At 43.4% G+C, this 144,179-nt stretch overlaps 3 protein-coding genes across 3 annotated transcripts; 2 read left to right on the top strand and 1 right to left on the bottom strand.

Annotated features, from left to right (window-relative positions):
• Nucleotides 1–5,881: 5,881 nt before the first annotated feature.
• On the top strand, nt 5,882–57,836 carry CACNG6 (calcium voltage-gated channel auxiliary subunit gamma 6). The gene is made up of 4 exons (XM_061590575.1): nt 5,882–6,435; nt 52,617–52,691; nt 56,591–56,728; nt 57,375–57,836. The coding sequence occupies exons 1-4, from the start codon at nt 6,111–6,113 to the stop codon at nt 57,614–57,616; spliced, it is 780 nt and encodes a 259-aa protein (XP_061446559.1). The 5' UTR covers nt 5,882–6,110; the 3' UTR covers nt 57,617–57,836.
• A 17,801-nt stretch (nt 57,837–75,637) lies between these two features.
• Nucleotides 75,638–125,143, bottom strand: PRKCG (protein kinase C gamma). Its single transcript, XM_061588447.1, has 18 exons — nt 124,458–125,143; nt 110,025–110,056; nt 103,939–104,021; nt 101,462–101,573; nt 98,815–98,946; nt 96,317–96,473; nt 96,092–96,226; nt 95,603–95,690; nt 95,254–95,283; nt 93,100–93,237; nt 90,973–91,146; nt 90,384–90,475; nt 85,640–85,702; nt 84,766–84,904; nt 83,758–83,838; nt 82,398–82,505; nt 81,202–81,342; nt 75,638–79,651 (listed from the first exon to the last, which is right to left on the bottom strand). Exons 1-18 carry the CDS (start codon nt 124,622–124,624, stop codon nt 79,337–79,339), a joined length of 2,187 nt encoding a protein of 728 aa, XP_061444431.1. The 5' UTR covers nt 124,625–125,143; the 3' UTR covers nt 75,638–79,336.
• A 673-nt stretch (nt 125,144–125,816) lies between these two features.
• LOC133366336 (beta-2-glycoprotein 1-like) lies at nt 125,817–141,704 on the top strand. The gene is made up of 8 exons (XM_061589342.1): nt 125,817–126,216; nt 133,749–133,901; nt 137,958–138,143; nt 138,357–138,468; nt 138,930–139,006; nt 139,410–139,589; nt 139,753–139,950; nt 140,507–141,704. Exons 1-8 carry the CDS (start codon nt 126,141–126,143, stop codon nt 140,569–140,571), a joined length of 1,047 nt encoding a protein of 348 aa, XP_061445326.1. The 5' UTR covers nt 125,817–126,140; the 3' UTR covers nt 140,572–141,704.
• Nucleotides 141,705–144,179: the final 2,475 nt, after the last annotated feature.

Below are 144,179 nucleotides of genomic sequence, written 5' to 3'. Positions count from 1 at the left end.
CAGGTGGCAGTTGAAGTTGGTCTTTTATGCTATTATTAAATATAAAGTGGCGCCTGTTCACTATAGCTGGGATGGATGCAACTGGCAGTCTCTTGGCAATTACAATGATTTTGCCTGGCACACTGCTCAAGCCTGGTTTTAATTATGTGGCACATAGGAAGCTGCCTCATAACAGGTAAGGCCATTTGCCCTTCTAGCCCAGGATGGTCTAGTCACATTGGCATGGGCTCTCCAGGAGCTTGGGTAGACGAAGTCTTTCTCATCATTTCCTATCAGATCCTTTTGGCTGGAGCTGCCAGGGATGGAACCTGGACACTTCTGCATGCAAAGCACACAAGGACATGCTCCAGGGCTGCATACACACCATATGTTTTAAGCACATGACTCCCACCTCCTCCAAGGAATCCGGGGAATTGTAGCTTGTTAAAAGTGCTAGGAACTATAGCTCTGTGAGGGGTAAGCTGCAGTTCCTAACATTGTTTGGGGGAAGCCATGTGCTTTATATATAGTCTGTACACAGTCTCTGACTAGGAACCAGTGAAGACTGGCCCATTAAGGTGAACAGGGTGCTGCCCCAACAACCTCAGCCAGCCCCCACCTGCTTGCCTTCCTTCTTACATCTAGTCCAAGGGGTGGCACAGCTCGTTAGCTTCCTCTTCCATGGTCTCAGTATTTCCCCTTGTAGAATGCTGCAGGGATGAGAGGAGGAGGAAAGGGACAAAATTCAAATTAGGCTGTGAGAGCACAGCAAAGCGTTCCCATTGGCCACACCTGGAGGGGCAAAGGGTTGATCTGCCAATCAATTGCAAAATCTGTTTGAAGCTGCATTTTTTAAAAAGCACACTTGATCTGATCCCATCAGGTTTTACAGTAAAAAGGGGTGGGATTTGATTAGCGTTGTGTGCCCCCCATTTTCAGAAGAGAGAGGTGGAGATGCACTGGACCGGCAGAACAATGAGTGTGTCTCTACCCTTACCTGGCTCTGCCTTTCATTGGCTCTGGCTCCACCTACTGTTGGTCTCTCTGCCTTGTGCCCTACCAGTTCCAATGGGCACCAGCCATCACTGCTAGGAACATAGTTCTCCATAGCTCTCCTGAAAGAACTGCAGGCACATATTTGCCCACTGTCTGGAGCAATGGAGTGTCCTTTTGAACCTGTGAACTGATGGATTTGTGAATGCCCTTGCAGTTCAGTTAAGCCACCATCTGCAATCATGGTTAGAAATGGGTTTATATGAGCTAACCACAGTTAGCAAAAATGCTAGCATAGACATTAACATCACACTGTGGCTCGCTCAGACAATAAAAGGGGAGGATTTGCATGAGAGAGGGGGATGATAAAGGGCAAAGGGATCTGTGTGTGTGAATGCAGGATACTTACGACAGCTGGCTATGTTACTGCTGCACTGGGCTTCTCTGACATCTGTAACTGCTTCTATCAGTGGTAGGCAGTGCAGTCTAGCAGTTAGTGTGCCATAATCATACTAATAATAATTTTTTAAAACTGTCTCAGTCAACAAGCAACAGAGTTCAAATTCCCAGCTCATCTATAAAGTTTGCTGAACAATCTTAGGCCAGTCACTCACAGTGACTCTGCCTGATCCACCTCACAGGGTTGTTATGGGGTTAAAATGGGGAACATGTACACTGCCCCGAGCTCCTCAGAGGTTGTATGGGCTAAAAAGATAATAAAATAAATAAATACTATAATGATCATTATTATTTCCTAAGATGTAAACTCCTCTAATCTCTGTGCTTCAGATGGTAACAAGCCGGCACAGAGTAGTTTCAAGACACAAATAATGCACTTGCCTGGCTCATCACGAGGGCAGTGCATTTGATTTAAGCTGCAGTAAGGTTACCCATTTCAGGCGTTAAGAAAGCAAAACACACATAACAAAACACACACAACCAAAATAAAAGCCACAAAGGAGAGGCACTCAGTCTGCCCATCTTCCTGACACCACTGGATGTATTCTCAGCCTTGCATCTCACTCCTTGCAGCACAGTGCCCCCTACAGATCCTCCACCACCATTTCCCTACAACCCCCAAACAGCAGCCCTTTCATGCTAACTCAGTGTTTTCTCTCTATCAGCTTGCGGACACACAACTCCCCCCTCCCCGAAAGGAGGGGAGAGTGGCACCAGATGCTTCCGCCCGCTTGTAATTGCATGGATGAACATTCTAAAATTGCCACTTTGCCCTCTGCAGATTTTACTTAACACCTTCAGGCCTGGATCCTCAAGTCATTGACTCTTCCTTTACTCCTTGTCTAAACCATAGTTTTATGAGAAAATCTACCTCCTGACAGCCGGTTGGGGGGGGATGCTGGACAATCTGGGGACAAGTACCCCAGCATTGTTGCAAAGCAACCATGAGCCCTTCAGGGGGGGAAATGCTGTCCCTCCCTCCAGTGTTGAACTTGGGTGGTATGTGCCAATCAGACCATAGACAAAACAAGACAAAAATGGCCATTCCAGCATGCTCACCTGATGTATGCAGGGTTTAGAAAGAAATTAAACTCAGACCCCAAGGGGCAAATTCTTCTTCTTCTTCTTCATCATGATAACAATAATAATTGCTTAAAAGGCTACTGCACATGTATGCTATGCACGCATGCCTAGCCCTGCTCAGTTACTGTTACCTCCTGTCCTGATCACGGCTCATGCAATAGGCTTTCAAAAGTTGTTGCCCTGGCACACAGCACAGCTGTGCATACAGGGAAGAGGGAGAACCAGCAGATAGGAACTGCTGGAAGTGGGAGGGTGGAGAGAGCAAAGAGAGCGAGATAGCCTGAGGGGAAAGGGGACAAGAGATGGAGGGAGGGGGTGGTAAGAGAGGAAATAGCAAGGAAGGGAAGAAAAAGGCAGGAGCAACTAAGAAAGGAGTGAGGAAGAAACAGAGCAATAGAAGAGAATGGGAGCAAGCCGTGGAAAGTGAGGAATTGTGTGGGGTGCGCTGAGGACACACAGAGCTAGGCATGAGTGAGAATTTTGACTCAGTTTGCATTTCAAGCAGAATTTGTCAAATTTGCAATTTCCAAAACAATATGAGAACCAAACCACAGCCATCCTTCGAAATTTACATTTATTCAAATTTGGGGATGCAGTTTGCCAACTAAACAACATTTACAAAAATGCATATATTAGGGGAAAGTGTGCATAAAAATGAATACATGAGTGAAACTAACATGCAAGAAGGCATGACATGATGAGAAATGGCTTGCAAAAATGTGTACCTTTGTCAAAACTGCCTACAAAAATGTGTTTATTTAGAGAAATTTGCACTAAAATGGTGGAGAATTTTAATGAGATTTAAAAAAAAAATATTGCAGATTGCTGCAGAAATGTAGTAGACTGAATTTAACATTGGAAAAATGAGAAACTGAGAGAACCGAAACAGACAAATCTTTCCATCCCTACACAACAGCACAACATTTCCCCATAGCTCCCATTTCTGTTTGCAGGTTTTGAACAGCTGTCTCTGTGATGGGGAACACACCCCTTCAAATACACATGCTGACGGCCTGCTGGGCCTCCTTCCCCTTCCAGAAATCCAGGAGGCTAAGCACAGTTGCAGATGATGATGACCTGTAACACAGTGTTGCAGTACAGCACTTCACCCCTACCGCCCCCAGAGGAATACTCTGATTCAAGGACCCAGCCAGCCTAGGACAGAAGCCTTGCAGTATGGTTCAAGCCTCTCAGGAGCGTGTGATGCAGGATGCAGGCAGAGATTTCAGAAGGAGGGAAAGGAAGGAGTCACCAGCTACCAGGTTCTCCCCTTCTCTGCCCTAAAGCACTAGACACCTCAAATTTCTGTCAGTCTGCCAGCGCTGAACCTAAGCATTTTGTAGCTATATAGCGGGGAGGCAAGTGTTCAGGTGAGAGGGAAAGAAAAAAGAGGTATTTTTTCCTTTCCTTTCTCCTGGAACATCCCTGTGTAGTGCAAGTTTTTTTAATCTCATCATAGCGCACATTCCCCAACCCTAACCTTGTCCTCTCCAAGGCATTCTTCTTCACCTCCCTTCCAGGTGTTCTCTCTCTCTCTCTCTCTCTTTTTCATCTGCCACCACAACATTCCATGTATCCTGGAAGCTCACAGATTTTTCCTTGCCCAGCCAATTTTTGAGAGGATGTGATTTTTTTCCTTTTACATTTCAAACTTATAATTTTCTCAGGAATCCTCAGAATATATAAAAAGTACTGTCTTATTTTTGGGTGGCCCCATTTCAGTTCCAAGCTGATAAACTTTCAACCACCTGAGTTTTTATTATTATTATTACGCAAATAAAAAGGTAAAAACCTGTCTAAGTCACCTAGCAAAAGGAAATATGAGGAGTGAAAAAACAACAGTTGTTCATTGGGAACCACAATCCCTGCTCACAGGCCGGAGGCCGCACACTCCACTTTCTTAACTAGATGATTCCTTTCACCCTTCATGCTCCCAAAGAGAGAGTGCATTGTCAACCCCCTAAATGTTTTCTGTGTATGCTCTTTCTTACTTACTTTCTTTCCCAATGTGTATAGCACTTGATCACTGAAAGATAGCATCAGCAATATGGCATGGTTTTTTATAAAGTACAGAAAGACAAATCCTTGCCCTGAGGAGTTTACAGTTTGAAATTCTGCACAGGAGAGACAGCAGAAGAAGAACAAAGGGCTAGAGGTCACAGAAAGCAGGGGAATAACATATGTTTATTTAGTAACACAAAAGGCTTAGTTATGGTTGTGCATGGGGACTAAGTAGGGATGGCATGGGGTAGAAATTCGATTCAGTTCACATTTAAAGGTAAACCTATCTAATTTGCACTTTCCTAAACAATATATTAACCAAAAAACAGCCATCCTTCAAAATTCCCATTTATCCATATTTTGCAATGCAGTTTTCCAGCCAAGTATGTGTTGCCTAAGGGAAGCCTGTGGCCCTGCATATAGTTGTTGGACTACAGCTCCCATCAGCCCCAGCTAGCATGGCTGAATGGTCAGGGGTGATGGGAGTTGCAGTCCCACAACCTCTGGAAAGTACAGGTAACATGATAAGATAACATGATAGCAGAGGCAAGATATAAGACTGGCGTTCAGAAGAAGGGAGGATTAGTATACTTGGGCCTCATTCACACCGCACATTTATTCCACTATTATTCCACTTGAAACAGTAATGGCTTCCCCCAAAGAATCTTGAGAAGTGTAGTTTGTGAAGGGTGCTGAGAGCTGTTATCCTCCTCACAGAGCTACAATTCCCTGAGTGGTTCAACAATCAGTCCCTTTTCCCAGGGAACTCTGGGAACCGCAGACCTGTGAGGTGAGCAGGGGTCTCCTAACAACTCTCAGCACCCTTCACAAACTACACTTCCCAGGATTCTTTGTGGGAAGCCATGACTCTTTAAAGTGGAATAATAATGGAATAAATGTACAGTGTGAATGCAACCTTGCTTGGAAATAAGTTAAATTATTGCTTCTGTGGAACGTACCTAAATAAATGTGCTTGGCATACTCATAACATGATTTTTGTGCCGTGCATACTTGCTGTTAATCAGGCGGGTGTGAATCCAAAAGAGAGACTGCAACCAGTGCAAGTTCCACAGAGTGAAAATGCCTTGGGGCATTCCAGGCCCAGCAGTGGGTGGTGTCGTAAGGTGGGGCAAGTGAACCCCCTTGTCGCTGGGAGAGTTTTCAGTTTTGGCCCCTGCATCTTTAAAACCATTAGACTCACACGCACGCACACATCCAGACCGTCTGTGCGCCCTGCAGCCTTAAAATAACCCTGATTGCCTAGGCGATGGATAAAGAACGGTAACAGGTGCTCCACACATTTGCCAAGGCTGCCGGGGTGGGGAGTGTGAGGTAGCTGCTGTTCCATCCCCAGCCTCACCCTGTGAAGCCGGGGCTTTGGGTGGAGAAGCCAGGGGTGGGGTGAGAGTGGTTGAACAACTTTTCGGCACTGCTTCCAGCGTGTTGACCTAGATAAGACTCGAGAGGAGCTGTGAAGAGCCCTTGCAGAAGGACCCAGCTTAAGGCTTGGGGGGTTTACAGATAGGGGTTGGGCTAGCTATTCCACAGCCAAAATAGATACCCTAAAAAGGCAGGGGGGAGCAGGGGAAGGGGCTATGATGTGGCCAAATTTTTTCCTCCAGGACGAGGAGCAACGCATGGCAGTGCGCACACGGGCGGGAGGGAAGAGGCGCAAGGTCCTGACGGATGAGCAAGAGGGCAAGATCAAATTGGCCTTCTTTGTGGCCATCGTGGGAATGACCCTGACGGTGGTGGCCGTGGGGACGGAATTCTGGGTGGAGCTCAACACCTACAAGCAGAACCACTCCGTCATCTGCGAGGCAGCCCACTATGGCTTGTGGAAATTTTGCTACAAGAAGCTCTGGATAAATGATGTGGAGGAGGAGAGGGCCACCTGTGGACCTGCAGAGCTGCCTGGAGGTAACGGTATATCTGAGCATATCCCTGTTTTTCCTTTCTCACCTCTCCCCCTGCTCTCATAAATATACATACATGCACCTAACAATCTGCACCCCAATTCCTCAATAGTTCCCCCCAACTATATTTGGGTTGCTCAGCACCTTTGATCAGCCTCTTAACCACTCCTTCCCCTCCACTTCCCAACATTGGTGTCCTCCAAACTCCTTCTCTGCTACACATCCAGTGAACCTACACTGGTATCCTGATCCCGGCTGCCAGTTTCCATGTGATGCAGCACATGTGCGGTATTATACACATAATCATAAGGAATGGCATGAGCAAGGTATCAAGGGAAGGTGGTTGCTAGAACTGGCTTGTTGGCAGCCTCTGCTAAGTGCAAGATCCTCCTCCCCAATTTAGTAGAGCCCCCCATTACCCACTCATCTATTAATGCGTATCTCCTTGCACCTCCCCGCAACACATCATCCTCTATCTACCAAAAAAGCAATACAGAGCATTTGTCTCTCTCCCTTTCTTTCCTTCCTTACTCTACCCCAGCCACATCCATCAGGCCTTTATGTTACCCAAGGCTCACAACTTCAGCCTTGGCATCTGTTTGCAATGTCAGGCTTAGCCCAAGAACTTGCAATGCAGAATGCCGACGTGTTGATTATCTCCTGCTAATGAAGGATAATCTCCCTGTCTCTGGTAGCATCTCTTCCAAATTCCCATTCTACAGGGATGTGCTATACTTGAACATAGAATAGATTAAATCAGGGGAATATAGCTATGGTTAAAGGGATCGTTTTCTGTTTGACGTAAAGGTAATGGCTCACAGATTCAGGAACCCATGTAGAGCCCCAGAAGCCAAGCCTTCTATTTTATCTGTAACTATTTTTCATTACATGTGTAACCTGGAAAGAAAGAAAAGCATGCCTCTGAGCCTGTGCAGAGAGCGTGGTGGTCAACACCGAACCACCACAACCAGCCCACATGCATTTGAAGTTAGAGAGCAGAACTTCTAGGAAAGGAATATGCCCGGGGGGCAAGGGGGGAGGACTTGCCCCTATCAAGGATATTTTAGGCCTCCTTTCTGAATTTTATTTTCTTTTTTAAATGAAAGGACCAAAACAAAATGTGATGTTATTCACACAAGGCCTCTGATCCTAATCAGGACAACAGTGTGCAGGGAAGAGAGCCATAACTGTTTGCTCCCATCACAGTCCCACTCTGATTGGGGGCCCACATAGCTGCTCTTAACTAAATAAAAATAAAAAATCAATTAAAAATATTTAATTATTAACATGATTTAGTTAATTGCATGATTAATATCAGGGCTGTTTTTGCCTTAAGTCTCTTGTTATTTTATTTTTCATGATATAAGGGAAAGCATGCAGGCAGCCTTCTACCCGATCTCTCATTAGGAAGTAATACAATTAAGTAACTGTAATACTGAGCTCCCTGTATTTATGTTCTGGCAGTTCTGCATTTATTCTCCTCCTGTCCAGGCCCCGTTGCCACAAAATCTCCGGCTACAAGTCAATGTGGCTTGCAGGCAGATTTTAAATGAGGGATCTCCCATTATAGGCATTGAGAAAATCATTAATCCATCCATCTATCTGTGGGGCCAAGCTCCACTAGGTTTTCTCCTCACTAGGGTGTGGGTTCCATGGACCATATGATGCACTGACCAGCTAATTTGTTCCCCTTCTGTGACCTCTATTCTGTGTTTTTTCAGGACTGTTTTATTACAGGTTTGAGGGGGCATTGTTTTGGTTTTTGTTGTTGCTGTTGTTATACTGCTGTCGTTGTGCTTGTGATGTGCTGTAGCATGGCATGGTTACCAATCTAATTGGTTGGAGTGTCTTAACTTGAAAAACTGTTTGTTTGTTTTTTCCAAATAAATTTGCCCCACCTTTACTTTCACCTTTGGATGAAGAGAGTGGCTCTCTGGGCAGGAGATGGTTTCCTACCATTTTCATTCCTGTTCCTCCATTTTGCAGCAGTTGGGAAATAGTGCAGGGTGTCTCAGAGTAGCAGTGAGGAACTGCTTTTTAAATAGTTTAATCTCCACAACTGCAGCTGCATCGCTGCGCTTTGTGAAATACCACAGAATACTTTTATTTTCATTTCCCCCCCTGCCCACCCATGCACACCTGCGCTACTGTGCAGGTCGACATGCATTTACCTGTTTCCCTCTGTAAAATAAGTCATGTTAGACAAAAAAGCCTGCCCACTAATAAGCAACTTTCTGCTGTAATCACTGGGCTGTGGCAAGGGATTCTGGATTAATTTTCGAGCAAGAAGCACACTCCACCACAATATGCAAAATGGCAATACCGTTTGTAAAATAAAGCAGCACTACAATGCCTCGTAGGAAAAACAAAGCCATCCAGTGCTGATTTCTCTCAGTCTTCTCATGCAGCCACCTGCCAACCTTTGGGGGTGTGCAACTTTACTTTGACTGTAACTACCTTTTCTTCCTGTTAATTCTGGTACGGGGCTCTGTTTCACTCCTGTCATTGGATGTCATGGTTTAATTTCTTTGAGAAGCTGATATGCAGGATAATAAACTGCATGGACCTATTTTCTGATTCTATTAATCCCTCTGTTCCCTCAGTGCTTGCTATTGGTTGGGAAACAGATATTTATTTCATAGCTCTTTTTCTCTCATGGATGGTTTTGGGCCACTGTGATAGGTCATTTGCTGGACTTAATACACATGGCTTGGCACTGGCACCTATGATCTCAACCCCGGGTTTAGAAAGTCTGTTTCTTTAAACAAAAATGCAATCATCATACTGTATATTCCATTCTTGAACTTGTTTGTTAATCAATTATGCCTCATTCACACATCTTGTTCCATGAAAATCCATGCAAAACTTTCAATTTCATGGCTTTGAGGGGGAAAATGAGATTAGATAGATAGATAGATAGATAGATAGATAGATAGATAGATAGATAGATAGATAGATAGATAGATAGATAGATAGATAGATAGATAGATAGATTCAGAATACCGATTAGTTTGAAGGAAAGTTATTCTAGGGTGTAAGAGAGCCAGACTATACATTACACCAGAAGATCCCTGGATGATATCCCTATTATTATTGTTGTTGTTGTTGTTAGCGGTGGCTGGTGCCAATTGGGACCTGTTAGGGCAGAAGGCAAGGAGACCAGAGACCCAACAGCAGCTGGAGCCAGAGCCAATGACAATGGCAGGCGGAGCCAACTAATTCTACTTTTGTCCCCATCCTCCTCCTCCCTGCAGAGTTCTGCAAGGGGGGAAACACTGAGTTTAAGGAGGAGGAAGGCAACAGCAAGTGTCACTCCTGGACTGGATTTGTGTAAGAAGGCTAGAAGGTGGGGGCTGGTGGAGTGGCAGACTGAGGTTGGTGGGGCAATGCCCCATTTGCCCTAATGGACCAGCCTCTGCTGGTTATTATTTTACAAAATGCATGTGGCAAGGAACGATCAGGGAAGCAGCACAAAGGCTGATATTACTTAACTCTTTTCCATCAGCTTGAGCTGTTTTTCTGATCTTTACTTCTATACCACACAAGGTGCTATCTCCTGGTGAGGGAGGCACAATTCAGGCACTTATATTTTTAAACTGCAGAGCAAATAGGAACTGGAAGGAAGGAATTCAGATTGAGAAAACTGGGGGGGGGGGTTGAATATTAAACATTCTGAGCACTCTCACTGTTCCTAAAGAAAAAAATAGGAGACCCCACCTCCCTCACTCCCATGCAGCTTGATTCACGAACAACAACAACAATCTGTCAAAATATCCAATTGTGGATCTCTTAGCATAACTTGTAGTTTGGCCCAGAGTTATTGCTCAGAAGTGACTGATCTCAGAGCTTGCACAAAACATATGGATAGGGAGTCAGAGAGAAGACTCAACCCAGCCCAGTCCAGCCTATGGTAAAATAGCCTGTATACTAACACAACAAACTCATTCTCCAGTTGTTGATCTTTATATACCCAAAACAGCACCACTTTGTCTCCTGGCAGAGCCAGTGTTGACTGATCTTAACCTGTTCCACCAGGCAAATATGGGGATACTCGACATATGGAGGGCAGAGCAGGACCATGCCTACTGGATCTCAGTACGTTCATCAGCTCTTCTAGCTCTTTTCAGATTATTTATGAATGCACTAGAAGTGGAGAGCAGGATAACAGCAGCAGGCACCACTTCCATCCTTGGCATTTGTTCTTCTGAATATATCCTAGATTTGTACAATCTTTGTACTTGGGGCTTCTCCACATAATCTGGAACCCACATATAGGGACTGTTCAGAACAACAAACCAATGTTAATTCCTCAGATTGGAATTTACTGCCATGAAAATGTTCTTCCACTATCATGACGATTTGTGCTCATTATGCTATTGGAGCAGCCATACACAATTCCATTTTCAATACTTTTTGCACCTGCAAAAGTTTTGACAGTCATACTGCTTCATTTCCAATAAATTCATATCCTGTAACTTCCTGCTGAAATCCCATAACTTCATACCATAAATGTTCTGCGTTTTTGTTGTATCCCCCCCCCAGACAGCAAAAGTGTGGTAGCATTAGGCAAACACTGCAGAATAACTAACAAAGCAGAATACACCACTAACGCACTATTATTGTGCTGAGAACATGTTGCAAAATCCATCCGCAGTGAAACAGCAGTCTGGAGGGGCTCTTCATTAACCCTATGCATGTCTTTTGGCAAGCAGAATCTGTGTGCACATATATATATAGGCAAGGTACAGAAGAGTTAATTAATCTGTAAGGGTCAGGACCAGGACCAGCAGGTACTATACTACCCACCACCCCTTGCTATGGTTTGCGTTTCCACATCTGATAGGCTGAAAAGGGCCTTCGTGAATGATAGGGTCGCCATAAGTCGGGATCGACTTGAAGGTAGTCCAGTTTCCAGTTTTCCAGACAGTGGAAAGATGTCCCAGTAAATCCAGGCAGCTGAATTAGGTTTCAGCCTGGGGTTTCAGAACGGGGGAGGCTTTTTGTAGAGTTACATCTACAGTTTGTACTTACCTGTCTCACTTCAGTTGCTAGCTAAAACTGTGCTGAATTTCCCGGTGTTTTACAGCAGCCCTAATAAGACAAGGTGTTGTCAATGGTTTTGTTTGCCAAGAAGATGCAATGTTATTATCTCACTTTGAGCAGTAGGAAGTTCCATGCTGCTGCCTTCCTAGTTCCTTTCTGAGGAGACAGAGAGAGAGAGAGAAAGGGTGCCAGAGTTTTACAGCATCCATGTAACAATGTGCATATTATTTACCGCTTGAAGAGGAACGGATGGGAAACAACAGGCAGCCTAGCATGCTGTTCTGTGGTGGAATGCCTTCCTTAGTCCATAAGTGGTATGTGTACACACTAGGGATGGACAAACCTGTCAATTCCTGTTTCTCTCAGTTTCTCATTTTTAATTCTCCCCATTTCTACAGCAACATGCAGTCTTTAAAAAACCTCAAGAAAATTCATCAGCATTTTAGGGCAAATTTCTCCTAATAAACACATTTTTGTACTCAGTTTTGACTAATGTGACACATTTTTGCAGGAAATATTCCTATCATGGATATTTGTAACTAATTTACACAAATAATTCCATTTTTAGGCACACTTTCCCCCAATATATGCATTATATACACATTGTTTGGTTGTAGAACTGCTTTGCAAAATTCAGAGAAGTGCACATTTTGAAAGAAAGTTGTGCTTTTGTTTCTGTATTGGTTTGAGAAGTACAGATTATGTGATTTTGCATTAACATGCAAACAAAATCAATTCCTCCCCCATCCCTAGCGTACTGTACATACACTTATACACAGTGGCAGCCCAAGACACGTTGCCGTCTGAAGCGGAGCCCAAATAGTGTGTCCCCCAATAGGACCAACACTTTACTGTATAAAGTTTTCCTGCAGATTCATTTGCTTCCCCCTCCTGCATGGCAGGGCTGGCCTCGTGTGCACATTGTGTGTGTGTGAGAGAGAGAATCTTGTCATGTTCAGCCTCTGCTGTCATAATCCAAGACAGCCATTTTAAAGTGACCTCCAAAGATTCAGACCCACACCTAAGGACGGGAGGAGAAATTAAATTCAGTTCATGATTAAAGGCAAATCTGCCTAATTTGCACTTCCCAAAGCAATATGTGAACTGAAACCCAGCCATCCTTTTAAATTTGCACTTTCCCAAATTTTGCAGTGCAGTTCTCCAACCAAATACTGTGTACAAAAATGCATATACTAAGCAAAAGTGTGCAGAATTGTGTACATTAGCGAAAGTAACATACAAAAACGCATTTTGTTAGGGAAATGGCTTGCAAAAATATTTATACTTTACAAAATTGCATACAAAACGGTGTATTAAGAGAAATAACTAATTATAAGGCAAGGAAGAATTCCTGATCCTTCTACGGGTTCATTAGAAAAGAGAATTTCATATACTGCAGGTTGTTCTGCAGAGGTACAAAAAGTTGTTCCTCCCGAAATGTCCTGTTCTATGCAACTTTTAAAAGTGTAGTCTCAACCTCCTTTATTTCTGCTTTGACACATCCAGTGGGTTTCTGGAATATCTGGTTACTGTCCAATGTTTAGAGCTGTCTCTGAATGTCACCCGAAGCTAAATCTCAGGCAAATTTGGAGGAACCTTTTCAAGGTGAAGCATCTATAGAGATTTCTTGGGCTGCTAAAATAATTTTTTACAAGATCAGCCCGTTTTCTTGGAATGATTCACATCTCTGTGATCTAGGAAGACATTTTTCTTTCCACCTGAGATATATTGATATCAGTTTCAGATATATTGATTACATTTGTATCCCACCCTTTCTCCAAAGAGTTTGAGGGCAATACACATGGTGCCCCTGTTTACCCTCACCACAACCTTGTAAGGTATGTTGGGCTGAGAGACTGTGGCTGGCTCAAGGTCACCCAGTGATCTTCATAACCCGGGTCTTCCTCAGTCCTAGTCTATATTTCTTTGGCAAATATTAGCAATGTTGCAAGACATTTTGTTCAAGTGTGCGTGATTTGATGGTGTTTTAAACAGTCTGTTTCTAATTAAGCAACTTTGCTCTTCATAGCATTTGTTCTTGTAATGTAGCGTTGCAGCCAGATCCAGCCCATGAGGAAATTTTAGCAGACCCTTGTCAGCCCTAACAAATTTTCATCAGGAAGTAGCAAAAAGTTTGTCCCCCATATTTTAACTTGTAGGGAAGATCTTACAAAGCTGTATAAACAGGAGGCATTCCCAACTTGAATGTTTCTCTCTCTCTTTTTGATGCTTCATGTCACATTTATGCAATATGAGCTGTGCCGGAGCCCACGCTCTGTAATTTGAAATGGCAATGGACTGCCTTCAAGTCGACTCTGACTTATGGCGACCCTATGAATAGGGTTTTCATGGTAAGCGGTATTCAGAGGGGGTTTACCATTGTCTCCTTCTGAGGCGGAGAGGCAGTGACTGGCCCAAGGTCACCCAGTGAGCTTCATGGCTGTGTGGGGATTCGAACCCTGGTCTCCCAGGTCGTAGTCCAACACCTTAACCATTACACCATACTGGCTCTCCACTCTGTAATTTATGAAACCCCTAATGCTAGACAGTGTCCACCTTATTATGGGTGCAGTGTTAGTTGATATACAGAAATATATACTTCTGGTCTCCAGACTTCCTTCTAGAGAACAGAATTGCCCCTAAAAAAACAGAATTTGCCCGTCCATGGTTTAATCTAATATCTTGGTAGTGAAATTGATTTCTCTTTTCTCCTTATAGCTTTAACTGTCAATATTATTTATATGCCATTTAGAAGTTGTAAAATAAGCAGGCTCACTTTTTAAAAAAGTGTCCATCCATTCTTACCTTCTCCTCTACATTTGCTAATACCTGCTACCAATCACAGATTCTGGGGGGAAGGGGGGAATCAAGAATTAATGGGTGCAAATTCTTATGATTATGCATATCATTCCACAGTGAGAGCCACTGAACAGCTAAAGCCAGAGGGAGAGAGCAGTTGGATTGAATTCTGAAAAGTCTTTTATACGTATTTATATTTTTGTCTGCTACTGAATTTGTATAACTTATCATTTTTAAGCTTTTGGAAGTGTGGCTGCCAGATTGTGTTGGGAAAAGGGAGTGGTGTTTCTCCAGAAATGTGCGGATTCTCTATTGCACAGTGCCTACTTCTTTAAATGAAATGGATCCTCTGCTGCATCGTGGCATCTTCATTAGAGCACCAGGTACTCTAACGTATGAAGTGATTTTGTGGCGGATGATGAAGCCTCTGGCTATGATTGACTTTAGCTGCCCTAACATCACAGAAAGGCAAAGCAAGTCTCTCATTGTCATTGGCTGAGCTAGTCTGAGCCTAGAAGGCAGTAGTGTAGTGGCAGATTCAGAAGTGCAGGGTCCCTTCATGATAGCCACACCATGCCCCCTCACAGCCATGCCCCCAGGATTCACTGTCTCTTCTACATTAAAGAAGTGTAGAACCATAATAAAACTGCTGTGTGCATAGACTCCCCCCCCCCGCAGTCAATCTCTCTCTCTCTGAGGTCTAAACATAGCCAGAAACGTTTTGATTTTAAGAATTCTGAAATGAAGCCAAGTATGGGACTAGGATTTGGGAGACTAAGGTACTTTGCCATGAAGCTCACTTTTCTCTTACCCTAGAAGTCAATCAGCATGAAAGGGGAGGCATGTGTTTGCTACTGAGAAGAGTCTTCTCAGTGACTGAGTCCCCTCCTTTCACTCTAATTGGCTCCAATCAGCATGAGGGTGAGGAAGCATGTTGTTAGCCTAGTGAGAAGACTCTTCTCAGTGACTAACACACTCCCCTTTTATGCTGATTGGCTCATATATAGGGACCCTGCTGGGACCCCACTCCCAAAAAAGTAAGGGGTCTATGACTCCCTGGATGACTACAGCCCTGCCAGAGGGCAGGCAGAAATAAGTAAGTAAGGGTGGAAGTGGCAGAGGCCTAGGAAAGAAGGAAGTCTGAGACTACAGCAGCCTAAGGTACGCAGGAACATGGGGGCATAGGAAGCTGCCGTACACTGAATAATATCATTAGTCCATCTAGCCCAGTATTGTCTACACTGACTGGCAGCAGCTCTCCAGGACTTCAAGTAGAATTCTCTCCCATCCCTACCTAGAGATGTTGAGGACCTTCTGCATGCAAAGCAGATGCTCTGCCACTGAGCTATATCCCCTCCTCAGGAAGCAGAGGACAGGGCTAGGGCAAAGGGTATGGTCCAGACAGAGGAAAGGGGGGTGAGTAGGTATGGGAGACAAATTTTGGTTCAGTTTGCATTTCAAGCCAAATTATCAAATTTGGTTAAGGTGTTGGACTATGACCTGGAAGACCAGGGTTCGAATCCCCACATAGCCATGAAGCTCACTGGGTGACATTGGGCCAGTCATTGCCTCTCAGCCTCATGAAAACCCTATTCATAGGGTCGCCATAAGTCGGAATCGACTTGAAAGCAGTACATTTTATTTATAAGAACCCAAACCCTGACATCCTTCAAAATTCACACTTATCCAAAATTTTGTGATGCAGTTCTCCAACCAATGTTGACAAAAATGCATGTATTAGGGGAAAGTGTGCATAATAAGAAATATATTAGTAAAAATAATGTACCAAAATGCATTTTATTAGGAGAAATTTCTTGCAAAAATGCTCATCTATCAAAACTGCATGCAAAAAAAAAAAACCCAATAGCAAATTGCTGCAGAACTGAATTTAAGATTGGTAAATTGAGAAATTGAAAGAACTGAAATTGAGAGATCCACCCATCCCTAGAGGTGATAGAAAGAAAGCTGGGAAAGAGAATGGGAAGAAGAGTGAAGTGCATGTCATTGTGAGCAGCTAGATAAGGAAGGCTGAAGTTTACATCTGGATATTATGAAATGACCAGCTGAATGAATGAATATTAATTTATTTATTTATTCTACTACATTAATATCTCACCTTTTCCTTCAAGGAGTTCAAGGTGGTGTACATGGTTCTTCCCTGTCCCCATATTATCCTTACGCTAACCCCTGTGAGGTTCAGTTAGGCTGCGAGACAGTGGCTGGCCCAAGGTCACCCACCAGTGAGCTTCGTGGCGACTTGAACCCTGGTCTCCCAGATTCTAGTCCAGCACTCTAACCACTATGCCGCATTGGCACAATCTTTAAGTGCAAGTCTCTAGCCCACTTCCAGTCTAGACACTGTGGAATGATTCCTGACCCAGCTATTATTATTATCTTTATTTATTATTATCTTTATTTATACCCGCCCTTTTTCCAAGCTGGAACTCAAGGCGGCTTCCAGATAAAAATAAGTACATATCATTAAGAACCTATAAAAATATAAAACATATAAACATATAAAATCAGCATTAAAACAGGATTAAACTATTAAGATGTTAAAACCAATTAGATATACACTTAAAATACTGCAACCCAGTTTAGGAGCATACAAGTAAAACAACAACATACAGCATCCTCTTCAGTCACTACTCTTAAAGCTTTCAGTTCCAAAGGCCTGCTGGAAGAAAAAAGTCTTTAGCTGTCGGCGGAAGGACTGCACAGAGAAGGCCATTCTTGCCTCCCTAGGGAGGGAGTTCCACAGCCTAGGGGCAGCCACCGAAAAGGCCCTATCTTTTTGTCTAGAGGCAGGAGCCATTTTGGTTGCACAAGTACTTCAGCCCAAACACACATCCTGGCTTGTTATTATCAGTCGGTATTCGGTAATGTTGGGATGACGCCTCAAGCTGAAGTAGCAAATTGGAACATGCCAGGTTGTTCCAGGAAAACTGGAAGGGGATTTGGCAGAAGGCAAGCCAAGCCAGAGGGTGATTCAAAAGCAACCAGAGAGTCAGGCAGCCACAAACAGGCACTAGAACATGGTGAGACCAAGCAGGGGGTCAACAGGAGCAGGAACCAGAGAACAAGATAAAGTACCAGGCTTGAGCCAGGTAGGAGTAGTGAATGGCAGGGACACATACAAGGTCAAATGAACTGTTGTTTAGTACAAGGGTGGGTTGAGGGTAGATCTGGATCAGCTGGTAGATCTCAGTGTGATTTGCAGTAGATCAGCAAGGATTTTTGACTCCAAACTACTAAAAAAATTACTCCCTCTAAATTGTACTGCTGAAATGAAGAAAATGGGGGGAGGGGTTGTAGCATAAACAGGAATGGATCTTTGAGCCCCTTTCAATTCTGGTAAAGGTAAAGGTGTCCCCGCGCTTATAGTGCGAGTTGTTTCCGACTCTTAGGGTGACGTCTTGCGACGTTTACTAGGCAGACTGTATATATGGGATGGGATTGCCAGTTCCTTCCCCAGCCTTTCTTTACCCCCCAGCATATACCAGGTACTCATTTTACCGACCACGGATAGATGGAAGGCTGAGTGGACCTCGACCCCTTTTACTGGAGATTCGACTTCCTCCTTCCGTTGGAATCGAACTCCGGCCGTGAGCAGAGCTTCGGCTGCGTTACCGCCGCTTACCACTCTGCGCCACAGAGGATCTTCAATTCTGGTACTCAGAACAAATTCCTGGGCTCAAAATTATTTAATTATAATTGGATGTCTTTTGCATCAGGTTCCAGCTGATGGACTTGGGGATTATAGTAAAAAATAAAGTAGGTCTCACAAGCCTGAAGTCTGCCAGCCCCTGATTAAGTCTCAAGATGATGCAGCAACCCTGGAATCCAAGGTTAGCAAGACATTATAACTAGTTGTTATGAAGTTCAGGGCAGAATCTCAGTTGTATGCCTAAACCCACTACTTCCTGCGAATTGACACCGAAAACAATTACGGAACTTTATTATTATTATTATTATTATTAAATTTTATTTATACCCCACCTTTCGGCCAAAGGCCCTCAAGGCGGCTTACAAGAAAAATAAACACAGGTATAAAAATACAATAATATACAATATAAACAATACAATATACAAAAATTAAATTAAATAGAAACAACATTATCATTATCGACACCGCCAAGAAAGAAGAGGTGATGTTAGCGGGGGCTAACACTTTAACAGTGTTGCTGCTAAAAGTCCAAATTCTCACAGCTCAGGTAAACTTCCTGAAACTGTTATACATCCTGCTGGCACCCAGAGCTGCGTCTCTCCAAAATTCTCATTGTCTTTCAGCAGTATCCTGTGGGTAACTGTGCTTCCTTGAGTTTGGCTGCAAGCAAAAGAAAATTAAAAGTTCCTTCCTGTCAGCCTCCAAATCCACTACCCCATACTAAGCATTTGAGCAAGCCAATATATAATTTCTTCTCCCTTCCTGAACACGTGCTTAATTTGCCAATATTGTGAAGAAACTGTGATGCAATTTAAGAGTGTTTGAGGACCAAACTATGTCTGCTGACATTTTCTTTGTGAATGAAATGCAGCTGTGAGGACATGTCAGTTTGATCAGAGCAGCTGCGGTCCCCACGTACCACTTTCCAGATCAAAGTCAACCCCACAAGGCTTCTGTGCATCACACAATTTGCATGTGTGAATGAGCCATCGCCATTGCAGATTAAAACACCACAGAGTGAAATTTCATACCACATTACACCTCTGAGGTTGCTGGTTTTTTACAGCAGCTGTGCCTTTGTTATGCAGGATTTGTTGTACAGATGACAACATACATTCCCATGCTGTGAGAAGCGTCACCTGATGTTTTTTGCATATCATGCTGCTGAGAAAGTCACGGGAGCTGGCCAGGTTAGTTAAGGGAGTATTATGTAATTACTTGATGAAAAATCAAGACACATTTGTGAACTAGCAGACAGTGGCTTGGCAGGGAAGTGTTCTCAGCTATATGGACCGATTACCCTGGGTTCAAGTTTGTCTCCTTTCAATAGTCATGTCCTCTCAAACCTTGGTTGTGAATACACTAGTCGCCTACAGCAAAGCATGGCCATTGGCCACACCTGGAGGGGGAACAGGTTGATCTGCCGATCAGTTGTGAAATCTCTTTGAAGCAAATTAAAATAAAAACGTACTCAAGCTGATCCCACCAGGTTTAACAGTAAAAAGGGGTGGGATTTGACTAGGGTTGTATGCCTCCATTTTCAGAAAAGAGAGGTAGAGATGCACTGAAACAGGCAGAACAGTGAGTGTGTTTTTACCCCTTATGTCTGCGGACTTACCAAGGACGTGCTTAGAAATAAAGTATGTTTCTGCTGGTTTGCCAGGACAAAGAATTTTGGTGTGCTGCTTTGGCACCCCAGAAGGGTTTTCCCAGCCAACCCTTCATTATCCTGAAGACTTGCCCTTTTCAATGACACCGGAAAAAACCTTTCTGCTCCATTTCCTCATTGCAGAGCTGCTTTTAAGCTGCTTCCTGGCTGAATGACTGTAAGCTCCAGGTGCAAATATATGGCAAAAAGGGGACTAAAAAAAATCTGTTGATGGATTAATTCTTATCATTATGGCCCTCTTCCCCACCCCCAACGACTCCATTCACAATCATTTTGCAGTCAAATTGGAGAAGGCTGCCGGACAAATGAGAGACAGGCAGAGAGACGGAAGGAGGGGAATACTGTTAGCTGGGAGAAAAGAAGATTAAGCAAAGGCATGATAACTGGTTTCAGATACTTTAAAGGCAGATGGAAGGCCTGAAGGCAGATGGAGAGAAATATTGCCATCCCTCCCTGCCCCCTATTCTGAGCTTGTGACAAGAAGTCTTGTGCTTTTGAAGCAGGTGAGCCTGGTCAGAGTTTGGCTTCTCACAGCACAGTGATCCAGAACCATGGAACCTAAAATGGGCCTGACCATGGTGGCTACTTCAGGAAAGGGGTTCAGAGCACCATTAAAGAACAGCAAATTATTTCATTTATTATCTTTTAAAAGGTATTTTTAGTATTATTGTTATATCATTATTATCACATCTTCAGTGTTCATGGTGCTTTGCAAAGTATAAGAGGCCAGGTCCCTGCCCCAAGGAGTTAACATTCTACCATGGTGCATGTTTACACTGCAACCACATTCACACAATACATTTATTCCACTGTTAGGCCACTTTAAACATTCATGGCTTCCTAGCCATGTAGCCAACCTTCCTTGTTAGGTAGGGCAGCCACATTTCTAGGTGAGGCATTATGGTGGGAGAGGCACATAGCACCAGCCAATTCCTCCCCCTTCCTCACTGGTGGAGATGATGTGAGGGCCAGGCCAGGGGAAGAGAAAGGCAGTGACCTTCCCCGTCACTCCTCCTCCATCCAGAGAGTGTGTTAACTTACATAAATGAACTTTAATCTGTGGAATTGTCTCACCCTTTTTTTGAGAGATCCCCAGGAATACCAAACTCAAGAGCTTGACATTGCTTATAGCTACAGTCCCCTTTCACCTGTGGTCTGTCCCTGTGTTTTGATTCTTCATGAACTGAACTACTTTGGTAAAGACAGTGAGCTACTGAACGTGGCTTTGATGCTGCATTAGGTATCTCAGTTTTAGATTCCACCTGAAAAAAACAAACTTGTCCATACTACAGGTTTAGGGAAGGGCAGAGAGAAGATAAATACTGCAGGGTGTTTTTGTTAACTTTTCCTTGAGAATCCCTCCTCCTAGTCTTGTTTCTGGCTTTTAGATTTTCCTTCCTGTTGGACAATCAAGGGAAAACCTTTTAACTAGCTGCTATGTAAAAGATGAGCTAAGCGATTGAAAACTAATTGTGGAAAGCAATTGGATTTTTTTTTTACTGGTTGTTGGGTTGATTTTTCTGTACAGAAACTCTGCAAAGGCCTCATGCTGAGCTGCACATATTGGGAAATTGAGAAATTAGGCCTGAGTTACAGTCCAGGTGTCCAGCCAGCTAGCTAGCTAACTGTAGTGTATATATCAATATTTTTTCCTCTAGGGCAGTTTTCATCCTTTGCCATCAATTAATCAAGAAAAAGAAGTAAAAATAGCCAGTATGATTGTAAGTATAGTGAGTGCTTTAAAAGAGTAAAGGTAGCCATTTTTTCAGATCACTTTAAGTTATCTCTTTATTTCACTCTTTAACAATCCTGCTCTACTCGTTTTAATAGCTGCAGAATAAACAACCTCGTACTTCTCATCGCAGGTAAACAAACATGCTTATTTATTGCTGGCTGAAAAGGAGAGCAAAGGAAAGGGCAAGCCAAGGGGTGGAGCTTAACTCTAGCCCATAATACAAGGTTCTAAATTTAAGGGTCATGTTACTATACAGGCTGTTTTTTTCAGGATCACTTAAGTAATTATAGGATGATCGTGATCATGAAAAATCCACCCTCAGTCAAGGAAAGTCTTGAATAAGCAGACTTTTGGGGGTTCTTCCCGATGGGACTTTTGTTGTGCCCTCACCCTGCCTTATTCACTGCATTTTTCAGAGGGTCCTATTCTTAAATTGCTACTGTTCTTAAAACAAGCTATCATTCTTTAAACGGAGTTTGTCCTTGTCTGTTATGTCACAAATTAAAAAGAAGACAATTTCCCCAAAATATTCTAGGTTGAAGCACAGCTCGGGGGATGGCACCCCCATTCCCCCCTGGCTACAGGCCTGTGGCTTCCCCCAAAGAATCCTGGGAACCGTAGTTTGTGAAGGCTGTTAAGAGACTCCTACTCCCCTCACAGAGCTACAATTCCCAGAATTCCCTGGGGAAAGGGTCTGACTGTTAAATTACTCTGGCAATTGTAGTTCTGTGAAGAGAATAGGGGGGTCTCCTAGCAACTCTCAGCACTTTTCACAAATTACCTTTCCCAGGAGTCTTTGGGGGAAGCTATGATTGTTTACAGCGGAATAGTAGTGGAATAAATGTATAGTGTGAATGTGACCTTCATTTTATAATACGTAATAATTTGGAGGGGAAGGGTTTATAACAATTGTTCTGTGATGCAGTTTCAATGCAGAGCTCAGGACTGATCAGATTGTACCAACCCTGACACAAAAAGAAAAAAAGCCTGAAAAAAGGGGGCCCAAGGAAGACTTCTCAGAGTGTCTATAGAAAGTCGTAGAAATGAAAGAGTGCCAGTTATATCTGGACATATTCCAGTTTAGAATGAGACACCAGGCTGTCACAGCACGGGAGCAGACAGCCATGGCAGGGAGTGGACACTCCATCAAGGGGAAACTAGATGCCTATCTAAAAGAGACATAGAAGGGCTTGATTTGGATGCCCCTCTTTTTAAACACAGCTTTTCTTATACGCTTCCATTCTGCATCCAATTCTCTCCACGATCTTAGCATAACAACGATATCGGTAGACTAGGCAATTGCCTAGGGTAGCACTAGCCAAAGACACCACTTGCTCTAGGCTGCGCTCCATTCCAGGTTTGTGGAAGGATGCTCTGCCCCTTGCACGCCCCACAGGAAAACAAAAAATCTTGAGCCAGCATTACATCTAGGATAGATAGGTAGATAAGAATTTCCAGACAGATGTAGACATTTTGATATCTACTTTTCTATAAATTAAACAATGGAAAGACACATTTGTAGATGCCAGGCCCTGAGTCTGTCAGGAAACACCATATTATCTGGAAATCCATGCCTTGAATCTCTGATGTGTGAGAACTCATGATGAAAGAAATGCACTGTTTGTCTCCTTAGGGAAAACCTTCATCCTTTCTTGCTTCAAATGTTCTGGAGCTGAGCCCTGTCATTGAATACTGATGTAGCTGTAGTGAGCCTGTCTGTCTATCCGTCTATCACATTTATATTTCTGTCTAGTTTATTCTTATTTTTCTAATAATTTTCTAATGATTCTCATGCCAACAGTCTTCTTTCCATATATCTTTTCTTTTTTCTGTTTGTACCTTTAGGAGTACTTCCAATGGGTGTTTAATGTGCATGCAAGTTTTTTGCAGCATCCACACTACAATGTGGACATCAAAATACTAGTCTGTATTTCCCCCCATGTAATCTGGATTTTCTGTTTCTAAGGAAAAGCCAACAAGTTAAAAAAAACTGGTGGCCATTTATGCTACCTCAGCAACCTGTTTCAGTAGTAAGCCCCTGTCTGGAAGCTCCCTAAGTTATTACCACTGCACACAACCTGGTCATTGTTTGGAAGAAAGTAGTGACCCTGAGATTAAACTTGGTTAGGAAGGGTCACTTGTCAAGTTTGGTTTCTCTCAGATTCTAATTTTTTCCAATGGAATGTTCAGTTAGTGCCAGGTTTTTTTTTTTTTTAAAAGCATCACTTTGCTTTTTTAAAAAAATCTGCATGGAAATTTGTACATAATTTCATGCACATTTCTAATTCAAGCATTTTTGTAGGCATTTCCCCTAATACACATATTTTTGTAAGTAATTTTCCCTAATGTAATGTGTCTTTGTACACACATTCCTCTAATACACACATTCTTGTTTGCATTTTTTCACTGGAGAACTGCATTGCAAAATTCAAAGGACAGCAATGTTTCCTTTTGCGTATGGGTTCAGTAAGTGTCAATTAGGTAAGTTCTCTCTCATCCCTAAATGTGAGTGCTGCTTCCAAACTAGTGATGGGGGAGAAATTCAATTTACATTTAAGTTGAATCTATGAAATTTTGCACTTTCTGAAACAATGTGAGAACTGAAACAAGGCCACCCTTTGAAATTCACATTTATCTGAATTTTGCAATGCAGTTCAGTTACGATTGCTTGGCTAACCCCATTTTGGTTCAAGTGGAACCCAGGAGGTGCAAGGCCAGGAACTATACTCCCACCCCCACTCTCACACATCCCCACCTGATGGTACGGCTGGTGATGCATTCCAGGTTTTGTGCAAAGGGTAACAAGGGCAGATTTAAGATACAAAATTAACTAAAGCTACTGCATAAATATTATATTTTTCTTTGGCAGACATCCCTCACTCACAGTGAATTCCATTGTTCGTTAGAAGGAGCCTCAGTTTTTCAGGGTCAGTTAGAAATACACATGCAGATACACACACACACACACACAATATCACCAGATGCCCAGACCCCTCCTTTGGACGAGGGGGAGAGAGGAGAAAGTCTTTTAAAAGCGAAGCTTGAATCTAGTAAAGGAGAGGAAGGGGGGGCGAGGAAGATCAGAGCTCCAACACGTGTACTATGCTCTCAAGGAACGCATCGAGGTCTGCAGGGACAGAACCGGGGAGAGACTCTGGGTCTCTGTGCAAAACCTTGAGACCAAGAGATTCCTTCCTGGTTTTGGATCAGTGCTCTTCCACATAGCTTCAGCTGTATTCAACCGCCCACTCCAGGCATAGGATAGGTAATCTCTCCTACCTGTCACTCTTAATAGTAATAGGGTCCTTGATCTTTTTAGTTTAAAGTTATGACTGGGTTAGGATATTAATGATTAATGCTGCCACGCACCCAAGTAATTCTGTAATGCTATTCTACTCTCTCAATAAAAGAAAGCTTTGCTTTATTTTGGTTTGGACCTGCATTTCTTGGGATATATATGTAGGCGGGCCCCACTTTATGGCGCTTTGCCTTCCAGCGTTCCGCTATTGCGGCGACTTTCAATTAGGGAAAGTCCCCACTTTAAGGTGCTTGTCTGCTTTTACGTCAGTTTTTGCTCGTCGCGCACCATTTTTGCGAAACGCGCACCATTGTCATCAATGGGTTCCGCTTTTCGGCAGTTTCCACTTTTCGGCAGCAGTCCGGAACGGAACCTGCCGTATAAGTGGGGCCCGCCTGTATACACCATTTAAGCACATTTCAGGGCAAAGTGCTTGTTTTATCCCTAGCAAAAGATCCCCTCCTCACAAGGAGGTGTGTTTCATGACATGAGCGTGGCAAGTTCACACACTCAGGTTCCCAAGAGCACGTGTCGTAACAGTTCTTCAAACAATGTTTACAAAAATGCATATATTAGGGTAAAGTGTGCATTGAAATGAATACATTAGTGAAAATAGCATACAAGCATACATTATATTAGGAGAAACTGCTTGCAAAACTGTTTGCATTAGTCCAAACTACATACAAAAATGTGCTTATTAGAGAAATTCACACTAAAATACTGAAGAATTTTCATGAGGATTTGTTTTTTAAAATATTACAAACTGCTGAAGAAATATTGAGAACTGAATTTAAGATTGGAAACTGAGCAGACAGGAATTCACAGATCTTTCCATCCTAATTCCAAACTGAAAGAGTTGATTTATTGGCTTCCTCCTGTGGGTTGACCCAGTTTCTTGTGTAATCTAACACTATTTGTTTTACCAGCACCTTTTGGGCTTACATCAGTTTTAATAATAATAATAATAAAATTTTATTTCTAGGCCGCCTATCTGGCCGAATTAACGGCCACTCTAGGCGGCGTACATAGACTAAAATATAACATAGAATAAAATATAACATATAATACTAAACAAAACCCCAGTAGTCTATAGACATCCTGAGCAGCAGGTTCACGCACACATACACACACACGGTCTCTGGCCCCTTCAGCAGTTGCTGCTTTTGTAGCTGGAGAGAGACAGGGCCCCACCCTTCCAGGCCAGGTGGAAATCAGCCAGAAATGCAGGGAGCAGGTCTTGCAGAAACTCACACAGGTAGATGGTCTCTGGCCCCTTCAGCAGCTGCTGCTTTTGTAGCTGGAGAGAGACAGGGCCCCACCCTTCCAGGCCAGGTGGAAATCAGCCAGAAATGCAGGGAGCAGGTCTTGCAGAAACTCACACAGATAGATGGTCTCTGGCCCCTTCAGCAGTTTTTCCTTTGCAGCTGGAGAGAGACAGGGCCCCGCCCTTCCAGGCCAGGTGGAAATCAGCCAGAAATGCAGGGAGCAGGTCTTGCAGAAACTCACACAGGTAGATGGTCTCTGGCCCCTTCAGCAGCTGCTGTTTTTGCAGCTGGAGAGAGACAGGGCCCCACCCTTCCAGGCCAGGTGGAAATCAGCCAGAAATGCAGGGAGCAGGTCTTGCAGAAACTCACACAGGTAGATGGTCTCTGGCCCCTTCAGCAGTTGCTGCTTTTGCAGCTGGAGAGAGACAGGGCCCCACCCTTCGAGGCCAGGTGGAAATCAGCCAGAAATGCAGGGAGCAGGTCTTGCAGAAACTCACACAGGTAGATGGTCCTTCTTTGATTCCTTCTTTGGCACACTGGAATCACCAGGATTGCACTGATTCATCTGTTGGGATTGGCCACGGAACAGGGTGGTAAGGAGAGTTGTTGGTGACATTGTGTTTCCTTTGAGTTGCTAAGGCTCTTCATGCCTGTCTTGAAAGCATGAAGGAGAATGCATGAGTGAGTAATGGGTAACATCCTACTTCTTCATTGTCTCATGCAAAAGGGCAACATCTCTCCCAGTGATAAGATACATGACCTGTTACTATAGAACAGGGATGGGGAACCTGTGGGCCTCCAACTGTTGCAGCACTACAACTCCAATCATCCTGACCACTGGCCATGCTGGCTGGGGCTGATGGGAGCTGGAGCCCAACACTATCTGGAGGCCTCAGCCTAATCCCTGGTAAAGCAGAAGCACATGCTTTTTAAGTGATCATTCTCCCATATATCCACTGAAGCTGCTAGATTGACCATTGGCCTAGCCTAGTAGTGCTAGTTAGTCTTATTGGCCATAGCTCTCTGGGGCCTGAGGCAAGAGATTTTTCCTCAATTGCTACTTGAGATCCTTTTAAACTGGCGGTGCCAGGGATTGCAAGTGAGACCTTCCACATACAAAGCATGTGGTCTGTCACTGAGCTATAGTCACTTCTCATATGAGACACCAGAAGTATCTTAGGAAGGCATATGACTTGTTCACATACCTCACACTCTGCTTTCATGTTACATAAAACCAGTTTCTGATCCTAAGATGTAATACCATCAGGAGATTAGAAAACGGGCTAAAAAAAATCCATGCCTTTCACTGTTGTGTGGGTTCTAATTAAGATCATGATTATAGCCTACAGGGACCATTGAAACCAGAGCTGATGAAGATGAACAGAAGGATGTGGTGGTACAGTTGAAGGGGTATAGGAAGAAGAGAAACTCTACAAGGTGCAGAATATTAAAAAAAAAACTAGAGGAATTTCAGATAGGAAACCTATAAGAAAGCATATTGTCAACGCACAGGCAGGGCAGGACAGGCAGAGAGCTATTCTTTCCAAAGGAAAGACTTTGTTGCAGAATCAGTGGGGCTTCTTGCCATTGATGGAAGCTTCTGAGAGAGTGAATTTAACAGAGGTGAACTGAGCTTTGTCACTCCATAAATTGAATTCACATTTAGTATTTGGTGCACTCTTGGATTCAAGGTGATATCCCTTTGAATCTTCCTCTGGATTTTTGAAGATTTGCTTGGATTTGTCTGATATTTAGCTATTTGAATTTCTCTTAACCTGATTCCTTTTTGACTAAGGTGTACAGGCTCTCATACATCTCACCAGATCAGTTAGATCTACATACAGAAAAGGTTAATTATATTTAACAGCTGTGGCTTTGCAATAATTCTTTACTTTTCTTTTTCAAGTTTAGTAATATCTGAAGAAGGCTGAAAGAATAAAAAAAAACTCTCAAAAGTTGGAGAATTTTGAAGTATGCTTCAGCATAAATTGTCTAACACGTATTTATTTGGGAAGCAGCTGGTGGTAAAGCAAATCAACATAAGATGAGTCAATGAACACAAAGGGATAAACTGGAATATATAATAAAAACAGCAGCAACAATTTAAAGCAGCAATAAAAACATAAATGTTTGTTAAAAACCATTAAAAGCCCAAGGAAAACAGAAGCTTATTTATTTATTGATTACATTTATATCCTGCCTTTCTATCAATGTGCTCAAGGCAGTGTGTTTGTTTGCCTCTCTCACACACACCCATTTTATCATAACAACAACCTAGTTAGGTGGATTAGACTGAGAGAAAATTACTGGCCCAAGATCGACAGTAAGGTTATGACTGAGTGGGGGATTGAACCTAGGTCTCCCCAGCCCTAGTCCAACACTCTAACATAAGAACATCAGAAGAGCCTGCTGGATCAGGCCAGTGGCCCATCTAGTCCAGCATCCTGTTCTCACAGTGGCCAACCAGGTGCCTGGGGGAAGCCCGCAAGCAGGACCCGAGTGCAAGAACACTCTCCCCTCCTGAGGCTTCCGGCAACTGGTTTTCAGAAGCATGCTGCCTCTGACTAGGGAGGCAGAGCACAGCCATCACGGCTAGTAGCCATTGATAGCCCTGTCCTCCATGAATTTGTCTAATCTTCTTTTAAAGCCATCCAAGCTGGTGGCCATTACTGCATCTTGTGGGAGCAAATTCCATAGTTTAACTATGCGCTGAGTAAAGAAGTACTTCCTTTTGTCTGTCCTGAATCTTCCAACATTCAGCTTCTTTGAATGTCCACGAGTTCTAGTATTATGAGAGAGCGAGAAGAACTTTTCTCTATCCACTTTCTCAGTGCCATGCATAATTTTATACACTTCTATCATGTCTCCTCTGACCCGCCTTTTCTCTAAACTAAAAAGCCCCAAATGCTGCAACCTTTCCTCATAAGGGAGTCGCTCCATCCCCTTGATCATTCTGGTTGCCCTCTTCTGAACCTTTTCCAACTCTATAATATCCTTTTTGAGATGAGGCGACCAGAACTGTACACAGTATTCCAAATGCGGCCGCACCATAGATTTATACAACGGCATTATGATATCGGCTGTTTTATTTTCAATACCTTTCCTAATGATCCCTAGCATGGAATTTGCCTTTTTCACAGCTGCCGCACACTGGGTCGACATTTTCATCGTGCTGTCCACTACAACCCCGAGGTCTCTCTCCTGGTCGGTCACCGCCAGTTCAGACCCCATGAGTGTATATGTGAAATTAAGATTTTTTGCTCCAACATGCATAATTTTACACTTGTTGATATTGAATTGCATTTGCCATTTTTCTGCCTATTCACTCAGTTTGCAGAGGTCTTTTTGGAGCTCTTCGCAATCCCTTTTTGTTTTAACAACCCTGAACAATTTAGTGTCGTCAGCAAACTTGGCCACTTCACTGCTCACTCCTAATTCTAGGTCATTAATGAACAAGTTGAAAAGTACAGGTCCCAATACCGATCCTTGAGTGACTCCACTTTCTACAGCCCTCCATTGGGAGAACTGTCCATTTATTCCTACTCTCTGCTTTCTGCTTCTTAACCAATTCCTTATCCACAAGAGGACCTCTCTTATTCCATGACTGCTAAGCTTCCTCAGAAGTCTTTGGTGAGGTACCTTGTCAAACGCTTTTTGAAAGTCTAAGTTCACTATGTCCACTGGATCACCTCTATCTACATGCTTGTTGACACTCTCAAAGAATTCTAATAGGTTACTGAGACAGGACTTTCCCTTGCAGAAGCCATGCTGGCTCTGCTTCAGCAAAGCTTGTTCTTCTATGTGCTTAGTTAATCTAGCTTTAATAATACTTTCTACCAGTTTTTCAGGGACAGAAGTTAAGCTAACTGGCCTGTAATTTCCGGGATCGCCTCTGGATCCCTTTTTGAATATTGGCGTTACATTTGCCACTTTCCAGTCCTCAGGCACGGAGGAGGACCTGAGGGACAAGTTACATATTTTAATTAGCAGATCAGCAATTTCACATTTGAGTTCTTTGAGAACTCTCGGGTGGATGCCATCCGGGCCTGGTGATTTGTCAGTTTTTATATTGTCCATTAACCATTACATCACACTGGCTGTCTAGTTTTTACTGCTGCATTTCAGGGCTCATTCACACATTCATGACTATCATTTGTTTGCTGCACAATTAATGTCTAAATGAGCCGCCACAAGTCTGACATCTCAAAAAGACACAATGCACGTATCACCCAATGTTTCAGGGGTGAGTCCTAGTGATGTCATTGGGTGCCCTAGTGATGTCATAGGGGCGGGCCCTAGTGATGTAATTAAGCATGATACATTACGCATTAACCATAGTTGAGTGGCGCATACCACTCAAATAAAAAAAGTATCTCATTGGAAATTAAGATAGAAATCTTAGCTAAATGAGGGTGTTTCCAGGTCCAGCTGAAGTGACGGGATCATTCCTTACCTGCTTAGAGATTCTGGGTAAGGAATATTTAATCTCGCCTACTTGCTTCTGGCCAGAATGGTTTAAGTGTCCTCAGGCCACACCAGTCACCAGAAGGCCATTGTAGGAAGAAAGGAGCCTAGTGTTGTGGAGATGTTAGATAGGAGCACTCAGGAGTAAAGATGGATGCCCATGAAGGCTGCAATTCTGAACACGCTTACTAAGAGACTAAGCTCCATAGAACTCAACAGGACTTACTTCTGAGTAGATATTGTTAGGATTGTGCTGTTGGTAAGGCTTGACTAGGAATCCTCTGCAACGATATCCATATCCAAGCAGGGTTGGCAACCCCCTGACTGGAATGCCCTGCCTGCCTTTTAATGTGGCTGCTCCAAAGTTCTTTACAGACTTGACCCCTCACTGTAGAGAGAGGTTTGAGAAATTAGTAAGCATTAAGAAGATTCTCTGTTCTTTCCTGCCTACTCTACAGACTCCTATAAACTCACTTTGACAGCCAGCCCAATTCCAGTGAGTAATAATTGACAGAGAGAAAACACACATGGTTTGGTCTACCTTCACAGGCAGTAGATTGGGAACAAGAGCAATTGCATCCACACTTCCCAGTATGTGATTCTCTTTAATTACTATTGGGCAAGAAACAAACCGTCATGCAACCAACAAGGTGCATCATAAGTGGGTTTTAAGGGGTTGACCTGAGCATCATGGCACCACTATAGTTGCTTCTATGGGTATAAGGGAGTGAGTTCAGAGGTTAATGAAACGCAAATAGAAAAACAAAAACAAAAAACAGTGATGATTTTCTAAATGCAATACCATTCCAACCACAATAAGATTCCTATGAGTAAGACAGAAAACTCAGCATCCCACAACCAGTCACAACCAACCAAAACTAAAAATTTTTTTGCAGCCAGTCAGATAAGGTCACAGAAATCCCCATGCAGCACAACCTGATCTGGGGGCTGCAGTTAGTGCAGAATGCTGTGGCACAATTGCTGACATGAGTGAGACCCTATCAGCACATAATATCTCTGCTCTGAAATCTGCACTGGTTTCCAATTTGCTACCCGGCAAAGTTCAAGATGTACATTCCATGTTACGGGTTCCACATAGTACTTGTTCTGCTCTTGTCAGAAATTGATCCTTTAGTGTGGCAGTACCTACACCTTGGAACTCCCTGCCTATTTACATTAGGCAGGCACCGTCACTGTACTCATTTTTGCTAAAAACATTTTTGTTTAGGCAATCCTACCCAGGCATGTAGAAGCTATTATGTTTTTAACTCATTGTTGGTTTTATTCTTTTGAATGTTTTTAAATTGTTGTTGTTATGTTCCTTCAAGTCAATTACGACTTATGGCGACCCTATGAATCAGCGACCTCCAAGAGCATCTGTCATGAACCACCCTGCTCAGATCTTGTAAGTTCAGGTCTGTGGTTTCCTTTATGGAATCAAGAGATGGATTGATTTGGCCTTCCTCTTTTTTACTCCCTTCTGTTTTTCCCAGTATTATTGTCCTTTCTAGTGATGTTTTTAAATACCTGTCTTGAACTGTTTTGCTAATAATTTTATTGTTTTAATTCCTTCTATAAACCACGTTGAGTTTATTTATTTATTTATTTATTTTATTACATTTTTAGACCGCCCTATAGCAATAAGCTCCCAGGGCGGTGTACAGCATAATAAAACAGGTTAAAATACAAGTACACAATAAAACATAATTAAAAATTTTCAATTTTAAATTCAAATTTTAAAATTTTTTAAATTTTTAAAATGCCTGGGCGAAGAGGTAGGTCTTTACCTGGCGCCGAAAAGATAACAAAGAAGGCGCCAGGCGTATCTCATCAGGGAGGGCGTTCCATAGTTCGGGGGCCACCACTGAGAAGGCCCTAGCTCTAGTTATCGTTCTCCGTGCCTCCCTATGCGTTGGGACACGGAGAAGGGCCGTGTTGTTTTTACAATAAAGCAGTATATAAATGTTGTAAATAAAATATATAAATAAATTTCAGAGTCACTGTGGCCCTTGGGTCTCTTTCCTCTTTTATACAGAGTCAGGCCATTTGGTACCATCTAGCTCAGTATTGCTGACATGGACTAGCATTGGCTCTCCAGGATTCCAGGCAATTCAGGATTCTAGGGCAGATCCACATAATACATTTAAAGCTATTGTTTTTTTTTAAGCTGTTTTTAACTCATTGTTGGTTTTATTCTTTTGAATGTTTTTAAATACCTGTCTTTAACTGTTTTTGCCAATAATTTTATTGTTTTAATTCCTTCTGTAAACCGCTTTGAAGTTTTTTTTTTACAATAAAGAGGTATATAAATGTTGTAAATAAAATACATAAATAGAATTCAGAGTCACTGTGGCCCTTGAGTCTCTTTCCTCTTTTAGGAACAAAGGAATCTGCCTTATACCAAGTCAGGCCATTTGATACCATCTAGCTCAGTACTGATGACATGGACTAGCATTGGCTCTCTAGGATTCCAGGCAATAGTCTCTTCCAGAGATTGAATTTTGGACATTTGCATGCAAAGCATGTACCATACCACTGAGCTACAGCCTTGTTTAAAAAAGTATCTTTTAAAATTGTTCTTTTCAATTCACTAATGAATGTACAGCATACTAGGGCAGATCCACACCATGCATTTAAAGCACATTCAACATACATTTGAAGCACATGAATCTGACTACAGAATCCTGGGAACTGTAGTTTGTTATGGTGGTGGGAACTATAACTGTGGAGGGAGGGAAAACTACACTTCCCAGGATTCTTTAGGGGAAATAATGCACTTTATATGCGGGTTGGATGTGCGTTAAATATATTATGTGGATCTGTATTACTTCATAAACTTTGCCTGCATATAAATCATTTTAATTAAAACTTAAAATGGAAATAAACTACAAAGTTTACTGGGTGTCCATGGGCTGTGCACCATCTCTCAGCCTAATCTGCCCCTCTGGGTGAGAACAACAGAGGGGGACCATGGCCACCCCAAGGTGCAATCCTATGCATGTTCACTCAGAGGTAAGTCCCAATGTATTCAATGGGGCTTACTCAGACAGAAAAGCATGCACAGGATTGCAATTCAGTGATAAGAAACTTCACTCACCCAATCCAAATTTCAGAATAATACCACATTAAGCTGTTTTGCAACAGTTTTATACTTGTTTTATGGTTATTGGATTTTAGATGGCTTTATTTCTTGTTATGAGCTGCCTTGGTTTCCAACCCTACCTCACAGGGTTGTTGGAAAGACTCCATATACACACATACACTGGAGAGGTAAAAATACATATATCCCATATAATAGTTTATTGTCAAAACCAGTTGACCATTGCACAACATTTTTTTAAAGAATAAGTATTAGTTTCCTGCCAAATAAAAGCAGTAACATCTGAGCCCTGCCTAACTACTTAAAAAAAGGATCAGAGGGTGAGAGAAGGATTTACAACACAGTCCTTTGCTATGTTCACTCAAAAGCCCCACTGATTTTCAGCACAATCCTAACCACGTCTACTCAAAAGTAAGTCCTACTGAACTCAGTGAGGTTATCTCCCAGGCATGTGGAATTAGCATTGCAGCTTTTCTCCCAGAAAAGCTTCATATTGGGAAGGTTTTCAAAACAGATTATGAATAAGACAAATAAACGTCCCTCTTCAACAGTCCAGTAAAAGTTAAAGTTGTTTGACTCCTTAATTAGAAAAGTATAACACCGCAGCATGTACACTTTTTAAAGCTTCTGTTCAAAACTTATTTGAAAGATGAAATGTATAATACGCCATTTTTGCAAGTAATTAAAAAACCCCTGCATGTATACTTTTATGCCTACCAAGATCCTTCTGTGATCTTCTGTTGTAGTGCAATCCTATTAATGTTTACTCAGAAGCAAGTCCCAATCCTGTGCAAAGTACTCTTTATGCTGCTGAAAGCCATATATTTACTGAATTCCTAATGCAAGACAAGCAGGAAAAGGAAACGGCGAGTTTAACTATTGCCTGGGGTCAACAAATCTTATCAATCACAACCCTGACTTCACTTACTGGCTAAAAACCTGAAAGGGCAGGGATTAGAGCAGCCAGTACTAACAGAAGCTGCCGGGGGGGGGAGTGGCTGACATTTTGGCTTATATCTTTTGAACTAGACCACCTAGAAACTTAATTTTATTTTATTTTAATTAAAACCCAGAGTCCGGAGATTAAGGAGACTCACCTGGAGACCCAGAGAGGACCCCAAAAAATCAGAGTCTCTGGGCAAAACCGGATACTTGGCAACCCTAGTTGTGAGCCAGGGGTGCCAGATATGGGTTGAAGACACATGGGGTCACCACCTTGCTAAAGCTAAGCAAGTCTAGGTGTAGTCAGCACCTGGATGAGCCCGCCTGGGAACATGTATACCTTCTTGTGTTCTGTCATGGAAGAAAGGGATATAAATGTAAGAAAATATATAAATAAATGGTTGAAAATTGAGAGCTGAGAAATTCCAACAAACATCCTGCAACAATGGTAGATGCAACCCCAAACCTCAGTATTGTACATAAGAACATAAGAAGAGCCTGCTGGATCAGGCCAGTGGCCCATCTAGTCCAGCATCCTGTTCTCACAGTGGCCAACCAGGTGCCTGGGGGAAGCCCGCAAGCAGGACCCGAGTGCAAGAACACTCTCCCCTCCTGAGGCTTCCGGCAACTGGTTTTCAGAAGCATGCTGCCTCTGACTAGGGTGGCAGAGCACAGCCATCACGGCTAGTACCTAAAGAAGGGTAATAAACACACATTTAATCAACTCTCTTTAATATAATATCCTATAAAAACATGTACTTGAAACTAAATAAAACTTACCAAGTCAGTGAAAAACCTGAAATATAAACAGTCTTTGGAGCAAGTCATTTACAAGTGAAACAAGCCCAAACTAAATTAAAAGTCAACTTTGTCCACTAAAAACTGCTGAGCACATTTCAACTCCTGTCTTCATCACTACCTATTGTACACCATTTCAGTTTATTGTGTTTGGTGTTTCATTCATATTTTCTTCACCTGCAGAAGAAAATGCGCTGCTCGCATGTTTAAAATACTGGAACTTCCTATCTAAGCATAAGAATAAACATAGTAGAACCCAAATCCAAAGCTTCAACATTCTAAGAGAAGGCTCTCAGTAAGGCTTCCAAATAAGAAGAGGTGTTCATTTGTATGGAATAAATGAACATGAGGGAGTGGCCGGCTCTTCATTGGAATATCTGTACATTGTAATGAATGTGCATAGGTTTGAGGGAAGGGCAGACCCTGCTGCCACAATGCTCCCTCTTCGTTTGTGCTCATGCTACACAAATGAATACCTGAAAAGGGCTAAATAAGACAAGTGAAAAGGTATTTAGTGCTTTATGAAGTGTGCACTAACCTTCCACCATTGTCTCTTAGCATTGGTAACAGTTATTCAGACCAGGGATGGGGAATCTTTGGCTCTCCAAATGTTGTTCTCCAACTCCTATCAGCTCCAGCCAGGATGACCCAAAGGTCAAGGATGATGGGATTGTAGTCCAATGTCTGGAAGGCCACATTTTCTCCATCCCAGATTGAGATAAATGCTTAGCAATGTTTACTTCCTGGCTATTGTTTTGTTCTCTTCTGCCTCTGCACCCTTTATTAAAACCTTTGTTGATTGGTTGGTGCACCCCTAGGGCCATCACCAAGTATGATTGGGCCCTTGGGCACCAGAGTGCCCTGGGCCTGCGTCATCATGCTCCCCAACATCCCCTCCTGATGTAGGCAGTGCGGGCTTAAATAGGCCTGCCCGCCGACCCCACAGTACAGCACACTAGCACACTGACGTAGCAAAACGGGAGGAAAATGGAGTGAGCGGGCCTATTTAAGCCTGCACCGCCTGCATGAGGGTGTTTCTTGGGAGGGTAGAGCTCCCACTCCACGACCCACAGCAGTGTCGGGTTGCTGGGCCCCACGACTTGACGCTTGTGGAGCAGGAGCTCCACCCTCCTGGCCTAAGGAGGGGCCCTTGGCAAGTGCCCAACCTGGCCGCCTGCTAGTGCAGGGCCTGCCCAGAACTATTTGCAAAAGAGATTTATTTGTTTTTTTAATTACATTTACAGCTTGCCTTCCTTCTGTGGAACTCAAGGGGCCATATAGTAGTGCTCAGTGGTCTCCCACTCAGGCTGAAGCCTGCTTATCTTCAACAAAGTTGCTGTATCATGTGCAGTCACAGCCAGCTCCAGGTTCTAGTAGGCCACCTCCCACGTTGGTGGGATCCGTTAGGGCATACCTCGGGACTGGAAAACCTTTTTCAGCCCAAGAGCCACATTTCCTGATAGGCAGCCTTCCAGGGACCACAAGACAGTGGCGGGCAGAGCCAGAGACAAAAGTGGACAGAACAATTAATGTAAAATCTACCTGTGTACAGTAGGGTAGTTTACGCACACTCCTCCCTGTCCTCCATCCAAGCAAGCAAGGGGCATTTTAAAAGTTCAAGGGGCATATTTCAGCCAGGCAAAAACATTCAAGGAGGGTAGTGAAGCCAGTAGGGGGAGTGGGTGGAGAGGGACTGTGGCCTAGGGAGAGTTCCGAGGGCCAGACAGAGAGGCTTGGAGGGCTGCATTTGGCCCCCAGACTTGAGGTTCCCTGCTCCTGGCTTACCTGGAAGCAGCAGGAGGTGACGAGTGGTGACAGGCTTGCAGCTGCCACTTTAACCCCCACAATCCCCACACTCTGGGGTGTTGTGGGAAATTTAAATGGTGGATACCCAGACCTAGCCACCTGGCACAAAGAGGATCCGGGGCAGTAGTGACTGGTTGGTACTGGGAGCTCTGCAGCAGCCCGCTAATGCCACGTGGTGAGGCTAAGCCTGCTTCAGATCATAGCCCTGAGGCCATGAATGGACATATGAAGCTGCCTCAGGTGGTGCTTATTAGGGAAAGTGAGGTGCGGACTGTCTCAGGGCTCAAAGTTTGGGGCATCATCAGATGCGTAGAGATTTCTTTTCCTGTTCAGTTATAAACAAACAAATAAAATAGTTTTCAAAAGTTGGCAGGACTCCTTGATCCCTGTGAAGCTTGCAGGATGTACAAGGTTAGAAGATTGTTAGGAGCGGATGAACATGTATTGCTTGAATGTCTTGGAGTGCTCTAGTGACACCATTTTGTGTCATAACTGCTATCCTGGTGTGGCGTACAATGATTTTGAGTGTTTGACTTAGAACTGAGAGACCTGGGTTCAAATCCAGCAATCATCCATAAAGTTTACTTAGTTTATTGGAGCCAGTTACCACCTCTCAACGCTACCTGCTTCCCAGGGCTGTTTGTGAGGATAAACAGACACATCCCTGGCTCTTGGCCCTGAGTTCATTGAAGGAAGGATGGGATTGAAAGATGTATCTAGTAAATCTGTCATGGATTAGATAAACGGACAACCATCCCTCACTGGAATAAGGTGTAGTAGCTTGATGGCTTAAAGCTAGCTGAAAGCCAGGACTCCTGGCTTGTCTAGGAGAGGAAAATGAATCAAGAGTCACAGCAGCCGTTTTGAATTCTATGGGAAGGAAATGGGGCTTGGTGTGACATAATGGGAAGGCCGAGAGCCAGGGCCCCTATATTCAGCTGTCTCCCACGGTTGTGTCCAGGAGTTATTGGTTTCTCTCTTAGCCTGACAGGGTTGAGTGACGGTGCTGTAACTCTATCATCAGCTTGGGCTTGTGGGCCGCAGCCTGGAGCAGAGCCCAGAAAAAGGGGATTGCAGCCAATTTCTTAGCTAATACTCCTGGCTTATCTCCCTGTAACTAGAGCCACGCCTGCCTTTTGCTGAGGTAGGCCCAACTTTGAGTTACTAACAAATCACTCCTTTTGCAGACCACACTGGAAGACATGCCTGGGAAAAGTGTGCACACAGTGGTGGTAACATGCAAGTTTGCTGGCAACGTAGGACTAACCACAAAACCCACGTTTTCTGTAGATATCACGACACAGTGAGACACGGTGAGACCAGAGTTCAATTTCGGAGCCCCCCTCGTAATTCTCGTCTCCGCTTTTATTTTACCTCCGCTTGGAGGCGTGGATTATTTTCTCTCCATAAACAGCCTATGACCTTTAACTATTGTATAACATCACGTACATACATAGTACAACAGCATTATCTACGTGGCAATATGCAGGCAGTTATTTAACCACTACAGATGTCAGTATCGTTTACAGCCATAAAGTTAACCACATCCTGTTTTTCCACTGGTCAGATCGCAATGTCTTGAGAGATAGTGTACTGAGAACAGCAGCGTGGTTTGCCAACGTATGCTGTTCATTCAGTCCACCCCACATCTCCCCCTTTTTTATTTTTTAGCAAAAAGTAATTACTACGTAATGGTCGCGGAGCAACAGGTGTACACGTCTGGAAAAGGTATTGTAAAAAACAGCATAAGCCTATACTTAAAATGAGTAAAAGAATAGCATATCTAAGAATCTGACTTAGCCATCCAGTGGGCAGCCAACTCCAAAGCCACTGCCACCAAGTTGTAGGGGCGTCCTGCAAAATGTTATTAGCTAGATCCTTCAAGTTTTTTACCTGTGTTCTGATTTCAAAACTGTTGTCAGTTAAATTAAAACAGCACATATTCTTTATAGTTTCGCACCCCAACTGATGTTGTAATAGCAGGTAATCTATAGCTGCACGATTATCCAAGATAGCTTGTCTTAATATACCCTGCTCTTCATTTAACAAAGCAATGGCTCGAGAGGTGGCATTTATCATCTTAACATAATTACAGGCTAATTTATGTAATTGATTGCTGTTACTTACTGCCAATGCAGGAAGTCCAACAAGGGAGATGGCTAGTGATACACTTTCTGCTTTATTAAGCAATTCCACCTTGTCATTACAATCAGCCGGCATGGCAACAGCTTCTCTTTTCCTACGTTGGGCTAGCAACTCCCTTTTATGAAGGAAAATGGGAACCAGTCGACTCAGGCAACAGATGGTATCAGAAATATTAGCGGGAACATAATTAAAAGTGGTTTCTCCACATGTCCAAAACCATCCACCTGGTAAAGGAATGTGTCCGTACATACTGGATATGTTAATGTGCTGTGTACAATTCCATGTGGGTCTCCCAACCTTTAGACATCCCTTCTGCACCTTATGTCGACTACAATTAACCATCCGAGCACACGTATTATTAATGGAATTTGCAACATGTGATGTAAATAATTGAAAAGCATTAACAGGCAGCTGGAAGGTTGGAGTTCCCCAATTCGAAACAGTATGATATTTAATCTCTGAAGTATTCATGAACCGCCCAAGTCCTGTAATGTTCCCAATATCCCCAGGTGCTTTGCATACGGGTATTAAACATGTTCCCAACATACCCATTTCCTGTACATGTTCAGTCATGCAAAAGTCACTCACATTTGTCATTCTTGCTAACTGAACCCAGATATTGTGTTGAAACCGCATCCCCAACTCCTGCCCCAACCTGTCAGCCCCGGCGCTTCCTAAAATCCAACAAATGCAAAGTACAAAAATAGAATTTGTATTTAAAGACGCAATTAAAGCAAGAATGGTATTCTCAGTTGTCTTGTCCACCCCGGCTTGTTCCATTGCTTTTTCTGCTTGTGTTGCTAAGTTCTTTATTTGGCCCCAAGTCACGGGAGGTTGCGGAACATTCCGACCACGCTTCCTGGAAGACATCCCAGTATCCTGAAGTTGCAGAGAAAAATTAGGGATGGGATTCTTAAGATTATCGTGCCAGGACATCGTCTTTCCAGGGCCGGATACACCTAGCAGGTACCCACACAGGACCGTCAGGCGTAGACACAGCCGCGTAACCTCGACCCCACGTTATAAGCGGAACTGGGCCTTTCCACTCTGGATTTGGTAGTTGCCGAAACTGCACCCGCGGGGCAGGTAGAGACTCCGACTGCTGAAAATGCCGCTGCGCTCGAGTAGAAAAGGAAAAATGAGTATTGGGAGATTGAGACAAATTTAAATGATTAATGGTAAACAACACTTGTGCCAGCCACTCCTCTTTGGTGGCCAATCCCAGTGGTACTCCTCCTTTTTGTTTTTGTTTAAGCAAATGCTCTTTAAGGGTACGATTGGTACGTTCGACGACAGCTTGACCTGTAGAATTATAAGGAATACCAAACAAATGTGTAATGGACCACTTAGTGCAAAACTGTGCAAATTGCTGTGAAACATATGCAGGACCATTATCAGTTTTTATCGTCTGAGGTTGGCCCATGATGGCAATAGAACGAATGACATGATTAATAACATTCTTAGTTTTTTCCCCTTTCTGAGGAGTTACCCATATGTATCCGGAATATGTATCTACTGTAACATGCAAATACTTCCATGGGGAGAAAGTAGGAAAATGTGTAACATCCATTTGCCACAACTGGTTAACTATGAGACCTCGTGGGTTCACTCCTGGTTCTGGGGATAGAGTTAACTGTGCGCATTGGGGACATTGTTGAATAATGGCAGAGGCTTCCTGGGCAGTAAGATGGAATTGCTTCTGGAGTGCTTTAGCATTTTGATGATGAAGGGCATGACTTTCTATGGGTGTGCAAAGGAGGGCACGAAGAGCCTGATCAGCATATTGATTACCTTCTGTTAACAATCCTGGGAAAGGTTGATGACTGCGAATATGAAATATAGCAAATCGACAAGACCGAGTATGTATGAGTTTTTGAAGTGTAAGCATAAGAGCAAGTAGATTAGTGTCCAGCATGGGAGAGACATAACTACCGGGTAATGCAAGTACAACATTCTTAACATAAAGACTATCGGTAATAATGTTAACCTCCTGATCTGCAAAAGTCAACAGCGCCATACTAACAGCGGCCAACTCAGATCTCTGAGCGGAAGTTTGGGGTAAGGTGAAAATTGTCTTCCAAACCCCCTGCTCGTGCCATGCAACAACCCCTCTAGTTGGACTGCCATCAGTATAGACCGTGACCGCAGGTAAGGGTTGTAAACTGATTACAGATTGAAACTGGATAGGAATTTTTTGTGTAATTTGAAGCCGTGGATCTGATGAGGAACGACATGAAATTGTGCCCAAATAAGAGACTAAAGCCCATTGAAGGTCATCAGAAAGCGCAACAGCATTTTCCCATGTGTAAAGTTTAAGAGGCAACGAAATTTCAACCGGATCGATACCTAATAATTGCCTTGATCGTAATCGTGCTTTTTGGATTATTTCTGCTGCTTGCATTGGCAAAGTTGTGATAGATGACTTTGGTGTATGGGCTAAGTAAAGCCACTCTATTATATGTGTAGCATTGGAGCCTGACTCCTGAGTGAGTGCAGCAAAAAGTTGGCTTCCATCAAATAAAACAAATAAAATCAGTGGTTTATTCAATATTTGTCGATCCACCCAAATAGCTTTTAACGTTGTAGAAACTAATTCTAGGGATTGCCTTGCCTGTTCCGTTAAAGTAATAATATCTGCAGGTTGACGTCCTTGTTTTAAACATTCAAATAAAGGCCCCATGTCTTGAGTGGTAAGTTTACAATATGGTCGAATCCAATTAATAGAACCCAAGAATTGTTGTAGTTCTACATAAGTTGGCTTCATTGACAAAGTAAGACAGGGCAATACAGGAGTGGAGTAGGATTGCATTAATTTATGTCCTAAATACAGAAATGGTTCTTTGAGTTGTACCTTTTCAGGGGCAATCTGCAACCCTGACTGTGACAAATGATCAGTAAGGTGTTGTTGCCACATAGATGGGAGGGTTCTCCCAGCCACCAAGATGTCATCCATATAATGGTAGACCAATAATGTAGGGTATTGAGCCCGAAAGGGTCGCAGGGCCATGTCTACAAACTGTTGACATAGGGTTGGACTATTTAACATGCCCTGAGGTAGCACTTTCCATTGATATCGTTGCGCAGGGCCAGAGTTATTATATACGGGAACAGTAAACGCAAATTTCGGTGCGTCTTGCGCTTGTAACGGTATTGTGAAAAAGCAATCTTTCAGGTCTATAATAGCTAAGGAATAGTCATATGGAATTAAATTTGGATTAGGCGTCCCACATTGTAGCGGACCCATGGGCACAATTAATTTATTTATTTCTCGTAAATCATGTAAGAGCCTCCACTTTCCAGATTTCTTTTTAATCACAAACACTGGGGTGTTATAAGGGCTATTACTTTCTGCTATATGATCAGCTTCCAGTTGCTCCTTTACCAGTTGGTGCAGAGCTTCTAATTTTTCTTTGGGTAAGGGCCATTGTTCTACCCAAATGGGTATGTCTGTCTTCCATTGTAAAGGAAGAGCTGCCTTTTGTTGGCTAATCATTAATAACAATGGTGGTCTGGAATTGCTCCAGTAAATCCCTTCCCCACAGATTTACTGAAATGTCCAAAATACAAGGGCGAATGTGGGCTATACGATCACCATCAAGAGCAACAACTTGTATCCAATCCTTACTCCGTTTTGAATCCTGAGCTCCGCCCACTCCCCACACAGAAGGGGCCACTTCTACTGGCCAAGAGGATGGCCAGTTATGTTCAGCAATTACTGTGACATCTGCCCCAGAATCTATAATACCTTCAAAAATAACATTGTTTAAACAATACTTACGAACCGGTTTCTCCCTGGTCACTTCTGCCAGTACTGCAGCTACCTGTGGATGGAAAGGATTACCTGAAATACTCACACTCGGCGATTTCGTCCTTGTAGATCCGAATCCACCAGTACGTTTTTGGGAGGAAGTGTTCGATGTGAAAAGACGATATGGCAATAACAATAGTTGCGCAAAAGAATCTCCCTTCTTCAACTGAAGGGGAAGGTGACTCCAATACTGAATATAAATAATTCCCTGATAATCAGAATCAATAACACCAGGTACCACCATTATATTATTCTTGGAAGCAGAGGATCGCGGTAGTACAAGGCCTACGGTGCCTTCTGGTAAAGGGCCAGTGAGTGTGGTAGGCATTAAAAGAACTGCTCCAGGCAAAGGAACATCTTTTGACTCTGCATGTATTAAATCAATTCCAGCGCTTCCTTGAGTAGCAGGGGTGGGTACACTTCCTTGAGATTCGGGGCTGGAAGCCTGCCCCAAGTTCAGTTTCCCTCAATAGGACGGGAAGACACATTGGTATTGGTAGTGGGAGCTGAACGACACTGATTAGCCCAATGATAACCCTTTTTACATTTCGGACAGATTTTCTTTGGCCGGTTTGTAACAGTGCCCCCACCTTTAAATGCTCCTCCGCCAGGAGCCCGACATTCCCTTCTGAAATGACCAGGCTTTTGACAATTAAAACAATTGCCTGTAGGTTTGTTACCCTGTCTTAATGCCCCAGCTAACAATGTCATGGCATGAACATGTGTACCTACCTCTGCACAAGCTTGAATCATGTCTCCCAATTCATATTGTGGTCTATGAATAATGTTTTTCAAAATCTTTTTACAGTCTGTGTTAGAATTCTCGTAAGCTAATTTTAACAATAATTCCCCTTGTGCCTGAGGGTTATCAACCTGCCGTGTCAGAGCCTCTTTCAAACGGTCAACAAACTGAAAATAGGGCTCTGTTGCTTGCTGCCGTACATTCGTAAAAGAACGTAAGGGTTCTTTCCCAGCAGGCACCTTTTTAAATGCTTTCTGTATACACTCAGCAGTTCGATGAAATGCGGCTTCAGGCAATACCCCTTGTTGTGCTATGGTAGCAAAATTACCTGACCCATAAATTTGCTCGGGAATGATATTAGCATCCCCAGCTGCTATAGCAGCATGTCTAAATTCTTGGTCCCAAACTACATATTGCGAAGGAGTCAAAATCATCCTAAAGAGATCCTTCCAATCTTGAGGGATCATGTTATATCCAGTAGCTACTCCTTCCAACATCCCTTGTACATAATTAGCCGTAATCCCATATTCTCTTACTGCCTTATTTATTTCTCTAATAACAGAAAACGGAAGAGCTGTCCAAGTTGCTATGCGATTATTAGCATTATTAGGATCTGGCTGATATGTAACGGGAAAAGCTGAAATTGTACCCTCCCATTCTCCCATTTCTTCCATAGATAATAATCCTGAGGCTGCAGCCTGAGCTATGGCTGCTTTAACCTTCCCAGTAACCTGTTCTTGTTGAACTGGAGGGCTATATGGAGGAGCATTTACAAATTTCTCAATATCCTTTTCAGGTGTAGGTAAAGAAAGTTGGGGATAAAGAGGAGTTTTCTGGTCAGAATTGGCAAACAGCGATGTCTCTTTTATCCCTAAATGACTAATGGCCTCAGCACACTTTTGCCATAATAAGAGATGGTGAATAGGTGCTCTTGGTTCTTCATGTAATTTTCTCCCTATCTTTATCCAATCTGACTGACGTAGTGATCCTTGCTCTGGATACCATGGACATTGACATTGAATTGTTTTTAACAATGATTCAATGTGAGAACGACTTATAAAAGCTGAGGTATCCTGTTTTAAAATTTTTTGTAGCTCTTGTGCATGAACCTTCTGCTGAGCTGACAATTCCCCCCCCATACTCACGAATGGGAGCTGTACGCTGAGGTGCACCGTTGGCTGATCCTGCCAGTGGGTACGAGGGTGTTTGTTCTGAATCACGTCGGGGTCACCAGATGTAGATATCACGACACAGTGAGACACGGTGAGACCAGAGTTCAATTTCGGAGCCCCCCTCGTAATTCTCGTCTCCGCTTTTATTTTACCTCCGCTTGGAGGCGTGGATTATTTTCTCTCCATAAACAGCCTATGACCTTTAACTATTGTATAACATCACGTACATACATAGTACAACAGCATTATCTACGTGGCAATATGCAGGCAGTTATTTAACCACTACAGATGTCAGTATCGTTTACAGCCATAAAGTTAACCACATCCTGTTTTTCCACTGGTCAGATCGCAATGTCTTGAGAGATAGTGTACTGAGAACAGCAGCGTGGTTTGCCAACGTATGCTGTTCATTCAGTCCACCCCACAGTTTTCCATATTCAGTTGGTGGCCTCGAGATCCATACATGTCCTGTTTGTGGACGGATTATTGGGATAACCCAATTATCAAGCATCCATATGTGTTGGCTTTTGGGGGGGTCTAAATTGCATTAGCATTGGCCACTCCGCTAAGTCCACCCCTTTCCAGTGATTGGTCCATAATGGTCGTTTGCTTTCTGCACACTTTTTTGGAAAAGGGCAGAAACGTATATCTTTTTTAAAATTCCCACTCATGCACAAGTTTGTGGATGTGCTATTGGGTGGGAAGGAGACAGAGGGCTTGGCATATGACGGAGGAATGCCATGGGCCACCCATTACAGGAAAGTCCGCAGCATTAAATCCAAGTGTATGGACGTTAATGCAATTGATTATTGATACAGGGAAGCATATCGGGTTTTCGGTGGTATTTCTAATGTGGATTTGTGAACGCAAAATCTACTCGCTTGCAACGTCATATGGACTACGGTGAATTAATGAGAACACAAAGCAATTACATTGCAGATTATATAGTCGTATGGATGGGCCCCTAATGTGGAAAAAAAAATCAATAGAATTGCTATATTTCAGTATAGGTCCCATTGGCACTACACATTTAAATGGTCATGGCTTCCCCCAAAGAATCCTGGGAACTGTAGTTTGTTAAGGATGCTGAGAATTGTTAGGAGACTCCTATTCACCTCACAGAGCTATTTATTTATTTATTTTTATTTATTTATTTATTACATTTATACCCCGCCTTTCTTTTCATGATAGAAACCCAAGGCGGCTGACATATGGTTCCCAGGCAGTCTCCCATCCAGGCACTGACCAGAGCTGACCCTGCTTAGCTTCAGCAGGGAGATGGCCTTGTGTGCCTTCAGACCATAGCCTGGGAGCTATAACTCACAAAGTTCCTGGGAAGAGGATTGATTGTAGTCTGAGACTCAGCAATGAATTCAGATTGAATGCCCATCACTAATCTCCATTTTTTCTCTGCCCTTACATAATTTTAATATAATACAGTGTGCATATTTAACCTTCTCTGTTCTAGAAGACAATTTGCAAAGATGTCCCTTCTTTTCAGTGCAAGAAAATGTACCATTCAATAATTAGAGCTGACAATAGAAAATGAATATTGAGTGAGAGCGCAATTCTGAACCAAATTCACCTTGCCTGATTTGAATATATATTCTAATTCATATTGTTTTTCAACATTCCAAATAAAATGTCCTGGGCTAAGCTATGTTCAGAGGTGCCCTGTTTCTTAATTTATATTTATGTTGTCCAGGGCCAGCATCATGTTTGAAGGGGCTGTTGGCATAGTGCTCTGTGGTGGGGGACCTCATACATTGTTTGGCCCCAGCAGCATATTTACTGGGTGTAGGGTTGCCAGGTCTTCTGTTTTCATCAGGAGACTCCAGATTTTTGGGGTTCTCTCCGGGTGAATCACCTCAATCTCCAGACTCTCAGCTTTCATTTAAAAAAAAAATTCTAGGTGGTCTGGTTCAAGAGATATACCCCAAAATGTCAGCCGTTTCCCCTGCAACTTCTGTTAAATGAGCTCGTAGTTGGCTGCTCTAACCCTGCCCTTTCAGGTTTGTAGCCAGTGATAGACAAGGGATTTGTTGACCTCTAGGGAATAGCTAGAACCCACTGAAAGGCCAGAAAATGGTTGTTTTTTCCTGCTTATCTGAAAATTTCATAAACTGAGTAAGCTTACAGCTTTCAGCAGTAGCAAAAGTCTCTTTCTCTCTTGTGTGCAGGATATCTAAATGCCATTACAATGTGTTATGCTTTTCTAATTATTAGGAGTCAAATAAGTTTAAATTTTCCTGGGCTGTTGAAGAGGGCAGTGTTTTGAAAACCTTCCCAATATGAAGCTTTAATCCTATACTTGCTTTTCTGGGAGTAAAGCTGTAATGCTAATCCCACATACCAGTAGTAAACTCCATTGAATTCTATAGGACTTACTTTTGAGTAGACAAGGTTAGGATTGTGCTGTAAATCAATGGGACTTTTGAGTGAACATAACAAAGGATTGTTTGTGTTGTAAATCTTTCTCTCACCTTCCAATTCTATGTTTAAGCAATTAGAGAGGGCTTACTTAAGTATCACTGCTTTTATTATGTAGGAAACTAACACTGATTTTTTAAAAAATGTTGTGCAATGACCAACTGGTTTTGACAATAAACTGTTATATGGGGTATATATATTTTACATCTCCAGTGTGTGTGTATGTAGAGTCTTTCCAGCAACCCTGTGAGGTAGGGTTTCAAACTGGAATCCAAGGCAGCTCATACAATAAATAGATCCCTTTAAAATCTAATAATCATAAAAACAAGTATAAAACAGTTTCACAACAGCTTAAAGTGGCATGATTCTGAATGTTGGATTGTGTGAGTGAAGTTCACTTGAGGTTGCAATTATGTGCACACTTCCCTGTTTGAGTAAGCCCCAGTGAATACATTGGATTGCACTATAAATATATTTACAGATTGTATAAACAAACATCTTTGATAGTCATGCTTATATAAATATTTCTTCATACTATGTCCCAATAAGTATCTGATTTCTCACTATGGTTGTACATTATTGTTTCCTCTACATTTTAAGTGTGCCCTTCTTCCTTGGGGTGGTCATGGTCCCCCTCTGTTGTTTTCACCCTAAGGAGCAGATTAGGCTGAGAGATGGTGAGTAGCCCATGGTCACCCAGTAAACATTATAGCTTATTTCCATTTTAAAAAATTAATTAAAATGATTTACATGCAGGCAAAGTTTATGAAGTAGATCCACACTATAAATTTAAAGCACATCCAACTCTCATTTGAAGCACATGACTTCCCCCAAAGAATCCTGGGAAGTATAGTTTCCCCCTCACAGTTATAGTTCCCACCACTCTTAACAAATTACAGTTCCCATGAGTCTGTGGTGGGATTCATGTGCTTCAAATGTGTGTTGAATGGAATGGTATGGATCTGCCCTAGATATGCTGTGCATTCATTAGTGAATTGAAAAGAACAATTTTAAAATATACTTTTTTAAACAGCAGAAGGGCTGTAACTCAGTGGTAGTACATATGCTTTGCATGCAAAGGTTTAAAATTCAATCTCTGGAAAAGACTGTGGCCTGGAACCCTGGAGAGCCAGTGCTAGTCCATGTCATCAGTACTGAGCTAGATAGTACCAAATTGTCTGAGTCAGTATAAGGCAGATTCCTTTGTTCCTAAAAGTGGAAAGAGGCCCAAGGGCCACAGTGACTCATAAATTTATTTATGTATTTTATTTACAACATTTATATACCGCTTTATTTAAAAAAATATCAAAGTGGTTTACGGAAGGAATTAAAACGATAAAATTATTGGCAAAAACAGTTAAACAGTTAAAAACAATTAAAGACAGGTATTTAAAAACTTTCAAAATAATAAAACCAACAATGAGTTAAAAATTCATTGTTTAGGCTTGCCTAAACAAAAACATTTTTAGCAGGTGCCGAAAAAAGTACAATGAAGGTGCCTGCCTAATGTCAATAAGCAGGGAGTTCCAAAGAGTAGGTGCTTCCACACTAAAGGATCAATTTCTTACAAGAGCAGAACAAGTATTAGTGGCACCTGTAACATGAAAACACACCTTGAACATGGCCTGGTAGTAAATTGACAACCAGTGCAGATTTCAGAACAGAGATAGTATGTGCTCATAGGATCTCACTCATGTCAGCAATCCTGCCACAACATTCTGCACTAACTGCAGCCCCCAGGTCAGGTTGTGCTGCATGGGACTTTCTGGGATCTTGACTGAGTGGCTGCCAGGATTTTTTTAGTTTTGGTATTCGGTTAGGAATCCTGACTGGTTGTAGGATATTGAGTTTTCTGCCTTACTCATAGGAATCTTGTTGTGGTTGTAATGGTATTGAATTTAGGAAATCATCACTACCTTTTCTTTTTCTGTCTGCATTTCACTTACTTTTAACCTCACTCCCTTATATCCATAAAAGCAACAACAGTGGTTCCATGCGCTCAGCTCAACCCCCTTAAGCCCACTGATGATGCACCTTGTTGTTTGCACAATGGTTTATTTCTTGCCCAACATACTGGGAATTGTGACTGCAATTTATGTTGTTCCCAAGCTACTGCCTGTGAAGGTAGACCAAACCTTGTGTGATTTCTCTCTGACAATTATTACTCACTGGAATTGAGTTGGCTGTCAAAGTGAGTTTATAGAAGCCCATAGAGTAGGCAGGAAAGAGTAGAGAATCTTCTTAATGCTTACTCATTTCTCAAACCTCTCTCTGCAGTGAAGGGTCAAGTCTGTAAAGAAGTTTAGAGCACCACATTAAAAGGCAGGCAGGGCATTCTAGGCAGGGGGTTGCCAACCCTGCTTGACACGGGTATCTTTGCAGAGGATCCCTAGTCAAGCTTTACCAACAGCACAATCCTAACAATATCTACTCAGAAGTAAGTCCTATTGAGTTCTATGGGGCTTAGTATGTTTAGAATTGCAGCCTTCAGGGGTATCCATCTTTACTCCTGAGTGGTCCCATTTAGCATCTCCACCACACTAGTAGTAGATTTTGCAAACTTGAAGTTTGCCCACCCCAAGAGAGGAAAGGATCTTTTATATTGTGTAAAAGGGCAAATTTTAGCACCTTTTCTCATCCCTAAAGTATAACAAGCAGCACCTGCCAAATCTTCTAAAACCTCTTCTACACAATTATTAAACATATCAGGTACCTGACCTCTATCACACCTTATCAACCTATTAGTATATTGTGTATATTCAGCTGCATTGCAGAATTACATGCGATTTTCTGTTGGACCATAAACTTCCAACTTTTCTCTGCCTTCCCTTGCATATAACCCTACTGGTCATAAAACTAAATGGGGTGGACTTGAGGCAGCCATTATTGAGGAGAACCAGAGAGCCAGTAAATGCAGAGCATATTTGAGCACAATAATCTTTCATGTAAATGTCTCACACATGCATGTACGGCACAATACACGCATGGAGCACTTGCTCCCCACACCCTGGGGCTTCCTGGAATCTGTACAGCTGCAAAGGCTGCAGTAATCGCTAACTCTTCTCTCTCTGGGGACACAGTTAAATCCACTCCACTGGGCGACGTAGGAACTCGGAAAGGATAATCCCCGAGGACTGAGATGCCCCAAACCCTCTGCTTCAATTGCCAAGTTCTAGAAGTTGTCTCCTTCTTGAACAGTGTGGGTGGGTGGGAATGATGTACACACATGGACTAACCATAGAGACATGAACAAATTGTAGAGCCAATTACATCATCTCCTGAGTTTCTCAACAAAATCCCTATATTATGCTTAAATTTTATATCTAGCAGCAAATGTGGGGATTTGGAAAGTCTAGTCATCTATTTTCAAGACCACAGAATTATGTAGCATCTGAGGAAGTCATGGTTTGCTGTCTGCTTTTTGCTTTTAAAAGGCTTCTCCAGGAGACCTGTTTATTGAGCATTCATCCTGTTTCGCTTGCACAAAGCTTGCGCGGAGGCTATGCAATGCCTGCTCTTTATTGAGCCTTCATTCTGATTCGTTTGTGGGGAGGTTATACAACAATTAACATTCATTCTGATTTCATCCATATATGTTTGTATGGAGTAGGGATGGAAGGATCAGTCAGTTTCAGTTCTCTGTTTCTCATTTTCTCAATCTTAAATTCAGTTCTCGACATCTCTGCCGCAATCTGTGATTTAAAAAAAAATTCCTCATGAAAATTCTTCAGCATTTTAGTGAGAATTTATCTTAATAAACACATTTTTGTATGCAGCTTTGACGGTCACATTTTTGCAAGCAATTTATCCTAATATTATGTATTTACATATGTTATTTTCACTAATATATTCATTTTCATGCATATTTCCCTCTAATATATGCATTTGCATCACAAACTTTGGAGAAGTGTGAATTTTGAAGGGTGGCTGTCTTTCGGTTCTCATATCGCTTCAGAAAGTGTGAATTTAATTGTTTCAGCTTAAATGTGAGCAGAATCAAAATTCTCCCCCATACGTAGTGCAGAGGTTATACATCTTCCTATCCCAATCAGTCGTTTTGCCCTTTTTAGTCTATTTCCCCATCACTTTCCTAATCACAAAAAGATGCTTTTAAAAAAAAGTGGATTGTTGCACCAGAACATTTTAATCCACTTTAATTGGGTAAAACCTAATTTCCGATATTTATTTATTTATTTATTAGTTGCCCATCTGGCCGGCTGTCCAGCCACTCTGGGCGACATACAAAATAAAAACATACAAATACATTAAAACATTAAAAATCTCAACAACAACAACAACAATAATAATAATAAAACCTAACCCCTCCCACAAAATACTGACAGCCCGGAGATGATCTAATAAGGGGAAGGGGGAGAAACAGGGATCAAGTTGCTAAATCTTTGGGCTCTTTCACAAATTGTAAAGTTAGCAGGAGTGCTGCATATACAGTATAAGATGTGCTCTCTATAAAATATATTGCTGTGGGAACCCAGGGACAATCTCTTGATCAAATCTGTGTTTTTTGCTCACATATTATGCTTTGTGATGAACCCCGCATGACAAGCGTGGAGTTTGATAAAGTATATAATAACATATGAAGTTGTAATGTGAAGTTGTCTTTCATGTTAAACAGAAAAAAATGGAAGCCCAGGTCCTGAAAAGATATGGAAGCCTCTTCAATTGGGTAATGAAACAGAAAGGTTTGGTGGCCAATGGAGAATTGTGGGGAAGACATTTTGGATGCCTGTACCTCCTGGTTGCCTTACCGCCTTACATATGAACATTCCAGCTCATATCCTTTTTGTATGGCAGGGCTGTGCTCACAGTATCATGGGAACTATAGTTTGCTGAAGATTCTTGGTTAATGATCCTCAAGGAAACCTGTGGATTGTAGTAGTAGTATAAAGGTAGGCAAGGCATCTTTAGAGAACTAATATTCCCAGCGTCCCTTGGGGCTATAGAACAACTGTTACACTGGTTTAAGTCCTATTGTCAAATGTGCTCATGATATTTCTGTGTGTCTGCATTTTAATTTAATTATTCTAACAAGCTGTTCCAAGAGAATACCTCAGAGCAGTGAGTTTGCAGTCTGTTGTTCTCCACCACCTGTATCACTCTGTGGCAAAAAGCAAAAGAACAGAAAATCAAACTATCTGAAAGAAAACCATTGAAACCATATTATGCAATTAGAATAAAATATGCAAATTAAATATTTGTAAATTTGTCTAATTGGCACAGTTTTTCCCCACCCTCACTTTCTGCTCTTCTTGGTTTTAATGCATTTTTCTCACCTTGTTTTCAGAAGCCAACTGTTCTTATTTCAAATTCTTCACTACTGGGGAGAATGCTCACATCTTCCAGAAGACTACTAAAAAAGGTGAGATCATCAATAAATCAAGAACAGGTAGCCATGTTGATCCATTATGCAAAACCCCAGCAGGGACAAATTTAAAATGCCCATTTATTCCATTTCTATCCCACAAGACCTCAGGGTTCTGGTTCTTCTCCTCACCCCATCTTATCCTCACAACAACCTTGTTAGGTAGGTTAAGCTGAAAGAGAGAGAGAATTTGGGTGATCAAATCTTCGCTTAACAAGCTGAGATATGCACAAGCCTCTTGCATGCCTGTTCTAACTTTGTGTCTCTTTCCTTTTCAGCATGCAGTCATAAGCCAGAATTAATCACAGTTTGGAATTATGACTGAGATGGAAAACTCATACATTTAAAGCATCCCAAAGAATCCTGAGCTTTAGATGTGGGTTAAATGTGCTTTAAATGTATGGTATGGATGTGACCCATATTTATCAGGTTCAGAACAAGCCAAGCTGTTAAACCACAGTTTGAAGTTTAAGATGCTTTCCCCCCCCCAAACCTGGTAATCGTTTCCAGACAGCCTGTTTATTAAGCATTCACCCTGATTTGTTTGCACAAAGTTTGAGTGGAAGTTATATGTCAGCTGTTTATTGAGCAGGCTTTCTGATTTATTTGTGGGGAGGCTGTACGACATTTGAATCCAGCAATTGTTATCCCGCTCTCTTTCCAATCCCGGCACTTTCCTTACCACCAAAAATCTGGTTTATTTTGGAAGCAGATTTGTTGCACAAAGTGCCAAATTCACTTTTATTGTGCAAATTGAATTTGCCATATGTAATTGAATAATACCTGGAAAATCGCAACAGTCTGGAAGCAGTCATAGTTTTTCTGCCTGGACATAATGGGAAACTATGATTAATTGAAGATTTCTGTTCTGGGGTTAAGTGCGGCATACTGAAATGGGGAAGGGCTGCATGCACAGTCACTAGCCTTGTGCATACCTTGCCTTATTAAACCAATATATGATCATCTAAATGCAGCCACTGTATTTCACCCTAGATCACTCAGAAGATTTCATGTCTGAGACTGAACTCCCTTCTCTCTCATCCCAAACAGTCTGAGGCTGTAAACACACTAGTTGGTGGATCAAAGTGTTTCCATTAGCCACACCCAGAAGGGGAATGGGTTTATCTGCTGATCAGTTGTGGAATCCGTTGGAAGTGGGGCAAGAGCAACCCTTGTTTTGTTCTTCTGTTTATGTTCCAGAAGGGAGATAGAGTTAGGGTCCTCCAGATGGATAGGCTTGATTACCTTTACCTGTGATGCTCTGACTGACTTCCTTCCATTGTTAGACTGATATGTCTTAAGGGAAGCTTATCTGCCCCTCCTCCTTCCCCCCTTTCGTCTCTTCTCTTCTCCGACTGTCGGAGAGAGAGGAGACATCCCTTTGTCTCTGCTCTCTCTCTCCAAGCCATGAGGTCAACTCCCAAGCCTGGGCGTTGCGCCTCCAACTTAGTTAGTTAGTTAGAACTAGGTATGCCTTTCTATCTACTATGTATTCCTATAAATAAACTAGCTTTTCTTATTTTACTAAGTCTCCAGTCTCAGTGATGCTGATGCAGGATAAAAGCCTGCTTTCATAGGTAAACGCGGAAACACTTGCACACGGGCATTTCAGACCGCTGTTACTCTCTGCTTAACAAATATACAAAATCTCTTAGAAGCCATTAAAAAAAAAACTTATTCAAGCGGCTCCCACCAGGTTTTACAGGGAAAAGGGGCAGGGTTTGAGTAGCGTTGTGTGCCTTGGTTTTCAGAACAGAGAAGTAGAGTTTCACTGGACCTGGCAGAACAGTGAGTGTATTTCTACCCCAACACTCTTAACCAGTACACTACCTTGGTTTTATTAGAAATAACTGCGGCTCAAATTACATGAGACAGTCACACACCTGTGTTTGCCCCAGTCACATGTAAAAGTAGGGTCAGAGTGCAATTTGTTTGTTTGTTTGTTATGGAACTTCTAAACCACCCTTCATCAAAATAGATCCCAGGGCAGTTTGCAAACAAATAAACAATCAATCAGGGATATAGTTGTCCAGGGTCGTGGGGGGTTGTAGACCCTTTACTTTTTTTGGAGCAGGGTCCCAGCCAGGTCCCTATGTATGAGCCAATCAACATGAAAGGGGAGCGTTTTACCCACTGAGAAGAGTCCTTGTCCCTTCATGCTGATTGGAGCCAATCAGACTCTTCTCAGTAGCTAACACACAACCTCCCCTTTCATGCTGATTAGCTCCTAGGTACATCTGTTGTAGGGGAGTGTGGACTCAAGAGATGAAATGGAGAACAAGGGAGATAAGAGAAAATGGGAAAGGGGGCATGGCTGTGAGGGAGTGTGGTGTGACTGTCATGAAGGGACCCTGAACTTCTCAATTTGCCACTGCACTACTGCAATCAAAGTACAGTTAAAATGATAAGACTAGATGACCTCTGAACTCCCTAGGATTCTTCACTGCTGGGATATTATTATTTTATTATTATTTATTACTGAATTTATGTCCCGCCTTTCCTCCCGAAGGAACCCAGGGCATTAGTTGATACTCTTAAAAGTATCCTGGAAGGGGAAAGTAACTGTCCTCTTCCCCCATCCAAAGACCTTTGTCTGAAGTGAACATTAACAAGCAGTTATCTAAAGAGTCAAAGGGACATGGGGGCTTACCACCCACCAGAGCAGCTCCGCCCCATCCAATGCACTTGTGTCCATGCAGGTGTGGGGCTCACTTCTGATATCTGAGCCTGGAGAAAAGCAGCTGGAGAAATGGATCTGGAATGAGCTGAACGCCCATGACTTTACTTCTGTTTTATAGACTTGGGAGTGGGAGTGCAAGATAAGTAGATAACAGAAGTAGCAGGGCAAAGGAAAGGTTCAGCTCACACAAACACATGCACCTCCACACCTCTGCAGTCCTTTATGCCACACTCCCTACCTCCCACTCCACACATGAATCAGGAAGGCTTACTTTTAAAGAGCCTAACAGTCACAGTGCATCGTGCAGGCTTTTGGGTTTCACAAAGCTCATCCTCAGGGAAGCTGTTCTGCAAAACAAATGTAAAATTAAGCAAGGAAATGGTGTTTATATTAGGGCTCTCCCTTGATTTAGGAAATCACAGTCAATTAACTACATGTTTTAGTCAATGAAATCATTAATCATACATTTTGATTCGTGGACGTTTTCATTTTAGTAGAAGCAAGAGCTCGGAAGCAGAAGGCACGAGAGGGTGTGTCATAGCAAACATCGCGTTAGAGAGAAAGGAGGAAGGGTGCCTCTTCCAAGATTTTACTTGCAATTTGCCACTTTTATCACTTTTAGAAAATTAAAAAAGATCTGCTGCCCATATTTTTGGTCAATTAGCCAATTCATCCTTGCATCCCTAGTTTAACAGGGCATGGGGTTTTGCTCTGTCTGCAGCTTTTAAAAACTGTTAAGAATTTTAATCTCAGGCAGCCTATTTAGGTTAAGGCCCGTGCCTCGTTCAACGGATCTCAGATTACACTGAGGCATGCTGGGACAGACAAGCAGCGGTGGGTGGCTCTCCCTTCGAAAATATAAAAATCTGCAGCAATTTGAATCTCTCTCTGGCATTTCTCTCAGTCTGCAGCCCAAGGCCCCTCTGGGCTGGCTTGCCAAGCCTCTCCAGTTGCCCTGTCGCATCTCCTGCACTTCCATTCTCAGCACTGTGAGACTCAGGCCTTATTCACCAACTCTTCAGCCTCCTGTGCCACTTATCATTTTGCACATTGTGTGGCTGAGTATGCGTGTGTATCTGTGCAATTCCCTAGAGGCTGACAATTCCCTTCTGTGCCATCCAGGAGGCAGCAGGATAAAAGGGTACTGTGTGTTTCTCCCTATTTCATATGAAATGACTGCTTTTTCTCTCCACCACCCGGCATCATCACTATGTAGAACTGAACATCACAGCCGCTGTTGTGTCCCTCGTCAGCATCACCCTGATGGCAATGGGATCCCTTTGCATCACAATGGCTCTGAACAAAGGGGACGAATTCCTCCTGAAACCTGCATCCTGCTTCTTTATCGTATCCGGTAAGGCAGCCCCCCTCCCCCTGTAAGACATCCTTCCTTGGTCCAGGCAGGGACAGCCGTGAGGCCTGCCCTCCACCCCTTCCGCACTTCTGTAGCAGGGCAAGCCTTCCTTAGTCCAATCACTGCATTTCTTAAAACAGATGACCTGTTTATTGAGCATTCTTGCTTGCGCCACGTTAGCAGGGAGGTTGCACGACAGCTGGCTGTTTATTGAGGATTCATCCTTTTTTGTTTGTGGGGGACGCTGCATCAGGCAATTGTTACCCTACACTTGACAGTGCACTTTCCCACTGCCAAAGGTCTTCTTTTGGGGGAAGAAGTGGGTTTGTTGCACAAGAGCACCAAACCCACTTGAACTGCACAACCTGAATTTGCCAGTATGTACTTGAATCCCACCCTCAAAATAGTGACAGTCTGGAAGTACCCATAGTTAAGCAAAGTGAGCAACCAGTGATTGTTTTTTAAAAAAGCACCACACAATAGACATCCATGTGTTCCAATTAACTCTAAGCAAGAGGCCATCCAAGAAGCTTTCCATACTCCTTGCTTGTGGTCTTCAATTTCAAGAGGGAGCCTGGGAGGGGGTGGGGGGGTGTAGTCCTGAAGTGTCGCTGACCGTCCCCTGTCTCCTTCTCGCTCCCTCTAGGTATTATGGTGCTTGTGTGTCTGGAGGTTTTCCGGCACTCTGTCCGGTGGCTTATCACCTCTGACGAGACCATCCCGCTGGAGTATGAGTATTCCTGGTCTGTGGCTTGTGCAGTGGCTGCTGGGGCTATCCTGATCTTTGGCGGAGGCTGTTTTATCCTTTTATCCATCCCGAATTTGCCCAAAAAGCCCTGGGAGTACTGCATGAAAAGCAGAAACAGCAGTAGCAGCAGCACTTCCTAAAAAACCAGTTGGGAGGGAATTCCAAAGTCTCTCGCATTCTGCAACACACACGCACTCTGTATACCTCCACCAACCTCTTGGGGGCAGAAAGAACCGACCTTCTCCCACCCGCACGTCTGTCCTCTTCTTCCATCCTCGAGTCTGGACTCAGTTTTCTTTCTTCTCTGTTTTCTGACTTGTAAATAGAACCTCTAGTGCTTGTTTTGTGTTAGTTTGGGGTGGGGAGGGAGGGGGGAGGGAGGGGCTGTGGGGAAAGGGCCCTGCTTGTGAATGAGGGGGCAGCTGTATTAATGAACTGAGAAATTATGAGGGGAGGGAGGATAAAGGGCTGTATTTAAGACCCAGTTTTTATAAATGGCTATTTATAGCTCAATGGAGGGGTTGTGCCTTGGACTCTTTTAAAACTCCGCTATGTGGTCAAGTATTCGATTCTCATGTTCCTTCACTGAATGTTCCACATCCACACTGAGCAAAACTCCTGATTCTTCCATCGTAAAATTGAGCTCCTGAAAGCACATGTGTATAAGACCCAAATGTGCTTTTCCTTTTTCTTCTTCATACCACCTCCAAATACAAAAGTTAAAAGCACCCTGTCCCCAGCTGGCCCTGTGACTCTTCACCTGTGTGGCTTTTTGCCACCTTGTATCAGACTGGAATTTCTAGACCTTTATGGTAGTGTACCCCAAAATGTACACTAAAGTATACAGGCTAATGCATAACTGGTCATTCCAGGAACTTGGGATGGACATCAGTGGTTTAGTTTTTTGTTTTGTTTTTGTAGTCAAGGGCCTTGCCAGCAGCCAAAAAGTTTAGGACTTTCAAAACTGAGGGTGCTTCCAGACAACCTGCTTTTTGAGTGCTCCTCCCGATTTGTTTGCAGGGAGATTAGACTGTGTTGGCCATTTAATCAGTATTAATCCAGATTTGTTTGCAGGAAGGTTAGACAACATTGTGTGTCCAAGCACATGTAATCCAATACTTTCCAGTGCATTATCCCTGTTGCAAAAAGTCTGGTGTTTGGAGAAAGTGGGTTTATTGTGCAAGATCTCCCAGTCAACTATAATTGCATAATCTGAATTTTCCAGTATGTTATTTAAACCCACCTGAAAATAGTGACAGTCTGGAACTGCCCTGAAATGAATTTAGAGGCAACATTCTCAAAATGCATTTTTTCTTACAAAAAAGTAAAATTATCCGAATCTCACTTAAAAAAAAACCAACCAGTTGTTTATATTGTTGGAAGTGAAGTTTTAGGAAAAGAACAGATAGGAAAGTGTTAAATGTTGAGCGCTCATTCCAATGAGTAGCTTTTCTTCAAGGGCATATTTCTGCTTGTGGGAAGAACATCAGTGAGGAAAAGGGGTCCTTGAAGGAGAAAATGGAAGAGCAACTGCGTCATATTCTGAATTTGAGATGCATTTGGTAAAACCTATAAATAAATGAGGGGGTGGGATGGGGTATAAAAATAAAAGGGGAAATGTGTCTTTTTAAATGGTTTTAGAACTGAATTGTTTCAAAATTTGAAATTCCAGATTTCACTTTGCAAATGGACCACTTTTTGAATCTCGGCAAAGTTTTCTTTCAGCCTTGGCAAAGACCATACAAGGAGATGTTGGGCAGCCTGTTCCGAAGCTATGAGTTCAGGAAGTTCTGTTCCACAGTCCTCTTGTGGTAATAGACCAGAAGGAAATGCCTGAAGCAACAACTGTGTGGTACAAGCCGGTCCATTGGGGCAAATGGGGCACTGCCCCACCAGCGTCAGTCAGCCCTGCCTGCCTGCCCGCCCACCTTTTTACTTACAACCAGGCGGGGGTGGTACTTCCTGTCATTGGCTCTGGCTCTGGCTCTGCCTACTCTTGGTCTCCCTGTCTTCTGCTGTACGGGTCCCAGTGAGCACCAACCATCACTGCAATTGCATGTCCTTAACTCTCAGGCTGAAGTGTTAAATACTGCCCTGCCTGGTCAAAATTGGCCGTTCAGTTGACTGATCTACCGATTAAAGCGTGCAGTCCTCCTCGTCTTTAGAGGTATGCACTGCTTGCTATACCATACTGGCGGGGTACACTCATGAGCCCTTTTGAAAAGCGTGACAAAAAAACCATCACAAGTGAACAGGCAGTGGCAGTGGCTGCTCTTTCCTCTCATACCCATTGCTTGCTTGTACTCTCCCTCTAGGCCTTGGGGTAGGAGTGGGTGAATGAAAAAGAGGAACAGCAGCATAGCAGGGCCTCCCGTGGAGGCATGGGCCTTGGCAGGTGCCTGATAATCTCTGACGCTAGCCCTGGCTCTAGACGGAATGCTTCCACTCTCCAACTTGAATACTTCCCTGCTGTGTTTAAAATAGACACTGACCAATGAACAGATTGCAGTTACCTTGCAGCATAACCGTCCCACTTGGAGCTACCCATCGCTCCTACATTGTAATGAGATTGGATACTATGCTAATAATGCTTGATTGATACAAGCGCTAGCATTGTGCTTATAATTTCAGGATACAGTGTTCAAGCCCTACCACGAATGAGCCACTGAGGCATTGTCACTGGGCTGTCCGTTCTGCTTTGCATCTACTGAATTTCTGCAAGAAAGATGGGGGCAGGTACAGGGGGAAATAATTTCTTTTCCTCTGTGCACTTTGTGCCCTGAAAATTCATGTGTTGACTTGGGTTGATGAGAGGAGATGACTGTCAAGTTGTAGTATCAGTGAGCCAGGTGATGAGCGGAACCAGGTCTAAGGGCAAGAATGCAAAACTTTGAGAGAGGAGTGACTGCTAACTCTCTCTAAAGTAGAAAGAGGTTGAGGAATCAATGAGGGAGGGAGCTACAAAGATAGTGCCCCATTGCATGTGGTAAAAATCCAGTATCAACAGTGTTTATCTATATACTATATACTTGTATCTACACCATGCCAATGTGAAACTGTTGAGACTCCTGCAGTTGTATCTAACGCTAGTCATACCCACTGAAATTAATAGATAGGAGTAAATTATGTCAATTAATTTCAATGGGTCTACTTTGAGTAGGAATTTCAAACACACAACTTGTAGTCCTCAAGGATATTTTAAAGAAGGGTAGATGGTTTGAAAACAAACCAGTCTATCCAAGGCATGCTTGTGGAAGATTACAGTAGTCAGGGTTGAGGCACACACAGTGATATGTAGTTAGAGCAGATATGGGGAACCTTTGGCCCTCCAGATGTTGCTGAACTACAACTTCCAACAGCCCCAGCGCAAGCATGGCCAATGGCTAGGGATTATTGGAGTTGTAGTTCAACAACATCTGGAGGGTCAATGGTTTCCCACACCTGGGTTTGAGTGTTGGCCTAGGATCAGGAAGACCAGCTTTCAAAGCCATGAAACTCACTATGTGAACTTAGGCCAGTAAGTTTCTCTTACCATGGCCTACCTAACAGGGTTGTGAGGTTAAAATGGGAGAGAACCGTGTATGCTGCCTTGAACACTTTGGAAGAAAGGTAGGATACAAATGTTGTAAATATAAAAATCCTCATAGCTCCAGTTTCCTTGGGGTCTCTAGCCTTTCCCCACTACCTGTCCATTTCTGTCCCTTATTCTTGTGTTTCTGTCTCAGACTTTCTTCCATCCTTGTTTTCTTAGCAGCCGAGAGCTGCAGGACTGAGCCACATCAGGTCAATTTATACCTAGGCCCCATTAATGCTAGTAAGTTTACTTTTTAAGGCCTTAAAACAAAAACAAATGGCAGCTCCTAACCTCAGTTGCTCTACTAATGAGAGACAATCCTGAGTTTATTGTAATATTTATCTGAAGGTTTGAAAGATTGCAATGTAAGTGCAATGAGGAATGTTGGGGTGGTAGGGGTGTGGAGAACCTGGAGTCTGGGTCATTTGGATTAAGCAGAGTCTCAGATCTTCCTCCCTCCCTGATTTTTGCTAACAAGAGGTACTGGGGCTTGAGCCTATCTCAAAACTGTTTCATTAAATTTGGAACGTCCTATGTGCTAATTCCAGATGAATTCAGAATTAACTGTGCGTACTCATAAGGGGAAAGCACACACATGGCTCATAAATATCCAGTGTTATTACTTTGCTAACCTATGTGTGTGTGCTTAAAATTGCTAGGCACTGTACAAACATTTTAAAAAAACATGCCCAGCCTACAGGTTTCCAATCTGGCTGAGCCCTGGAATCCTCTAATAATCATGGACATTTTAAAAAGACCACATAGGTATACATTTACCCAGAATACATCACTGCTTTTGATTAGCATGATTTTCAACTCCTTATCATCGGAAAACCTGTGACTGAAATGAAAGGTGGTCTAGACTAACAGTGGTTTGCACGCTGGGGTTCTTCAGCTCATCTAGGTATATCAGTAATTAATCAGTACCAATCTTCCCCTAATGTGCAGCTGCAAGAGAGTATTGGCATGATCTAGGGCAGGGATGGACCAGCAGCCCTCCAGATGTTGAACTCCAACATTAGCCCCAGCCGGCATGGTCAGCTATCAGAGATGATGGGAATGGTAGTCCAGTAACATCTGGAGAGCCACAGATTTCCCAGTTCTGCTTTAGGGAGCCCTTTGCATTCATGTGGTTGCAGCAAGGCCACAAAAAGCCTGCCTAGCGGCATGCATATAATACTGAGAGTGCACCATGGAAAGTGTTATCTAGAACAATATGCCAGCCACGCACACAGGTTCTTTGCAGAGGCAGCATGATCCAGTGCCTTATACATTAATGTGAAAGTGTTATCTGAGAGTGAGAGCAGGAGGTTTGGGAACCATTGGCTGAGTGCTTTTGGACCTCTTGCATGCTATTTGAACAGTGTTCATTCAGGGCTGAAATTAGAAGAGACAGCCATTTTAAAAAACAAATTCTAAAGGATCAGAGCAGATTTTCCAGCCAACACAGATTGATGCTCATGTTACAGGCTAATAATAATAATAATAATAATAATAATAATAATAATAATAATAATAATAATAATTAGTTCACTTTCCTACCTGCCTTTTCACCCTAAGGTCCCAGGATGGGTTACAGCAACTGAAAAATACGATATTAAAATCGGTTTAAAACAAATTGCAGTCAAGAGAAACGAAAAAAAAACAGTTTAGGACTGAGATACTTCCCCACCCCTAAGAGACAACTTCATTTTTCTTCCAGGCTCGAGGCCTGGCATCAGGCATGGCGTGGTGGGGATTCTTCTGGGGCTTTGTGAGGGAAGGAGATGTTGAGGTTACAGAGATGGATGCGTTTCAGGGAGCAAGGGCTGAACATGTGGGTGGGTTTTGTCCAGCCGTTGCTGCGCAGAGAGCCAACAAGCCATCTTCCATTCCTCCTTGTCAGCATCTCGGCCCAGGGACAGGGTGTCCCCACAGGAGGGAGAAGGGGGTTCTCCAGAGAGGCACATGACTCTCTCCTTGGTTATTCTGGTCCTGCCCTCAGCCTCTCCAGTTACACCCTAAGATGTAAACAGGGCAAGGGAGCTTTTTTTGGTCTCAGCCAAGTTTTGTGCAGCAAGGGAGAGGCAGGTCAGGAAAATACAGCCCAGAAGTCCTGTTTCCTAGCAACTTCCAGGAGCACACCCTGCATGAGGGGACTTTAGTAGGACATTCACTCAAGAGCAGGTTTTCCACAGTGGTGCAGAGTGCTTCACCTGTTGAATTTCCTCATCTTAGCCAGCTATTAAAAGTCTGCAGTCTGTTTGTTTTTAAGTTGCAGCTCTACCCCACCCCTCTCATGCGCATTCCTCTCAGCAAACCCAGGAGTTCTGGCTCCAGTCATAATCTGTTGTATGTGACCGTCTGCACTTCAGGAATATAATTGCCAACTCACAGGGTGGAGAGGGGGGGAATGTTCTTGAGACCTTTTTTTTTTTTAACTTTAACCACAACCTTCATCTGCAGAAATCAGCAAGTGAAACTTATCAGGACATGGTGATAAGTGAGCGGCCTAGGAGCAAAGAGCAATACAGAAGTTGGCAACCCTACAAAAGAGCCCAGGAGTTGCACCCATTCACTATTGATATCCGTTATATTCCCCAACCATCCTTCATATTCTTCTCCACAGAGTCCCAGGAGTTTTCCCATCTGCCAGTCCACTCATGAGAGTGTTTACAGGAGGGCTAGCAGCAATATTTCAGACAACATCATTGAAACTACAATCATAATTCCTCACAGGCACACATCTCTCTCTAGCCAGCTCACATTCTACACCCTGACTGGTTGTTATTAATTTAGTGAGCCTATTGCTATAAAACCCTGTGCTTCTGAAAAATGTGAGGTGCCTCTTAGTCTTATTTTGATAACATTTCTACAGATATTGTGACATAAACATAAATATTTTTTAAATACACCACATTTTCAATTTCACCTTGAATGCGTCCAAGAACAGACCTGGTTAAAATTTGCCCACCCCCTGGCCCCAACAGAAATTATGAAAGTGTTCATTTAAAGCCCTCTCTCATGTAGCTGGTTACACTCTTCCATCTTCTCTTCTTTCACAGGGAAAAGAAAGAGGGCAGGAGGGATACCAGCTGTCTCTGTGAAGAACTAGGACTTGCTGGCTGGAATATGAATACACAACCGCTGCAGATAGTGATGTCACAGACAAGCACCTCTCTCTCTGTGTGTGTCTCTCTCTGTCTCACACACACACACACAGAACATCTGCAGATGCATAGCACATGAACAGACACCGTCAAATCATAAAGATACACAACCACATGAAGGGTGTGTGTGAGGAAAACCACACATACATCAGAGACCTATCAGCCTGACTGGACAAATAGCAGGCTGTGTGCATGCAGACAGACACATAAACACATGCAAACACGCACGCGCTGATGTATTAATTCACTTTAAGACTCAGGCCATTGCCTATACTAGACCAATAGATGAGACAATACAAGAGCGCCAGTAATGCTTTCCATATTTATATACAGTAGGGCCCCACTCATACAGCGGGTTATATTCCAGACCCCCGCCTAAAAGCGAAACCTGCAGAAAAGTGGAACTCCGTCAATAAAATGGCATCCAACGCCCAAAAAACGCCGTAAAAGCAGAACAAGCGCCATATGAGTGGAGCCTTAGTCTAATTGAAAGCCGCCGTATTAGCGGAACACCAAAAAGCGGGCCACCAAAAAGCAGGGCCCTACTGTAATGGGAATTCCATCTACAGTACTGTAATCAGGATCCACTCCAACTAACACTGTAGGCTGAATTAAACTGCCTTGCAATTTCATTAGCCTGTGCAAAATGTAACATATCTTGGGATGCAAACATCCAACAAATGCGAGGCCAGTCACCAAAGAAAAAGGACATACCTTGCACATGTTTGCCATACACAAATGGCATACATAGACAAATGCTAAAACATGTGCAGCACATTTGTCATATAGTCCCACAGTGTTCAATAGGACTTTACTTCCTTTACAGTCCATAGGACTAAAGCCACAGCCATGCAATGTACACATTATTAGCTTGCTTGAATACACAGACCAGCATGTCCACATAACAGCTCAAACATCCCCGGCTCTCTTAATCAACCCTATTCATTTGCTCTTGCTGCTTCTTATGAGTAGAACTCTCTCCCATAAAATAAAGTGTTGCCAGATTTTTTTTATTGAAAAACACTGACACATTGTCTAAATACATAATATAGACTGAGGATTCCCACATAAAAATACACATATAGGTGGCATTTATCAGCCTGATCAGCTGGGTAGACATGACACACAAATAAACATACACCTCTAGAAGGTATTTTAAACAAAATCTATTTCCTGAGGAATTTTAAGGCAGCAATGTTAGACATCAATTGTCAAATTCAGTACTTTGCTTTGACACTTTGGGTGCTTCTTGATTATTGAGCATTCATCCTGATTTGGTTGCAGGGAAATTAGATAACAGCTATTTAATGAATATTCACTCTGATTCAATTACGGAAAAGTTAGATGACATTGCATCAAAAAGTGTCGCATCTTCCAGTGCATTTTCCCCATCACTTTCTTTATTGCAAAAAGTCTCATCTTTTGGGCAAGTGGGTTTGTTGCGCAAGACCTCCCAATCAAATATAATTGAACAACCTGAATTTGCCAGTGTGTCATTCAATTCCACCAGAAAACAGTGGACAATCTGGAAGCATTCCTTGTTATTTTTACTAAAACTTTTAAAATGAAACAGTACATATCAGACAATACTGAAAAAAACAAAGAGAACAGGCATTCAGATTAAGATACTTGTTTTAGAATTTTTCTCTCATTCTAAAAGATAAAACAAAAAGAGCTATGATCTTTGAGACAGGGGCAAAACCTAGGCATTGCCCTAGGCCCTGAGAAGACATAGGGAAAAGAAGAGCTCTCCTTGGCAACCTTGCTGCTGGCCTGGAGCAGCTAGAGAGCTGTCTCACCTTCTCCCAACATTGGGAAGACCCTTGACAGAGCACACAGGCAGCACAGGCCATGTGCTCCAGCAGCTATCACATACAGTATGTGCATCTATTGCCTTGCTCACTTGATGCACAGCAGCACTTACGCTGCTATAGTGCAGCATCTGCTCCCATCAGTCCCAGCCAACACGGGGCCTGCTCTGCGTTCCCACAGCTAGCCTGTTGTCCTCAGGGGGCCAAGGAAGACCCTATCCGATAGCCACTCTTGAAATAATATTTTCAGCTGCCTGTCCAGTTGGCTTCTGTACATCGCCGACAGGGAGGTACCCATCTTGTCTGCTTCAGGCAGTTCTGGGCTGGCCTTGGCAGCCCTGTAGGGTTCCATCGCAACAACAAAAAATTTCTGGCTTTCCTCAGCCCGTTCCCTGCAGGCTTCTGGTCATGCTCGCCTTATAGAGTATGTATAGTCACACTGTATGGGATATGAAGATGTACCGTGCTAGAAATCCAAAGATCCCAAGAGAGGTTTATATGCATCCCTACATCCTCTTTCTTCAAATCCTGGACTAGATTTCCCCCTGATTATTATGACAGATTATAAGCAGCATCCACCAAATAAGAAAGACCTGTATTGATGCCTTCCCTAACCCAAACTTCCCAGGCCTAGATCTAGTAGTGGCTGGTCCACTGGGGCAAGCGAGACACTGCCCCACCAACCTCAGCCAGCCCCAGTTAGCCCCCAACTGTCTGCCTTCTTATTACTGTAATTACTTTAAACATTTGCTTATTATTTATCTAGTTGAAAGGATGGCCCTGGCTGTCTGCTTCCTCCACCTTAGTCTCAGTGCTGCCACTGAAGAGCTCAGCAGGGAGGAGGAGAGGGGCCAAATTAGTATTAGTTGGCTCTGCCTGTCACTGGCTCTGACTCCATCTACTGTTTGGGCTCTCTGCTTTCCGCCCCACTAGTCCCAAATGGGCACCAGCCAGCATTGCTCAGATCAGAACCAGCACACACACGCATGCACACACAATTATATGTGCATATGCGCGCACACACACACAAAACAGTTGAACAGTTGAATATTGAACAAGAGTTGCCCAGTTGTGAGTGTGCCTGGGTTTACTCTGGCAGTGCTATTGTGCCGTTAATAGCTGCATGGGTGCAGAAATGAAGCACAGGCAGCCTTTCCTGGAGCCAGAGTATAGGAAAAGCTTCTCCTTTTTAATTTCTTCCTGACACATAGCTGTTGTTAAAGCCACAGGCACCTTGCTAGGTTGAGGTGGGGGGGAGGTTGCAAGTGTATGTTTCTAATAGTTAAAGGTTGCTCTCCGTCTTGCAGCACCCTCTACTGTCTATTGACTTTAATTACTTCTGGGAACAAATGAATTGCGCAGCAATGAAAGCTTGGGGGGGGGGGTAGGAGTCCAGTGACAAGGGTGGCACAGGCAAACACATCACGCATTTAGTTTTCCAAAGTATCCTGGGCACTGTAGTCTGTTAAGGGTGCTGTGGACTGTAGCTGTGTGAGGGGAAACTACAGCTACCAGGATTTTTAGAGAAGCCATGTGCTTTCCATATGTTTTCACATGTATGGTGTGTACTCAGTGAATGTCAAAGACCAAACTTTGCTTTTCAGGATCCTTGGAGAAAGAGGTTCAGAGAGACTAGAAGAATCAGCACTTGTCTGCAAGAAAGGAAAGGTTCTGTCTAGTTCAATGTCTAACCCCGCTAGAAAGATCAAAACCAAACTTAATTCCTTCCACCTGGATCTTTTTGTTTACAATCCATTTCCACTGTTCTTTTGGGTTTCCTCCAGTCCTAACATCTGTCCACACGCACATGGGGTTCACTGTTTCCATATGCAGGTGTAGGGAATTCTTCTAGCTTTGAGCCTCTCTCTTCATATACTAATTATCTGGACCTCCTTTTCTCTCCCAGAGTCTGAGAACCTCCAACGGGGCACTTCTTCTGGTTTCCCATACCCCTCAGGTTTAGTCAGCCTTTACTAGCGATGGGGGAGAAATCTGATTCAGTTTGCACTTAAAGCTGAATCTGTCAAATTCACATTTCTTGAAGCATGTACTGCCTTCAAGTCGATTCCGACTTTTGGTGACCCTATGAATAGGGTTTTCACGAGGCTGAGAGGCCCAAGGTCACTCAGTGAGCTTCATGGCTATGTGGGGATTTGAACCCTGGTCTCCCAGGTCGTAGTCCAACACCTTAACCACTACACCACACTGGCTCTTTCTTGAAACAATATGAGAACCAAAACAGCCATCATAATTCCAACGTATCCAAATTTTGTGGATTGAATTCTCCAACTAAAGACTATTTAAAAATGCATATATTAGGGGGAAGTATGCATAAAAGTTAGAGCTGGCGAGGGCCATTTAACATTGACACAAAATCGAGCCTTCAGTGTCATCAGCCCAGTACTCTGGAATGCTCTGCCAACAGAGATTCAGCAGGTGCCTTCTCTTTTAACTTTTAAATGCCTGCTGAAAACCCGTCTGTTTTGCCAGGCTTATCCAGGCAATTAAGATGTCTTTTCACAATAGTTGACTTTTGTTTTTATGGTATTTTTAATGTTTTTATTGTATGGTGGTTGTTTTTTTAAACTTGCTGTAAACAGTTTTGATGTTTTTAATGAAACAGCGGTATACAAATATATTTATAAATAAATAAATATAGTGACAATAACTTACAAAAATATAGTATGCTAGGGGGCCTCTGACCTCCTGCTTGCTTTGCTCACCAACCCCCAAACACACACACTCGAGGCACTCCCAAACACCTCCCAGGCACCTCAAACATGCACACACCACAGTAACCCCCAAACACACACACACAATCGCAAATGCCCCCCCGGGCACCCCACTCCCCTCGCCAACCCTCCTTGCAATCCCCCCCCAGTGCTCCCAGCGTTGGAACAGGCCAGCCACTATGGGCCCGGTGATGCTTCTTGCCTGTTCCTGCCTATTGCATTGCTGTCGCTGCCCCGCACCACTGCTGCCCCCTTGGCAAACCGAGTGGCCACCCAGCTCCACACAGCATGCCTAGGCTCCCTGCCCACCTCGAGTGTTTACCTGCATCCCACCCAAGCTTCTGCCACCAGCATCACTTGCCCCTTGACCACCTCACAGCCTCACTCACCCTACACCCGGTTGCCCTGCTTGCTCAGTCACCTGCCCACCTCGCCAGCCATCCTTGCTTCCCTCACGCCCTCACCTGCTGCCCTGCCACTGCGCCACGCTCCCACGTGACGGCTTAGAAAAATATTATAAATATAGATGAGGACAAATTGCTTGCAAAAATATGTACATTAGTCAAAACTGTATATAAGAATGTGTGTGTTAGGATACATTTGCACTAAAATGCTGAAGAACTTTTATGAGGATTTTAAAAAACACAAATTGCTGTAGAAATATGGAGAACTGAATTTAAGATTGGAAAAATGAGAAACTGAGAGAACTGAAAGCTGACAGATCCTTCCATCCCTACTAGGGACATTTAGCGTAGTGGGGGCCCCTGCAGAACTCCTTGGCAGTAGAGGTTCAGCAAGAATAATTCCTGCCTTCTGTTAGACATTGCCTAAAAATGTTATTTAGACAGGGTTGTGAAATGTGATTTTTCTCTTAACCAACCAGCATTTATGGATGTTTCTTTATTGATGTTTTTATTGTTGTGGTGATTTTTGTATGGTGTACACTGTCTTGTATTTGGGGGAGGGAGGGGGAGCATTGGCAACCCATGGGCCAGGGGAGTGCTGGAGACCATGGGGTGGAGGGGAGGGGGAGAGCACTGGTGACCCCCATGCAAGGGGAGGGAGGGAGGGCAGTGGCGACCTGTGGGAGGGAGCACTGGCGACAGTAGGTGGAGTTAGTGAGCAAATTGAGCAGGTGCAGAGCCCCTAATATAAATATGTAAATAAATACTGAGATCTTGCACAAGACTAATATTTGTCTGACAAATAAACAGTAATCATCTTTACACTCTTGGGTAATATACATGGGTGACTGTTTCAGTCAAGGAGGTTTGGGAGGGAAAATTGTGTTGGCAGGGGAGGGAGGCGGAAGATAGAAAAAAGATCTTCCATTTATTCTCCAAAAGAGCTCATACTTTAAATAGGAGCCTCCTACATCCACTCCATCAACCGAGTTGGTACTGTGAAACTTTCCAAATTTGTAGAGCGGTGTGTGCATCTGATTAATGCCAATTTCAGATGTTTACAAGGGCAGGGTATGAACCAGATTCTCTAAGGCAATTAAGCCAGAGGAAAGCTGTAATCCTACCCACAATCACTGGAGGGATTGGGAGGATTTACTCCCAAGTAAGTATACACAGAGAGTCATGTTGTACACAGCCTGCATCCAACTTCCCTAACTCCAGCTTCATTGTGAATCACAGGGTGATCTTTTCTCTGACTTCGCAGGGACAATCCTGATTCTCTCCAGCACTCCAACATGTGATAAGAACATAAGAAGGACCTGCTGGATCTGGCTAATTACCCATCTAGTCCAGAATCCTGTTCTCACAGTGGCCTACCACTTGTCCACGAGAAACCCGCAAATAGGACCTGCGTGCCAAGAGCACTCTCCCTCCTGCGGTTTCCAGCAACTGGTATTTGGAAGCATGCTGCATCTGCCTATGGAGGCACAGCGTAGCCATCACAGCCAGTATACAAACCACTGATAGCCTTTTCCTCCATGAATTTGTCTAATCCTCTTTTAAATCCATCCAAGTTGGTGGCCATCACTGCCTCTTGTTGGAACGAATTCCAGAGGTTAACTACACGCTGTGTACTTTCTTTTGTCTGTCCTGAATCTTCCAACATTCAGCTTCATTGGATGTCCAAGAGTTCTAGTATTATGATATTCTGTTTGATTGGAGTTCAACTAAAACACTTGCATTGATTTAGGCCTTATTTCCTCAGCAAGATCAAGACATGGGAATTTTGTAGGAATCAGGTTCAGAATGTAGTCTCCAGATAATTCATCTAGATGGAATCCATGGTGCTTCCAGACAGTTGTTATTTTCAGGCAGGGTTCAATCACATGCCAGCAAATTCAGGTTGCACAATTAAAGGTGATTCAGTGCTCTTGTGCAACAAACTCACCCCCCCAAAAAACTGCCTTTTTGGCACCTCCACGTGGCCTGCTTTATCCAGTATTCATCCTGATTTGTTTTGCACCATGTTTGCAGGGAGGTTAAATTATTTATTTATTTATTTATTAGATTTATATCCTGCCCTTTCTCCCAGTAGGAGCCCAACATAAATTATGTTAGCTATTTATTGAGCATTCATCCTTATTTGTTTGCAGGGAGGTTAGCAGGCCCAGCAACACTGCCGTTGAGAGGAGCCCCTAAAGTTGTGGCGTGATCACAAATCACTCCCTATGATCTGATGCTGGCATGGATCATGGTGTTGGAGCTCCACTATCCCAGGCAACATGTCCCCCATGCAGCCACAGCAGGCTAAATAGGCTCAGCCGCATGACTTCCCGGATTGCTGCACCTGCCATCAGCCAAGATGGTGGCAGGGGCATCAACGTGACCCCGCTGCCATTTTGGCTGATAGCAGGTGTGTCCATGCCCTCTTTGCTGATGTGGTGATGCAGGAGGTGGCATGGACTTAAATAGGCCCAGCCGTCGCCACACCAGTGTGCTGCATGCGCATGCCTGCCATCAGCCAAGATGGTAGCGGGGCGTGTTAATGCTGTACATGTGCACACAGTGCACTGGAGCAATTACATGGTGCCAGAGAGGATGTGTGGCGGGCCCTATTTAAGCTTGTGCTGGGTGCGTGGGGTGGTGGTGCTGAGGTCCCACTGCAGTCTGATGCTAGCCCTGGAGGTTAGAACAAACATTATCCACACTTCACTTTCCTTATTGCAAAAAGTTGGATTTTGGGAGGGAAATGGGTTTGTTGCGCAAGTGCTCCAAAAGAGCTTTAATTGTGCAACCTGAACCTGCTGATATGTGACTGAATCCAACCTGAAAATAGTGACAGGTTGAAATTGCTTGAAATAATCGGGAAATGCACTGGAAAGTGTGGGAGAAGACTTGTGTGACAACACTGTATAACTTCCCCACAAACAAATCAGAATTAGCGCTCAATAGTTGACAATACCTAACCTCCATACAAATGTTATGCAAACAAATCAGGACGAATGCTGAATAAACAAGCTGGCTGGTGTCTTGATTCTTCCTGGAGGAAAGGACAGATTTCTCCATAGGAATGTGCTGTGAATTGAGAGCTGGCTATGTCCCCCACCCTGCAATTTTTGAGTGTCTAATCAGCACCCAGACAAAACATACACACCTATGTAAAAGCAGGAAGTTAGGGCTTTAAAGCACCCCGGCTCTAAATTTCCCTATATTTTGTAGGAGGATGGAGGGTATTCTACTTCCCCTTTTAAAAATAGTATTTTAGTGACTTCTTCTACCCTGGTAGTGACGTCCAGACACAAGCCACAGAAGTCCTGCCCCCGGGCTATTTACCCCCACCAATTTTCTTTCTCTTTCCCCCTCTCAAAAAAAAGGTTGCACAAGAGTGATAAAAAGGTCTTGGGCAAAAGCATAACATTTGTCTAAAAGCCCAATGTGCTGTGATTAGTCTCTGAGGAATAATCCCTCTCATACATACTGCATGGAGGGCTTGAGAGAACAGCTTTCCCCAAACCAGTCTGTCGAACTCCAATGGTATTTGGCAACTACAGTCTGGTCATTAATACCCCTTTTTTTGAAAAGGTGGTTGAGAAGGTAGTGGAGCTACGAGCAGTTGTGGATCTTTTCTGGCCTGAGCAGGCCAGATCTTTATCTCCCCACACCCTTGCGGACCAACTTTGACAGGCGGGCAGGACCTCATAATCACATCAGGTGATGAGCACTTCTCAAAGCACAGCACTTTGCACAGTGCCTGACAACCAACTGGTTCCCAAGCACCAAGGGCTGCACAAGAGGCTTTGCAGATACTGCCAATCAAAGTCCCTTGCAGCCAAGCCCCACACTTACCTACCCAACCGGACCTCATATAGGACACAGCTTCGGATGATGCCGCATATCATCATCTTTGGATGATGGGTGCAGCTTGAATGAAGCAGGCTTGCAGGCCAAATGGGGAAACCTGGCATGCCAAATTTGGCCCAAGGTCCAGTGGTTCTCCATTTGGGATCCAGACCCATTCCAATCTAGATTTAGGCCTGGTTTTGGGGCTGAATCGTCCTTGGTTGCTCTAATGGATGACCTTTATTGAGAAAAGGCAGGAGGAAGCATAAATCTGTTGATATTGTTTGATCTTTCAGTGGCTTTTAATATCATCCACCATGGTATCCTTTTGGATGGGCTCCATGGGATGCGAGTTAGAGGCACTGTGTTGCAATGGTTCTGCTTCTATCTTGGGGGTCAGTTTCAGAGAGTGACATTGAGTGACTATCTATTGACTCAGTGCCAAGTATAGTGTGGGATGCCATGGAGTACCATCTTGTCCCCAGTGCTGTTTAACACCTACATGAAGTCATGGAATGCTTTCATAACAGGCTTTGGAGTGAAGCGTTACCAGTTTGCTTATGGCAAACCCAGCTCTATTTCCCTGTAACATCTGGATCAGGGTAAGCCATGTGAGTCTTAATCTGGTGCCTGGTAAGCACGATAAGGACCAAAAAACTGAAGCTGAATCCTGGAAGACGGAGGCCTTAGGGGTAGCTTCCTAGGTCTGGGAGATAGCTCAGCTGCATCTTTGGGGGAGTGTCCTCCTCCTGAAGGATCAGGTGCGTAGCTGGGGGGGAGGAGTGTGATCCTGAATCCATCTTTGTCATTAGAGGTCCAAGTAGCCTTAGTGTTTCAGATCACCTTTTACCAACTGCGGCTGATATGACCTGTACCTGGCAAGCAACAGCTTGGCCATGGTAGTCCATGCATTGATCATCTCAAGGCTGGATTACTGTAACATGTTCGATGTAGGGCTGCCCATAAGGTTGGTACAGAAGCTGCAGCTGGTGCAGGATGTTGTGGTTAGGCTGCTCTTAAACACAGTTGTGTAGTAGCAAATTCAGAAGTGCAGGGTCCCGTCATTAGTCACATCCATGCCCCCACAGTACAACCCTTCTAAGTTTATATAACCTTCTAAAATTATAGATTAATCAGCTACACTTGATTACTACTTTCCGCTTCTCTGTCACTCTACCATTTGACTGCCCTTTCTCACTGTCAGAGATACTGCTTGAATTACCGAAGTCAGTGTCTATACATTTATCTCCTGCTGCTATCAAACTGCTTGATAATGTAAATGGGATACTACCATCAGGATTCACTGTCGCTTCTGCGATTACAGAATTCTCACTCTCCACAACTTGTCTTAGCTTTTGAAGTAGGAATTAATCAAGGCTTGCTTGCAACTGATGCTCATTGGGACTCTTCTCAGTGGCCAACACACTCCCCTTTCCTGCCAATTGGCTCGTAAGATGCTGGAGACATAGGGACCCTGCTCCCAAAAAAGTAAGGAGTCTAAGACCACCCTGGCAGCCCAGATGACTGCACCCCTGCTTAAAAGTGATCTACCACCAGGGCCAATTTTCTACTGGGCTAAGATTAAGGTTTTATTGCTGTTGTGTATAAAGCCCTAAACAAGCTAGGACTTGCTTACCTGAGAGTCTGCGTTTCCCCATATCCTTCTGCTCAAACCCTTAAGGCTTCAAATGAGGCCCTCTAGTAAGTATTGCGCATCCTGGAAATTTGTTTAACAAGTACCCAGGGCAGAGCTCATTGGTAGGATTGTACCAACAATTTGGGGTTTACGGTCTGCCTAGTAAACGTTGCAAGACGTCATCCTAAGAGTCGGAAACAACTCGCACTATAATATATTCGTACTGTATTTCTTTTGTATTTCTTTTTTTGTTCACCACCACAATATTTTCAAATGGTGTGCAGTTTCACAAGTTGTTTAAATAAACAAACATGCCTTCTGCAGCTGGCAATTGCTGGAAATAGCCACATTCCTATCATTTGGGCCGTCAGAAACAAAATGGCTAGAATGTGCTCAGGTGAGGAGTGAATGGAAAAGGGGGAGTGACCACAGAGGCCACCCACTGAAACATCCCCACACACGTGACAAACCACCAAGAAAAGAAGAGAAAGACAGGCTAACGAGCTTCCACACCAGCAGTGACTACAGATGTATACCAATGTATTTTTACTTACCAGATTTTCCACAGAATAGGTATATCAGGATCAAATGAAGAAAAACTACAGGTTGGCATTTTGACAACAACACGGTCAAGGCTGCTTACCGGGAGGTAGAGGGGGAGGGGCAAGGAGGCAACAATGAGGTAGACACGGTTGGTAGAGTCAATTTGGTGCTGCTGCTGGTACATTTGTACTGCACCATCCTACCTGCTGCCTCATCCCTCCCCCATCCACCTCCTGGTGAGCAGCAGCCAGAGGTCAGATAAGCGGCAGCGCCATACCACTCCATCCGCAGCTGCCCCCTCCTTCTCCTGTAAGCATGTTTAGGAATGCAGTGTTATCATCTCTGACACAGAGTCTCACCAACCAAGGCATGGACAGAAAGACAAGACACGCTGTGAGTTGGATAAATATCTTTTATACTGAAGTGCATAGGCGAGTCTATTCATCTATGGTACTGGCTGCAGGGAACCACAAGCTAAAGGGAAGGAGGTGTGGATGTCTGATTATTCCCAAGCTGGGGTCAGCAAAAAGGATTGAGGCAGGAAACTGATGGAAGACTGATGTGCTGGAAGGACCAAGAAAACTAGAGGGAAAAGAGCTATGGAAATGTCTCAAGAGAATATCCTGGCACACTCCTGGTCTTCTTAACAATCTTACTCATCTTTCATGAACCCAGCTGTTCTGGATCCCCTCATCTTTTGTTCTAACCACGCGCTAGCTATCCGTTTGCTCCAGGCCCCACTCCCTAGGTGAGTTGGTGATGGGCTGCAGGGGGCTCTGGTAGTGCTACCCATTTGGTGTCCATGTCCCCAGCTTTGCAGCCCTTGGCCTAGGATACTAAACCTATCATCTCTTACTTCAGCCATGTGATGTAGCCTGCTGGGTGCTGGAGAATGTTGGAAGTGGGGTAAGAGCAACTCCTGTCTGGGTTCTTTTGTTTGTATTCCAGAAGGAAGTTAGGGTCCTCCAGCTGGCTAGGCTTGCCTACCTCTACCTGTGCTGTTCTCTACCTAACTTCCTTCCATTGTAAACTGATATGCTCAGGGAAGCTGACCTGCCCCTCCTTCCTTTGTCTTCTTCTTTGACTGTCCGAGGAGAGAGATCTTTGTCTTTGCTCTCTCTCTTGAGCCATGAGGGCAATACCCAAGTCTGGGCATTGCGCCTTCAACTTAGATAGTTAGAACTAGGTATGCCTTTCCTATCTACTATGTATTTCTATAAATAAAGTAGTTTTTCTTATTTTACTAAGTCTTAAGTCTCAGTGATCTAAATGCAGGGTAAAAGCCTGCTACTTAGGTAAATACACACACTGGCACATACGCAGCTCAGACCACAGAGGATCTCTGCAGACATATTTCCATAACAGAGAAAACCCTCTGTATTTAGAGTGTGCCAGAGAGGAAGGCCTAAGGGCCTTGCAGAGTGGGCTTCCATAACTCCATGAATGTGTGGGGTGAGGGAGGCTTTATCTAGCCTCAACATATTTCAAGATGATGAGTAAAGGACTGCTGACCCAGATGCACCAGGATCTGGAGTTTTGTGCATGAGGGGACGAGAATGGCATTTCAGTTTTTCACTTAGTTCATCAACATGTCCTGCCAGCAGAATAATTATTTCTCTGCCCCTCACTCCGTTGCCAACTAAGACCAGTTTTTGTAACTTTTGGCACAGCAACATCACCCTGGGATCATCTTATACGCATCAATTTCCTATGGTGAGCAGTGGTGGCTAGTTACTCCATGTCAAGCTGTCCAAGGTATGCTTTGAAAGTTCAGACTAAAACCCAGAGTGGATTCCACTGCCCCACTGACATGGAGCCACCAGCCGCCACTGATGGCAAGCGCTGCAGTTTCAATGCATTTTCTTATGACAACTGCTGGTATTGTCCAAATCAGGTCAAATTCTAGGTTTTGATGGGTTTCTCTCATGTGGTAAAAAGAAATACCAGTCTTTCATCATGTAACGAAAATATTCACTACACAAAATTGACAGGGTATATTTTCCCACATCGAAAAGTAAGGTGATATATGTCATGACTGCATGGATAGGCCCTGATCAGTCCTGAGAGCAATCTTGGAGAGTAAGAGGGGCAGGGTGAAGGAGCAGTCTTCAGATTACCACACCTTGAGCTTTTTAAAGCTGGAAAGAGGCTACCAGGTGTAACTTGAGTGAACAGATGCAGAGGGCTGAGTGTCCACTTAGCAGGATGGAAATGCAGAAGTATGTATAAATAAATAAATAAATAAATATATTATAGTATTCATATAATAGTCCATGCACCAGGGAGAGAGAGAAAAAGAAAGTTGCATTTGGACATGCTGTATGTTATTATGGAAGAAGGGAAATATTTCCTCCTCGGAGTCTAGCATGCCACCTCTGTCGCTGTCATCGCTTCCTTTCCAAAGTTCGATTTCCAGCAGCTGAGTGGGTGATGCAGGCGGCCATGTTGATGGAAGCAAGGCAAAGGTGTCAGTGCTGGCAGTGGGGCAGGGGTGAAGGGGACTGTCTGAGCCAACAGGACTCAATAAGGGCAGGGATCGTGTCACAAAGGGTGAGCCATCCAGGCGGGGAGTGCGAAAGAGGGCCCGTTAGGATTCTATGCTTTTTGTGGAGGCAGGCATCCTAGCTATGTGTAAAATAAAAGGAATTAGGGTTCCAACTAGTCTGGGTAGATCTATCAGGTTTAGGATTACATTGTCACACTGTAGCAGAAAGGGAAAACACTATGGAGATGAAGTTTAGGATGAGGACCCGAGAGAGGGACAAGGAATGGAGACCGAAAAGGTTAGAGGAAATTTATCTGAGCAGTTGGTCAGTGGGGGAAGGGAGAAAGGTATTGTTGCTTCTTGACATTTCCCCCCAATTCAACATTTACTTCCAAAGAATTACTTAAATGTAGATTGCGTATCCCTTGTATTTTAAGCCTGTACATGGGAACATAGGAAGCTGCCTTATACTGAGTCAGACCATTGGTCCATCTAGCTCAGTATTGTCTACAATGACTGGCAGCGCTCTCTAAGGTTTCAGATGGGACATTCCAAGCACTTCCTGGGGAGATGCTGGGGACTGAGCCTGGGGCTTTCTGCATGCAAAGCAGCGCTGCAGCCACTGAGCTACAGTCCTGTGAAGAAATGCTCATCCTTTAGTATATATAATCAGGACAAATAGCAATGAAAGGGTGAGTCCCCCTCATCTCTCCCTTTTAGTGCCGATTAACACATGGGAGTAATAATTCGCAGACAATATTTTTGTCACTGATCACAGGCCCACCATATGGTTGCTTCTTTCATTCCAGGGTATAATTATGCCGACTGCATTCCCCTTATCCATTAGAGAAACCAAACTCATCAAAGTAAAATCTGCAGGGCCCAAAAATCGCATGGGCGTTTGTAAGAGGTGAACAAGAAGTTGAGTTAAAGGGTTCTGTGGCTGTTTCCTATTTGGATCTCTGTTTTTACAACACAGTGTTGTTAACTTGGATCTTGGGCAAAAGGCAGGCCTGAATGGTTTCTAGGCAAATTTCAGCCACAGTTCCCATCATTTAAAGTAAGGGACCCATTTAAATCTTTTTTTTAATGTGCATTGCCTGAAATTAGCCAGAAGCTATCTCACGCTTAAACCAAATTAGTGGAATCTCTGATCATGGGAAACTTATCCAATGCTCAAATTATAGGGGAAAGAACAGGAGGCCTTTATTAGAATTCAGAAGCATCTCCTTAAACCTGTCATTTAAGCCAAATTATGAGCTCCTTGTTGCTCAGGGGAACCTTACAAAAGTAGGTAGTGCAGGGGCCCCTGGACCCTTGTAACTGGACTACTGAAGGAATCATTATTCCTGAACAATTCCTGAACAATTCTTATACAAATGCCAAAACTGCTCTCTTTATGCAAAGACAACCTCAGTTAAACTTGGGGGTGCTCAAAAAAAGTACCTTTGACTATAGATATAGATGTTGTATGTGTGTGCTTGCTTTCACTGATTTTATTTGGTAAGGGAGGAGGGAAGCAACACACTGGACAAAATTAACAAAATGTTTTTTTGGGGGGTCATAAGGTCAGGCTTAGGGTTTAGGGGTGAACTTTGAGCTGGAGTCATGCTCTCAGGAGCAGAGTACTATGGGCAAGACTTGACTTAGGACTGTTAGGGCCAAGGGTCATCAGGGCTTACATTCTCACACTAGAGATGTTGGGGAAGGGATCATCCCTGTTGGAGAGAGGGGCATGCCAGTTGGGGAAAGGGGCATGCCAGTTGGGGAAAGGGGCATGCCAGTTGGGGAAAGGGGCATGCTGGTCGGGGAGAGGGGCATGCTGGTCGGGGAGAGGCTTCCCTGCTGCAACGTGGATGGGTGCACAAATTCAGAGTTGATGAAGGTGAACCCCTGGAATTCACTCTGATCAATGCTTGCAAGGACCAGCTGGTCTGGGGGGGTCAGTGCTGGTGGTGCCCGTGTGAAAAACTTGTCAAAGTTTTCGCCGCTTCGGCCACACTGGATATTGGGGGCGGGGAAGGCAGAGAAAAAGAAAATAGGAGAGATGGGGGGGATAAGGAAGATGAAAAAAGAAAGGGAAGAGGAGTTATCTCTTAGTTGGTTTCTTTGATACAACCCTCTATCCTTTTTCTTTTACTTGCAAAGGCTTACAAGGCTTGTGCTACTTAAGAACATTTCTGAAATTAAAAACTAAACACAACATTTGAATTTTTGACCTTAAAAAACAAACATCTTTTGCCTTTTGTTTGACAGATTTTTCAATCTAAAGGGGGGGAAATACAAAGGAAATTGAAAACTTTTATACATAAATAAAACTTGAAAACTTGTAAAATAAAAAATAAAAATTGTAGCAATCAAAATGTATAATATTGAAGATTCTCATTTTTACATTTACACTTAGGGGCAAGGGGGAGAGGGTATCCAACTGATATTATTTTGTTATTTTGATTCAACTGGAAAGTCATAACTAACATAGAAAACTGGAATGAAACTCTGTAAGATGAAATGAGATCAGCAGGCAAACTATTTGGGGAAAAACAGTGTTTTAAAATGAGAAGAAAAAAAGGCATTTCAAAAGCAGGTTTCCTCATACTTGGATCTTCAGCATGTTGCGACTCTTGATATCATTTTTCCATTTTGAAGATATGATAGGGAGGGTCAGGATGATGGGAGAAGCAGAACAAAACAGGACAAAACAAAAACCCTGTGGGTTGTACCTACCATTAGTCATACTGCAAGTAGACCCACAGAAAACAAGGGACCCAAACTAGTTATGTTCATTAATTCCAATGGATCTACCCTTAGCTTAATTAACAGTGGAGGATACAACCCTGTTTATTTTGATCCCCCTTTTTTTATCTTCTTCGAGCATGTCATGATAACAGTTGTATGAAGGGTTGCATGCTGCAGCAGCTCATGCATCAAGAGTTTGTGTTTATGGGAGTTTAGATATCAACAGACATGAAAGCCAGCATGGTGTAGCAGGCATTGGGAACCTGTGGCCCTCTAGATATGCTCAACTACAAATCCCTTTATGCCTGGCCATACTTGCAAAGGCTGATGGACATTTTAGTTCAGCAACTTCTGGAAGGCCAAAGGTTCCCCACTCCTGAGTTAAGAGTGTCAGACTAAGACTGGACAGGTTCAAATCCCTACTCAGCCATGAAGCTCACTGGGGTTACCTTGGGCCAGTCACAAACTCTCAGCCTGACCTACCTAAGAGGGTTGTTGTGAGGATAAAATGTGAAGGGACACTATGTGTGCTGCCTTGACTCCTTGGAGGAAAAGGTGGACATAATAAATATAATAAATAAATGTTGCAATGCATATGTAGGCAGATGGTTATGTGTACATATAGGAGTCTCTGTCTGTCCATTTAGTAATGCACATATTAACTAAGGTACATGAAACTATGCATGAGTAATAGGTGTGTAAGGACAATATGAGTGCAGCCATCCACATATACAGGTGTGCATGTTCACACCCAGTGGCATGAACCTGCATAGCTGAGTGTGGCCGAGTTCATTTGGGGACCGAAAGCTACTCACCGGCTTGGGCGTGAAAGGTGGGGGGATTTCCAGCCGCTCCACTCTCTCCCAGTCCATCCAGCGGAAAAAGCCATGCTCCCGAATATCCCGTTCCCCATCTGGTCCTGAGCCCAGGCGCTTCAGTGGATGTTTGGTCAAGAACTGGGGAAAGAGAGAGAGGTTTGCTAGCAATGCCCTCCTCTTCTAAGGGGCAGAGACTCCAGTCCAAGACTGCCCAATACAGGATGGAAATTATACATCATCATAGGAAATGTGTGCCTCCAAATCTGTATATACCAAGATGACAGTACTGTAGAGGACAGGTGAGAGGGAGAAGTGTTAACCCTTTCCAACCCTGCTGATTCTTTCTTGCAGATGTGTGTCCCCCCCCCCATGTTTGCCCTCAGGTGGGTTTGCTTTTGGTCAAATCCAGCTGGGGAAAAGTCCATTAAATGTGTTTAGGGAACAAACAGCTGCGGAGAGAATGGTTAAGCATTCCCCCTCTTCTGGCTGATTCTTCCCTGCAATTCCCTGGTGCTTCCAGGTCATCTGTTTATTGAACATTCCTCCTGAATTGTTTGCAGGGAGATTAGACTATGCTGGCTATTTAATAAATATTAATTCTGATTTGTTTGTGGAGAAGTTAGATAATATTGTGTCAAAGCAAGCATTATCTCACACTTTACACTGCATTTTTTAAGTTGAGACCTATCCCAGTCTGTGTCTGTGTTAGAATTGCTTGTCAATATGTGTTTTTTTTAATAATATGTTTTTAACCCTTTTTTAAAAGATGTTTTTAAAGCTTTTTTTAAAAAATGTTTTTAACATTGTTTTATTTTAAAGTATTTTAAGGTCTGTTTTTATGATGTTTTAAAGTGTTTTTAGTGTTTCTGTTTGCTGCCCTGGGTTCCTGTTGGGAGGAAGGGCAGCATATATAAATCAAATAATAAATAAATAAATTTTCCTTATCAAAAAAGTCCGACCTTTTGAGGAAGCGGCACAAGACCTCCTAACCAACTGTAATTGTGCAACCTGAATTTACTGGTATGTGATTGAATTCCACGTGAAAATAGCAACAGTTTGAAAGCACCCCCTATCTCCACTGGGAACCCATTGTTTCACTCAACACATCTTGTTATAACCTTCACTATAGCATAAGGAAATGTGATACAAAGCCCTTCACCTCTTGGATGTGCCAGTTCTGACCCAAGACTCACCCCTTTGCAGATGGAGACAGCCTCACGTGAAAGAGATTTGGGATAGGACACTGTGTGCTCCATGATTGACTGGAAGAGTTCATCCTCATCTTCTCCATCAAATGGTGGCTGTGGATCAGCAGAACAGGTAAAACAAGTGTAAGCAATTCCCTTTGTTTCAGAAAACATATCATATGTAGAATATTCCATCTAAGAAATTATTTCCCCCATCCCACTTTAGAGTATGAGTGCACACAAGACCTAGTTACCCTGAGCCACTTCATATGAAATGCAGAAGTGATAAAGGGTGCACTTCCACATTCCAGGTTTTGTTCAAAGAACCTCCCTCACAGACATACACAGCTGCACATGGATGTATACAGAATGCATAAGTAGTCTTGTTTCCTTTTTCCACACTTCCATATTCTTACACGAGGTGGGAGTGGTATATCTCCCCAAATGGGACTCCAAGCTCACCTCCATTTCCGTTCCTCTTCTGGACATCACATGAAAAGCCTTTCTTTCTAATGGACAATGCAACCCAGAGGTAAATGACACTAAATTCAATGCAACTTTCTCCTAAGTGTAGATAATAGCACAGGATCGCAGCCATAGTTTAATCCAGTGGTTCTTAACGTGGGTTGCATGCAACCCAGGGGTGCGAGACACTTTTTTAGGGGTGTGAGGCCCAACCAAAGATTTTGGAAAACTGTCATTTATCTTAGCTAAGTTAGGCTAAAACACACATTAAAATTAAAAAAAAAATGAAGTGTATTTTTTCAGGGGGTGCGACAGCATATTTTGGAAATCCAAGGGTTGCTAGCAGTGTAAAAGGTTAAGAACCACTGGTCTAATCTCTTTCTTACTGAAATCTAATATCCATCTCAGAGCACGACTTCCTCTGACTTGAGACCCACTAGGATCCAGCTTCTCTAGAATTAATCCCAGGCCCCTTTTATTAGATCTATGCTTTTGGGGATCCAGTATGATTACCAGTGTGTTGTCACAGACATGAGAAGCAGTCTACTCCCAAGATCCAGCCACTTAATTGGACAACCACCTATTAAATTCTTGTGAGCACAGCCTTAAAAACAAATTTGCATGCACCTCTTGAGGATCAATCTGTCTCAAAGATATTGTCTCCCTCTCCATTGCAATTTTTAAAAAAAAATCATTTTGGGGAAGCTTTTTGTTCAGATATATGAATGAATCTCCCCTCAGGATTTGGCCACAATTTAAGTTCAATTCTATGAAGATTCATTGTTCTCTATTTACTTGCCTACCTTATGGTCTCTGCAGCAGCCACAAACCATCCTGATACCACAAAGATATCCCTTGAACTGAGCTGTATCATGAAAAACTCCTGCTTCAGTACACTTACCTGCCCAGCTAACATTTCATAGAGAAGGACTCCAAATGACCACCAATCCACAGACTTCCCATAGGGCTGATAGGCAATAATCTAAGGCAGGTAAAAATTTGAGGTTAGAGCCTTTCAGTCTTAAGTCATTTTTTATTACACTTTTTGACCCAAACAAGCTGCAACAGAGCAGCTTACAAAATAAAATCTAAAAACAAAAAATGTAATAAATAACAACCAATAAAAAAATTCAAACAATATAACCGAGAAGTCTGACAGAAGGAACATAACTCAAGTGATCCCAAATCCCCTCAGAACTAAAATTGCCTTCACCCAATTTCTCAGAATTAACAAAGAAGGAGCAAAGTGAGTCTCTCTGGGGAGTGAGTTCCACAACCTCGAAGTTGCCACTGTCATCACAGGCACATCACCACCCTCCATGCTTCCGGCAGAGAGGGAACGCGGAGCAGAGCTTCCATGGGTAACCAAAATGTATGTGTGGTCCATGAGGTACCTAGATCCCAGACCATTTTAGGCCCTTGAAGGTCAATATTGGCACCTTGAACGACTGGAAGCCTACTGGTAGCCCATTAAGTTGCTTTAAAATTGGAGTGTTATGCTCTATGCGATTTGCCCATGTTAGCAGCCTGGCCCTGTTGCATTCCGGAACAGCTACAGTGTCTAGACCCTTTTTAAGAGTAGAGAACACTGCATTAATCTAGTCTAGAAGTCACCAAGGTGGGCTTTAGAGAGCTAGGATCCAAGACTGCTGGGTCTCCTTACAAAGGAATGTGTCAACTGGGATAGTATATTCATTCCTTCAATAACCCATCTTATCCCAAACATTCTGAGGGCCAAACTGGATATGATAGGGGCACAGTGAATTAAGGAAAGGGAGGAGGCAGGATTTAGCTTCCCAACTCACCCACTTGTACATTTCATTGTAAAAAAATAGATCCCAGACTCATGAATAAAGAAACAGTGATCAATTGTGTGTTTGGGGGCAGGAGACTTAGGAGGGTTCTGTACCTCTGGAGCGATGTAGTCAGGTGTTCCACAAAAGGTCCGAGTGGTGATGCCAGGAAAAATGTTTTCTTTACACATCCCAAAATCGGTTATCTTAATGTGACCATCAGCATCCAACATTACATTATCCAGTTTCAAATCCCTGGGCGTGAAAGACAAAGCGAGCAATAGGAGTGCTGTCCTCAAGCCAGTAGAGGGTGCAAGATTACAGCTGGAATGATGTGGCTCAAGTAGGGATGAGCAAATCTGCCAAATTCAGTTTCCCATTTTTCCAGTCTTAAATTCAGTTCTCCACATTTCCACATCAGTTTGTGATTTTTTTTAAAGTCCTCATGAAAATTCATCAGCATTTTAGAAGGGTTTTTCCTAATATGCACATTTTTCCAAAACAATTTCTCATTTTATAATGCATATTTATTCATTATTTTCATGGATATATGCATTTTAAAGCACACTTTACTCTAGTATATGCATTTTTGTACACATTACTGGAGAACTGCACTGTTAAAATTCAGAGAAGTGCAAATTTTGGACAACGGCTACGTTTGAGTTCATTTATTGTTTCAAAAGTGCAAATAAGGTATCTTTGCCTTTAAATGCAAACTGAATTGAATTTCTGTCCCATCCCTGTACTCAAGATGACCATCTGGTAAGTGGATCTGCCTGTTAGATTTGTGATATTGGAAAGAAGAATGTGCTGTAGAGATTTAGAGAGTGGCATGAGAGAGGGAGGAGTAGAAATGGAGCTAGAGCCCATGGATTCTCAGGGGAAGAGGGGGATTCTGAAGTCAGGCTGGATGGAAGGGGCTGCAGTCAGGACTTCTGCACTTCCTGCTCAAGTTTGGGAAGGCTTATATGGACGACAGGATAGACTCACCTGTAAATAATTCCCTTGTTATGCAAAAAGAATATGCCGATTGCAATTTCTGCGGCATAAAACCTAGAAAAATCAGAGAAAAAGGGGTGAAGGGGAGAGAGAGAGAGAGAGAGAGAGAGAGAATGGCAACTATCTCATTCGCAGCAGCATCAAAGGAGTCACTGTAGTGGCTCTGGTGGCCACTTTTCATATTACATTTGAAAAATACAGGCAGCCACATTCACTAGTCATGCCATTCAAGTACCAGGCAGCTCCTGATTCACACATCACTTTACCTCAATGCCAGCTTAGTACTAATACTCATATTAGAAAGGTAATGTGTGAAACATTAATGTATGCCTGTCTGGTAGTGAGTTACATGAAAGTAACAGGAGCTACGTGTAGACTGGCTTCCTGCTGCTTGTAACTGGAATAAAAAATATCCCATGTTTGTGCCACCATTAACATGTTACCAGGGACATGAGTTGGCTGGCACAAGTATGAGCATTCATTCTTGTGAATTTAAAGGTTTATTGCTATGTACATGGTGCTACCAATGAGCACGCCATGGTACAGAGCAACAAGAAGACAGCTGCCCACCCCCATCCCAGTAGCTTACAATCTGAAATTTGACCCAGAGAAGGCAACAGAGGAAAATGCAGACAAGGATAAATGGGAAGAACAAAATATTAAAAGTACACCAAGAGCCAGTTTAGTGTACTGGTTAGAGCAGATATGGGGAACCTCCAGTCTGTAGGCCTAATTAGACCCAGCAGCAATCTAATTCAAACCGCAAGGCCATTTTCTCCAATCCCCCGCCACACCTGACCTGCACCTAATGTCACATACAGTATGACATCAGGTACAGGACAGGTAAGGACATGGCTCCCTGATGAATGCAAGGTTTGCAGGTACTGCCAATCCTTGCAAACCCCTGTGCCTTTGCCAACAGACTGATTTCAAGCCATGCAGGCAAAGGAAAACACTTCACCTGGTGTCATGGTGGTGTCATGTGACTGACAGATGGCAGCCACACCCACCTGTCAGAATGACCTCTGGGCAGGGCCGGATTTAATCTTATTGTGGCTCTAAGCTATAATGTGAGTGAGGCCCTTCCCTCTTCGACAAGTATGCGCATTACTTATAGGGTTAACATAGTTGATGCTGACGCCAACACGCGGGCTGTTTTCTGCAAGAATCCAAAAGGCCGCATGTGTACGATGTTCTAGAGAAGTGTTTGCTGTAGTTGGCAAGTGAGCTGCAACAATGACATTCAATACCTACCAAAAATTATCTTCATTTTGTATGATGTTTATGGTTTCTCGGTGGCAATGTTGTAAATATCTTTCTTTCTTTTCTTTCTAACACGAGGCTCCTCATAATATGAGGCCCTAAACTGTAGCTTGTTTAGCTTGTACATAAATCTGGCCCTGCCTCTGGGGGTTGGGCAAGGTGAAGATACAGCCCACTGACTGGAACAGGATACCCACCCCTAGGTTAGAGTGTCACATGCTGAGGGTCACTCAGCCATCAAGTTCACTGTATGACCTTGGCCCAGGAGCCAGCATCTCTCAGCCTAACTTACATCGCAGGCTTATTGTAAAAATAAAAAGGGAGAGAATCATGAACACCATTCTGCATTCCTTGGAGAAAAAGGGGGGCTAAAAATGTCATTAATTAATTTGGCTTTGTTTTAGGAGGAGAAAGGAATACAGGAAGTGCCTTACACCAAGTCAAACCAATGGTCCATCTAGCTCAGTACTGTCTACCCTGACTGGCAGTGGCTCTCCAGGATTTCAGGCAGGCGTCTCTCCCAGCCCTACCTGAAGATGCCAGAGATCGAGTCTGGGGCCTTTTGCACACAACACAGGATGCTCTACACACAAGAGAATGACTGCTTCCCACCCACCCCCTTCATCAAGAACAGTAAGACTGCCTTTGCAGACAAAGAATCTTAGCTCCAACTTCACTGCCTGCACTGCCATCCTCACATTGCATCTGCATGTACTTTTCAGATAAGGGAGTCCCTTGCAAAAGAGTAGAAAAAGCATCTGTTTTGCTCTAAAAGGAAGCAGAAGCTTACTCCCTATTGTTCTTCTCAACAGCCAGGACTGGGGAGGGGAAAATGTTTTTACACTTCTTGCCAATGATTGCTTTTTTTAGAACATTTGGTTGCTTGTTGATTTCACACCAAGGTCACTCAATTACACAACTTCACTGGAGTGTAACAATTTCCCATGCCACTGAGGTCTGGTGTACATTAAGCATGCAGCAGAATGAAGCGGTAGAATCCCAAGGCAGTAGATCAGACTATACCATTTCAGATTGTGTGTGTGTGGGAAGGGGTTCAGTTTCGAATGCTCATCCAAGTAAAAACTTCCTTCAAGAAGAAAGCTAGTACATCAGGGAGAAAAAAATCTAGCCCTGCTCACTCCCTGCTGTGCTAGGTTTCACCTGCAGGAAGTGGGTCTTTGTTGTTGTTGTTGTTATACAGAGGAGTATTTAAAAATAATGTCTTATCTGCAGTCTGAAGTGGTACAGACCACTCAGGATTCTATTAGCTGCTTCACTCCCATGTCGTTCTGCTGCATATGCGGAGCAGTTCTCATTCACCTGACACTGGGATGCATCTTCACACATAGGACCAAAGTGCAAATTTCACCAGGAAACCACCACTGAATTCCAGATATTTTCTTTTCTTTTCTTACTAAATGCATTCACAGGGAGAGGGGACACTGTTATCTCCATGCCTCATGGCTGCATGTTTTCAGCCACGGAGCAAACAGCAAGTAGGGGGAGGATTTCTATCAGGAAAATGGCATCAGAGGTGGAAGCATTAAACACCTCCAACTCTAAGCCATTTCCCTGATCAAACTAGCACCCCCACAGCAGCAGTTAGTTATAGAAAGAATTTGGACACCAATCATACGTAGCTTGTCTTTTAAGCAGTGCAGGTTCCAGGGTTTGGGGAGTCCCCAAGCTGAGCATCTTCAGCGAGTCCCCTTGAACTGAAAGAGATGGCATGTGCAAACCAAGAATTTTCCCATGCTGTGTCTAATCCTCTTAGGTGCTCTATGCAAAGTGAGAAAGACTGGCATTGGTATCTGCAGCTGTGGGCCGATATAAGTAAGACTTAAGACCATAGCAAATTAGCGATGGGCTCTGTTTCTGCAATAATCGGATTTGCCATCGGATTAATTATTATTTCTGATATTCTCTATCTTTGTGGAGAGAATTTTGAAGTAGCAACACTCTGTGCCTAGTTTTCAATTCATTCTTATTTCTTTTGATTCGTTTTTTTAAAATTTGCTTTAAAATCATTGATAGTGTGATACTTTTATTGATCTACTTTCTATGTGAGCTCTTCAAATGCATATTCCCTTTCACTGATGTCAATGAAGTGTTGATTGTAATTGACAGACAGAAAGCAGCAGGGAGGGATGAGGTATTGATTGTAAGCACCAGGGGGAAGACATTGACTTGATTAACTGCCTTAATCTGCTCTGCAGTACACTTGAAAAGGAATGTAAACAGGCAACAATTACAGAGTTCAGAATAAAGATCGATACCAATGGAGACTTGTGAATAAATAGCTATTATAATATCAGTAATTCTCTGCAAAGCAAAAAAAAAAATATCGGAGGAGATCAGAAAAATGAAAAAGTATCAGAGGAAAAAGGAACTGGATCATTAACAATCACCAGGGGGCTACACTTAAAAATGGAATGTAAAAAAGGAGGATTCCATCCCTGTAGCAAATGTCTGACTTTACCACCCTTTGAAGCCAACCCTGATCTTAAGCTCTGCACTGATAAGAAAAGCAGCTCACAGATGTGACCATTTTAGAGCTGGAGTGACTATACAGGTAGAAACAGACAGAGGGTACTTCTGCAAATATACAATTTAGCAGCACCCAATTACTGCTATTCTGGTTTAAGCTGAAAGTGGAATAGCAACTCTCTAGACTTTTAAGATTTTGAAGCCAACTGAGCAGTCTCTCTCCCCACTACCGCAAATGTTGGAAGGCAATTGTGACTGGGATCATGATGTGGTAGAAAAAGGCTAAATACTCCCTCTCCACCACTGCACTCCCAATCATGATTGTGCCCCTGTGCAAATTAGGGAGAAGAAAAAAATAGATATATAAAGCTAATGCTATTTGGAAAGGCATGGGTTAAAGTGATAGTGTTGATTCCTAGAGAGAAGAGACAAGTGATTGAGAAGGAAATGGTTAGAGTAGGTTGGAAAATGGCTAAAGCAATCTATCGGCTGGAAGAGCGGCACAATAGGCCATCTGGGGAAAACATTGTGCTCTTTTAAAAAGTTGGATTTTATGAAATCTGGGAAGAAAAAAAGGGAAAACATGAAAGGGGGATGTTTTGTTCATGACACTGTACAGATGGAAGTGAGTGAAAACACATGGCTGTTCCACTGGAAATGCCCAGGGTGCAAGCGGCCAGAGACAAAGGCTGTGAACATACTAGTCGCCTACAGCAAAGCATTTCCATTAGCCACACCTGGAGGGGGAATGGCTTGATCTGCCAATCATTTGCAAAATCTCTTTGAAGCTGATTTTTTTTAAAATGCACTCAAGCTGCTCCTACCAGGTTTTACAGTAAAAAGGGGTGGGGTTTGACTAGCATCATGTGCCCCCATTTTCAGAAGAGAGAGGTGGAGGCGCATTGGAACTAGCAGAACAGTGAGTATGCTTCTATCCAAAGAGAATGACTCATTGCCAATAAAGTTCCCAAAGAGACTTACGTACATAGCATGGGGTTCTTTGAATTTCCCAACCTGCTGGATATGATACATCAGGTCTCCTCCATTGACATACTCCATAACAAAATAAAGCCGATCCTTGAAGAAAGAGAACAGGATGTGTCCATTACCACATCACACAGGCAAAGGAAAAGATCCAACTAACATGGGATGCCTCCTTCCCTCTGTCCCCACCCTTACCATACTGATAGGACTGCAATACTCAGTCAATTAAGATAGATTTTGATTGATAAAACTGTGTCTCAATTAATTGGGCAGCAATTTTTAAAAAATTATTTGAGCAGATTTAGTTCTGAAAACTATAGCTGGCAGCTGCCATCTTGGAAGAGGCATTCCCTTGCACTAGAGAGATGGAGGCGGGGAGGATACCTCTTCTAAAATGATGCTTGTTGGGACACATACGTTCATCATCAAGAAACAAGGAAAGAATGCTCTTTTTCCTTTAAAACGATTGTTTTCTCTTGCATGCAAATTTATGAGGAAGTAAGTAATTAGTCAACTAAAAATCACACAGTTAAAATAGCTAAGATTTCTTTAATCAAGTGACAGCCATAGTAGGTAGCCACAGGCATTACTGCAGTTTGGAAGGTAGAGTGTAGCTGGGTTAGGAAATGGGGACGCTCCCCCATGGCTAAGACTCGCTTTTCCACCATGGTACATTCAACATCGTCATCCTGGATGATCACGTCTTTCTTGAGGATCTTGATGGCATACAGCTCATCTGTTCCACGACGCTCTGCCAGCATCACCTGTGAGAAGAGAACCCCAAAGTCTTGGGTCTTACTCACACCTATCCAAAGAAAACTCAGGACATCTTGGCTCCTTTGGTCTTCAGGGAGACCCTAGCTCCCACAAACAGACAGAACTCCCTTCCTGCACAGGAGCAGTAATTCTTGAGTGATTTAAAGATGATGTGATAGAAACATTGTTTCCCTATGAACGGAGACTACAGAGGGATCAGCAAGTATCGCTAAATTGAAATAGCATGTGCGCACAGGCACCCCACACAAATTGACAGACCCATTTGCAGGTGGCAAATTTTTGTGGGGGGGGCATTCTGAAAATTTTCAGAGAGCCAAAAATGCCAAATGATTTATGGGAGGGGGGTTACCACTGGGAGTGGGATGCAGCAGTGGCCCTCCTGTGTTATTTGTTTCCCCCCCCCCTTTAAACTTCTTTTAACAGTTCCTAAAGTGCCTCTTGGCACCACCAGCCAGCTTCAATTTTCTTATTTGTTTTATGAAATAAATTATATCTTACCTTTCCACTTAAAAACACACACCAAAGGCTGCTCACAATGCACCACTCAACACAATCAATCTACAACATTTACAATACAACACAACCAATCAATACCATAATTAAATACTAAACAGTTTAAACAGAGAGAGAGATGGCAGACACAATTTCACCATGTTTCCAGGAAGCAAAAACACCATCGGCTCAACAGGCCACATGCCTGTCAAAATAAAAAGGTCTTCATCAGATAGTGAAAGACTATCAGGGAGAGAGAACATGGCAGGCCTCCCTAGGCAAAGAGTTTCACAACCTAGGTGTGGCTGCCACAGAGAAGGCCCTTCCTTGCTCTCTAATCAATCACATGTCTGACACTGGGACACAGGGTGCTTTCCGACTACTTGTTTATTGAGCGTTCATCCTGATTTGTTTACCGAAAGATCAGATGATATCGGTTATTTAATGAGCGTTTGTTCTTTTTTTTTGCCCTTTTTTTAAAAAAAAGTATCGTATTGATTTTCCAAGAAACAAAAAGTATTATTTTATCTGCATTCATTCTGATTTGTTTGTGAGGAGGCTAGATGATGGTGTGTCAAAGCAACTGTTATCCCAAAGTCTCATCTTTTAAGGAAGCGGGTTTGTTGTACAAGACCTCACAATCAACTGCACAACCTGAATTTCCCAGTATATGATTTAATCCCACCCAAAAATAGCAACAGTTTGGAACTGCCCACAGAGACAAGCCTTGCTCCCAGAATGTCCCAGATAAAGCATCACTCCAGGGAATTCTAAGGAGCAATGGCAGCCACATTATTGTACACCACAGGCCACAATGCTTCTGTCTTTCAGGTCTGAAAAAACTATGGCTTGTCTCCCCAGAGAAAATCTAGGAGCCTAGCCAGATTATTATACAAGGGGGTTTTCTTCAAAGCCTTAAAGTAGCATGAGCCCCAATGTGAAGGGATAATTTGTCTTTTGAAAGAAAAGTTGAAAGTGCATAAGAACAGCCTGCTGGATCAGGCCAATGGCCCGTCTAGTACAGCATCCTGTTCCCACAGTTGCCAACCAGATGCCCACAGGAAGCGCACAAGTAGGACCTGAGCACAAGGGAACTCTCCCCTCCTGTGGTTTCTAGCAACTGGTATTCAGAAGCATGCTGCCCCTGACAGTGGAGGTAAAACATACCCATCTAGCTGGAGGTATGTTCCAGCACTGAGAGTGCACAGTCTCCAAAAGACTAAAGGAGAAGAGGGAGGGAGGAAAAAGGTTCTCCAAATAGTGGGATAGTGTGGCAGGAGGTACAGGTAGCCTTACCCATTTCCTTGGAGGCAAAACATTTTATGCACGTGCATGCTCTTCTCACCACACAACCTCAAATGGGAATGCATACAACACATTGCTGTGCCTGTCCTCGCACCATATTCCTCTATACACACCCACACTTAGCTGCCTAGTGGCAGGCCTACCTTGCCAAAACTTCCCTTGCCCAGCACCATGAGAAAGTTGAAGTCAGAGATGTGGAAGCGGTTGGTGCCGAAGAACCCACCACGCTTGGAGTCTGTGGGGCTTGGGGATGGCGATGGGATGGGGCCATGACGAACCTTCTGCAAGGCACATGGTGGTTAAGAGGGGAGGGGAGGAGAGGAAACACAGACATGGAGATGTGTGAGTACCACCTCCTCCTCCTAGCTCAGAGTAAGGGGCATAAGAGGTGGTGCGACACATTCTGCAATATCTCTGCCACACTGTCCTCTTTTAGGCAGCATGCCTTAGATGTTCACCCTCTTGTTGATATTACTGAAATGGAACCTGATGTGCAGAAATCTCCGAAAGAGTACATGCTTTGTACATGTACTAAAATTTCCAGATGCTAGGGAGAGTTTGGGAAACTTGTACATGAGCAGTAGAATAGTTTGGGTTATATGCCGTTCCTTATACACATTTTTTAAAGCAGGGGATGTGGGCAGTCTGTGGGGAGGTAGAGGCACGTGTTAAAGAGGGGAGAGCCATGGCTCAGAGGTGGAGCAGATGCTTTTCATGCAGAAGATCCCAGGTTCAACTCCCAGCATCTCCAGTTAACAAGATCTCAGGACTGGGATCTTTGAGAGCCCCTGCCAGTGAGGACGGCCAATACTGGGCTAGAGATAGATCAATGGTCTGATTCAGTGTAAGGCTTCCTATGTTCAAGGAGTTATCCTATATGAGAGGCCCAGAAATAGCCAGTCTTGTCTCAGAGATCCCGTGTCCTATCTTTTATTCTTTAATCCATTTGTCCCACAAGTACTTGCTATCTTCTGCTCATCTCCTTCCAGAAAATTCAGGAGTAGGAGGTGCCAGACAAATAAAAGGATTTATTCTCCATGCAATTAAAAATTAGCCAGTGGGATTAAATCTACAGGTAATGGTGCTCACTCATTAAGTTTAAAAAGAGAGTAGAGGGTATGCATGCACATCTATGGCTATTAGCTACATTCAGTAAAGAATACAGCTTGCATGTTCACAGGCAGTCTATTTTTGATCACCAGGTAGGTACCAGAGACAACCAAGATGGGGTGGCCATCTCCACTGTGCCCTGCTTGTGACATAACTGCTTTCACATTCCTGATATGTTAGAGCAGTGATTCTCAAACTTTCCCCCCCACTTAATGATTTTTCTGCCTGTTGTAATAACTGTGCTAGATGCTATATGATTTTAATTACATTGTGTTGCCTCTTTTATTCTTATGTTGTATTTTATAGTATTACAATTTGCACTCCATAGAATTCAAATTGTACTACAATAGAATTGAATATAAGTAATGAAAGAAGCAATAAAAATAGAATTAAACATCAGTATGAATATTTAATGTGGACATGCTGCAGACCACCTGGAGTTCGTGGACCACTGTTTGGGAACCCCTGTGTTAGCGCAAAAAATGCAAACAGAAAACAGTTTGCCAAACCTCATTAAAACAAATAACAATACTCTGAGCACGTGCATTCACATTTTAAACTCACTTAAATCATAGCACCTTCGTGACTACAGGAATAAAACAGAATTTGCTTCTGCTGCCCTGATGCTAAACACATTGACTTGGAAATAAGCAACTTTTTGTTGTAGACAAGACAAGTTTTTTTAAAAGTAAAAATAATAAAACGAGCATCTACAACCACGTACATATGTAGCCAGCTGCTCCTTGACATTTTAAATTAAAAAAAGAACAGAATGGATGTTCTGGCAACCAGCGCCAGCTTCCATAAGACCCGGCATGCCTACGCCAGCCCAAGTGCTGATGCAGGGCCTGTTTGCCACTACCGTCCTCATTTGTCACTCTGGGTGGTCATCCAGGGGCGAGGATGCTGGGCTGCAGGCCTCTGGACTTTGGCTCCAAGGTGCAACCCTAGCTGTGCCACTCCTTGGCGCTGCCCAGGAACAGCTCACGCTGGACACTGTTGGTCTTGATGAGCCTTGCACCTGACCACGTGTGGCTGTTCCTTCTAAGTTGCTTCCCTCCCACTCTAAAGTACTTGAGGTCAGCCCTGAGACTAACTGATGACCCTGTTGGTGGCAGCCAAAGGGAAGCCCCTCCACCCCATCTCATTCATTGAGCCGGGAAAAAGGTGGAAGAAACTGTGGATACCTCATAGAGCTCCAGAGGGAAGTTGCAAGCCTGAAAGACAAAAAACATTAGGGCTTAAGACAGATGCACAAGTAACCTCCGTCCTGTCCTATATCCTGGTTGGAAATATCATTTCAGGTTAGTTGCTTGCCAGTTATCAAGCCTGGCCACCCACTCTCCCTCTCTTCAAGTCCTAAGAAAAAAAGAGATACAGAGTATTCCCTCCAACCCAGCTCCTTTCATCACAGCAGCACCTCTCCCCTCCCCACAGCTGTGAAGTTGTGTGTGCTGTTGTGTTTGGGCTGGACATGGCACATAACGGGGGTGGGGGGGTGCCAATCCAGGTGGTGCCAGAGAGCCATGAGGTTACCTCAAATTTCTGCAGCAGCCCACAGTTTTCTGCATCAGCCACGGGGACACTATAATATTCGCCCTCCTCCTGATTGAGCATTTTGTACCTGGGACAGCAACGCAGACAGGGACAGCGGGCAGGGAGAAGGAGGAGGAAGGTGAACAAGAGGAGGGAGTGATTTGGCGGGGGGGGGAGATGGATGGATGGAGAGAAACAGTAGAAAGAAATGGGAAACGGAAAGAGCGCAGTGAGGGATGGGAGTAAAGAATGACAGACAGACAGACAGACAGATAGATAGACAGATAGATAGATAGACAGATAGACAGATAGACAGATAGACAGACAGACAGATAGATAGATAGATGACCCATCCAGGCAAACAGATAAAAACCCAAATAGACGCCAAGACGGACGGGGAAAGAGAAAGAAAATGAGCCACCGGTGGTCCCCTGAGCTGCCCCATCATTCTCTTCCACCTTTGCTTCTGCCCCCCAGATTTCCCCTTACCAGCCTTCCACAGGGCCCTTGAAAAGCTCAGACACCCCAAAGGACATGGCTCCCATGAAATCATTGCGGGTCGTCCGGTCCCAGTCCCACACTTCGATGGAGAGGCGGCGCTCCATATCACCTGGCTGCAGGGTGCTGGTGGGTCATAAAGAGGATTGCTGTCACACACACAACACATACAAAACTCTTTTGGGCCTTTTAGCATCCATCACATACACAACTTACAAAATGAAGGTTTCATTCCATACTGGGTTGAGGGTGGATCGAACTGTCCGGGTCTTTTGCTTTGTTAGGTTCTTAGGGTCAGGGATCAGCTTGAGTTTCACATAGGGATCCGAGAGACCGTTGGGATCCATTGGGATCAAGTTAAGTGCTTCACCAACTAACAAAGGAAAGGGGGGAGGCAGGGAGAGACATGAATATTAGCTTCCAACAGAAGATTAGCTTCCAACAGAGTAAGTACTGGAGGAGAGGAGGAGTGGGCGGGAAGACAGACCTCCTGCATTCTCTGGCGGGTTGAGGGAGGAGGTTCTCCTGGCTTCTGTCCCAGGCCACCTGCTGTGGGCCAAGAAAGTTGCTGTGGCAGCAATTGCTACCACCCTCACATATGTACGTGTGTGTGTATGTGTGTGTGTGTGAGAGAGAGAGTGTTTGAGGGAGGCGGGAACAACATGAAGGAGACAGTAGAGGGGTGGGTGAGGAAATCCCTTTCTGTCAAGAAAACAGCAGTGATGGCTTTCTTCTCACCACCTACATGCAGGGTTCCAGGAGGGAGAAAGAGAGAGAGGGGAAAGTGTGCAGGGAAAGAAGGTGTGAAAGGCAGAGGCGGGGGATGTCAAGTTCTGCAGCTAGGAATAGAACCCAGGCGTCCTGGCTCTCAGCCTCCACTAACTCAATCAATCCCACTCGCCACCCCGGCCAGATCCAAATCCAGGCCTCCTGGCTCCCTCACTGTTCACCACCCGCCACAGTTTCAAAAGACTTTCTTCCCTCCTGAAGAGACTAGGGCAGTTTCCTGAGCTCCAGCAGGCCCATTATCTTGTTTGGATATTATTATGATTATGATTATGATTATGATTACTGCTACTACTACTACTAATTTGAGATACATATGAAGAAAGAGAAAGAGAAATATTATGTGTATGAATATGAGTAGGGCGGCATATACTTAGGAAAAGCTGCCTTATACTGAGTGAGACTGCTGGCTCCATCTAGCTCAGTCTTGTCTACGCTGAGTGGCAGTGATTCTCCAGGGCTTCAGGCAGGGGGTTTACCCAGCCATAACTGGATATACCAGGGGATTCAACCTGGGAACTTCTGCATGCAAAGCAGGTGCTCTACCACTCACTACTACTATGTAGTGTTGCATGAGAGCACACATAGAAAGATTTTGCCCTGAGGTAGGTTTCAGTGCAACAGCCAAACTAAGCTGAATCTTGTGACCTGTATGAATCAAGCATATTTTGCAGGAATTAAACAAACTGAGCAATTATGCATGCATTTTCATAATTTATTACATCCCTACCTGCAAAGAGGAAAGGGAAAAAGTTACACAGGACTCTGAATTATGGCTCCAGACCACTGGAAATCTATTACGGCCCACTTTCCTATGTTCTGACATTTTATCTGACATCATCCTTGGACTACATCCAGAGCAGGATGCCTGAAATTCTGATTTGCACCAGCTAAGTTTTTTTTTTTTAAGTTTTTCATTTGTGGCATGGCAGTTTCTACTTAAAGAGTGAGGGTTTGCTTTTAGAATAAGACAATTTTCAGTTAAAAGCTAACAGTGATGGCTAGTTCCCCCCCCCTCCCAAAACAAGTGGTAGTAGCTCAAACTTCACCCACCTGATTCACCTGCGAGAAATGGAGAGAGATGGGATGGCAGTGCCTCTCCATCAGCTCTGCTGAAAGACCAGGAATTTTTGACTCCAAATTTTTTCATTCACTGATTACAAGATCTCTGAAGCTAAAAATTAGTGTCTAAGCTTGCTTTTTTCCTACTCCCTCTCAGTCTATTTTCCTTTTGTGTCATTGTGAGTCTATAGGCAGGTACTTGTAAGCCACTGTGGGAGCCTCTTTCAGCTACAGAGTGGAATAAAAATGCCAAATAAATAACAATGATGATATTATTCCATTGCATCTTCTCCCCAACCTCCCAAAACTGCATGGGCATTGGGGCTATATGTTGATGTGTCATTGGTCCCTTAAGTGCAGAATTAAACATCCTGAATATCTCAGCTTTTAATTTTTTTTTAAAAAAAAGGTTTCTAGCCCTCATATACTATGCCAATAAACTTTGAACATTGGCTGTTGAAATCTCAGTTGCTAGAGAAGAACTGAGCAGGACTTTCAAATAGCAGAGCCTCAAGTGCTCTGATCTGGCCATCTCATCACATCTAGACTGGTCCCTTAAATATAAGAGACAATTAACAGCAGCATAAAAGCAAAACAAGAGTTCTAATCCTGGTTCATCAAAGGTCTAGTGAAATTAGATATGTTGTAATTTGCCATTGAAAAGACATATTTTTTCATGGAGAGAGCAATCCACAACTGGGGCACCACCACAGAGAAAGCCCAATGCTTGCCACCCACTTAAGCTTCAACATGAGTGCCCCAGCAAGGCATCCATTGAAGACGTTCACAAATAGTCAGGTTCAGATGGGAGCTGGCTGTCCTACTCCTAATTCTTACCACCACCTCCATCACCACTATTCCCTTACCAGTCACACGGATCTCATCACTCCCAAACGTCTCAATATAGAGTTTCAGGCGTCCCCTGCGTTCTGTGTGGTCCACACCACACAGGCTGGGCACACAGTGGACACAGCGTTTGTGCACATTCATCTCGCAGCCTGCAGGGGGCAAAAAGATTGGTGAGTCAGCTGGGAACAGGTGATCATGGTCAGCAATTTTGCTCCTTCTGTGCCATTTAGGCTGCAGTCTTAACCCCACTTACCTGGGAGTAAGCTCCATTTAATACAACAGGACTTATTTCTAAGAAAACATGGTTAGGATTGCACTGTCAATTAATTGGTTAATCTTTTTTAAAAAAATAAGTTTATTATTTTTCACATCACACAATACATAAAGTTACATTACAGTAGTCAAATAAAAACCAACAACAACAGAGAGAGAACCACATCTTAATAATTCATCCATTGGGAGGGTGTTCATAATTTCATTACTACCTTCATAATATACTGGGAAATCCAAAAACAACTTCAAAATTCATCATTATCAGGAGCGCTAAATAACTTCATATCTCTTGGGGACTATCCATCCATGTGCCTGTCTAGTTATACAGGTCACAAAGGGCTACCACACTTCCAGAAACACTGCTGAATCCATTTAATATTTAAAAAAACCCTTCTGGTTAACTAAAAATGTACTCTCTTATTAAGCAGACAAGCTATTTAAAAAAAAAATTCTTAAAGGATCTTACAAATACTGTGGGTAGCAAGCACCTTCTTAGAAAAAGCATTAACCTGTGTTCTCTCACACAGCAGGGGATGCCTCTTGTAAGGTGATACCGGCTACAACACAGGCACACCTCATATAGAAACAAATCGTTTTTTCCATCAGCAGTATTGTTTTCTTCATAAGCAATTTTATGCCGATTTAAACTGACTCTGACTGTGTTTTCATGCCTGTTTGAAAGACTACATCCATGAAATTTAGCAAGCCCATCAAGGACCATGCTCCATCTGTTGCATACATAACTGCATCAATCCACCCTAAATCTGTAGGAGAAGGAAGGCAAAACAAATTAACAATATTGTCCACTTCTCCCAGAGAGGAAATCAACCACTGCTCACTAACATATATTAATTCAAGCACCAGTAGCTGTAGTCACTAGCTGAAACGGGTACTTCACCTAGCTTCTCTCCACTTCTGATCCCTAGGTCCCCCACTGCCCCATTACATCCTCCAATCTTGCACCCTGTATATCATTGTTCTTCAACCCTGGGTTCCCATATGTTCTTGGACTACAACACCCATCATTCCCAGCCAGCTTAGCCAATGGTCAAGGGATCATGGAAGCTGTAGTCCAACAACATCTGGAGGAAGAACAGTGCTATAAGACAAATGCAAAAGATGGGAAGATGTACTGATCCCATTCCATCACTGAGTGCACTTGGCTTGCATAAAACTGGCTTTTCCCATGCATAGATTCAGAATTTGGCAGTTTCATGTGTATGGATTTGCAAATTTCACAGGAGCCTGTCCATGTATGTGCAGGGCAATCAGTAGATGCTACCTTGCTATAGCGAAGTGTACAAAACTGCATTGGAATTTCCACATATATACAGATGCAGGCCACCAATCCAGCTGAAGTTAATAATGACTAATTCTCATTTATCCATGAGACTTAAGATGGTGGCATCAATACAACTTAGGCTAGACCTACACTTGCAAACAACTAAGGTGGGAACCGTGGAGGCTGGTCCATTAGGGCAAGTGGGGCACTTCTCTGTCATCCACAGCTTGCCTTCTTTCTTAGAACCAGTTTAGGAAGTGACACTGCTTGTCAGCTTCCTCTTCCTGAATTTCAGTGCTGCCCTTGTAGAACTCAGCAAGGAATCCAATGGGCATCAGCCTGTACTAGTTGGGAATGAGGTAGCAGAACAGCCTATACGAATTCAGACTATAGATGGGGTCAATCACATTTTAAAATGTTTCTCCTAAAAGACACCAAAAAACCTTCCAGCAAGTAGGAAACTGGCACAACTGGGACAGAGCAGAGGAAGAATCTCTCTCTGATGTACTGGTTTTCTGCTTACATAGTTTACTTGGTGAAGCCTTTAAAAAATTGTTATCTCGCACCTGCAGTCTTAAGTGGCACTGTCTGTTCTACCATCTGAGGACTCTACCACCTCATTGTACTACATATGTAGATCCTGCCTAAATCACAACTGATTTTCACTAGCCTTGAGGCCATGGCGTATAATATACCCACTGCCTTGTCAGTTCACTTTTAAAATTAATTGGCATCTGTAGAACACTTCCCCACCCAGTGCTTGAAAAGATGTGCATATACATTCTCAGCCACCATTGCAGCCAGCAATCCTGTAAGGTTGTCTAGTAGTAGCCTTATTGTTGCCTCCACATTGCATATGTTGAGCTGAGACTGAAGACTAGTGGTTTACCTATACCCACCCAGTGCATTCATGACGGAACTGATATTTGAACCCAGGATTTCCTATTCATAGCATGTGCTCTTAACCTCCATTCTACAGCAGCCCTCCAATGAAAGAAGCTTTGCTCTGGAGAGCCCATGACAGTCTTGATGGTGCCACAGAAGATGATGGTGATGATTAATTTTAGTGCAGCAGACGACACAACTTGGGGGAGGGTATGGTTACTTACAAGTGCATTTCATCCCCTGGTGCACCAGCCCATAGAGGAGCGAGCCACAATGATCACAGAAGGTTGGGCTGCTGTAGCTGTGGATTTTGAACTTATGCTTGTTCCGGGGATCCTGTAAAGGGGGAAATCCACAAAAGCACAGCATCTATGAAGATGGGGCCCTCCACATTATTCTCTAATCTACAGAAGCTGGTCTTTTGCCAAAAGTGGTTCTTTTGTCTTATTTCCATCTCCAGCACCCCCTCTCAAAAACCTCTGAACTGTAGTTTGTGAAGGGAGTCTCAGCCTCATTCTGTCTTTTAGTGTTTGGATGTGAGAATGTGCAGATGTTAAGAAGCATGTGAAAGGCAAAGGGCATGGATTTGAATGCGAATGTGCAGTTTGTCCACAAGTGAAAAGGACATTATGTGTAAACAAGTACATGTGAAAAGGGGGTGTGCAGCATACATTCTCAAACTATTAGGAAGTCATGTGTAAATGCAAGTGACAGGTGTGTACATAACTGCCAGGCTTAAACATATGATCTGCTTTATATTTATACTGCATTATACTGAGTCAGACCATGAGTCCATTAAGCTCAGTATTGTCTTCTTTGCAGGACAGGCATGGGGAGCCTTTGGCTCTCCAGATATTGCTGAATAACAATAGCTTGCTGGAGCTGATGGGAATTGTAGTTCAGCAACGTCTGAAGGGCCAATGGTTCCCCACATCTGCTCTAGGGTCTCAGGAGAGGTATTTCCCAGCGACTGTTACCTGAGGGCCAAATTACACATTTATTTTTCATTATTATTATATTTGTTAGTCACTTTTTTCACAAAGGTAAACTCTAAGTGACGTGAAGAAACAAACATCAAAAACAAGAGTAAAAGCAACCTAAAGAGCTCACCCATAATATGTATAAAAAAGCAGATCCACTCTAAATACCAGCCATGTGGGGGCCTGATCAGGATCAGAACCATGGTGCATGGAGGGGTTAATCCCTTGTCCCCTCCCCCCAAATCTTCAGTTTAAAGGAAAAGAAAGATACATGCAGCTTCCATTTATATCTTTTGCCTCATGTGTAGTTTGGCCCTAAGATCCTTTATCAGGATGTGCCAGGGATTGAATCTCAGACCTCGTACATGGATGTGATGCATACTGCCACTGTGTTCTGGCTTATGAGTATCCATGGGGGTTTATAGATGTGAATTTCCATGAATACATATAGAGATCTGCACACAAATATGTAACACAGTTTGAAATTTCAGTAATCCAGCAGTATATAAGTAGCTGAAATAAAGAAATCCATGTGCATGGTAGCACAAAAACACACTCAACACTGGGAGGACAAATGGGGTGGCAGCAACATGTCATTTCTTTTAAGTCAGACAGAATGGGCTGAGGCCCTAGTTTGTTTGCACACAGGAAGATTTTAAACATGTGCACACTAAGGCCCTGCTTTTAAGGGCATGCGTGCCACAAGTGCACCTTCCTCTCACAAAGGAACATGTGGATGTAGACGAGGTTGCATGACTGTGCCCCAGGGTATGCATGTGAAGTCACACCCAAAAATGCCTGTGTAAATTTGAGCACTCATAATTCTGCGAAGGAGCCTCGTGAGGTGATTGTGTGCTATTAAAGGAGCAAGTTAGGCAAGTCCTCCCATCCTTTCTCATTCCTTCTCTAGGATTCCAGGCCAAGGACAACAGAAATGGGACAGCTTTAGCTGCATGAAGACATCCACTCTCTCTGTCAGCAGTATAAATAGCAAGGAAGCCGGGACGAGCTCACCTGGAGTGGAAAAGAGGCCTGAAGTCCTGGCTTCCAAGCCCTCCCCACAATAAAGTCACTAAAACAGGAGTGGTTGACTGATCTGCTTCCCCAACCCATTTTTCTTTTCCCCCCAGGACCCCCCACCAATTTTGGCAGTAGCAAGAAAAAGATGACCAAAACAAATTTAAGTAGATAACAGCAGTGAGGTGGGCAGAGCCCAGCCCCCCCTCCCCCCCACAGGGATACAAAGTGCCTCCTTCTTGGTCGTCAGATTGATCATTTCATGGGCAGAAAAGGGGCAATAATAACCCCTCCTTAGCGGTTCCGCAGAGATCAACTTAGGAGAGGGTCTGTGTGTATGTGTGCCTGCAAGAGTGTGTGTGAGAGACTATGGGATGGCTACATAAATTTTTGGCCATACCCACCACTGGCATGCAACCCGTAGAGCAGGTGTGGGGAACCTTTGGCCCTCTGGATGTTGCTGAACTACAACTCCCAGTCAGCCCCCAGCAAGCATGGCCAATGGCCAGGGATGGTGGGATTTGTAGTTCAGCACCATCTGGAGGGCCCAAGATTCCCCACACCTGTGGTAGAGAGCTGGCCAAGAAAGAATGTAGCCCTCCTGCCACACACACATGCACGTACAAGAGGAGCTACCCCTGTATCAAATCCACACTTGTCTCTGAGAACGCAGGAAACCTTTGACAGTGAAGCGGGTCACTTACATCTGTCTGGGGTCCTTTCCCAGCTCCTGGACACTCGAAAGTGACAAATTCATGACATCTCTTGTGTAGGACAAAGCTGCACACTGAGAAAGGGGATGAAAAAGGAGAGAAATGTTTATTGGAAAAGGAAAAGAGTGCTGAGTATAAAACCAAATATGGCAAGGTAAGGAACAGTGGGGGAGGGGGGAAGCAAGGAGGAAAAGGGAATGAAAGAACATGGGGAAAAGGAAAGAATAAATATTTGTTGTTCTTTATTGGAGGGAACTCTGTGTCAAGACCATACTTGTCCTAGACCTCTGGCAGCACAACACACGAACATGTGAAGTCACCATATTGTGAGTCAGACCATTAATTGGTACATAATCCCAAGCTGTGTTGACACCAAACATTTAAAGCACACAGATTCCTCCAAAGAATCCTGGGAACGATAGTTTGTTAAGGGTGCTGGGAACTGTAAGGGGTAAACTACAATCCCCAGAATTCCTTGGGGTGTATGCTTTAAATATACGGTGTGTACGCAACCCCTGTGTTGTCTACTCTGGCTGGTGGTGGCTCTCCAGTGTCCCTTTCCTTCCTTTGCGACATGATCATTAACAAAACAAAACAAAACTGGAGACGGCAGGGACTGAACCAGAATAATTTTGCACCTTTTGAGCGATGGACTCTCCTCCCAGGCACATAACTTTGTTCGGGGAAGGGCTGGAGCTCAGTGGAAGAACATCTGCCTTACATGCTGTAGGTCCCTGGTTCAATCCCCAGCATCTCCAGGTAGGGCAGGGAGAGACTCCCTGCTTGAAATCCTGGAGACCTATTGCTAGTCAGTGTAGACAGTACTGAGCTAGACATGCCGATGGTCTGACTCAGTAAAAGGCAACTTCCTATATTGTCGTCATATGTTTAATGCTGTGGCAAAATTATCACTTCATTGGTTTCTGGCATACACTATTAATTATTATTTATTTATTACATTTATACCCCGCCTTGATTAGAATCAATATAAGCTTTCATTGAAATGGTGAAGGGGGGCAGGGGGATCTTAACCTTTTACCACCTGCCAAACTGACTAAATGGTGCTAGGGGCTAATATTAATATGTGTTAATTGATCTTGAGTTTGTCCTCAGGGGTTCTTCCAGTAAAAAACAAAAACAGCCAAGCAACTAAAATGCACAGAGTGGGCTTTCTGGGAAAAGGAGAGCCTGGGTATTTATATTAATGTGTGAGTGCAGGTGCAGGGTGAGGGGGTGACTTTGCTCCCTCTCTTCCCTCCTCTCTCTTTCTCTCCCTCCTGCCTTCAGCATCTTGAGGCCTGAGGTTTGGAAGATGGGTCTCCATGGCAACCGGCGGGGGACGAATCCACAAGTACCCGTGCACAGCAGGGGAGGGGGATCGGACCTAGTCAGAGGAAGGAGGGAGGGAAGACTTTGGCGCTGGTGCACACGGACACATAGAAAGAACCCAGGAGTCCCCACTCTCACAGCCAGAGGCCTTTCTCTGAAACATTCTACTATGTAACAATTAGGATACAGCCCTCTCTCAGAAATCCTAGCCCTGCTTCTCACTTACCCCCCCAGCCCCCCATTACAGTTGCCAGTGTTTCACCTGGCATTTGTACCTGGGAGGATTTAACAGGCATTTATCATCTACAGCAATCAGCAGATAATAAAATGATTATCTCCATATCATTGAAAGCTTCACCTGCTGCTATCTCCTGTTAGTTTTTAAAGGTGCCACAAGATTCCATTGTTGTTGTTTTGCTGCTATTTCCTCCAGATCAAGCAGCTGTTAAAGGCACAAGTGCAGACCAGATCCATTACTTTCCATCCAGTTGGCAACCTTATCCCTGATCCATATCTCTTGTTCAGCCACTTTTGTATATGCCTTGGGTTCCCATAGCAACAGATTTCCCTACTAAACCATTGCCCCATGTGTGTGTGCGTGTGTGTGTGTGTGTGATGTCCAGCATGCACAACGAAATGTGAAGGGGGGGGAGGAAAGGTGGATGCTGAGACCTATAACACCAAGAGTACTGCCCAGTTGGCTACAGCAGAGCATGCTTGGAGCCAGATCTCCTAAATTCTCTAGAAAAGAAGTGGGGCCTGATTGGTGAAGAGGACAAATTGGGTGCGGGAATGAGGATGCACAGTTGGAACATTAGAATATGATATGGGGCATCAGTTGATTGGCAGGTGTTGATGGAACTGGCAAGTAAGGGGGGGTTGCTTAGCAATCTCAGTGGCAGCCATAGTGTGGTTTCTTAGCAACCAGCAGGTCTGGACACAGAGAGCTGAAGATGTGTTTTCCAGAATGTAATCAAGTTTGGGGGAGGAGGACAGAAGGGAGGGGGTGATTCTTAGGCCTATAAACTGCCCCATGATGAGGAGGGAATCCTGAACCTGAGAAACGCACTGCAGAACAAAATGGAGTAGGGAAACCATATATATGAAACTGGGTGTGACTAACATGAATGTCTGTGAAAGGCAGGGTCTTGTAGGCACAACTCTAGGTGTTAGCTGCCAACTTGCCAGTGAAAATCTTCTTCACAATCACAACCAGTGAAGGAGGAAATTCCACACGGGTATATGAGCCTGTGAAAATGTGCATGCACACATAACTTGAGATGTACATTCATGAGAGAATTTCTTTATGTGCTTACATGCATGAGAGGGTTGTTTATCTACACGCAAGTGTGGATATGTGTTAGAAAGAAGTGTATGGGATTGCATACATCTTACGGAAAGTGAAAGGGCCTGCCCTTGGAAGGGCCTGCACTTTTGAAATTCTCTTTGGAATGTGGAAGAGCTGATCAGTGAAGTCTAATTCAGTACAATTGTGTCTATGGCCCAGTTCACATTCTATATAAACCATAGTTGATGAATGGTTCACCATTAACTCAGAGAACTTACAAGATCTGTATAGGGTGGTTTATAACAGATGTTATTGGAGGTTGCTGATTCACAGGGTCGCCATAAGTCAAAATCGACTTGAAGGCACATAACAACAAATGGTTCACCATGGAGGTACCTAAGAGGGCTCTTTCACTTTTCCTGCTCGCACTGGGAGGAAACAAACCACAATCCCTGGCTTAGCATGATGTCAGAACCAGGAATCATAATTTGTTTTGCTCCAGCAAACCGTAATCAATGAGCCAAGAACAAACCTTGCCTTAAGACTGTAATTGCTGGGAGTGAAACCACAATCCCTGGTCCAAATCTAATGCTAAGCCAAGGATTGCGATTTGTTTCCTTCCCATACAAGCAGGGAGGAGCAAAACAGACCAGAAAGGCACAATCAAGGCAAACCATCAACTATGGTTTTCCGTTACATGCGAACAAGGCCTATATAGAGATAAAGGCTTAACTGCACATGACATATGTAGTTTCCCTCCTCCCAATTTTTCTTTCTTTCTTTTTCTAAAATGCTTACTGTAATTTTTCACAGAAGCCTGAAGGGGAGGGCTTTCCTAACCCCTTCCCCTCCAGAAGCTTTGTCTGCTGAAAAGATCACTCGTCAAGCTGCTTCACCCCTCCTCCACCAGTGCTGGAAAAGATGTAGGTGTCCTGTGGAATGAACAGCAGGTTGTGGGTGATTTTCAGCAGGAAAACACTGGAGTGAAAAGGGTTAAGGAACCACCCTCCTCTTCTCTCTTTCTTCCATGGAAGATGGCAGCCTTCTCAGTGCTGGAGAGCAAGCATGGTTGTGTAGTGGCTAGAATGAGAGACTAGGACCTGCACAACTCCACTCAGCTATGAATAGTTGAGGCTGGTGGCTCCGATGTCAGTGGGGCAGTGGAATCCATTCTGGGTTTTAGTCAGAACTTTCAAGGAGCTGTCCAAGGTGCTATGAAGCCCACTGGGTGACCATGAGCCAGTAACCCTGCCTTAACCTAGCCTAACTCATAAGGTTGTTGTGTGGATAAAGAGGGTAAGGAATCATGTCTGCTGCCCTGAGCAATTTGGAGAAACATCAAGATTTTCAAAAACGTAGTCAATAAATACTTTTTTTAAAAATCGGGGTCAAGGAGAGTTGCAAAGTTGTGACTAATTTTACAAGTGTGTGCATGTCAGTGGAGGGAGTAATTGCCATCACTTCACACACGGCATATGCATAGTGTGTATTCCACACTAGTGTTCACATGTGTACTGGCATGCTATAAATACACACACAAGTGCAAGCACGCTGGAGGTAGGTGCAAGCGTGAAGGTAAATTTGGACCGAAGTGTCAGGTACAAGGGCAGCGGAAGAGACAGAAGTGTACATAAAATACAAGAAGAATGAGAGAGATTTCACAGCCCTAAAATAGATGAAGAAATCTAGTTCAGCGAAACAATAAAACCTGGCTCAGGGGTTGTGTGTGTGTGTGTGTGAACTGCCTGATTAAAAAGGGAATTAGGGAAATTAGAAGCAACCCTGCCTAGCACCTGCACAATCCAACTCTCTCCCTAATAAGAGCCTCTATGAATCCTGAATCCCTGCTCCTCTGCCCCTAACATGCCCTGATGTACCCCATTGGAAGTAACTCCTACCAAAGAATTCAGGCGACCTGGCTCCTATTTATTGATTAGGGGACATGCATGCTTCTCTCCAACCCCCTTTTCCTCACAACCACCCTGTGATGTAGGTTAGGCTGAGATACTGAAGGTGCAGCTGAGTCAGCGAGATTTGTGGCTGAGAGGAGATTTGAACCTGGGTCTCCTGTCCCTAGTCCTGTCCTCTAAACACTACATCACATTGGCTCTTAGCTCCCATTGAAGTGTTTCACTATAAAGAGGGTAGAGAACCAAATAAGTCTTTCTTCACAGTTGTCCTCTCCTAACTAGATTTGCTGCCTTTTCTTCCAACAAGGGTTTTGCACCTTCAAAAACTATCTGGCAGAGAGAAATTCAACTCTCTGGGTGCATCTTCCCCAGAGCTTGGAAGTAACTAGTTACAAGTAACGAATTACTTGTAATTTATTGCTTTTTTGAGTAACTAGTGGGTAACTTCATTACATTTTGCTGGTAATAGAATGAGTAGTAACTTCATTACTTTTGAGGAGTAATTGTAATGTTTCCAGCATTACTTTTGTGCATTACTTGGGGGGGGAGCAGGGGACGTCTTCTCCTCCTCTGATTTGTGAATAAAAATCATGTGCTTCAAATTGGGCTTCTGTGCAGCATTGTTCTTCCTTCATGCTCTATGGGTGCTTAGGAGGTGACAAGGGAGGAGGTGGAGAGCGAGACAGGGTGGAGAAAACAATTGTTTAAAAATTGACAGGAGTGGAAGGAGAAAAGAGCTGGAGGCAATATATATACAAAAATATGTGTATTGGGGTATCATCATTGCTGGGGGTGGGGTGAGGGGATGTGAGATTCTGCTATGCCATTCTGTTAATCTTATCGATAAAAAAAAATTCTATTACCCTCTGTGTGTGTGTGCTTATTTTTAATGTTGTTTTAGGCTACTTAGATGTGCAGCAGCCAAGGCCAGCATCTTGTAGGCTTTTTTTTAAAGTAACTAAAATGTAATTGTAGCAATTACTTTTGAGTAAAAGTAAAGTAATCAGTTACTTTCAGAGCAATTGTATTTGTAATGGTAATTACTACTTTGTGGGGGCCATGTAACTGTAACTGTAATTTATTACTTTTTAAAAGTAATTTTCCAAGCTCTGATCTTCCCCTAGCTCCATGCCACAAGAAAGCTGTCCCTGTTGTGAGGCAGTTATAAAAGTCACAAAACCACCATAAAAAGAATAGCTTCAAATTACAACAAACCTTTTTCCAAGAGCAGACAGGACTTCTGTCCCAGAATTCTTCTTCACTGACCCCAGATGCACATGTAAACTGAGCTGAGCGTGCCTCTGAGTATATGCAAAGTGTGTTTCTTCCATAAGCACTGACCTGCTACAGACCATCCCCCATGTTATCTGGGCTAAAACAAGGATCGTGGCTTCAACCTCCACAACTTCTCTTTTATAAAATCGTAATTCCTTCCCCGCTATGATCCTGCTGTAGTGCTCTGTGCGCATGATTGTGCTTTCTCAGTGTGTGGTGCTCTAATTGTGCAAAGAGAACCAACCCAAAGAGGAAAGCCAAAATTAAGTTCTTACCTAAGCATTGCAGCCCCTGCTTTCCAATCCCCCTGTATGGAAAAAAAGAGGGGAAACAAGGAGAGAAAAGAAACAGGTTGTTAGCTCACACAAAGCGTAGGTTGCCAGTTTAAGGAGCACCGAGTTAGCAAATTTTGTAGATGTGTCCTTAAGAGCACATTCATGTGCTAGATAGGAAGCTGAGAACTGTAGCTCTGTGAGGGGTAAACTATAGTTCCCAGGATTATTTTTGGGGGATGGGTGGGAGAGAGGAATGTGCTTTAAATGTATATTGTGTACAGTGCCTGAAGCAAAAAGCCAACCAAAACCAAAGTGGAACACTCAGGATTCTTCGATTCTAAGTTAAATACTGAGTTAAATTTGTTTGCTAGTTACATTCACCCCTCTCCCAGTCGCAATAGCCTCCAGAAACTTACAGCCGGTACCTCAATGTTCCACCAGCCCTAACAGATGCTGAAGGAGTTGGTGAAACGTCTTTCATCATGCAGGGAAATTTATATTTGTGCTTCTCTTTGCAGTAATTAGAATACTGATGACAGCACTTTTTTTTAAACAGTTCAGCACTTGGCTTTAATTAAAAATGCACAAAAGGAATAAACTAGCCGTGCAGGAGGTCATGATGGCAAGAGAAATGAGGAACACAAGGAAAGAGAAAAACAAGAAACCGCAAACATTTCCTCTCTGCCACTCACAAACACACTCATATTGTTCCTTGTGATACGTTGTCAGTTAGGAACATAGGATGCTGGCTTATACTGCGTCAGGCCACTGGTCCACCTAGCTCAGTGTTGTCTGTACAGTACTGGCTGGTAGCAGCTCTCCAGGGTTTCAGACAGGGGTCTCTGCCACCTCTGAGAACTGTAAGTTGCTTTGGGGGCTCAAAAGTGGGATGGCCAGAGGCACAAGAGGGATGGGGCTCCTGCACCTATTAAGAGTTGTGTTCAATTCCAACGAAAGGAGGAAGTTCAATCTCCGGTAAAAGGGGTCAAGGTCCACTCAGCCTTCCATCCATCCGTGGTCGGTAAAATGAGTACCTGGCATATGCTGGGGGGTACAGAAAGGCCGGGGATGGAACTGGCAATCCCACCCCATATATATGGTCTGCCTAGTAAACGTCACAAGACATTACCCTGAGTCGGAAACGACTTGCACTACAAGTGCGGGGACACCTTTACCTTTAGGTGAAAATAATGAGAAATGGGGGGGAAACCACAGGGGAGTGGACTGAGAAAATCAGGAATCTGTGGCTCTTTGTGAAGGTGCTAGAATTTGAATTCGTGAGTTCTGGGTCTCAAGTACAATCAGGAAGAAATGAATTCTGGGACAGGAATGGCGGCCACCGCTTCTGTTTGTTTCCATTTCCACACAACAGTTTATTGTGGGCTCAGTGCTGCTCATGCACCCAAGTTTTTCCCCCAACATCCACACAACATTGTCCTCATCAAACTGCTGTCCCACATTATTTGACCATTTTATCCAGATTTACTGTATCTGCAGAAAAATCTAATAAGTAAAAAAATTAAATAGTGAAAATGGCAAATCCGGATTAAATAAGGGAGGGGAATATGGGATGACATCTTGAGGAGGATGACTGTACCATTACAAACTATGTGACATGGTGAGACTCAAGTGCAGCTTCCCCCATTACTGCATATTCATGTGGGGGGAAAGCTGTACCTGTTGAAAATCTGCTGGGCAGAAAAGTATGTGTCAAAGGCAGAGTTTCTGACGTGAAGACAGCAATCTCACAAAAGAACTGTGGGGGTTGAAGGACCTCCAGGTCAGATAGGTGACTGGCACCCAGATGACACCCTTTTATTCCAGATTAAGGCTGCAATCCTATTCCCATTTACCCAGGAGTAAGCACCACTACAGGATTGCACTGGAAACAAAAATAACTCCAGAACAGTTAACACTTCCTTTCCATATTCATGATCACTAGCAATTCCTAAGGTATGTGACAGGGCATGTTAGCATGTCATGCAACAAGGCAAATGCGTTAATTAAATAATTAAAAGTATCCTGTGAGGTCCCAAAGGAGGCTGCCCACTGCATCTCTGAAAGAGTCACAGTACTTGCCTTGGTTCTTCCAGTCATCTTCTACTTCTGCTTCTACTGTGGCAAGTAATTCTGTTGCATCTTTGCATGAGGGGATGAAATCATACAACAAGAGACCCAATAGGGTTGCCTGCCCTCAGGGGAGGCTTGCCCAGCAAAATGATATCATGCTGGGTTAAATGCTATACTTATTGCTATTTTATTGTTATGGAGTCTTACTGTAGTTTTTAGTGATTATTTTTTAGAATAAATTTTAGATAGTTTGATTACAAAGCTACCTTGTGAGGGATTTGTCCTGAAAAGTGACCTAAAGATATCTTAAATAAATAATAGAACAGTGACTCATCCAGAGGCACAGGAGGAGGAGCAAGTAATTCTAAATAAGACATGATAGCAGCAGACTCATGTATTAAAACTGGATTCCTATGGGAGGTGGGGCAGGAATGTAACAACAACATAAAGCACAGCATGGGTAGATGGAGGGGATATTAAACCCTTCCCCCCAATTAAAAAAACCCACTATTTTCCAAGTGTTTTTTCCTATTAGGGCTCTAAGAGTAACCCTCTTCAATAGTAAATAGATGGAGAGGCTTCGGGGTGTGAGTTGGGGAGAATTCTAGGGAAAGAATTCACAACCTTTCTCACCTGCAAGTCCTGTACTTTATATCACACATACACACACTTTATAGGACTTCAGTGCAGGCCACATTCTAATACACAGGCACAACAGTGGAGTGTGTCTTCTATTTATCACAAAAATTGACAAGAGGAAAAGCAAACTTATTTTTAACACGCACACACACACACGCCAGACTATGGATAAGAAATGTTAAGTGAAATAAGTTTCGCAGCAATTACTCCACAAGAAGAGATCCTGAATATATATGCCTGAGGGGCGTTCTCTTCTCAGGCCTGAGTGGGTGAACACAACCAGAAACATCAAACCAGAGCTTCTGTGGAGGTATTTTAAGAAAAGGGAGGTGTAGAAAGAAAAATGGAGCTCATTTCTTTGGGTCTGACAAATATTTGGGAAGGAAAGCCCGGGGGGGGGCAGGGAAGATGACCCTGAAAGAATCAAACCCACCTCCTTTTGGGGAAGGAAAGCCTAGTGTGGGGAGAGAGGATTTGATTTCTCAAATTCTGACTGGTATTCTTTCTCCCCCCCCCATGTCTTTTGAGTTCCCAGATCCTTTGGTGTTCCAGGGATGGATCAAAGCCTCTCTACAGCTTTACAGCTTTTAAAATGTGAGGACAAAGACAGAGCAGGAGGTGGCCAGGAAGGATGCTGAGATATGACCCAGAATTGTAGAGTTTGAATTCTGTGAAAAGCATAGATGCTGTCCCTCAGTTAGGGTTGCTAGCTTCTTTTCTTTCCCCATCAGAGCCTGCTTCGTGACAGGGGAACATTTGAAAGCTGCTGTTTTTCTTGCAGTAGAGAAGCAGCAAAAGAGAAGCCTCAGGATTGCTTAATGGGGATCACAACAAAAAAGGCTGATGGGCTGAAGATGGCTCCCAGACCAGTTTCTTTTTTGCACTCCCCAGCTCCCTATTTATTTTTTATAAAGGTTCAGATGATGTCTGAATGAGGGGCCCTGGGTGTAAATACAGCTCTCCCCCAAAATAGGATTTGGGCCATACCTACCCATGGTGGGGAGATTGTCACTCCTGTATATAAGCTACTGACAGGTCCAAGAGTCCATTTGTGCAAAACGCACTTTCAAATGAGTTATGTCCCATCCCTCGTGTTAAAATCACAATTACAAAGGGCTCTAGGATTAAGGCAGTATCTCGTAGTGAAGAGTTACCCAATTGTGTGGATAGACACATTATCTGGGATGAACCAATGACAATTGTGGATTGCCAGTGCCTCAATTCCTTTTTGTCATTGTTATTTTAATGTGAGAGTGGAAGGAAGCCCATTTCTAGCAGCTCATAGGAGACAGTTAGGTGGACGTATGATCTGAGATACTCCACAGTTTATTTGAGGGTGCAGCCACATTTAAAACCAAGCTCCTCATTCCAGCAGATTCATTTCCACCTTTGTCAAACAGGGTGATGGGGCAGGCAAATAAGGAATCAGGAACCATCTTGAGCCTCATACTTATTATTTCTACAACCAGCTCAATAACCTGACTTGTCAGGGGGTGCTGAAGGGTAGGGAAAGAATGGATTTATATAGATATTTTTCTCCTCCCATGTTTACCGGTTTGTCCTTTGAAGGGCAGGGAGGCAGAGTGTGTGTCCACAAGTGCATGTGTTTTAATCATTCCAGTTCTATACACAGCTCGATGCTTGCTTCACATAGACACTGCTAATTTTGCCGGGGTGTGCAGAATCTTGGAAAGTCATGCCAAAAGGAACAGACACTGTGTGGTGTGTGGTTCATACCAAGCCCCATGCTGTTCCTCTGTCTTTAACAGCAGCTTGCTCTGAAGACATTAGCAGATGTTAGTCACCAGGCCTTGAAAAGTTTTACCTGTTTATGCCTTCAGATCAAATTGTTAATAGTTCAAGAAGAGATCAAGGGTTCCCTGCTCCCAATAAAACTGGAAACTGAGGACATGAGGGGGGGGGGAATAAAGTTGGAAAGAAAGCTCTTCCTGTAGAGAAGGGTAGATGGGCAAACGTCTGCAGATGTCCACCAGAATCTATAATCATAAACCTTGATGTAAACCCTGTTGATTTCAGTAGAAGTTGCTCCCATATGAATACATACAGGATTAAGGGAAAGTAAAAATTTGTTTAATGGTAATCTTTTGTAAATATACAGAAGAGGCAGGATGCCAGCTGACTAGAAAGAGTTACCCAGTGTTTTGTCCAAATAATTGCCAGGGTTAAGAGGCCTCACAGTACAATTGGTATTAGGGTTGCCAGGTTCAGGGCCTGATCCTGTATCTTTAGAAGACAAGAAAGTTAGCCAAGTGCAGGTGTTGCCAGGCCCGGCCTCCAAGAGGTCTTCTGTATCTTTAAAAGTTGTGCAGGGGGAAGGGAGAATTCCACCTTGTGGTTTTCCCCACTACAGTGTTGCAAAAAAACCTGCACTTGGCTGACTTTCTTTTCTCCTAAAGACACAGGATCAGGATCAGGCCCTGAACCTGGTAACCCTAATTGGTATATATGTTGTAGTTTTAGTGTTAAAAACCCAACAGAACACAAACTGTTAAACAGATATATGAGCAATCCTTTTGTTGTTGTTTTAATGTTGTATTACAAACCAGTACAGTAGGGCCCCACTTATACAGCGGGTTAGGGACCAGGCCCCCGCCGTAAAGCGGAAATCGCCGTAAAGCAGAACCCATTGATTATAATGGGTCGCGTCGCATGAAAATGACACGAAAATGCAGCAAAATGCCGCAAAAGCACAAAATCGGCTTTAAAACAGGGAATTTCCCCTAATTTCCCTTAACTTACATACACACACACACACACACCAATTTAAATCACATCTGACAAGCTGCTGTTAGCCCCATGGAGGAATTCTGCCTCCCCTGCTATTTTCCCAATCTAAATCCCTCACCCTGAAGTTGCAATTCTCATCTTCCATTGAGCTTTGGAGTAATGATTTAGAATAGGGAAATGGCATGGTAGAAAATAGTTAAAATACCCTCTCCCCTAGCACCACTGCTCAGATCAAATTTGGAAGGCCCCACCCCATCTTGGTACTGGGCCTTAAGAGTCACTGAAGTGTAGAATTGGCAATAAACATTGCAAGCTGCTACCGGTCTTCAAGCCTGTGTATACTCTGCATTTAAAAAAAAAATGAAATTATGTGCCAAGGCAATCTGCAAGGAAAAAAATATTTTTGTGACCTATAAAAATACACAAATCCAGGAAATTTGCATACTTATTTCCTTTTGCAAGGTACTAAAGCCCCACCCTATGATCCCTAAAAATCCTACTCAGTTAGAAACATAGAGAATTGCCTTACACCAAGTCAGCTCCCTGGTGGCTCTCCAGAATTTCACAAAGGAATCTTTCCCATGGTAATCAGCAGGCAAAGTTTTTCATGTCAGTCACATGGTAACAGCTGCAGACCAAATGGCTGTTTAAAGCACAGAAGCAACCGTTGGTTCAAACATTTGCTACCCTACTCCTGATTCCCACTTTGCTGACAGATATTCAGGTAAAGGCAATGGTCAGGAGTACCTTGCACCAGTTTTATCCAGCGAGCTGGCTGAAAATCCTCATTTCTGACTAGGAGCTGCAGCATGCTGTCGTGTATGTCATAAGTGACCACTCATTTTGACTGCTATGCCAATGTTATTTATACTGGGTTGCCCTTGAAAATGGATTGGGAGCTTCAGCTAGAGCAGAATGCAAGAGGTCTGCTCATCATCCAGCATAGGCAGAAAAGAGGGTTCACTCTGGTGTGTGGACCCATCTCGGCTGGCTTCTAGTTTGCTTTCTGGCCTGGTTCAATATAGTGGTTCTAGATCTTCTTGCTTGCCTGTGGGGACATCTTCACCTATATATACCTCTCCACCTGCACCTTAAAACCAACAGGTGAAGCCCTGCTGCATTTCTCATCTTTTAGCTCAGTTAAAGCCTGTTTCAGCAGGACTGTCTATGGTGCTAGCTTCCATTTAGATCTCCTTTCCCACAGAGATTGGGCTGGCCCCTTTCCTGAATGCCTTTTGCTACACCAACCAAACCTCTTTGATTTCTCCAGCCTTTGCCAGTCTTTCTTTTACAGCTCAACCCTATACATATTTACTCAAAGTACGCCTCACTTAATACAGTGGGTCTTACTTCCAAGTAAGTGTGCATAGTAAGATTGCACCTTTACTCCTTGTCTTGTGAGCTAGGGAACTGGGTTTGTTCCTCTGTAGTTTATTCTGTCATTTTTTAGAGGTTTTTAAAAACTGCTTTTATTGTGGTTACTGTGTTTTAAATGGATGCTCTGTGTGCTTGTGTCATGTGTCACTCTAAGCACCTCATCTGGGCTGCAAAGGTGACATGGAGGTTTCATAAATAAATCATGAATAAAATAAATGTGAGGGTGAGATCTGGTGCCTATACAGCGAGCCCCAACTGTCACACAGCCCCAACTAGGAATGGAAATGTTTGTAAGGCATCAGAGTTGGCTATTATAAAGACTTCTGTGTCCTCGGCTATGTGAGTCATTAACAGAGATGAGGGGTTTAGCATATTTTGTCTCCGCCTGACTCTAACTCCCGAGGCTGCGGGGGTGCTGGTGTCAAAGCTCCAGGTTTTACCACAAGCTGACACACAGCTGCCTTTTCGTCTGACTTCAAATAGAATTTGATATCTCTTCCATCAGCCTTTCCCTTCATCGCAGCTTCATCAGTCTTTGGGAAGGATCTTTTGTGTGTGTGTGTTTCTTTAAGGGAAGCACCACAGCTCGGTGGCACGGCATCTCCCTTATGTGTAAAAAGGCCCAGGTTCAATCCCCAGCATCTCCAGGTAAGGTTGCGAGGGACTCCTGCCTGAAACCCTGGAGAGTGCTACCAGTCAGTGAAGGCTATACAAGAGAAGGACAATGAGGGGAGAGAGACTCTGTTGCCATCAGGGGAGGCTGCTTCCACCTGCCTTGCCCCACCCTCCAGCCTTCAAAAGGGAGCTGCCTCAAGAGAAGGACTATGAGGGGAGAGAGACTTTGTTGCCATCAGGGGAGGCTGCTTCCACCTGCCTTGCCCCACCCTCCAGCCTTCAAAAGGGAGCTGCCTCAAGAGAAGGACTATGAGGGGAGAGAGACTCTGTTGCCATCAGGGGAGGCTGTTTCCACCTGCCTTGCCCCACCCTCCAGCCTTCAAAAGGGAGCTGCCTCAAGAGAAGGACTATGAGGGGAGAGAGACTTTGTTGCCATCAGGGGAGGCTGCTTCCACCTGCCTTGCCCCACCCTCCAGCCTTCAAAAGGGAGCTGCCTCAAGAGAAGGACTATGAGGGGAGAGAGACTTTGTTGCCATCAGGGGAGGCTGCTTCCACCTGCCTTGCCCCACCCTCCAGCCTTCAAAAGGGAGCTTCTTTAAGAGGACTTTCTGATCTTTGGGTTGGGCTGTGTGGGTTGGGGGATAGCTTCTACTTTGTTGTTTAGTTTTATTGCTTCTTTTTTGATGTTTATATACTTTTATGTCTGATGTTTATATACCTTTATTTTGTACGTTGCTCAGAGTGGCTGGGTTTCCAGCCAGATGAGCAACTAATAAATCGAATAAAATAAATAAATAAATAAATAAATAAATAGATGGATGAATGGTCTGACACAGTATAAGGCAATTTCCTGTGTTGTTCCTATATTTATCCATATAGTGCCATTAATATATGGGGCACTGTACAGAGACACAATAATGTATGCAGCACTTGACAGTGTCACAGCCATAATAAAGTTTCCTGACCTGAAAAGCTTACTAACCTAAACTCTGCTCTCTTCTGTGGTTCTTCATACTATGAAAGGAGATTACATGCAAATGGAGCTATACAGAATTAGGGCCATATTTCATGTGACATGACCGGAGATTCATGAATAGAATCTTCTGGGTTTATTTTAAGTACTAATAGTGGAGGGGGAGATGTGGATATGGACTGCCTGAGCAAAGGTACTAATAGTGGAGGGGGGGGAGGGAGGGAGGGAGGGGGGGGTATCGTGGCAAATTCACAAGAGCAGGGTCCGTTCATGTTAGTTACAGCCACGCCCCCTTTTTTCTACTGGGTCCAGAATGAGATCCTTGTTAGTGCCTTCTCCCACAACAACAGAGATCCCTAGGAGCCAATAAGTGTGTCTCATGGGATGATGAAGACATAGGGACCCTGCTGAAAACCTGCTCCCAAAAATGTAAAGGGCCTAAGACACCCCCCCCCTGAGATTCTGGACAACTACACCCCTGTATATATTCTCTCACTCACACACACACACCCTGAGAAGTTATACATAGCTGTATGTGTAACATGTAGTTTGCCCCTCTTTAAGGAGTAAAGGTAATTGAATCCAGTGGAGCTTGCAGCCATATATAAATGCATACGATCAGGCTGCAAGTATTTCAGCAGTCTGACTGGTCATGAGCACCAGGTCAGTGGGATCAGAGTCCAGTGGCAATATGCTGGCCATTTCTGGCCATTCAGCTGTGATGTAGCTATATCAACATAGATCCCCTCCCATATCTTCCACCCATTGGTGAGGGCATAAGATCCTCCCCCCATCTTTCCATTCTGTCACCATCCCACAGTGTGAAAAAGTACTTAGGGATGGAGAAACATGGGGTCAGATCCTTGCTCAGCTTTAATACTTGCTGAGTGACCTTGAGCTAGTAATTGGCTCTCAGCCTAACATATCTAAAACACACACAGACACCCACCCATCTGGCAGTGGCGGCTCTATGTCAGTAAGGCAGTGGAATCCATTCTGAGTTTTAGTCCAAACTTTCAGCACCTTGGACAACTCCTTTAAACCTCTCTTTCAGCACCTTGGACAGCTCCTAGAAAGTTCTGACTTAAACCCGTAGCGGATTCCACTGACCCATTGACATGCAGCCAGCAGGCACCACGGCTAGATGGTGTAAGGAACATACAAGCAATATTGTAACTTCAATAACTTTCTGATGCCATTTGTGTACTCCAAGTTCTGCCCATACGTGAGAAAAGCCTACCATCATTCCCTCTAACAGTGAACTCAGCTGGTGAGTGCCAACAAGAATGTAGCCAAAATAGTAAGAAACAAGAAGGAGGCCCAGTAAGACACAACAGAGTGATATCAACATGCTTGGGTGAACCCTAACATTTGCAGAAGTACAAAAATACATTGGAAAAAGAACCTAAGAGGGCGCTCCCCCCCAAAAAAAAATCCAGCCCAAAACAGCACTTAGCATGGTCAGTGACTAGAGACTGCTGGGGGAGAATGGAAAAATTATCCTCCATAATTCCTGACCAATCGCCATGGTGGCTCGGGCTGATGGGAGTTGGAGTCCAACGACATCTGGAGGGCCGCAGGCTTCCCACTCCTGATCTGCCCCAGCATTCTCTATGCAAAACCAGCCAGAGAGCTGCTTCTGGGAAGCTCACAAACAAGCCATAGAGGTTATGCTTGTCCCAGCACCTCATATTCAGAGGTTAACTGTAACCTGTAAATTTTGATGTACATTGTCCTGGCATTTTATATGCACTCTATAGTTTTTTAAAATAAATAAATAAAAGAACTGCCTCTGCACATGGAGGTTCCTCTTAGTGTGGGTTGATAATCCCATTCTCCTCCTTCCATTGATTGGTACAATCCCCATTCAGAACATCTTGTGGTAGTGAATTCCGTGAACCCTCAAGCTATGGAAATGCTGAGTATCCATTTGTAATGGCAGTAGTATGAGTGGTAGAATCCAGTTCAGTGGGACATTCCTCTGGGGACAGGAACTATGGGGAAGCACACTGACTTATTGTACAAGCACAGGAGCATCTGTATGGCAACGGGAGGGGGGGAAACAGTGTCCTACCCTATTCCATTTGGTTTCAACATTTTCTGTGGTTTTAGTAATTTGTTTAAACTCCCACTGTTTATTGAGCACCCATGCTGATTTGTTTGCACTGAGGTTATATGACTTTCTGTCACTCTGTTGTCATCCCACCCTTTCAAGTGCATTTTCCACATCACTTTCCTTACTGCAAAAAGATCCAATTTGTTTGAAGTGGGTTTGTTGCACAAGAGTGCTTTAATCTCCTGTAATTGCACAAACCTAAATTTGCCAGCATGTGACTGAATCCCTCCCACAAACTAGCAACAGTCTGGAGGGGACCCTCATTTCTGTGCTACTTATTTATTTTTCCTTCTGCCCCACCCCCCACCCCCACTGATTTTGTGTAATATCTTGCTTAATGAAGAGTTCTGGAGAACTCAAAAGCTTGCTACATTTTGGTTGGTCCTAACAAAGTGACTGCCCAACTGTGGGTTTGGGAGGGTTTTTTTCCCTTATGGACTAACACAGCTACTTTTGCTGTTTATTTGAATTTGTTTATATAACACCATCAATGTGTATAGTGGTTTACAGGAAAAAAAGAAGGCAGGTCCCTGCTCCAAGAAGCTTACAACCTAAAATCTGACATGAGGCATCTGCTGTGCAAAGATTATATGGTTCTCCTCATTTGTTGTTGTTGTTTTTAAAATATGAGAAAAATAAATAAAAATCTAGTTTTTAATTGACTCTGGAGAGACAGGAGAGAGAGAGAGAGATGGTGGTGGTGTAAAGAAGAGTGGAGTTTAAGTTATTAGTACAAAAGCTTTCATTTCTGTATGGAGATAGGGACTATGGCAGGAATGGGGGACCTGTGGCTCTCCAGATATTTGTTGGACTCCAACTCCCATCAGCCCCAGCCAGCATGGCCAATGCTCAGGGCTGATGGGAGCTGTAGTCCAACAACATCTGGAAAGCCACAGGTTCCCCATCCATGGACTAAGGGGTCATCATGGAAAATTGGTGGGGTGGGGAGCTGAGAAGGGATCTGAAGGAAGTGAGAGAAGTGGTATCACACAGGTATTCTGCAAAGCAGTTGTGGGCCTAAAGTACTTGGGGCTGCCTTAGACCAAGCCCAGCCATCACTCCATGTAACTCAGTACTGTCTGCACTGAATGGCAGCAGCTCTCCAGGATTTCAGTTAGTAGTCTTTCCCAGCCCTACTGGGGGATGCCAGGAATTGAACCTGGGGTCCTTGGCATGCAAAGCATGTCCTCTGCCATTCTCACTTGCTGCAGAAAGGGTGTAGTCATTGGTGGAAGTAGCAGACCTTTTGGTGACTGAGGGTGGTGGAGCTACTGGAGGAGCAATAGTCTTAGAGAGGGATTTGGATCTGAGAACAGAGCGATAAGGGGCCAACTTAACAGTTTGAAAAATCTTATCTGAATATATTTAAGCTAAAACCACTTCCTTGCGTTCTCCATTCAGGTGCAGAGAAATATGGTTTGCTCTTTGTCTATTCATAGCAATTCAACCTTTCTGCGTACTTGAAAAACAGTTGTTACTTTATCCTTGCAACCGTAGGTTTGCCACCCACCTGTTGGTAATATTTTTATGGAACGTTCATGTTCCAAGATTTCTGTCCATAATAAGAACATGTATTATGAGCAGAGTTTGCTGCTAGTTTTGTGTGTGTATGAGAGAGAGAGAGATTGAGAGAGAGAAATGGCAGAACCATTCATTGGAACAAATTTCCACCACTCCTGCTGCCTTCAAGTATATGTCTCAAAAAATATGTTTGGGAAAAGGAGTTTCTGGAGGCAGCAAAAAGGAACTCTTAAGTATGCTTTCCAAAAGAAAGGTGGGGAAGAGGAATCAGACATCATAATAGCATGTTGTTATTTAGAAATTTAAGGCATTGCATTGTTTTATCTTGTCACACCCACTCTGAAAGCTGAAATTGCCATTAGGAATATAAGGACCATTAAGCAGCAGGGACCTATATTCCAACTCCATGCCTAATATTTAAAACATATTTTTTAAAAATAGGATAAGATGCCCATGATTTCAACAGGTGTGATTTCAACAAGTCCCCTCATGTTCTACAATGTAGAGCCTACGGGTTCTTCCCTACTAATGCATTTTAATGGATGGATGGTTCATCATTTGACAATTTACAAACACAGCAGCTCTACAACAATTGCACACACCTCAGCCTCAGAACCACAGAACAGCTCATGTATATTCCAGTGGAAACTACAGCATATAAATAACATTTATTTTATAGTACTTTTATATTGTACGTTGCCTTTAGACTGTTTTTAATAGTAGGTGTCTAAAGAATTTAAACAGCCCTAAACTGGGGATAATCAGAACCAGGACCAAAACAGCTTGAAAAGAAAGGCATGACTAGGGATATATCTGACTGGCGATATCTCTGCAGAATAAATAAGAGTTCCTAAGAAATAGAGTGCCTATTCTAGGGTCATGGTTGTATAAACTTTGTATTTACCTCCAAATTTCTAAATTATGGGGCACGACTATGGATTCTGGAGATGGTTATTTCTAGTCTGGATTTTGTCATCCTAAGAATCACATCCTTAAAAAAACCCCAAACACCAAGTTTCTACCCCTGATTATTTGGTATTGAAACATCTCCTTACCCTTTCCTCGCTTCTCTTCACCTCCATCACCATCATCATCACTACCATCATCTTTATCACAAACAAGTACTAATTATTTCCACAGCTGAATCACAGAAAATAAGCCAAATTATGCAAAACAAGGCATATTATGCAGATATATGTAATTTGCATGATATATTTTGATACACTCAATTTGCATAACACAATCTGATTGCAGAATTTCATTTCAAAGAAGCAGAAATTTGATTGAAGGGGGAACACAGAATATGCATAGCTCCGTCTATGGGGCTCTAGACTGAAAATAAAGATTCAAGTGGTCAAATAGGATTATATAGGACCACAGATTATGAAAGAAAAGGATTGCCAGAGCACATGGCAAGATCGAGAAGGTACTGGAAGGAAATAAATAGAGTAAAAGGAGTGAGGCTAAGAGGTTGTATGGATGGTATAAACTGAGGAATATAGGGCTCAACAGAAAGAAGTAGGAAGGTAAAAGGTGGTAGGATTCGGGGCACTAGAGTTACTGGTTAAACCTCTAGTTCAAGATCTATGGGGGCCACTGAGATACATAATGTAATAATGGGATTATAGGATAAGTGACATCTGCTAGGTGGGAGACAGAAAAATTCAGCGATACATCAGTTACGCTGCATGTATGAATCCCTCAGTTTGAAGTTTGGCATCATTAGTAAAGGCATCTTAGGTGGCAGCAAAAGGGCAGACTCCTTAGTCAGAAGAGCTTAATTCAAAAGCCCCTGATGAACAGGGGCAAACAGAACAAAGACAGAGGGATCATTGGTCAGCTCATCTACAGGACCAAGATTACCCAAATTCTCCAGCAAGGAACAGGGAATTCTATGACCTAGACAAATTTCACATACATTTGCATCATTTATTTGTTACAGAGAAGAGCAAGGAGTTACTCAGGACATCAAAGCCTCACTCCCTGACAGCTAGAATTCCTACCAAACACCACTCTGATTTTAGAGATTTCAACAAGCATGGCCCAAGACTAATCTTCACAGCCATAAAGAGGACTAGAAACTTAGTGTAAAACAAAGACAAAAACAGAACACTCAAAATTCTCAGGATGCTGAGTTCTGTACCCACTATTATTTACTGGACTCTTTCTGCATCAGGACAGAATCAGAGAACACAGGTGGCCCTGAGTGTAAGGGAGCTCTCTATATGGGGAAGAGTTGGTGGGACCGCAGAGTTATAGAACGAGGAGTGGAAGTTCATACAAGCAGCAATGACAAAGGGGCGATAAGGCCAAAGGCAAAGGATTACAGGGGTCAATACGAACAGGGCATGTTGCAGGGTCAGGTTTCTCTCACCAGATAAAGTCTGTGCAGTGGCTGCAGAAGGTGGGTTGCTTGAAGAAGCGGGCAGTGAACTTGTGGCTCTTCACCTCGTGGATGACCTTCTGGCGTAGCGCCCCCTTGCGGCAGAAAAGTGGCTTAGTTAAGCACTCGGTCTCGGTGGGGGAGCTCAGCAGCGCCATGGTGCCCCCTGGGGGAAGCCCCACAAATATCAGGATGCTCAAGAAAGGGATGGAACGGAAGGATAGGGAAGAACCGGGATGGAAGAAGGGATTCAAAGAAGGACCAAGCGATGCTGCCGAAGGACGGGCGATGCTGTCCAAATTAACGGAAGAAGGATGGGGAAGAGGGATTGAAGGGTAGATCCCAGGCTGACAGACTCTGCAACGAACGAGGGATAGATGGGAAGTGGAGAACTGACGGAAGGAGGGAAGGACAGAAGGACTGGAGGGGTGTGGGAGGATGGTTGGAAAGAAAAGGGAATGTGGACGGGTGGATGGATGGGCGACGAAGGAAGGACGTGGATGGATGGGCGAGAAAGCAGTGGATGGAGTTTTTAAAAAAAAACAGACAGAAAAGGGAAAGGAGAAATGGCAAAATTGTCGATGGAAAAAGAGGAGAGGCAGGTGACGGCTCAGCAACAGCTCCACAGGATATGTATGTGTGTGCGAGAGAAACAAACAGGTTGTGGATTTGGGCTGTGTCTGTTTCTCGCCCAGGAATGGGAGATTCAGACGGGGGAGGCTGAGGCTGAGCGGGGGGGAGGGGGAGGAGTCAGAGTTTAAAGAGGAATCGCTGGAAAGGCAGTTCTTCTTCCGAGAAGCCGGGCAGCTCTCCCGTCTGACCCTTTCTGCATTGCACTGCCCTCTCAGAGAACCCGGGCACACTGGCGTTATCCACCAACCCCACCGTCTGCTGTTAGGTTTCTTTCTTCTTCCCCGGAGAAACCACGATTTCTGGGCACGAGGGGAACATATCTACAGCTAGGGAAGGGGCAGGATACCGAGGAGGGACAAATATCCTCGCAGGGGCTGCAGAAGAATTAATAAGATTCTATTAGGAACAGTCAAAGCAGAGAGCCAGGTTTCCTGCATTCTCCGGAAAAGCAGAGAAATCCGGAGTGGAAAATGTGAGGGTTCTCATGGGTTACTACAGAGAGGTTCCCTGGCAATAGGATTTATGGAGGTCTAGGGCTCCTGGGTTCTTCTACACATGCTGGCCTCCTGACAATTGTCTGTTTTCTTATTTGCGAGTTCAGAGTTCCCTGTGACAATAGTGGAAGGCAAGCTGCCCTTTGGCAAGGTCCCATCCAGGCCTTGCTAATGAATAACTTCAGACACACGACGGAGAGATGTATATATACTCCCAACGAACGGTCAAATCCCAGTTATTTCTAAGGCTGCCCTACTCCCAGTCTGCTAGGCTGAATCTGGAAGCCTCAGCTACCATCTCTCCAGATTGTCACCCGTTAATTCCAACTTCTTTCCCAGAGAACCCAGGAATCTTCGGTCTTCACCCCTCACCTCAAACTTCTGTAGAATTTAGGGGGTGCTAACACCTCCCCACCCACAAATAAATTCCCTTGAACCATCTAAACACCACTTCTCTCCCAAAGAACATAGGATTCCTGGCCTTCAGCAACGCTGGTGTAAGCAAGCGATTCAGATCAGATCGTGTCCTCCTGTTGTCCTGACAATCATGTCCAGGTTTTTTCTCCTGGCACTGCTGGTGATTCTCTTTATTGTGTTCTCAGAAGGCTCCGGACAAGTGGGAGGTGAGTCCTCACAATGCACTCCGTTTCTGCATTCTGCATTCCTGACTTTTTGCCTCCCTCTCCTTATATTCCTTGTTTTTAACCACTCGCCCCTTCACATAAGCTGTTATATTAGGGACGTAGGTGGCTGCCTTATACCAGCTCAGCCTATTTTTCCACCTAGTCTACTCTGACTGGCAGCAACTCTCCGGGATCTGTCTCCAGCAGAAAGAGGTATTTCCCACCCGCTTTTTACCTGACCCTTTTAACGGAAGATGGCAGGAATTTAACCGGGGACTTTCCGCATGTTAAGCATTGAGCTGTGCAGGGCTGGCTCTGCCATTAGGAAGAGTGAGGTGGCTACCTCAGGCAGTTGATTTTGGGTGTCATAAAAGGGCAAAAAAAAACTTGTTTTGTTAATCTGTTGAGCCTATTTTGCATTAAGCAATATGTAAATTAATAATAATAATTTAAAATCGTTATTTAGTTTATTATTGTTGCATTTTTAAATCCCAGGGAGAGGTGTTTGGAAGATTTTCTGTCTCATGTGAGCCAGAGTAACTTGGCAAGTCTTAGGTAATATGTGCCTGCCCTTGACTTGGGGGTGGGGACGTGCATGCCATTTGATGCTCTGCTTCAGGCAGCAAAATGTCTTGGGCCAGTTCTTTCTTCCAATCTCTCGAAAAAGCTCCCGCCTCCTTCCTGCAGTTTTGCTCCAGCTTCTAACCAGCAACAAAACTCAGTGCTCTTGACTTGCTGGGGGAGGTGACATTTGTCATCCCACTTCAGGCACAAAAGATGTCTTGGACATATAAAGTCAATCGCTATATATTGTGGGTATAGTGTGTCCCCACTCCTATTCCCAGCTCCAGCTACCATTGTTCCCAATCCAGGCTACCAGGCACAAGCAAACCAAACTTAGGGCAGCAATATTTTTAGGGGCACCAGTGAAGTGATGTATCCTCCCAGCATCAGCTGCAAGATTGCTAGGGGTTCTGGAGTACTCTGGGGCTCTGACTGTAGTGCTCCGCTATTTGGGGCAGTAAAATGCCAGCTCTACCAGCTGCATACCCGAAAGAGGGCACAAGAGAAAAGAATATACTCCCACCCCATGAAGTAAACTGCAAAGGTCATAGCTCAGTGGTCCAGTATCTGCTTTGAATGCATACGGTCTCAGGTTCAATCCCTGCATCTCCAAGCAGGGCTGGGAGAGAATACAGTCTGAAATCCTGGACAGCTGCTACCAGTCAGTGCAGACAATACAAAGCTAGATGAACCAATGGTCTAACTCAGTATAAGGGAGCTTTCTATGTTCATATGGAGGGTGGCTCTATTATCTGATAACTTTCTTCCACCCCCTTGACCTTTTCCTACAACAGTTTTCATTAAAGGTTCAGGGTGCCGGAATTTTCTGAACTTGTTCTGTGTTTGGGGAGGATCACACAACACAAGCAGCCCTAAGTATAAAGCAGCTCTTTATGGGAAACAGTTGTAGAGCCACAGGGTTATAGGATCAAATATACTGAAATGTCTATTCATTTTCAACACATAGTTCAGGATGTAAGGACTGCCAGGACTATTAACCTTCTCAGGTCCGTCCAATGTCCAAATATTTTTCCATTTACTGTTACTTTAAAAAAATCCCCTAACATGCTGTATCCTCATAAAGACACTTCCATATATTTTGATTTATAGGCCATTAAGTCATAAAACTCAAGATGTACAACCAGAATCCCTTACCTCACAGCCACTGAGTCAGTATTAAACCCATTTTACAGATAAAAAGTTGAAGCCAAACCATAAAGTGAGAGTCTAGAAGTGGGCTGAGCTATGACAGAAATCCAGTCGGGTCACTCCGGTCGGCTTCCCTTACTCTACCTATTGCTAGCTTGTGCTTCTCTCTGTCTACTGCTGTGCTTCTTTCTTTCTACTCTATCTTGCCCTCAATCCATCTAGTGTATAATTTCTAAAATGGAAGGCCCCAGTGATTAAGCCTAATTTTATCTCTATCTGGCCATATATTAAAAGCATTGTATCTGTCCATCCTGATACAGATTCATGGCACTTTCCAAATCATTTAAAAAAATTGCACCATATATGCAGTTGTTACTAATATGTTGCTAAGGGTATTAATGGGTTTAAGAAAGATCCAGACATCTTTTTTTAAGCCACACTTCTATTTCAAGGATATTACATTTTCCCTGCAATCCAACCAAAGAAAATGTGATTTCCTGCCCCAGCGCCGCCCCCCCCCCCCATGTTAGCAGGTTTGGAATGTAGAGTACTATGTGAAGTAATGTGACTGTGGAATGGATATAGCACTATTGGAATTTATTTATACAAAGCAAGCAATGCAGCTAGAGCTCACTTTGCAGATCATCAGGGAAAGCAGTTTGACTGCTATGTAACTAGGTTCCTACCTGCACAAATAAACCAGCTTCGATTGCATAACTAATGCTATTAAACATAAGATGTTTATTATTAATAATAATAATGACAATTTAAATTATTTTAATTTATTTTGATAAAGTAAAATAATAGTTTTGTTTTATCTGTTTGATATGCTATGCCTTTAATTTCATTTTACTTGTTAGTTATATTTACCTTTAATGCAGCTTACCATTAAAATCCATACATTGGTGTAATATAATTAGGGAATTGAGTTTACAAGCTGACCTTATGGTTACAACATTCAGCTTTACTTTTACACTTGTTTTACTTTTTATTTTTCCTCATCCCTTCACACCATGTTTGTGTAACATTTTGCCTGATCAAGTTCTGGTGAACTAGAAAGCTTGCTATTATTTTTGTGACGTTTTGGTTGGTCCTAACAAAGGTATTGCCCAACTGTGGATTTTGGAGTTTTTTCTAACCCAGATGTAATTAGGGATGTTACCTTTTAATGTATTACTACTCACTTGGAGCCTTTGAGTCATGAAGTGTAAACAATGAAATAAATAATAAACAAATATATATTGGCATAAATAGTAGACCACATTTCTTGTAGGTGTAGCTATACAGTAATGCAGCTTTTCATGCCTAGAAGATTTTTCTCCACCTGGTGGCCATTGGCAGTATCACAGCTTTTCTCATTCAAGTTCATAAAATAATTAAATCCTCATTTAAGATACCTTTGTACACAAGCCTCTAAATATCTCCTCTTTTTAAACCCCATGACCTTCCAGAGAGAATATATTTAAACTGAAGTCTCAAGATCTCTCCAAATGAGTGTTACTTCTCATTAACACCCTAAACTGCTGACATATTCACAATTAAGTTTGCAGGCATATGAAGCAGGTGATAATATTTATTATATCTCCACGCCATTAAAAGTTTCATTGGCTGATTTCTGCACATAAAAGGGCTGTTAAAAGCACTGGAGCAGCAGGCCAAACCAGTTTCTTTCTGGTCCATTTGGCAACCCTGACCACAATCAACATGGGTTAAGGTGACAAGGTCTCCTTTCAACACCTGCATATGGCTGAAGCAAAACCTCAAATGCCCATTTGAGAGTGCAAGTATAGAGTGAAGGTTCATAGCTATTTTTTTAAAAAATACAGTTGCCTAGTGGAGGGGAGTGGACACAGGTCTGGGAATGTTTTTCAGACCAGGAGCAATGCCCTCGTCTGCCAGATGTAATTGATGGATCCAACTTGCTCTGGAAAGTGAACGAGGCGATAATGAGGCTTTTAGAGGGAGTACAACCCCATCCAGAACAGGTTGTCTGCCTAATTCCTGGACCCGAGAACCCACAAAACTTCCATTTTATCAGTATTCGGCCTTATTGACCTTCACCCAGCTCGCCACTGCCTCCATGCACCAGTCTAGCTCTTGCACTGCCTCTCCTCATTCAGATGGTATGGAGGGAAGACAGCTGGGTGTCATCTGCATACCGGTGACACCATACTTCAAATCTCCAGGTGACTCCTACCAGTGATTTCATAGAGACGTTAAGCAGCCTAAGAGACTTATGGAACTCCACAGCACAGTTGCCATGGGACAGAGCAGAAGTTCCCCCAATGCTGCTGTCTGGTACCAAGCCTGTATGTAGGAGTGGAATACACTGCCTCGCACTCCCGACCCACACAGCCACTCCAAGAGTCCATGGTGTCCAAAGCCACCAAGAGGTCAAGGAGAATCAATGGGGTAGCACTCCACTGTCTCTCCCCCCAAAAAGGTAATTAAGCAGGGCAACCAAGGCTGTTTCAGTGCCATATCCAGTCCTGAAGCCAAACTGAAATGGGTCTAATCTTCTTCATCCAGGAATACCTGCAGTTGGTCAAACACTATTATTTATTTATTTATTTATTTATTTCAATTTTTATACCGCCCATAGCAAGGCTCTCTGGGCGGTGTACATTGGATAAAAATATATATATTTACATTCAATATAAAAACCACCTGATCATCAAATCAACAATTTAAACATACAACAAAAGTGAGATTAACATAATAAACCCATATTAAATACAAATCAAAAGTAATTAGAGAAAAAAATAAAACATATAACTATCTTTACAAACATTAAATATAAATACTAAAATACTAAAAATATTAAAATGCCTAGCCTCCCAAGTCACTTTGTCTGGGACAGGGGTATGTGTAATTGGGCGATAATGATCCAAAACCTCTGGGTCCAGACAGGGCCTCTTCAGGAGGGGCCACCACTTCTTTCAAAGTGATGTGCATTGCCCCTCCCATAATGAGGCTTCTGCCACTCACTGGACACACCCAGTCAGTTCCTCCCAGGTCCTTGGATTTCCATCAGCCAAAGGAGTTAAGCAGTAGTGTAGTGGCAGACTCAGAAGTACAGGTCCCTTCATGATAGTCACACCATGCCCCCTCACAGCTATGCCCCCAGGATTCACCAACTCTTCTGCAACTACTGAAGTATAGAACCGGAGTAAGACTGCCAAGTGTGGGACTAGGATTTGGGAGATCAAGGTACTTTGCCATGAAGCTCACTTCTCACTTACCCTAGAGTCAATCAGCATGAAAGGGGAGGTGTGTGTTTGCTACTGAGAAGAGTCTTCTCAGTGGATGACTCCCCTTCTTTCACTCTAATTGGCTCCAATCAGCATGAGAGGGTGAGGAAGCATGTTATTAACCAAGTGAAAAGATTCTTCTCAGTGGCTAACACACTCCCCTTTTATGCTGATTGGCTCATATACAGGGACCCTGCTGGGACCCCACTCCTAAAAAAGTAAGGGGTCTGTGATCCCTCATGCCCCCAGATTACTACACCTCTGGGGTTAAGGGTCAAGAGGGGGCATGGTTTGCCTAATCCCTGGAACGGTCCTGTCCACATCCTCAGGTTGCTGTAAATGGCATTGATCCCATAAATCTTGATCAGACAGTGCACTGAACACTTCTACAGGACCTGCCCCAACTGTGCATGGATAAGAGTAGCTTTGCTCTCAGAGTGCTTTGCAGTTCCATTGCAGCACTCCTGAATGGTCAGTTGTTCCTATCATTGGGATAACCTTAACAAATCCATTTACCACCCAAAAAGGCTCTTCTGGGTGGTTCACTTAGGATGCAATGATGGAGGAGAATGATGTCAACTTTCTTTAGAGCCGCCAGCATGGTTATGTGCTCTCACCAGACTTATGCCACCTGCACTCCAGCCATTGTCCAACCTGTTTCATTCCCCAGAGTTTCTTGGGACACCAAGGAACCTTCCAGGTTCCAGATGGCTGGAGATGGAATTCAGGAACAATGGTGTCAATAGTACAAAGTTGTACACTTGTGTTATGTGGCATTATATGATTGGCCACCAGCTGGGTCTAAAATATGTAACAAACATTAAGGCCTTTGACAAAGACAAAGGTCCATGACTCTGTGTAAAACAATGACAGGGAGCCAGTCATCCTGGGTTTTCTAGAAGGGCAGAAGAAACTGGGTGGCACATTTTGTAACCCTGGGAGTTGAGTTTTATCCAGCCCTAAAATGAGGAATACCAAACCTTTCTTCTATTAAATAATTTGAACAATGCACAAAGATAGAAGCTGTCACCCCCCCCAAGTCCCAATAATGTCATTTCCATGTGACAAGAATTAAAATACACAAAAAGTAACATTGTGAAAAATTGTAGTGATTGTTGGACCTTTTTTCACTACGCAGAGTGAAATTTGGAGTAAAAAGTGAGATATAAAGCATCTGGCATGTAATGATAAAATTATGAAATTTTAAAGTGTTTTATCACTGCCACACTGGGCTTCCTTTGGGAGGAAGGGGGCACTATAAATTTAATAATAAATAAGTAAATAAGTAAATAAATAAATAAATGTGTTTTTATATTTAAAAAAAAATACTAGGAATAACATGACACCATCAAGTGAAGGCTGCCACTTAATGAAAGTTTTCCAAAAACACCCATAATATTGTGCCAGTACCCCCATTTGATTATGAATAAAGGATCTTGCTCCAAATCTATGTTTTCTCAGTGCCTCACAGTTATCAATTTGTCCTCACTTTCCCCACTGCTGCTACCCATTACCAACATGTGCTCAGCCCTTTCTGTGGCAGAGAAAATCCCAGCACACACCTTCAAGGACTTCCCCCAAGCACCCTACGAGATCCTAACTGGAAGCCAACATCTCTCACCTCAGTGCACCCTCACCTCATTAGATACTTCCAGCTTGTCAGCATTTTCCTTCACATTCTACTCTGAGCAGCCCCAAAATATCCTTTTTAAAATCTCCAAATATTGAGTTGTTTTTTATGTGCTCACGATTCATTTTGGTTGGAGCCAATGGGATTAGCACACATGCTGTGTTTATGGGTTTTGTTTTTATGATTTATTGGAAGTTTTATATTTTCATGTTGTATACTGCTTAGAGATTATTTTAATAATAGGCTGTTTAGAAATTAGCTTTGGCTTTTTTTAAAAAAGCCAGATGTTTATTCTGAACAGGTAACCCAATTTTTGTTTGCTGCAGTCAACACATTCAACATGTTAAACAGATATGTCCAAATAATAGTTCTCGTTCTCTTACAATTTAGGGAAAAGAAAGATTCAATCTGATTTTTGATTCAGATTAAGGTTCAGTTTGACATGCTGCTTGTAGACATACCTAAACAAATGGGACCACAACGCAGGAATCCGAGACATTGTGAGGTTAGTGAGGTGCAGCTTCAAAATTAGGTTCAGCTGAGGGACATTCGAGAAGCACTAGGAGGAAATGAGCCATGACACTTAAATTTGCTCATTCACCACAGAAAGAAGCGGGACCAGGCTCTACTGTGAGATAGCCCACTCAGGAGGCAGATTTTGAAATAATGTTAAAGGACAGTCAATTATTTAGTATATGTATATTATATTTGTTATCTCCATGACAGGAGACGACATTTGGGTTTTCTGTTTGAGGCATCAAAGCATCTTGGGCCTTCTTCTGAGGGAAGGGAAGGAGATCTTTCTTTACCCATTACAGCAACACAGACTTAACTCTTAAATGCAATAGTATATCATGTGTACAACACCCTCGCCCCAAGCCCCAGATCTCATTCTCTCACATAATTTTTAACCACTCATCATTTTCTTCTTTTTCCAGCCAGTGATCTGACTGACCTCAAATGTCCATTACGGAAGAACTTAGCAATGCTGAAAGGGCACATGTGTCAGAGGAGTTGCGAAAGCCGCAACTGCTCTAAAGCCAGGAAGTGTGTATGTGATGGAGAATGTGGAATGAGCTGCATTTCTACAGGTAGGTATTAAGATACACACCCCTCAACCTAGTCCTTCACAGGGCTGTGGAGTTGGTACGCCAGACCTTCGACTCCGACTCTTCTATTTTTCTACTGTCCGACTCCGACTCCTTCATAAATGGGAAATGTATATTAACTAGTAATAACAAATTTACTGTAGTAAAATGGTAGCACAAGGCATTTCATCACCACCACGTGAATCCAGAGCTTGGAAAAGTTACTTTTTTGAGCCCAGGGATTGGGCTCGTGGGAGTTGTAGTTCAAAAAGTAACTTTTCCAAGCTCTGGATTCACGTGGTGGTGATGAAATGCCTTCTGCTACCATTTTACTACAGTAAATTTGTTATTACTAGTTAATATACATTTGCCATTTATGAAGGAGTCGAATTCGGAGTCGGAGTCGGTACATTTCTACTGACTCCGATTCCACCCAAAATTGCTACTGACTCCACAGCCCTGGTCCTTCACACTCAAGTACACATACATAAAGTCACTGAAAATCCAGACGTTTATATGTGCCCTAACCTAATACAGCAGCCACCTTCCAAAGAATTCAGGACAGAAGTTGTTGGTTGTCAAAAAATATTGTTTATCCCAATCCAGCAACCTTCAGAATTCTGATTCTCAAACCCCACACTTCAGCTACATTGCCTTCATTCCCCATTCCAGAAGAACCTAGTTTTTTTAGTTCCCAGGTCCTTCTCTCAGAGGAACATAGGAAGCTGCCCTATATTGAGACTATTGGTCTATCTAGCTCAGTACTGTTCTACACTGACTGGCAGCGGCTTCCCAGGTTTTCATACAGAAGTCTTGCCCAAACATACCTGGAGATGCTGGGGATTGAACTTGGGACCTTCTGCATGCAGGCAGATTGTGCTACCACTTAGCTATGGCCCTTCCCCTATTCCCCCCCCCTAACATTTCCAATCACATTCCTGTTACAATGAACTCAAGATACTTGGTCATTGTCTGTTACCTTTTCTTACACACCAGCCTTCATTCATTTCCTGGCTCCCAGAACTCCAAAACACTACCTAGCCCACATTCACCATCCAAATAGGCAGGAAAACTGTTCTCTAGTTATTCCAGCCCTGCTCTAGCTCCTAGCCTTTCCTTTATTCCTTTTCCAGGAATCCTAGACTCCAGCCCTCTTCTGCCCCCATTTCAAAAAATTCAGGACTCCAGAGCACCACTGCGAGACTGAATAATTTGAATAATTTATTGCGGTCATAGACCAACATAAATGTATACATCAGTAAAAAGTGACAATTTACGATAAAAACAACACAGAACAATTAAACAATTAAAATTTCATTATAACCAGAACTACATCTGTACATAACCCTCAACTTAGCATGGATCTTATTATTATTATTATTAACTTTATTTATACCCCGCCGTTTTTCCAAATTGGAACTCACGGCGGCTTCCAGATAAAAAACAGATACAATTAAAACCTACCAAAGTTAGAAGCATATAATACCTAAGTTAATAAATATAGACAGATATAATTAAAAAATGAACTCTAATTTAAAACAGCATTAAACTGTTTCTGATATTAAAAACTATACTCATAAAATCAGAATAATTAAAAAATAAACAAGCAAGAGCAATATGACCTCCTTTTGGGCCTATCCTTAGCTGCCTTCGGAATCAAAGGCTTGCTGAAATAAGAAAGTTTTTACCTGTTGACGAAAGGACTGCAGGGAAGAGGCCATTCTTATCTCCTTAGGGAGGGAATTCCAAAGCCTAGGGGCAGCCACCGAGAAGGCCCTATCTGTATCCTCACCAGCTGTACTTGTGCGGATGAAGGTATTGAAAGAAGGGCCTCTCCTGAAGATCTCAGGGCCCGGGCAGGCACATAGAGGGCAATGCGGTCTGACAAATAGCCTGGACCCAAGCCGTGTAGGGCTTTATAGGTCAACACCAGCACTTTGAATTGTGTTCGGAAACAAACTGGCAGCCAGTGGAGCTTTTTTAGCAGGGGAGTTGTATGGTCCCTGTAATCAGCCCCAGTTAGCATTCTGGCTGCAGCACGTTGTACCAGCTGAAGTTTCCGAGCAGTCTTCAGAGGCAGCCCCACGTAGAGCGCGTTACAGTAATCTAAACGGGATATGACTAAGGCATGTGTCACCGTAGCCAGATCGGATGGGTCAAGGAACGGGCGCAGTTGGCGCACTAATCTCAAATGTGCAAAAGCCCTCCTGGCCACTGCAGAAACCTGGGAATCCAAATTTAAAGCTGAGTCCAGGAGGACACCCAAACTGTGAACCTGTGTCTTCAGGGGGAGTATAACCCCATCCAGCACAGGCTGTATCCCTATTCCCTGATCTGCCTTACGACTGACCAGGAGCACCTCTGTCTTGTCTGGATTAAGCCTCAATTTGTTCATCCTCATCCAATCCACAACTGATGTCAGACACCGGCAATGGATAGCAGCAGAACAGAAACTAGCAACCTTAGCTGTTATCTGTGGAGACTGGTTGGACAGAAGATAGTTTGCATAAAAAGCCTCATTTCTGCCAGGGATGTTTTGTAAGATTGGAATGATTAACTGGAGTCTAAGATCTTGATAGAATAGACAATGTAGTAGCACATGTTCCACCGTTTCTACCACCCCACCACCACAAGGGCATAGTCTCTCATTATAGGGGTTTTTTTTATATCTGCCCTCCAGAAGTGCCGAGGGCAAGATATTAAACCTGTCCAATGTAAAGTCTCTTCGGAATTTAGGTACAGTCAGAGTGTTTAAGTAAGGGGCAGGTAAGAATGGTCTTGCATTGTATCTAAATTTGGTGACTAACATCAGATGGCCTTGAAAATCCACATCCCGGATCCGTTGGAGAATGTTCTCTATGGCTTTTGCATGTCCCATATTAAGAATCATGGGCATGGAGAACCCTAGCCTTAGTAATTTGGCATTTATCATCCCTTTCCATTTGGACTGGAAAGCATCCAATAAAATACATGGGGCCAGGCCCACTGGGGCAAAGATCATTTTTAGCCATGATTTAATTCTACAAATCCAAATACGAGATTCTATGGTAGGGAGCCTGACCTCTAGTCAGAGAATATAGCTGGGGACAGCAAGGAACAGCCAATATGGATCGAAGGAAACTATTTTGGACTGTTTCAAAGGAGGAATACTTCTCATAGGTACTAACTGGTGCACCATACAGCAGCTGTGGAATGACTTTTGTCACAAAAATTTGTATGGCTGCGGGAAGATATTGACCTCCTCTATTAAAACAGAAGGAAAGAAGCACCTTCGTAGTTCTTTGTGCATTGGCAATAGCAGCCTTTACTTGGGGCTGCCAGGCTTCCATTGAATGAAAGGTCAGTCCCAAATATCTAAAGGAGCCTACTTGGTCAATTGGATACTCGTTTATCTGCCAGCGATGTTTTGGTCTTTTATTAGTAAAGACCAAAACTTTCGTCTTATCATAATTGATTGGCAGAGATTCAGTTCTACAATATTTTGCAAGTGTGGTCAGTAAACACCTTAAGCCAATACACAACTGCGATAAAAGGGCTATGTCATCTGCATACATAAGAATAGACACGGGCCTCTCAGATAGTCTAGGTGAATGCGAACATATCGGCAGCAAACTATCAACTAGCAAATTAATATAAAGGTTAAACAGGAGAGGAGCTAGAATACATCCCTGTTTAACCCCGTTAGGCCTAGTTAGATGCCCTACGTTGTTACATCTAATACGTAAAAAGGTGTTTGCATATAGGCCACGTATTAGAGATAGGAGGTGCTTATCGATATTGGTGGCCTCTACCACTGCGAGACTGCTTTAACCCACTGTACCAGAAGATCAGAAATCCTGGTCTTCATCCCACTCCATTCATGAGACCTCCTGTTCCCTCACAAAGAACTCAGGAGTTCTGGTTTCCAGTTCCTCTTCCAATGTGGCCCACTAGACCCTGAGAATCAGGGCCTCAACTGTCTCCCAGACCCCTGTGTGGTAACTACCAGCTCTTTCTGCTTCATGCCTCCACAAAATTCAGGGTTCTTATCCACCACCTTTCTTTCTGTATTCTTCCAAGGCTTGAGCTGTCCATGGCCAGTAATGATTGACAATGCTGAGGCACAACTGGCCCAGGAATCCAGGAAGTTTGGGGACCTAATGGAGGTGACATGCAAGCCTGGTTTTAGAATGGCTGATGGTCAGGAAGTAGTAATGAGTCACTGCCAAGGAGACGGGAAGTGGAGCATCACTTTACCTTGTGAAGGTAATCAACTATTTCCTACCATTACCATCAATAATTATCAAGAGGAACCAATCTCATAATCACCCCTTGTCTAAAACCTCTATTCAGTCCAAAACTGCCACTGATACCCACCCCCAGTGCATCCACCAGGTGACCAACAAAATCCAACGTTTGACCTAAGAGACAATGGACACATCTTACCGTGCATGTTTTCTCTCTGTTCCTCCTTCTCAGATGTTTTTAACCCATCACCTCGTTGCAAATCTCCACCAGGGATTGAAAATGGTTTCCATGAAGATGGCCCATACAACATAGGGAGGGAAGTGAATTACTGGTGTGACTATGGGTAAGTCACTTTTTTAATACTGTGCGACTGAGGACAGAGGCTATCTCTGAACTGATTTTTGTAAGCTGTTCTGACAGCATTTGTGGCTGAAGGATGGAACCTTGGTGCTATAAAGAAACAATCCTTAACATCTTCAGTGAAGGCTACCCCAAAATGCTGGCCAGTACACACATCTCCCTGTTGTTTTATTTAATTATGTAATTGTTTAATTAAAACATTTATATCCCACCTTCCTACTATAAAACACCACTCAGGGCAGCTTACAACATACAGTATAACATGTTACAGTTCCATAAAACAATACCAAAAAAGGTCAATCAGCAGTTTCTTAAAAAGCATAAAAACATTGTTTGCCTCATAATATAAATATTGTACTTATTTCATATCTGAACTCAGGTGGGAGGTGTGAAGGGTTGCTAAATCTTCCCTTCTGATATCATCATCTTCTTTCTACCTCACAGATATCGTCTGGAGGGGGCCAACTCTCTCTTATGCCAGGAGAATGGGGAATGGTCACATATGGCCCCAACCTGCCACCGTAAGTAGTCAAGTAGAAGTGTTCTGTTCCTTATGGAACGGAACCCAGATCCCCACATTTTACCACACATACTTCAGCTAAGAGATGACCAGAAACTTCTGGGAACAAATTATAAGTTATGAGTGAAACGCCTATCAACTTCTGCCTAATTTGTCCATCCCTCTGTCCAACAATAGACTTATATATTGATCCATTCATTCATACATGCCTACCTAGCGATGCAGCCCTCATCCTTCTATACATCATTCCATCTAAATAAATATTTGTTTCTCCATGCATAAATGCATGTAAACACTCATCCATACACACTTAATCTGTTCATCTGCACATCCTTACATAGGATTCATTTATAGACCCTAAATAGTCACACTCATCTAGAAGTCTTTCCTTTTTTTCTTCCTAGCTGTTAACTGCTCCCGGCCTCCCAATATTGCAGAAGCAACCCTGGTTGCTGTGCACCAGTCTGAATATCCAGTGGGAACTGTAATCTATTACTTGTGCAACAAGAACTTCTACTTAGATGGTTCTAACAGAGTTATCTGCCTGGAGAATGGAAGCTGGTCCCAGCTACCCTACTGCAGAGGTACCTCACTCTAATCCCCTTATGCTTTTTACAGGCTAACAATATTTCACTAACTTATCCATTAAGTTCCACACCCACATTCCCCTTCTGTTTGCCACTCCAGATTGTGAAAAACCAATGAGCCCACCTACCACCCTAAACAGGTCTTATTTCTTCTCTCCAGCCCGCTGTCCCATCATTGCCAAGAGGAGCCGGGTGATCTACCAAGGGCGTAAGCTCTGGTTCCATGAGGTCCCAGATGGACTGGTCCATCACGGAGACACTGTCACATTTTTCTGCCATAGCGAGAACAAGACATGTAGTTTTAAGGCTGAGAGCCAGTGTTTTGATGGTGTGTTGAAGTTGCCTGACTGCTATGATGGTGAGACAAAACAAAAAACAAAACAACATTGGATGTTAGGGTTTTTTATATGGGAGGGTGGGGAAGACTCGGATATTGTTGTTTTTTGCTCTTGGAAGGGCACATCTCCACCAGCTGTCTCTCCTAAACATTCTGGAGATAACTGATACAGTATATGCCTCATTTCAGGTACTGTCACCGATTTAGGGTTCCACTTCCAGATTTTGTTGTGAGAAGTTCAGTTCCTCCTTAAAACAAATGTTAACCTCTGTACAAATGCAAAAAGTTTCAGCCCTATAGCACCAAAATTGTGCAATCAGCATACAAAGGAACAATTGAGTAATTAATTTCCATTATAGAATTGTTAGGTGCTGATCAAAGAACTTGAGATGGGAAATGCATAGCATAAAATCTTAGGCTTCCTATTTTAGATATTCTATCAGTTTCACTGAGGGCTTGCACCATCCTCTTTGAGAGATGGCAGACTTACATGATCAAGAGGGTCCATTTTGATTATATTCCCAGTCCCATACATTTTCCAAATGTCTTTGCTGATCCCTTCTCTTTCTTCTTACAGAGCCTACCTTTCTGCGATACCATCTGTTCCCCAAAAGACTTGTGTCTGAAATACCTGCTTGTTGAGCATACCTACAAACCCATCTATTCCCCAGTGAGATGCTTCCTTCTTCTTGTTCTGGCTCGTCAGACCTTCCTCTTTCAACAAGCCTTTTAAGTTGAGACCTTATCCCAGTTGCTTCTGTGTTGGAATTGCTTTTTAATATGTTTTTTAACCTTTTTTTTAAGATGTCTTCAAAGCTTTTTAAAAAAATGTTTTTAAAGTTGTTTTGTTTTAATGTATTTTAAAGTCTGTTTTTATTATGTTTTAAAGTGTTTTTAGTGCTTTTGTTTGCCACCCTTGGCTTCTGCTGGAAGGGCGGGATATAAATCAAATAATCAATCAATCAATTAGGCATCTTGGAGGTGCAGAAAACAGGCGATCAGTACAAGCAAATAGAAACCAACCACATCTGAAACAGAAATCAGGCCTGGGAATTTAAGTACAATAGGAAATACTCTGATGGCCAACAGCTAGTTATTTTATTGTAATCTATTTATTTTCTAACTCTGTTTCTCTCTAGATGAGCACAGAGATCCCTCTCAGGTCACGCAAATGTATATAAGCCTTTGAGAAAATCTTTCACAGCTTTACGACTTCAGACTATGCCCTCTTCTTTTTTGGATGAGAGATTTTCTAACATTCCAACTCATCAAAGAGTTTGTATCTGTGAATCTGGTGAAGTTGAGGACATTGTACATTATGTACTAAGCTGCCCCCTATACAAGTCCCCAAGGCTTAAACTTCTTTCCTACATCCTTCGCTCCTTGTCCAATAGATATTTCCTGGAACAGATATGTATTCTGCTAGCAGGCAACAATACATTTATAACTATGCAGGTGGCAAAATTTGCTCTAGCTGCAGGGAAACCAAGAGCTAGATACCAAAACAAAAACCTTGTGGGGTGAGTGGATGGTGCTCCAGTGCCATTATGGCACCATTACTTATCCACTAAGTCATGGGGTGGGTCAGTCTATCTTTCGCTCAGGAGAGGACATTTTATTTGAAATTTAGAGCTGTTGTCCCTTTACTGTATGCTGTTGAACTGTGTTTGTTGAAATATGACTTGTATTTTAACATGTATTTTTATTTTCCTTTTACATGTGATGAATTGTGGTAGCCTATGGCTTTGAGCAATAAAGATTCATTTCATTTCAAATGTATAAGCCAATTTCTTCTGTACCCTTTCTTTTTCTCCCTTTCTCAAGCCACATGGCTCAACTGACAAATCAGTGCCAAAATGATAATACCCCTGAAGGGCTTTTTAAACATCAAAGTCCACAACATGCAATCAGTAGTTTTATATAGTGCATGTCAAGCATCCAATACATTTTGCACACATCACAGTAATCCTGCCAATAGCCCTGGAAGGCAAGATCTGAATTATCCATTGTATAAACTGAGCATGGGGGTAAACAGTGACCTGCTAAGGCTACCTAGAGAATTTATGTGGCCTAGGCAAAATAAATTTGAACAAAGGACTCCCATTCCTTTCTTGCCATTCATACTCTTAGGAATTGTGCTACAGCAGTTCTTTTTACACTTAGAAAATATTTCTCCTACACAAAAGGGATTGTATCCATGGAAATTAACAGAGAAAAACAGTTTAAAGTTGCAGTCTTATGCATTCTCAGTCGGGGGTAAACATAAATGAACTTGAATGAGGCTTACAGTGAAATCCTAAAATGTCTCATCAGACATGTTCCAGTGAGCTGAATGGAGCTTACTCCCAGGGAAGTTGGTGTAGGATTGCAGTGTTATTTCTTAGTACACCTCAACAGAACTGAGCTGCGCAACAGGCAAATAACTGAACACAACCTCAGATTGGTGATTCTGTGCCAAGCAAGCCAAAGCCAATCTTAACATTGGGCAGATACAACAATTGCCCCAGGCTCTGAGGCCTTGTGACATGGTGATATGTGTGTCTCCTGTTAAGAAAACAGAAGCATAAGGCAAGTGAAAAATGAGCATGAAATGAGGACAGTTTTAAAGCAGATGCTGCTGGATACTCATGTAAACTGATTTGTATATAATAAACTGCACTTGTTGTACAACAGTGTGATCTTGTGCTCACTATACAACTCAAGAAAAGAAAAGCAGACCTTCAAGATGCACCGTTGGTAGTGGTGGTTTCAGGGTTGCCACTCTTTCTAGCAGGTCTCCTGTGCCTGTAATAGGCACGTGACAATACATGATTCACCACATGAAGCTTTCTCACAGATGAAAGTAGGGACATCCCTATCACTTTGCTAAATATCACTTTGTGGGTCCCAACCCCTCCAATGTTAAACATTGTTCAAGATTCTTCTGCTAATTTAAAAACCAAGAGGGTGCGAGCTCTTTTCATAATGGCCTTACATTATGTTATCAATGTACTTGAGCAGCAGTAGTGTGTGAAATGACAGACTGTGAGCACTGCATAAAGTTTTTAGTGCAGGCGTTTACATGCTTTTGCACTAGATACAAGATGCATCTATTCACCATTCAGCAATTTAACTTCTTGAGACCTGACCAAGAAGCTGAACCCGGAAGAATGACAGTGCCAGCAATTTTCAGGGTCAAATTTTCAACAAGGCATTCTCCCCTAGGCAAAAATAGTACAGTGATTTACCAGAGGCCTGGGACTAAAATAAATAAATAAAAGCAACTGCACCTGGCACAAGGGGCAGTTGGAGCACATGGTTTTTCCCACTACTGCATTCCATGTCATGGAAAAGGCTGCACCCAAGCCTGGCACCAGAGGTCAGCTAGGCTGGGCACTGGCTAAAGACTCCAGGGGTTCAGAAGGGCCCTCACTGTTCTGCTACCAGCCACTCACCATCCTCCTTGCCAGGCCTCTGGAGCCACTTCAGTGCTGGGTGGGCAGCACTTCCACTTTTGAATGTAACCAAAACTTGCCTCTCATCTGCAACGGCTGCCCACTATGTTTAATTATCCAAAATGGCAGTACAGCAGTCTATAGATTTACGATCTACAATCCTGGTAGGACCAGGACTATGAATGAGCCCCTTATCACTCCAACCAGGGCAGTATTGGTGGCACTCTCCTGATGTCTGGCCCTGGCTGCATCTGTTGGATCTCTGCATTTCATTCAGCTCTTAAAGACAATACTGAATACTGAAGGGGACAGGAGGTAGTAACTCAGGATGGCGGGGGCAAAGCAGCCATAGCCAGCATTCATCCCCTCTGGTTTCCACTCTGTGCTTTCTTGCCAGCCATTTTGCCACTTCATGGGCAGAACACCTAGGCAGAGAATGACTGAGGCCAAGCAGGTTTGAGCATAAATGTGGAAAAGAATACCATATATGTGTCCCATATTTAAGCTCCTCACAAACGGGGAACGTTTGGCAGTCACTTTTCTCTCACCAAGCGCTCCCTGACTACTTGCTGGCAATGGTGGCGGGGGGGGGGGGGGACGACAGAAATGACACCAAGCCTTAAATGAGAGTAAGAAAAGGATAATGGGACCTGTTGCGAGAGATGTGGCGGGTCTCTCAAAATCCTCACAGCCAGTCTGCATGTGAAGTCAACTCAGCCCTAAACTCAGCCCTTCCATGGATTGAGGGGGACAAGATGTGAGCGGGAACTGGATTTTACCTCACTATGAAGCATGTGGGGCGGGGAAGGCTGCGAA

This window comes from Rhineura floridana, chromosome 11 (assembly GCF_030035675.1).
Source record: "Rhineura floridana isolate rRhiFlo1 chromosome 11, rRhiFlo1.hap2, whole genome shotgun sequence".
Classification (NCBI taxonomy): Eukaryota; Metazoa; Chordata; class Lepidosauria; order Squamata; family Rhineuridae; genus Rhineura; species Rhineura floridana.
Note: the sequence above shows the minus strand (reverse complement) of the source record. Positions and strands in the feature narration are given on the sequence as shown.

Excerpts from the sequence above, each read along its gene's own strand:
- LOC133366336 (XM_061589342.1), top strand. The coding sequence starts at position 126,141 with ATGTCCAGGTTTTTTCTCCTGGCACTGCTGGTGATTCTCTTTATTGTG. Across the intron at positions 133,902-137,957 it reads AATGAGCTGCATTTCTACAG|GCTTGAGCTGTCCATGGCCA; the intron begins GTAGGTATTAAG and ends TATTCTTCCAAG. Across the intron at positions 138,144-138,356 it reads CATCACTTTACCTTGTGAAG|ATGTTTTTAACCCATCACCT; the intron begins GTAATCAACTAT and ends CCTCCTTCTCAG.
- PRKCG (XM_061588447.1), bottom strand. The coding sequence starts at position 124,624 with ATGGCGCTGCTGAGCTCCCCCACCGAGACCGAGTGCTTAACTAAGCCA. Across the intron at positions 95,691-96,091 it reads AAGGGCCCTGTGGAAGGCTG|GTACAAAATGCTCAATCAGG; the intron begins GTAAGGGGAAAT and ends TTGCTGTCCCAG. Across the intron at positions 93,238-95,253 it reads TCCCTCTGGAGCTCTATGAG|AAGGTTCGTCATGGCCCCAT; the intron begins GTATCCACAGTT and ends TGTGCCTTGCAG.
- CACNG6 (XM_061590575.1), top strand. The coding sequence starts at position 6,111 with ATGATGTGGCCAAATTTTTTCCTCCAGGACGAGGAGCAACGCATGGCA. Across the intron at positions 6,436-52,616 it reads ACCTGCAGAGCTGCCTGGAG|AAGCCAACTGTTCTTATTTC; the intron begins GTAACGGTATAT and ends CCTTGTTTTCAG. Across the intron at positions 56,729-57,374 it reads CTGCTTCTTTATCGTATCCG|GTATTATGGTGCTTGTGTGT; the intron begins GTAAGGCAGCCC and ends CGCTCCCTCTAG.